Source organism: Podarcis erhardii (assembly GCF_964252035.2).
Source record: "Podarcis erhardii genome assembly, chromosome: 8".
In the NCBI taxonomy this organism is placed as follows: Eukaryota; Metazoa; Chordata; class Lepidosauria; order Squamata; family Lacertidae; genus Podarcis; species Podarcis erhardii.
The window spans coordinates 20,343,980-20,479,308 of NC_138499.1; the positions used below are offsets into that span (position 1 = coordinate 20,343,980).

General features: G+C 42.7%; 4 protein-coding genes across 6 annotated transcripts in view; 1 reads left to right on the top strand and 3 right to left on the bottom strand.

Moving 5' to 3' along the window:
* Window positions 1–3,556: 3,556 nt before the first annotated feature.
* Window positions 3,557–20,545, bottom strand: EBAG9 (estrogen receptor binding site associated antigen 9). Of its 2 annotated transcripts, XM_081874802.1 has the most exons (7): window positions 20,288–20,540; window positions 11,921–12,018; window positions 9,735–9,813; window positions 9,451–9,609; window positions 8,339–8,446; window positions 6,463–6,554; window positions 3,557–4,062 (listed from the first exon to the last, which is right to left on the bottom strand). In XM_081874802.1, the coding sequence occupies exons 2-7, from the start codon at window positions 12,001–12,003 to the stop codon at window positions 3,942–3,944; spliced, it is 642 nt and encodes a 213-aa protein (XP_081730928.1). In that variant the 5' UTR covers window positions 12,004–12,018; window positions 20,288–20,540; the 3' UTR covers window positions 3,557–3,941. The 2 variants fall into 2 exon arrangements, with proteins under 2 accessions (XP_081730928.1, XP_081730927.1); XM_081874801.1 differs by lacking the exon at window positions 11,921–12,018 and having other exon boundaries at window positions 20,288–20,545.
* Window positions 20,546–22,070: 1,525 nt separating this feature from the next.
* On the bottom strand, window positions 22,071–30,644 carry ENY2 (ENY2 transcription and export complex 2 subunit). Of its 2 annotated transcripts, none has more exons than XM_081874892.1 (6): window positions 30,511–30,644; window positions 28,302–28,372; window positions 25,080–25,181; window positions 24,424–24,494; window positions 23,461–23,535; window positions 22,071–22,322 (listed from the first exon to the last, which is right to left on the bottom strand). In XM_081874892.1, the coding sequence occupies exons 3-6, from the start codon at window positions 25,145–25,147 to the stop codon at window positions 22,246–22,248; spliced, it is 291 nt and encodes a 96-aa protein (XP_081731018.1). In that variant the 5' UTR covers window positions 25,148–25,181; window positions 28,302–28,372; window positions 30,511–30,644; the 3' UTR covers window positions 22,071–22,245. The 2 variants fall into 2 exon arrangements, with proteins under 2 accessions (XP_081731018.1, XP_081731019.1); XM_081874893.1 differs by lacking the exon at window positions 30,511–30,644 and adding an exon at window positions 30,250–30,305.
* A 1,152-nt stretch (window positions 30,645–31,796) lies between these two features.
* NUDCD1 (NudC domain containing 1) lies at window positions 31,797–81,819 on the top strand. The gene is made up of 10 exons (XM_081874341.1): window positions 31,797–31,981; window positions 37,425–37,579; window positions 43,307–43,492; window positions 47,182–47,365; window positions 50,475–50,660; window positions 51,419–51,629; window positions 57,479–57,623; window positions 68,592–68,717; window positions 78,747–78,903; window positions 80,903–81,819. The coding sequence occupies exons 1-10, from the start codon at window positions 31,864–31,866 to the stop codon at window positions 81,193–81,195; spliced, it is 1,761 nt and encodes a 586-aa protein (XP_081730467.1). The 5' UTR covers window positions 31,797–31,863; the 3' UTR covers window positions 81,196–81,819.
* Window positions 81,820–129,242: 47,423 nt separating this feature from the next.
* The window catches only part of TRHR (thyrotropin releasing hormone receptor), a 38,664-nt gene continuing 32,577 nt past the window's right edge, over window positions 129,243–135,329 (bottom strand). Inside the window, exons 3-4 of the mRNA XM_081874526.1 lie at window positions 130,870–131,256; window positions 129,243–129,444 (exon numbers count right to left, since the gene is read on the bottom strand). Of these exons, the coding sequence (XP_081730652.1) occupies window positions 129,436–129,444; window positions 130,870–131,256 (396 nt within the window). The 3' untranslated portion in view covers window positions 129,243–129,435. The remainder of the gene's footprint in view (window positions 129,445–130,869; window positions 131,257–135,329) is intronic.

Below are 135,329 nucleotides of genomic sequence, written 5' to 3' on the forward strand. Positions count from 1 at the left end.
CCCTGCTGGTGGTATCAAATGATCAAGATCAATAAGCAGGAGCCAGTCACACTCCCCTTATCCTGCTCTCCATCAAGGCAACAAAGGGCAACTTAGCTCCATGGCCAGGACTGGACCCAGATTGGGATGGATCTAAATCCTTGGGGTGTCCTCCAAGATTGCCTGCAGCTGCCTGACTACAGTCCTTCTCTCAAAAGGGGGTATTTGCAATTGGCCATTAGCTATTGCAATCTAAAGGATCCAGGGATAGTGAGATTTATAGTTCAGCAACATCTGGAGGGCCAGATCCTTCACATCTGGTCAGTGATCAGGGAAAGCAGGTGACACCCAACATCTGGAGGTCCACAGGCTCCACAGCCATAGTTTAGGCACTTGCCAATGTTATTGCTTTTGCTCATCTTGAAGCAAAGCAGCATACAGTGGTACCTTGGGTTACATATGCTTCAGGTTACAGACTCCACTAACCCAGAAATAGTACCTCGGGTTAAGAACCTTGCTTCAGGATGAGAACAGAAATCGTGCTCCGGCAGCACATCAGCAACAGGAGACCCCATTAGCTAAAGTGGTGCTTCAGGTTAAGAACAGTTTCAGGTTAAGAACGGACCTCCGGAACGAATTAAGTACGTAACCAGAGGTATCACTGTACAGTGCAGTTACGGTTCCTATCATGACCAAAGAAGACAAAGACCTTGTTCATTACCACTTACTGCATTCAGCAGCCGCCCTCGTCTTTACCACCTTCAGGTAAATTAGGCCTGGGAAGCTTGTGAGTTGTCTACAAAGATGCAAGGAGTTTCGCAGCTGATCTAAGGGTAGGAAACCGGTTTGTTTTAAACATGGATATGAAGTGGGAAATATAGGATGACCTTTCGCACAAGGGTAAATACACGTATGCACTGAATTGAACTTTCCTGCTGGTGTCATACACTGCCCTTAGTTAAGACTCAGGATACTGAAAATGAGTCCTACTGGAGCAAACGGCATCTGGGGTTCAGGGAAAGGTAATCAGTGAGCATGAGGACCACTTCGCAATCTTAAGTTGCTGTCTGCTCATTTCCCCATCCTTGCCCTGTAACCACCACCCTGGTTCTGGCTAGCCTAATAAAATCCTGCTAAAACCATAGGAGAAATTCCTTGTCCAGTTCTGCTTACAATGACTGTGGCAGAGAGAGCAGGTTTGTGGGGTTCTAGTCACACTGTTGAATTCATTTACTTTATATAGCTGTCCTCATAAGAGGAAGTTTCTGGACAATTCACAAAGGCAAAAGAAAACCCCACCCCACAGTAAAACAATAATATGTATGACTAACTAGGTGGGACTGTGAAAAGGAATAACTATCTCGTTGAGACCAATGCACTGAAGATGTACTTTCTTATTAAAGGACAACGTCTGCCTCTCCACATCTTCCCACAAAAGCCACTTTTATAAAACTTCATTTTTTCTTTTCTAAGAGACTGAGTGGGTCAAGTAAAGAGTGTAGCCAAACAACATTCCCTTAAAGCATGTAAGAAACAAATTCCACTGGTTTTGATTATTTTATATTCAGCAAATATTCATACACATCCTTCATGTACAAAACCCAGAGTTTAATTACCCAAGTAATATAACCACCAGGACAACAAAAAACAATAATCATTATATTGGCCAAGATATTATTCAGGGACCCTAGTCTATAGACTATTTACAACTGAAATCAATTCACTCTTTTGGGAAAATTATGTATTGGGGCTGTAAGATTTAACCTATTTAGTTGGTAGATAACTAAAGATTTGGGAACCAATTTAAATCTGAGGGCAAATTAACTGGGGGATAGACTGATTAAATGCATATTTTTAGGTGTTGCTGTAATAGAAATGAAAAAAAGGATTCTTTCAAAAAAATGCTGTGATCCAAATAAAATTGCTACTAAATCCCATTAATTACTGACAAATGCTTACATATTTCCTGTAATGGGTGACTATCCTCCTGGGAAAGGGAAAGGGAAAGGGAAAGGGAAAGGGAAAAGACCACTGGATGGTTAAGCCCAGTCAAAGGCGACTATGGGGTGTGGCACTCATCTCACTTTAAGGCTGAGTGAGCTGGCGTTTGTCCACAGCTTTCCGGGCCATGTGGCAAGCATGACTAAACTGCTTCTGGCACAACAGAACACCGTGATAGAAGCCAGATCACACAGAAATGCCATTTACTTTCCCACTGCAGCGGTACCTATTTATCTACTTGCACTCGTATGCTTTCAAACTGCTAGTTTGGCAGAAGCTGGGACAGAGCAATGGGAGCTCACCCCGTCATGCAGATTTGAACCACAAACCTTCTGATCAGCAGGCCCAAGAGGCTCAGTGGTTTATGCCACAGCGCCACCCGCATCCCTGCTTATACACTCCAACACATTTGATATGGAAGCCTACCTGAAAAATAGGGCCAGTGATACACATTAAAATCTAACATAGGAATCTTACCTCCATTTATCTACACGACAAAGGTAAAATGTAGGCTGGCCCTCAGCACAAGCACCAATGCCCCTATTTCATAAGTGGCAAGTTAAACATGGAATGATGAGTTCCTAAGCAAGCAACCTGGGAAAACAGGAGTCCATATAAGTTTTTCCAGCTGCCTTCAGCTTTGACAAACAGCCCAAGGATTGGCTCAGCATGCTAAATTAAGCGATACATACTAGAGCAATTCATTCCGGTGCAATCAACTGCCCATTTTTTCCTTAGTGAGGCCAGCTTCAAGTTGATCTGACAACTCAATATTTCCATGTGACACACTCTTCAAAGTTTTGGATGTTTGGCATAGATGCAATGACCCTTCATTACCAGGAAAGGAAAGGCTTCTTTGCATTTGGGCTGGAAGAAACCTGATCACCTTCTCACTATATAGAAGGGTCTGGAAACTTCTGTTTCAGTGTATCTGAAGAAGTGTGCATGCACACGAAAGCTCATACCAAGAACTGACTTAGTTGGTCTTTAAGGTGCTACTGGAAGGAATTTGTTTTGTTTTGACTATGGCAGACCAACACGGCTACCTATCTGTAACATGCATTGGAGTACAGTCCAGCTTTGTAGGTAGAGGAAAAGCCCATCTGCCTGCCGGGACTTACACAATTGCCTCGCCCCTGAGACTTCAGCATATCAAAGGAGTTTTGTGCCCTTAAAACTTGGATTTCAAAGTTCAGAAGCAGCCACTGATATATTAATATGCATAAGCAATGCCTAGATCACCACCCAAGCAGTTCTGGAATTTTTCATGAAAGCAGGCAGACACCTGTTGCCCATGTTTGGGAAGTAGAAGTTGCTATCTCAGCTTAACCTTCTAGCAGGGCTTTTATCTTGGGAGTTTAAAGATGCAAGAAAGCAAACATCACCATAGGTACATCGAACAAAGCAAGATAATAGCAACATCTTCTTTTTTGCCTGAAGTCATGGCTGGCCTTAAGTAAATTATCCTTCTATGTACGACACCGTCAGCTTAATTGGCTTCCCTAAAATTTATAATGAGGCACTTAGTACTGCAATAAAGGCAGGGTTTTGTGAAAACAAGCAGTGAAGCAACACATTCTTTAAAATTATTTAATTACACACCTTTCTCGTAATAAGCATAATAGACAATAGATTGCCATCATTCAATTATTTACACCCTTTTCCCTTTAGCTTCAAAACAGGCATTTGAAGAGTTTATGAAGTAGCAGCTCTTCTCGCAGTGGGAGTGCATGGGGATAGGGCTTCTGCAGGAAACACTGTCCCATCTTGATGGGATTAAATGGGATGATGTTGTCGTTGTTTGAACTGTCCAGTTGCTTTATGGAAGAACCAACCGTCTCTTCCAAGATGGCTTTAAAATAAGTAGTGAGCCGGAGTTCTAAAAATACTGAGATCAATACAAAATGATGAAGCTGAATTCTCTCCCCACTGCTGGCTCCGTGAGACCAAGGCAAATGTTGTTAGGACAGCTTCACACCAATTTTATTTTGTTCTTTCTTCATTAACCGCTGTGCTTCTTTCTCCATTTTCTTCCTTTGTTGCTCAGCTGCCCTTTTTTCCCTTTCTGCTATTTTCTGCTGCCTGCAATTTGACAAAAAAATAGAATTGCATCAATGGATGCAAAAGATGAAAATGACTTTCCATCTAATGGATGCAAATACTTTCCGTATACAGAAGGTGCACAAATACAGTGACACAGAATTAATGGCTGCCTGAGATGGGACCAATAGCAGCCTACCCACGGAATATAATCTACTTTCCAATACAATTTAGAGCTAAGCAGTGGAACATGTTAACCAACATAAGCTTGGTAAAACAGATGTGAACATTGTTTGAAGTAAAATTCACCCCTTCTCGTAGCAGTTGGGTAAGATTTCAGACCATGTATTTTGACTACTGCATGGGAAACCATCCATGGCCTTAACACTAATCCTCAAGAAAGTGAAATATAAGGAACGGTGATTATTCTTTAAGCAAGAATGGGAGAGGCTTGGATGTATACTGAGCCCTCTGGTGGCTAGGGAAGGTATTATTTTAAGGATTCAGTATTTCCAACAATTTAAACTATTCTTTGCCAAGTATAGGGTCGTACCTTGGTTCTCGAACGCCTTGTGACTCGAACGTTTTGGCTCCTGAACACCACAAACCCGGAAGTGTTTTGTGAACTTTTTGGAAGCCAAATGTCTGACGCCTTCTGATTGAGTACAGGAAGCTCCTGCAGCCAATCAGAAGCCATGCCTTGGTTTCTGAATGTTTTTGGAAGTTGAACAGACTTGAGAACCAAGGTACGACTCTGCTTGAGAACCAAGGTACGACTGTATATTATAACAACAACCTTTTCTGCTCATCTTTACAACTATACTTAAACAGAACTCATCAATGCTTTTCTACCAATCAGAATGGGATTTTGAATGAAGCACTGTCCAGTACGCTTCAACATTTTTTATCAGCGACTTAGATGAAGTGGAATCCTTAGCAAACACTGCAGATCCCGCCTTTCTTCCATCATGAAAGAAAGATGGTGTACATGTGGCTCCAATCCAGGCACAGCTTCTTGTGCCTTCAAACCACGCTATTTGGGTTCTTGTGCTGACTAAGTATGCAATAGGAAGGTATGGAGAAGCTGTCATTCATAAACTCTTAGCTGAGTTGGAACCTGAATATGGCCTTTTCTCCACTTTTTATTGATAAATAGTATTTTTTAAAAGTAAGTAAGCAAATAAAAGGGACTCCATTCAATATATTTCCACTGGTGTAATGAGACTTCTCCTCCTCCATGTGCACACCCCAAAATCTTCTCTAGAACGGCCCTCAAACATCTGGGGATGGGTGGGCGGAGTGAAGAGGAAGCCCCGCTGCATGCATGGAAGTCCATCATGCCAGCAGACCTGAAGCACTGGATATGGTCCATAATTTTTATCCTGATTTTAAACCAAATCTGCAAAAGTGGATTGCAGAAGAAAATAGAACCAAACAAAAAAAATGTTCAAATTAAGAGCAGAAAACAGCCTTAAACAGAAGCAATCAAATGCCTGGGTGAATAGAAAATTCTTGGCCTGGTGATTAAAGCTCTGGATATGTGACAAGTGAGCAGCACTGGGAACAGCATTCCAATATTAAATTCACGAAAGTGTTGGGGCTTTTCAAATTGCAATGATTTTACTGTTATGAATCTTCACAGTAATTGTATTGCCTCTTTATACTTGGGGTTTCTGTTTACAGTGGTACTTCTAGTTACGCACAATTCGTTCCGGAGGTTCATTCTTAACCTGAACTGTTCTTAACTAGAGGCATGCTTTCACTAATGGGGCCTCTTGCTGCTGATGCGCTGCTGGCACACGATTTCCGTTCTCATTTTCGGGCAAAGTTCTCAACTTGAGGCAACTTTTCCAGGTTAGCGGAGTTTGTAACCTGAGTTGTTGGTAACTCAAGGTACTGCTGCATTTTTTAATTCTCTTATATGAATGCTGTGCTCAGTACAGTGAAGAGCTTAGGTGACCTTAAACTTGCACACTCCCCACTCCCTCTGGTGAGCTACATTCATTTTCTACTCACCACAAGCCAATTTCAAACCCTGGTTTATGAAGCTTGTTGGTTTCTATGCCACAATTAAAATAAAACTACAGTTGAGGATTCATGTGTAATGAAACACCCGCTTGAACATGCTTCTGTTCAAAAACAAGCAACGGGTTGCATCCAGTGTTCTGTGCTAATCAGTCCACTGACGCAATTGTTGCATGCACTGAAATTCACTGTGCCAGCGAAAATGGCCCAATAGCGTCTAATAGCTCGTGACTGTATCAGAAAAGGGAAAGGAATCGGGGAGGAGCATACAAGCTGAAGGGTTCATTCATATAACAATGAACTACAGCTTAGTGTTACATGCAAACACGATTAAAAGTGCATGCTCCCTGAATCAATGCCTGCTAGTTAACAGCAAATATTTACAGTACAGCCAATTATAAGATTGTGCGAATTTACCTAAGAACCTCTTCTGCTTGCCAGGAGGCATCTTCTTCTTCTTCCCAAGCATTTCTGTTTTCCTGCCATGTCTCCAAGTCTCCCAGTTCTGGCTGGAAAAGGACAAGAATTCAACACACATCTATAGAGAGAGAGACTCAATCTGCTAAATCTCAGAAAACTATTATTCCACATTTGGGCTGTGTCATCCTATTTACAGTGGTACCTCTGGTTATGTACTTAATTCGTTCCGGAGGTCCGTTCTTAACTTGAAACTGTTCTTAACCTGAAGCACCACTTTAGCTAATGGGGCCTCCCGCTGCTGCTGCTGCGCCGCCGGAGCACGATTTCTGTTCTCATCCTGAAGCAAAGTTCTTAACCTGAAGCACTATTTCTGGGTTAGCAGAGTCTGTAACCTGAAGTGTATGTAACCTGAGGTACCACTGTATAGGAATGGAATCCTAGTTAGGCAACTGCAACTCTCCCACTCTCCACAGTACTTAATGAAGACAGTCATGTGTTGAATGAACTTCCAAAAACACAGAAGCATTTTCTGCTTTCTAGTGCTGGCCAAGACATTATTAATTCCTTATCTGTGCATACACCACTCTTCCATATTCCTGCCATACTAGATTGTAACATTCCCTTTGGGAACATCTGTCTAAAACTCCTGAAGTTTTTACTAGCAGACAAAGCAAACTATCACAGATGTCTCTGTCACGTCCTAGTTTTTATACACATGAAATCCTAAATTTATGTTAACGAAAGGTATGATATATAGGATTGGATCCAGAAAAGTTCCCAAGAAAGGGGGTTAGCACAAGGTGAGTTTTCTAGCTCCTCCTTCCTCAGCATCTTCCAAGGATTAGGGGAACCCTGCTGAATGGGGTGGGCTGCAGAACAGGGGGAAAAGGGGGAAAGGAAGAACTGCAGGAAGTCTTCAGAGAAGGTGCTTCCACCTGATTTTCCACAGTCCCCCTTTCACCCTCAGCTCCCCTGCTGAGCACAACACACCCTATTCAGCAGAGTTCCCTTGACACCCATGGGAGCCTTTTGGCAGGCTTGGGGGGTTGACAACCACTTCCTTTTATGGGCAATTGTCTAATGCATCGCATCCATTTCATGGGGGGTAGTGGAGAACCACCACATTTATCGATAGAGGGAACAAATGGATGCACTGGTTTAGTTCTTAATTTTGACAGATATACTTGTTGCATGTAAGGTCAGGCATGTCCAAAGTCCGTTTCAGGGGTCTAATCCAGACCGCCAGTCGGTTTAATCCAGCCCCTGTGGCAGTTTATTCCCTGAGGTAAAATCCAATAAAATGCTCAACAACTTCAAAGTTCAACACCTTTGGTTGGCCCTCACGCATGTTCACTTCATCAAATCTGGCCCTCTTTGAAAAAAGTTTTGATACCCCTGTAATAGAGGTTAAGGGGGAAGTGAATGAATTAAATCAATCCTACAGTTTGAAAGCTTGGGGAGCAGACTGGATCAACCAAAACTGTAGCGAGGCTAACATGCCACGGAGAACAAGAAGTAGGAAAGAAAGTGTACTGAGCCATGCCTGAAGCTACTCTACCACAAGCCACCAAAATAGCAGGTCAATGCTTGGAAGGGCGAGGCTTTGGCAGTTCAACCATTTTTATTTTGCAATTTAGCATGTCTTTTGTATTATGGGAGGTAGGAGTACAGGTAGGAGTGATATAATCAACAAGTTTCAAGATACACTCTTTAAAATGAAGTGCTGCCTTTGGAGATTTGGCATTGGAAAGTACCCTTAAGAGACATTCCAACAATACAACCTGCCTCTGAAAAAGCAAAAATAGTTACACATTCTTCTGAGAGAAAACATTATCTAAACACAGAAAGTGATCAGTACAGAGGAGATACTTACAGACTGATGAATAAAAGGAGTGTCTTGTGTAGCTGCTAATCTACTAGAAAATCCTGCACTGACATCCTGGTTCCCAAAACTTAAGGGTTCGCGTTTTTTAACAATAATCTGTAATATAACATTGGAGAGGAAAGAGAAAACATATCATAAATACCTTCATTATTAACAGAATGAATTGCAAGATTTTCAGCTCATTAACCTACTGTGGCCACAATGAATCATGCCTCATGACAATATGATATCTGACTACTTGACAATAAGGTACAGACTCACACCTGCACAACTGTGAATTGGAAGGAAACTCGCACACACGGGCATTCCCATACTTCCCAAACAATGAACCACTCTGCATGACCTTTAGACTTATGCTGCTCACTCTCCCTCCCAACCTCTTGCAGCCAAATGATCAGAAGCAGCGGCATCCAGTTTTAAAATACGGTTTCCCGTTATGTCCAAACTTTGGTAACGCTGCTTTACTTAAGCTCTAGTCAGCGAGAATTTAGCCAGGATTAAACCATGGTCTCAGATTTCAGTGTGTTTCCACTAACCAAAGTTAAACAAACTGGTGTTTCCCATGTTTGGGCAAAAACAGAGCCCTATGGCCTGTTTAAAAACTGAAAAGGTGCTTATGATTTCCTCTTTTTGCATACCCAGGAGGAGAAAAGGGACAAAACCAAAGCTTATGAAGGCTGGTACACTTCTGAACTGAGTCAACGCTGCTCTGGAAAGCTTAATTGCACCAACTCCCTTGGTATCATACTGTTGCCAGTAAACATACAAGCCAGTCACCTGATTACAAATGAAGTTCTAAGCTACAGAAAAGAGTAAGCTTCCTCTGAAGTCTCCAAAATTTGATACAAGCAGCAATAATGTAACTATCCATGCTGCTGTACTTGTAGCAACCCAGACTAGCCAGTTAAGAGATCAAGAGTAACACCTTTAATTTTGCATGTTATCCCTCTGCCACATACAACCATGTTGTTGCATTACAATACTAAAATGCCCCAGACCAGCTGATTCACACAAAGAAATTTCCTCTGCACCAAATACTAATAGGGACTACTTTATAAGATGTTACATAACGTTTGGTGTCACGCGTGCTTGAAACCTACTTTCTGTGTTTTCCTTATTGTTGGCGTCATGTCCTTAAAATAGTCAGGCTCCATTTCTTCCAAACCATTTTGCTGATTGGCCACATCGCCATTGCCACCTTCAATCTTCACGCTTGTAGGTGCATCTTCATCCCACGAAGTCCAGTCTTCTACTTCTGACTAAAGATGAAAACAGTGAGACTTCAGCTTTCTATTTGCAGCTTGACACTCATAAAAAACAATCTATATTTGACTGAGCCACTTGGAATTACTATTGTTCAATCACTGACATTAAAAGGTATTACCTGCTTTGGAACCAACGAGTAATCCACAGTAGTTGGTAGAGTTATTTGATCTCCACTAAGTTTTCGCCCTCTTCCAGTCCTGAAAAAGAAAGGCAAGGATCTTCTTAGTTCTGAAAACACGAACACTAAAAGCTATTAGTAAGGCTAAATATGTTAAAGAAAATTATTGAACGTAGCTAAGTGAAAATGTAGTGGATTGAAAAGGTTAGTAACTTTTGTGTGAACAAGCAAAGATTAATATCTGCTTTTGAAGACGTGCTGGTCTATATCTTTATCTTAATTTAGACCTCCCACTACTATCCTAGTTACTATAGATGTCTCTCAGCTGATGCAAGTAATTTCCTTCATAAGAATCAACATACCTGACTACTTCTTACCAAGGTACAGACTCCTGCTTGCACATCTGTGATTTGGAAGGGAACACATACACAGTGTGATGACATCTAGATAGTATGGACTACAATTCTCTTTGACTCCAACCATTGCACATGCTGGCTGGGGCTGATGGAGTTAGTGTCCGTACCATTAGGAGAGCATCTTATTGCCTCCCCCTGCTTTACAATATATAAAAAGAAGAGGTCACTTTCTTTTCTGATTGCTCTTCCTCCTGTGGAATCTGGCCATTAAAATCCTTGTGTTGGAACATTAACTGAAGTAGTAGCCTGTATAGTTTCTCTGTACCAAAACACAGGCACTGAAGTGTGTAAAGAACTTTGAACTTTGAAGAGAGAACTGTGCCTGGAAGACACAGCTTTCAGTCTTTAGTTCGATAAAGTCTTGCTAAATTTCTTGAATTATGCAGCCCAAATGGATGGAACAGTGTTTAACATTATTTATTGTATGTATGCTTCTCACTATTTATATTGGGGTGGAGGTGGTGAGTGAGTATAAACCCAGAGAGAATAATAAGGGAAGTTTGCCGGGAATGGGATCTATGCTGTAACTACCAAAATCTTCACAGGGACTGTACTTTTGTTTTCTAATTTTTAAGTAAAGTTTTAATATTTTCAAGGTTCAATCTTGAACCAAATTAAAGTTCATAGAACCACTACTGAATGAACACTACAGAAGCAACAAGCATACTTCTACATTAAAAAAAAAAGGAGTAGAGGGGTAGCTTAGTCGGTAGCATGAGACTCCTAATCTCAGCGCCATGGGTTCAAACTCCACTTTGGGTGAAAGATTCCTGAATTCCGGAAAGGTGGACTAGATGATCCTTGTGGTCCCTTCCAATGCTATGATTCTATCTGCATGCCTCAATTTGTCCATGGGTTTTTTTTGGCTGGGGGGGGGGCAGGGTTGAGTAACAGATAAAGATTAATTGGCACCTTAGACCAGTGTAATTACTGCTGCAAAGACTTTCTGAAATTGTTTCTATTTGATGTTTATTTACAGTATTATCTAGCTATGTTTATTCATCAAGAGGAAAAATATTGAGTATGCAGATAACAAACAAACAAATATTGAGGACAGAAAATCCAGTCACATGAATACAAGATCTAGTTTGCTCTGGTAAGACCCACTCCTGAAAAGTATTGTGACACCTACTGCTCCCTGGAACTGCTTGACTTTGTCCCTAACAAAGAATGAAAGACTTTTTACCCTTCTCTCTGTACTCAGGATTTTATCTACTTAATTAATTCCTCCAAAGGAGCCTAGGGCAGTAATGCAGATATGTCAGCTAATTAAAATGACCTCATCATGCATTCAAAGGTGTAGATTCTGGCCCACAAACACTAATGCCACAATAAGTGGCTTAAGGTGTCCCAGCAGTCTCTGTTGCTTTTGCAGTATAGCACTTCCTTTTTCCAAAGAAATGTTTACATTGTTAGCTTCTATGTTGCTAAAAGTGTGGTTTCAAACCAGAAAAAAAATTGTTCAACATTTCCAGGTACTCCAGAAGTTCCAGAAAAAGTTATATAGATGACATGAAAAAGAAGAGGTGAAAGTAGGTGCTTTAAAACAACTGTCATGGCTATTTCTTAGCAGTCCAAATAAGGAATAAAATGATATATATATATATTTTACAACTCTTTTAGGTACAACTCATTTAAACGTGTAACCATGCAAATTAAGGTAGAGCTTTACACAGCCTGAAATTAAATAAGAAAACAAAGTTCTTCACAAATGAAGAGGGGAAAAACCTTACAATTAAACCAAAATCACATGCAAGAGAAGCTATTTACCTGCATATTAAGCGCTTAAAAAAAGACAGTACTGCTGCCAGGCATGTACAAATTTTAAAAAGACGGAACTGTGTAATGGCCATGGTGAAAGTCTTCACCTGCAAAAGAATTAATACAATTATGCTGACATGTATTACACAACTTTTTACTACCTTATGGATGCAGGAACAAAGCCAGCACATTCCCATTCGCTAAACCACTCTTTGGCTGTAACATCCAAACTAGGCCTAACCAGCCCTTCTATGTTTATGCTCACTGAATTCATGAGTTTACATATTTTTTTCAGACCACCTTCAAGTCTTGCTTTTTTACCAAGGAAAGCAGATATTAAGAAGCCAAACTATAAGCAGCCTCTTGAATTTATCAGGTCCAGGGGAGAGGCGGGTTGTCTAAACTGCCTTTGCACTTCACTCCCTAAGCCCCACAAAGATAATTTGGAATCAGACACTTAAATAGTCCAAATAAAAATGGAAAAACTATAATTCAAGTTTGTGGTTCTCTTCTTTATCAAGTTCCACAAATGGTTTCCAGTAACTGCAGCATCAGGGCATTCAACTTACTATTAATTTTTAAAATCACAAAAAATTACTAGCCTGCCTGCCCATACAAACCTATGTTACTAACTTCTGACACATTAACAGCCTGAAGTGAACAAAAGAACCACCTCTCTGCCTCAACCAAATATTCCCTGCATGGAAGCAATTCTTACTTGCCATAGTTTATCAACTGAGTGACTATTCAAGTGAGTTTCTACTGCACTTCAACAGGGCTTCACAAGAAGCTAATCTGAATTTTTTAAAAGAAGTTTATACTAATTAATGAAAAGTCAATCACACACTCTGTTTTTCACTTGATTTCATTAATGCAATGAATAGTATTTTGGATCTTTTTATGTCTCATTCACAGACAGACTTAAACTGGAAAATACAAATATGAACTTTCTCCTGTACTCCCACTCTGTAAACATACAGCCCATAATGCTTACCATTCTGGCAGAGTTTATTACAGTTCAGAACAGTCAGTGTTACCATGAAGTCAGTTAACCCTACATTTTCTCATGATATGCAACACTAAGCCTGCAATCCTGTACATATTCACCTGTGAATAACCATCAAGGAATTCTTTCAGACAGAGAAAAATAATTCTCAGACAATAACTATCACCATTTCAGCTTCAACAGTGCAATTTTGTGAAATAATTGAGAGTCCTACAACTCAAAATCTATTCTATTATACAGAAACTACTTTATAGTTCTCCCAGGAGCTTTACAGCATATTTGGAATTTTGTTATCTAACAAGGTCTTGTCTGTATGTCACAATGCCTAAGATTTTTTATTCTTACAAACTGTATATAGGAATTGCATTTTATGACCACAAATAACTTTATTAAGACAGCATGAGGTTGAAGCATATCCTCATATCCCATAATATATCATAAGTGTACTGTAAATGGCAAGAAGAATAGAAGAGTAAATAACATGATGGAAGGCAATAGTGGCAGGCGGGCAATCCTGTCCTGTTACTTCATTTAGGAGGGAAAGGTGCTTCATCATTCAAAAAAAGGGGGGGGGGGGGCGGGAAGCTCTTAATGCTCAGCAGCAACTGATACTCCAGTGGCTTATCTACCTGTGGAAACTTCTGGAATTGGCACAGCAACGAAGTTTCTGAAGACATTTCAAAATATTTAAGTGTACTGTGAGATTGCCAACATTTCTTCCCCTTGGATGGTCAACCCTCTTTTTTCAGCCAAGTGTATAAAGCTGAATTCACACAAGTTAAATAGTTGTAACTCAACTGTGTGAGGCTTTATAAAGGTCAGTAAGAAAAATGTACAAATAAGCTAACTATGCACATATCAGGTGTATCAGGACAAATAACCCCTCCAAAAAGATATATGTAGATTCGAAGATCTAGGTTCTCCTGGACTGGAGTTAATGTATAAAATGAACAGAAACCAATCAATGTTAAAAGCATTATTTCATTCACTTCAACTAAGTATGCTTGTATTATTATATTTACTTCAACTAAGCATGCCTAGGTTTGCAGGCCAAGATGGAGGAGTAATTTTCCATGAGAAAGAAAAAAAGTTTATCTTCACACTCCTTCCCAATTTGACACCAACTCGGAACCGAGGTGGGGGGATATAACCCTATAGTAACACAGTTACCTCAATAAGCAAAGGGTTCACATACACCTAAGAGGATGGAAACAGAAGTGGTAAGTTAGGTGATCTGTATTTTCTCAGGGATAAATTCTGTATCTATTAGTAACTGATGTTGAAGCAATACCCTGAAAATCACAAGGATTCAAATGCATTCTGCAAAGTTAACAAGCATGCAACTGTTAAATGCCATGAAAATAATCTCTCTCAACCAACAGCTCCAACCAGTTACAGCAACCAGATAAGAGTGGCATTATAAAATAAGAACATAAATTTAGAACAATCAGACACTCATGATGCTCCTCCCCCCTAGCCGCCCGCCAACGTACACTGCAATGAACTAGTAAATAATAGTACTAACTTAAGTTCTGGAGCTAGCATTTCTCAGAGTATGTAAAAAAGGGCTGAAAATACAGTATCTGTCTCTGAAAATGTCCTTCTACCTTCTTCCACAACTTAAAGACCCTCCACTGCAAGGAGGTAGTCCTACCATGTACCTTAAGCATATCTCAGATTCAGTGAGCCCCTGTCATTGAATCGTAGCTCCCAAGAGAACATCTGGCTGCTACCCAGAAGGTTAATGGTTTGAGCTCACCCAGAGACAGCTGTGGGCAGGACTCCTGCATTGCAGGGGGTTGAATTGTAAGTTGAGTCTGTTCCAGCTTACAATTCTATGATTTTATGTCCACCAGTCTCATTTCTTCATCTTCTTCTTCATCATCATCTTCTACCTTCTTAGTCTACTTTCCTGGATTGTTCTGAAGTGTAAATGGCCCATAACTCTCTGCACGAGTCCTCACAAGCCATACCTCAGGCATATAAGAAAAGTTCATCTTGGTTGCCAAAGCAACACACAGTTAGTGAATTCTCTCCAGCCTACTCACTTTTCTCCCTTCAGTTAAAACTGGTCTTTTGGCCTATAGTGTTTGCCATCCTTTTGGACTTCCCTTTGTCATCTCAGAAGCCATGGGTAATCCAATACAACCTCTTTTAACTTTGTCTGATGTAGGTTGTTTAGAGAGCTAGACTATATGGTGGCCACGTTTGTTGATGACACCAAATTAAATGGGATGATGAAATGAAAAGGGATAATAAAGAGTTCCAAATAAAGAGTTGAATGGGTACTAAAAGAGAAAATGGTGTTTAGTTAAGCAGGAAGTGATGCACACTGGGGAAGAAAATCCTAGTTTCATATATACAATGACGGGGCCTGATCTAGTGGCTACTACTCTGGCAAGCAATCTTGAAGTCATGTTGAATAGCTCAATGCAAACATCAATCCTGCATTATGAAAATGGCAAAATCCATGCTGGAAATGAACAGGAAAAGTATTAAAATAAAAAGACCAATACTATAATGGCCTTATACAAATCTATGATCAAACTTCATATGGAATACTGTGCACAGTTCCAGTCACTGCATCTTGCTGAGGTGGAAAAGAAAGAGAAAGACAACCAAAATTAGCAGGGGCCTGAAGCTAATCCTCTAACAAGTGAAGGATGCAATGGTTGGAGCTTTTTCATTTAGAGAAAAGGTAAATAAAGGAAGGATATGATAAGAGGTTTGCAAGTTATGCCATTGTCCCAGTAAACAGATAATGGTAAAGGTAAAGGGACCCCTGACCATTAGGTCCAGTCATGACCAACTCTGGGGTTGCGGCGCTCATCTCGCTTTACTGGCCGAGGGAGCCGGTGTACAGCTTCCGGGTCATGTGGCCAGCATGACTAAGCCGCTTCTGGCGAACCAGAGCAGTGCACGGAAACACCGTTTACCTTCCCGCTGGAGCGGTACCTATTTATCTACTTGCACTTTGACGTGCTTTTGAACTGCTAGCTTGGCAGGAGCAGGGACCGAGCAATGGGAGCTCACCCCGTTGCGGGGATTCGAACAGCCGACCTTCTGATCGGCAAGTCCTAGGCTCTGTGGTTTAAACCACAGCGCCACCCGCATAGGAGACCCTCAAATTATAGGCATTGCCCCTACTTTCTGCCTGTCCTTGTTATCTGGTTTACCCCATTTAGCTATACAGGTACAGGAATTCTTCTTTAGCACTATAGTACTTAATTTGTTCAGAGCAAGGGACAGCCCTTGTCAATTAAGAGAAAATATGGTTCATAACCCCTCATTTTCATAAGGGAGTAAAGGTAAAAGACCCCTGGATGGCTAAGTCCAGTCGAAATTGACTGTGGGGTACTGTACGTGGACAACTGTATTATCCCCATTAGCCACTCTTCCAGATAGCTTGGAAATTCATCTAAGGGCCAAAAGGTGTTTTGCTTTTTCAAAGTGACAAAATATATAGATTGAATATAGCAAACCCTTATTTTTTTCAATACAAGTAGTAATCATGACTACATACTATAACGTATACTAGGTATATGAACATCTCTTGTGGATTTTCGTGGGTGCAAAAAAACCCCCCAAATTGTCACAAATGTCAACTCGTACTGCTCAAAAAATGGCTATTCCTCAAACAGCAATTCCCACCCATGTCCAGCATTCTTAATGTGTCACAACCAGAGTGAGTCAAATGTATAAAGTAGAAGCTTTGCCTTTTACAGTGGTGCCCCGCAAGACGAATGCCTCGCTAAACGAAAAACCCGCAAGACGAAAGGGTTTTCCGATTTTTAGCGGCTTCGCAAGACGAATTTCCCTATGGGCTTGCTTCGCAAGACGAAAGCCCATAGGGAAATCTCCGGGGACAGCGGGGAAGCGCAGCGCGCCTTCTCCTCTGTTCCTGGACCTGTCCTGAAGGCTTGCGGTGGGAGGTCCGGGAACAGAGGAGAAGGCGCGCAGCGCTTCTCCTCTGTTCCCGGGGCTTGCGGTGGGAGGAGGGTTTTTCCTCCGCACCGCCAACATTCAGAACAGCATTCTGAATGTTGGCGGTGGGGAGGAAAGCCCTCCTCCCACCGCAAGCCTTCAGGACAGGTCCGGGAACAGAGGGGAAGGCGGCAGCGCTTCTCCTCTGTTCCCGGACCTGTCTTGAAGACTTGCGGTTGGAGGAAGGTTTTCCTCCCCACCGCCAACATTCAGAAGGCTGTTCTGAAGGCTGGCAGTGGGAAGAAAAGCCCTTCTCCCCCGCCAGCCTTCAGAAGAGTTCCCCGCAGAAGAGTTCTCCAAGCTGCGGATAGCAGCCTGCTGCCCCTATCCGCAGCTTGGAGAGCCCTGTGGGGAAGTCCTGCAGGGCTCCCCAAGCTGCGAATGTCTGCCCCGCGCGAGGGGCGCTCTGAAGCAGAGCGCCCCTCGTGCGGGGCAGCAGCCTGCTATCCGCAGCTTGGAGAGCCCTGCGGGGAAGTCCTGCAGGGCTCCCCAAGCTGCGAATGTCTGCCCCGCGCGAGGGGCGCTCTGCTTCAGAGCGCCCCTCGCGCCGGGCAGCAGGCTGCTATCCGCAGCCTAGGCAGCCCTGCAGGAACTCTTCTGAAGGCTGGCAGTGGGAGAAGGGCTTTTCTTCCCACCGCCAGCCTTCAGAAGGCTGTTCTGAAGGCTGGCGGTGGGGAGAAAAGTCCTTCTCCCCCCGCCAGCCCTCAGAAGAGGTCCGGGGACAGACTGTCCCCGGACCTGGTCTGAAGGCGGTCTCCCTAGGAACGCATTAATTGATTTTCAATGCATTCCTATGGGAAACCGTGCTTCGCAAGACGAAAAACTCGCAAGAAGAAAAAACTTGCGGAACGAATTAATTTCGTCTTGCGAGGCACCACTGTAAATGTTAACGGTGTAACGTTCAAGTTGTTCAATTTAAATGGAATCTAAAATATATGAGCCTGTATTTAAAACAAAAAATCTGGTAGCCACAATTACCAAGACTCATGAGTAATAGCCAGTTTCTCTTCCAACCAACATCAAATTCCATTGAGCTCACTGGGACTTGCTTCCCAGTAAACATGCACATGTTTGGGTTGCAAATATTTCTAGAAACAAAGAGTTAAGACTTGCAACAAAGTAACTGTAATGCTTATCCTAAAATTTTAACTGCCGATATGACATGCCCATGACTTTAGTGTCAATCTCATAACTCAAACTTATTTAGAATAGAACAATAAACTATACAGCTTGAGGTGCTATTATGAATCAAATCTAGGGAAACAGGTATGCAGTAAAGACATCTGGACAGTTGAACATGGAGTTTTTCTCCTCAAATACTAGGTCAATACAACAGTTTACAGTGAGTGACCCCTTCCTTGACCAGCTTAAGCATGCTGGACTTGTCTGAAGTTTCATCCAGTATAACATGCATTAAATACAGCCAAGGAGCTTTTCTTTGCATCTCACATGATCAAGGTCATTTCTCCCTATCTCTAGATATAGTTCTCATAATTTGTGATAACAGAAGTAAGTTCAGTATTTCTTTGAAGAAAAAGGCAATCTCACAAGTGATGCATGTAGATAGGAACAGTAAAAGTTCAAAAGAACAAGAGGAACTATAACTTTTATCTAGTGATGTACGTCCCCTAATGCTTGAAGTTTTATTTAGCTGCACATGTCAGAGGGCACCCCAAACTTTTTTTAAAAGGTGGGCTTTGGTTCCAAGTGGGAAGCACTGTTTTATAAAGAACTACAGTGCTACCTCAGGTTAATAACTTAATTCGTTCTGAAGGTTCGTTCTTAACCTGAAACTGTTCTTAACCTGAGATACCACTTTAGCTAATGCGGCCTCCCACTGCTGCCGTGCGATTTCTGTTCTCATCCTGAAGCATCTGTAACCCAAGGTACCACTGTACAACTATCACTAGTATTTATAGTACCTAGTTTAGAGCAGCTTCCAACTTTTACTCAACTCATTCCCACAAAAGGAAAACCAAGCTTATCAATTGAGCTTCGAAACGAGGTTATGGCCTTTGACTCAACTACAGATGCTAATTACAGTAACTAACCGGTGCCAGGATGTTTACCATAAACACCGCTAGATTGCTGCAACCGTGTTTTCCACACGTTTACACTTTACTGCCATTATCCCTGCCTGTATTCCTTCCAGTTTCATTTCCCCACTGACCTCAGGAACTAACATATTGAATGTGTCTTGAATCTATCAAGAGGCTTTTAACCCAAGGTTGGATGGACATGTGTCGGGGATTCTTCAGTCACGATTCCTGCATGGCTTTGCCTAAATTTAAACCCCACTGGCCTACTACCCTTAGCATCGCAAGACTGTCATGAGAGTGCTTGGACTAAAATTGTCAACCAAAAGCATTACTTTTCTGGTTCATCACCACAACAGTTACTAACACTGGGCTTCAGCGAAGCAAATAATTTAATTAGACAGCGCCTGTATGATATCGAGCGAGAGAATAATTTGGCCACAATAAGGACATATTGTCCATGGTATGATTATTTTCCACCTAGTCATCTTGACACTTTGGCACCCTATCTGCAAAATTTAACAATTCCAAAGTACAGACGTGCTTTCACTTTTGCAGGATTGAATATACTGCCTTCGGCTGGACTTCAGGGTCAATTTCAAAAAATTCCACCAGAAAAACAGTTATGTCCATGTGGAGATGGCAGTATTGCATCAGTTACTCATGTGCTTCTGGCTTGCACTCCTTATAAAGATTTTATTATTGTCCATGCCGAGTCACTCAGTCACTGCTACTCTGTCCTTCCTTTAAGCACATCGAGATGATCAGGTGACAGAAAAACTGCAAGGTTTTTAGTGGGGGCAATTAGAATAAGATCTATTATTTGATTATTGATGTAAACCCCCAAAATGCATTTTCTATAGCTAAGTTTCTACCTCTGTCTTCAGTACATTTTATTTTATTGCTATGGCTAGTAGCTGATGCAAATAAAGATTATTCTTTTCCGCCTCTCTCTTCCCCTCATAAAGCAAAAAGCACATGCCCGAATAAAACTCCCTTTTTTTGCAAAAGGGGTGCCGCAGAACACCTCCCGCTGGCTTTCCGCAACAAGGCTGCGACTCTTACATTACAAGGTGAGAAGGGGGAAAGAACACCTTTTGGGGCTTCCCTGGTTAGCTGAGCTCGGCAGAGGGGAAGCGGGTGTCTGGCAAGTTGGAACTCCTCGCTCCGGCGGAAGAGCCGCCACTGGGAAGCGGGGGGAGAACCGCGGCTGGCCAACCAGCGGCCGCCCCATCAGGGCCGGCAGGCGGGCCGAGGGAGGGACGGGGCCCGCCTGCTTCCTCTCCGAGCCGGGGAAGCAGCTGCCCAGCTCACCCCCCGGGACGAGGCGCCTCCCCGGCGCCCGCTCACCTTGTCCAGCGCCAAGCGGGAGAAGAGGCGACACGACGGCGGCGGCGCGAGCCGAGGGGGAGCCGCTTCCCTCGGCGCCCGCCGGCTCCCTTCATTCAAGGGCGGACGCGGCCTCCCGCTCAGACGTGGCCGTTGCCGCCGCTGCTGATGCTGCTGCTGCCGCCGCCGCTGCTGCCATCGCTTGCTTCCCTCCTAGGCCGCGGCCGCCAGCCCGGCCTTGCTGTTACCTGGGAGACCCGCTCGCGAGCTCGGACCCGCCTCTTCCGGCCGCGCCCCGCCGCTCTCGGCCAACCAGGCGCAGGATAGGGGGGGGGGAGGAAGACAGGAAGCGGAAAAGGCGTTTTGCGCAAGCGCCTCAGTGTGTGCTTGTCTCCGCCTTCCGAGGCGTCATCTCGCGCTTTGGCCCGAGGAAGGCGCGCGGGGGGGGGGAGGAGAGATGGGCGGGGCTTTAAAATGAGAGGCATGCAGAGCCAAAAGAAAATTAACTGTCAGGCTGACAGAAAAATGTTTATTTGTAATTCCCTTCAGAATTTTAAAAACATGGGGGGGGGACTCGGATGGCTTTAAAACTGACACAAATTATTACTTATATACACGTAGGCATTCGTTTGGGACGTGGCACGTTATTCTTTTATGATGTATTCTGTGTTCTCATTTTGTATTTTGTTGTTGCAAACCGCTCTGTGATCTTGAAATGAAGGGCTGTACACAAACTTAAATAATTAATAATAATAATAAACAAGAAGTGAGAAGTTACATGTCATTTAAATGTTATCCCAGCCATGTGGGTACCAGCAACTGCTGTTGCAAATGGCCCATTCTGGTGCTGTTTGAAATCCATGTATAGAAAAATAGTTTTGGCCGCTCCTGCCAGGAAATACATCATAGAATTGGAAGGGACCACGATGATCCTCTAGTCCAAACCCCTTCCTCTTGTGTAATAAGGCTGTATCCAATACTAATCCTCCTCAGAGTAAACCCACTGAGATTAATGAACACGATTTAGAGCCATTGATTTTAATGGGTAAAGCTTAGTTGGATACATCCCATAGTCTGCAATGTTACATACCAACCTAAAGCATATTTGCTCAGCATTAATTCCACTGAATTAAATAGGAGTTTCTAGATAACATAAGATTGCAATTAAAAAATGCCATTGGATAAAATGGATTAGGATTTCAAGGTTCTCGATCGTTGGGGGGGGGGGGGGGAAGATGCACATTTTTTCTCCTTAGCCTGTGCCATCAGGACCTTAAAATAACATCAGAGGAAGATTTGATTTCTGAGATTAGTTTCAAATCTCACGGTCTTACAGGCAGGCATACTACCTTATTTTGTTGTCAAAATTGCCTTAAAGATCTAGCTTCCATTGCCATGACCTCATATCCCTCCCAAATCTTAACTGCTTCTTTTAAAAACAGCATCTCTTTCAACTCAGCATCACAATTACGGTAAGTACTATAGGCAGTGTTTAGCTATAGTATAGCTGTAGGCTAGGGCACCAAAATATATTGATGTTCCCAGGTTGGGAAAGGGTAGGCTAAGATAATACCCATCTACCCAAAATCCTACCCATCACTGCTCTGCCCCATCCTGTATCATATGGGCATCCTTCTTTTTCTCTGCTGTTAACCAAATACTTTATCTAGCATGTGTTCTGTTATCATTTCTACTACTGCAATTTTAAGAGACATGATGAAAAAGATGTCAATCATGTTAAGCGACACAATAACCTTTTAATGGCAAGAAATGGCATCTCTTTCCAACATACACCCACAAGCAGTTCATTTTATTTTTTATTAAAATAGCAAGAATTAAGAAGTCAATGTAGCAAAGTACGCTTCCAGTAACTAAACATTAAAAAAAAGGTGAACTTTCAACCCTAAAGCATGGAAAAACGTCTTCCAGTTTCTGGCAAGATTCACGTCATACAACACGGTAAGACTCAATGGAAGAAATCAAAGGCTGGCGTGTTGAGCGAGGAATGTTCTTATTCTTTGTAGAAGCTCTTTCTTTACACTGTCGGGTACCAAGGCTGGAAAGTAAAAATAGGCAGCAAGAGATGAGAGTGGGGAAAAGATGTGAGAAATCAAGCTGTAGCTACATTACATGTGACAACAGGAGCTTACAAGTGCTGCAGTGCAAACACCATTTTTATAGAATACATACAAAGTGAAGAGCCCAATTTTATATCCCTTGAGATTCATCCTGTTTAGCCCAGATTAATAACAAACCCCATGAAATCAGAACTTTGGCTCTACAAAGCTCAACAGCCATGTATAGTTCCGGTCTACTGGGAAGTTGGTATCTCTGGGTTTGTCTGAGTAGTTGAGCATCTGGCAGGTCGCAATCTATAGCCCATGGGCTGTCTTTGGATTGATGGATCATATGAACTTTTGCACAGTGGCACGTTTGTGTCATTCTCTTCTAAGAGAAATCCCCCAGCCTTAGTCTTTATGGGTTTGTAAAAAAAAATGCCAGGCAGTCAGGCTAGGCTGAATTAAACTTTGATGTTACCTGAAATTATTGTATCTGTTTTTGTGTTATAACTCAATTCTATGTACTTTAATTATTGCCAGTGGTTTAATTTGCTGTGATCCACAATGAACTCTGCTTGGACAAAACAGAAGAGGCCCTTCCAATCACTGAGAACTAATTAGGATCCAAGCCATTAATACGCATCAGGAAATACTGAACTAGCTGAATGCATTTTCTGATAATATTGAGGGTGCATGTCCCGTTGTTACATGAGACTAGTTGCCTGTGGCTAGAGCTGTGCTGGTGCCAGTGTTTCACTCAGTACAATTCTTTCTTTCTTTCCTAATTGCCTATGGTGATCACATTAAACACATTCAATTCATCTCTTCACAATTAAGTAAATGAGCACTGTAAATGAGCACCATTAGGTACATGCCTCAAGATGACAGAGAATCTTGTTTACAGTAAACCAATTGCGGCATTCTCCTAGATCAAGGATGGAGAAGGTGCATCTCTCCAGGTGTTGTTGCACTCTGACTCCCATCAGGACCAGCCAATATGGCCAAAGATTAGGAATGATGGAAGTTGAGGTCCAGATTCACTTTCCTTGTCCTAGATGCAGCAGTACATAAATCTCAGCCAGATAAACATCAGTGTTCTTTGCGTATGTGTCAAAGCAATGTTACTTCTCTTACCTCTGCCTTTGGGAGTAATTTCTGCCACCAAATCGTCAACCGTGACATGCTCTAGGCCTTTGTCTTTGATGACATCTAAGCAAGGTTACACACAATACTTCAAATTAGAAAATGATACTAGCCAAGATGAAAAAACTCAACACATGTATTAGGGTTCATTCCAAAGTGCATTTACACATTTAACTTTAAGTGATCAGATGTGTCATGTCTGCATTGGACCTATACAGAAATAGGAAGGAAAAATATACTCAAACTAGTGACCATATAAAAGTAGGAACCTTAGTCAACCTAATTCTGAAATCATTATCAGATTTAGCTTGTTAGAAGCATAGCCTGGGTATAAATATAATAAACAGAAAAAGTAAACTTTTTTTTAATAGAATTTTTAAGCAGCTGATGATTATGCGCTATAAGGTGGAATAAATCTTCTGGGAAATGGACATTTTGGTTCTAGAAGGAACTGGGTCTAAAATGCAGTGCTTAAAACTGCTAGAATGGAGATGGAAAGAAACAGTCAGGTGGTGTTTTTTTAAAAAAAATCTATCAGTATTTAAAATGCAGATATATAGGCACTCGGGACGCGGGTGGCGCTGTGGGTAAAAGCCTCAGTGCCTAGGGCTTGCCGATCGAAAGGTCTGCGGTTCGAATCCCCGCGGCGGGGTGCGCTCCCGCTGCTCGGTGCCAGCGCCTGCCAACCTAGCAGTTCGAAAGCACCCCCGGGTGCAAGTAGATAAATAGGGACCGCTTACCAGCGGGAAGGTAAACGGCGTTCCGTGTGCTGTGCTGGCTTGCCAGATGCAGCTTTGTCACGCTAGCCACGTGACCCGGAAGTGTCTCCGGACAGCGCTGGCCCTCGGCCTCTTGAGTGAGATGGGCGCACAACCCCAGAGTCTGTCAAGACTGGCCCGTACGGGCAGGGGTACCTTTACCTTTTTAGGCACTCACTTCCATATGCTTAATTACCTTTGCAGTGTGCCTTCAGCTGGTCCTTCCAACCACATTCGATTAATTTGGCTCTCAGTAACTCTTTAAGGCTGTAAAACAACATGTCGTTAGAGGACAGTAAAGTAAACCGCATTATCGAGCCCCAAATATAAACTACCACACATAAGAGAGATTAGCACAAACAAATGCTTGGAATGTGGAATCTGCACTGGCCAAACCTAATCCAAGGGTGACACAGCTGTAACCCTCCAGATGTTGTTAGATTGCAGCCATGCTAGCTGGGGCAGAGGGGTCCAACAACCTGAATTAGAAAGCTAACATGGACCCAATAAGCAAAATCCCAAACCAGCTATATTTGTAGGTTTTTTTACTCCAAGTGATTAAGGGCAGCATGCATGGTCCCTGCCACCCACCAATTTTATTGTCTCTACAATCACACTTAGTTAGGCTGAGTGATACCAACTGGCTACAGGTTCTCCTCTCCATCTGTGAGAACAGGATGCTGGACTAGATGGGCCACTGGCCTGATCCAGAAGGACTCTTCGTATATTAACACACCTTTTCCCCCAGTAACGAACACAGAAGTCTCCAATCCTAACCATGTGGGGTTAAGACTGCAGCCATAGTGATGCAATATATTCCTACATGTGGAACAAGAAACAAAGCCCACCTACCGTTCTCGTTCTCCTGTTTCGATTAGCTTTTGGTTTATGCTTGCTCTCATTTGGGCATCTTTATTCATTTTTTGGGGAGTCTATCTGTGAACAACCGATCTACTAAAAAAAAAAAAAAAATGCAGAGATGAAGCTTACTGAGACACAACATCTACCACCCATCTAAACTGGGTGTACACAAAAAAGGTGAATATAGCCCATGAGTGGCTGCTTGCCAGAGACTTGGTAAGAAGAAGAAGAAGAAGAAGAAGAGTTTGGATTTGATATCCTGCCTTTCACTCCCTTTAAGGAGTCTCAAAGCAGCTAACATTCTCCTTTCCCTTCTTCCCCCACAACAAACACTCTGTGAGGTGAGTGGGGCTGTGAGACTTCAGAGAAGTGTGACTGGCCCAAGGTCACCGAGCAGCTGCATGCGGAGGAGCGGAGACGCGAACCCGGTTCCCCAGATTACGAGACTACCGCTCTTAACCACTACACCACACTGGTAACAGGAAAGTCTCAGAAGCTGACAAGGCATGGTTGGATGGGCAGGGTTTGATCAGGGGGGAATTGCAAAGTACACAGACCTGTTCTGAGATTTTCCAATGTTTTGTTAGTTGGTTCTGTTTTTATAGTCGGATACTACATAAATCCATTCTTTGCATCTGACACAAGGACCTCAGTGGCAAGACAACAACTTCCGTTGTTGATTCAAGAGCCAAGTACAATGATTTTCTTAGACCAGAACAGTGAGATCATACACAAGTGCAATGTTTTATTAATAGTTTTTTACGAATTCCAAACCACTCCCAATAAATGTGGCTCTTTGTTCCCAACATTTTGACCTGATGCCAATCCTAGGCACATTTACTGGAATGAAGTCCTATTAAATTCAATGCAATTAATCCCAAGTAAGTGTATACAGCCGCCTTTGCCAGCCTGTGCCCTCCAAATGTTCTGGAATACAACTCCTATCATCCTTGGCCAGCACTAATGGGAGATGTAGTCCAAAACAACTTAGTTCAGTGCACTGCAGCATTAAAAAGGACCAGGGAGGAGTAAAACAGCTTAAAGCTCCTCTCTGGAACCACGTACATTTTTGTGGGCTCCGTAAGTCATAGTTTGGCTTAGCATATTGTGAAAATGAGCTCATTGTTTTATTTATTATGATAGTCAATTTTTTTCTGGCAAAACTAAACATGGATTTCCCCCCCCCCCTTCAGTTAGGAACAGCTGGGGACAGGGAAAATGAGTGTGGGCTTTTGGCAGGGGGTGTATCTTCCTGTCTGTGCCATCCCCCCACTCAGTTAAAATCAACCCTAAAGCAACCATTAGCGGCTAAGGCCCCAAAAAGAGTCAATATGGAGGCCAAATGGCCGAAATATTGGGAAATAATAGAAAAAGATGGAGATAATTGGAGGTTGCAGAGTATGGAGAAAATAAAAGATAAAGTGCGAGATTGGCTACATTATGCTCAGATTAAAGAAGTTTTTAAGTTGGATAAAAAGATAGGATTCCAGGTGGAAAAATCAAAGTTAGAAACAGAACTGTTAGAACCCAGCTCCAAGATACTTTCAAGAATGTATAACTTGCTGCTAAAATGGAATACACAGGATGAAACGGTTAAAACAGCTATGATAAAATGGGCACAGGACATAGGGCACAACATCATGTTTGCTGACTGGGAAAAGTTATGGACTACAGGTCTGAGATTTACCGCATGTAATGCCTTGAAGGAAAATATTATGAAAATGATATACAGGTGGTACATGACCCCAGTTAAACTTGCCAAGATATACCATTTGTCTGATAATAAATGTTGGAAATGTAAAGAAAATGAAGGAACATTCTTTCACCTCTGGTGGACCTGCCCTAAGGTGAAGGCCTTCTGGGAAATGATATATAATGAGCTGAAAAAGGTATTTAAGTATACCTTCCCTAAGAAACCAGAGGCCTTCCTTTTGGGCATTGTTGATCAGAGTGTGCAAAAGAAGGACCGAACCTTTTTTATGTATGCCACAACAGCAGCAAGGATACTCATCGCTAAAAGCTGGAAAACTCAAGATCTGCCCACATTGGAAGAATGGCAGATGCAACTGATAGACTATATGGAATTGGCAGAGATGACTGGCAGAATCCGAGACCTGGGAGAAGAATTGGTGGAGGAGGATTGGAAGAAATTTAAGGACTATTTACAAAAATACTGTAAACTGTATGAATGTTAAGAAAGATGTAAGATCTGCAATAAGATGGTTCCAACAAATTAGTAACAAACAATATAAATTTAAATGTGACTGAAAGAAAAGACAAATTTTGGATGAACAATATGCTAGAATTAGGTGTTTTTTTAAAAAAAAGAGTGATTTAAATTCTAAGATTTGAGATTCAATATTGGATAATTACATGATATAAACTGAACTAAGTGAATAATTTGCTAGAAAAATCTATGTGTTTAGAAAGCAGGAACAAGAGATGTGAGGAAGTCCAAAGATGTGAATGAAACGTGGTTAATGAGAAAGATCATGTTGTTATGTATGTTGATTTTTGTTTTATAAAATTAATAAATATTATTTTTAAAAAAAATAAAGCAACCATTAGCCCCAAAGAGGAAGGTACACTACAGGAAACAGTCTTGTTTCTTCTTTGAGACCACTAACAGCTGGGGGCAATTTAAATTCAGGAAATACTGTAAAAGGGAAAGGGTTAAGACTCCCCCCTCCAACATCAATCCAAATTTCTTCCTCCCACCCTCCAATATTTGTTCTTAATAAAAAAAAATCATTTTAGAATCCCAATAATGGATACCCCACATGTTTTGATTGATCTGCAGCTTTGGGTAAGCAGATATCAGATGCACCAGCACTGGGCTGAAAGTGTTGATTGATGAAAGTCTCTCGCTGTCTTGATGTAGGAATGGTGCATCTCAAGTTAGATAAAGAGATTCTCCTCCCCTCATGCAGGCTACTGCCTGTGCTCCATTGGACCCTTGATCTACACTGACTGTTACTGGTCCTTCAGTATTTCAGTTAGGGATTTGTCCCAGCCCTGCTCCGAGATGCTGGGAACTTAACCTGGGACATTCTACATATAAAGCAAAAGCACCGTCTATGAGCTATGACTCTTCACTTCATACACAAAGGGGTATATAAAAGTAAATGTAAATTGTGAGGGGAAAAGTAAAAGACAGGAGCCAAAAAGTGCACGTTTGGAAATTTTGATCTAGAGAAATGACGAGAAACTTACGTTTTAAGAAAGGAACACACACTATGCTGTTCCGAAACGGATTTCAATCACCACAGATTTCAGCGCTCCCTCTGCAAGGAAGATACAATTGATAGTTTTAACACTGATCAGAAATAATGAAGCAGAGTCATTATGATAAGTCAAATTTAAAAGGAAAAAACAACAACAAAGCATTTGTCCTTCAAAACCAGGCATGGGAAAACTTGGCCTTCTAGTTGTTTTGGGACTACAACTCCCATCATCCCTAGCTAACAGGACCAGTGGTCAGGGGTAATGGGAATTGTAGTCCCAAAACATCTGGAGGGCCGAGTTTGCCTATACCTGTTTAAAACTGTAATGCTTTTAATGCAGTTGATGGTCACTATTTGTAGTCACCAATGATGTCTTTCCACCCCAGTCTTTCTGCATTTGCAGAGAACATAGGAAGGCATATGGGCAGAGCTCAGCAAAAAGCAGAAAACAGAAGCTGGAAGCAGCAACGGGAGGTCTGTTCTTAACCTGAAACTGTTCTTAACCTGAAGCACCACTTTAGCTAATGGGGCCTCCAGCTGCTGCTGCACTGCCAGAGCATGATTTCTGTTCTCATCCTGAAGCAAAGTTCTTAACCTGAAGCACTATTTCTGGGTTAGCGGAGTCTGTAATCTGAAGCGTATGTAACCTGAAGTGTATGTAACCCAAGGTACCACTGTAAAGCACTTGGTGGACAATCCCACTCTGCACCACAGAGGATCAGAAAGATCCCTATTTGAAGCCCTGTACAACTGCTGCCAATAAATCATACTGAAAACCAAGCTGGTCAATTGGCTTATCGCACGGCAGCAAAACCAGAAGCGCATACACTGGTGTACCAATCAGGAGTTATGTGTTCTCAGAGTGGGGGGAACTCCGGCGTGCACACGCCACAGTCACGTTTAACGTGAGAACGCACCCTGAATCACCATCTCATTTTAAATGCGTCTACCTCTCCTTTAAATCAGAACCAGTGAAGGCGGTGAAGGTCCTGTGTGAGTGCCTGGAGGCGGTTGGAGGTTGGATGGCGGCTAACAGATTGAGGTTGAATCCTGACAAGACAGAAGTACTGTTTTTGGGGGACAGGAGGCGGGCAGGTGTGGAGGATTCCCTGGTCCTGAATGGGGTAACTGTGCCCCTGAAGGACCAGGTGCGCAGCCTGGGAGTCATTTTGGACTCACAGCTGTCCATGGAGGCGCAGATTAACTCTGTGTCCAGGGCAGCTGTCTACCAACTCCACCTGGTACGCAGGCTGAGACCCTACCTGCCCGCGGACTGTCTCGCCAGAGTGGTGCATGCTCTAGTTATCTCACGCTTGGACTACTGCAATGCGCTCTACGTGGGGCTACCTTTGAAGGTGACCCGGAAACTGCAATTAATCCAGAATGCGGCAGCTAGACTGGTGACTGGGAGTGGCCGCCGGGACCACATAACACCGGTTCTGAGAGATCTGCATTGGCTCCCAGTACGTTTCCGAGCACAATTCAAAGTGTTGGTGCTGACCTTTAAAGCCCTAAACGGCCTCGGTCCTGTATACCTGAAGGAGCGTCTCCACCCCCATCGTTCAGCCCGGACACTGAGATCCAGCGCCGAGGGCCTTCTGGCGGTTCCCTCATTGCGAGAAGTGAGGCTACAGGGAACCAGACAGAGGGCCTTCTCGGTAGTGGCGCCCGCCCTGTGGAACGCCCTCCCATCAGATGTCAAAGAGATAAAGAATTACCTGACGTTCAGAAGACATCTTAAGGCAGCCCTGTTCAGGGATGTTTTTAATATGTAATGCTGTATTGTTTTTAATACTGATTGGGAGCCGCCCAGAGTGGCTGGGGAAACTCAGCCAGATGGGCGGGGTATAAATAATAAATTATTATTATTATTATTATATTATCACGTTTCTAGTTGCCTGGCCAGCAAATTTCCCAAACACGCAGATGCGACCTACTGAAGTCAGGCGAATTTACAGCCACCCCGATTTTACACTGGGGGGACTTGGATCTGAAAGAAAGAGCCTTTCTCGACCCCCGTATCTGGAAATGGGGAGGGGGGGGAGAGAGAAAGAGAGAGTAGTCAATTCCAAGTGGGGAGATCGGGAAAAGGGAGAAGGAGGGAGAGGAAAGGGAGCCATTCTTCAGTCTAAGCGACCAAGACGCCGCCTCCTCCGCTATCACCCCCCACACCCCCTGCCGCCGACAAGTCGGATTACCTGCCCCGGAGGAGACCCGATCCCTTCCCGTCCGGCTCCCGAGACCAAGCCTTAACAGAAATCTCAACGCCCTGCCTAATCTTTCCCGCCGCAGGGATGCATGGGAAATGTAGTCTTTGGTTGCGAACTCTGCGAGCCCTGGTTAGGCAAAAGAACTACAACTCCCAGAAGGCCCTCCAGCCGCTCGCCCGCTTTGCTAGAGCCCCCCCCGTCTCGAGATGAAACTATGTCTCCCACAATCCCTTTCGGCAGCTTCGACTCGGGCAACCCGTAGGAGGGTGTTTTTTCCACGCAGACTTGCGCGGGTTCAATTCAGAGTGGGGCAGGCATTGAAAGCAGGCGGAGGAGGAAGGCTGGTTTTCGTGGGGTCTAGGTTGCGAAACTTCACCCGGGAGTTTAGCTGTCACTCAATTCAGTAGGAGGTAATGGATTTGCTCCCATCGAGTGTGCAGCTTTCCTTAGATGCAAATCTTTGCATCTATATATATATATATATATATTTGCTTATATATATATAAATTTAATTTGAAAAACCATATATATATATATATATATATATATATATATATATATGGAAAAACCATATATATAATTTGAAAAACCATATATATATATATATATATATATATATATATATATATGGTTTTTCAAATTAAATTTTTACAGAGATATATCGCACATAAATAATAAAAAACACGATTCCAAGGAATCTCTTGAACTTCCATCCTCCCCTTTGTGGGTCCTATTATTAATCCTTTCCTCCCGCATCTTTTGTGATAATCCAAAACCTTTACCTCTTTTCCGTTATGTCCAGAATTCAACCTTCAACTACACGTGATAATTCCGATCCTACTAACGATTTTAACTGTTTACAATGGTCTAAGATAAGTTATAAATTTCCCCCATTCCTTCTTAAAATATTGGTCTTCCTGATTTCTGACTCTTAAATCTTTGCTGAATTCACTCCCAGGCAATTATGCCTAGCTAAAGCTAAACAGGGTTAATTAATACGTAAGAAAAGCACGCAAGTGTGTTTAGCAGACTTAATGGGCACCTCATCAACTCTTGTCACTAGAAAGCAAAAAAAACAACACACCAAAAACCCTTTGAAAGTGCAGTTTACTTCTGAGCAAGGTCCACAAGATTAGATTGCAAGACGTGCTTTCCCCCCGGCAATCATAGAGTTGGGCACCCGAGGGTCATCCAGTCCAGCCTGGAGCCTAGAGGGCCTCCTGAACTACATCTCCCGGCGTGCCTCAGTACCCAGGATCCTTTGCGGCCGCGAGAGGCGCTTCGTCGGCCGATCGCGACGCCTCGCCGTTTCAACAACAACTTTATTGGTTCCCGGGCGGCATGGAGGCGGCGGCGAATTGCTCCCTTCGCGTCAAGCGGCTGCTCTTAGACCCCAAGTTCGAGGGATACAAGTTGTCGCTGGAGCCGCTGGCCTGTTACCAAGTGGGCCTGGACTCGCGTGAGTGCCGTGGGGGAGAAAGCCGTGTGGGGCCTGGACGCCTCAGTGCTCCCTGTCACCACGCGGGGGGGGGCGGGGGGGGCGGGGGGAGGAAGGAAAATGAACCCCCTTTCGAAACTATAGCAGTGTTTATTGGGGATGATTTGTTACTTTTTATTATCTTTACTATACCTGTAAGACAGGCGGGCTAAAAAGTACTGGAAGTTTTCTCTTTTTAAAAAAGCTATGGGGGTTCCTGCATTGCAGTAGGGTGGGCTAGATGAAGCTCATGGCCCCTTCACTACAATTTTATGAGACTGTGATATCAGATCCTCCAAGTGTCCCTGATTTAGAGAAGCCATCCCGGTTTCTGATTTGATCCCAGAATGTCCCACTTTTCATTAGGATGTCCCTATTTTCATTGGAGAAATGTTGGAGGGTATGGAGTTATCCAACCCCCGAGCCATCTGAAGGCAATCCTGTATAGGGAAGTTTTTAAAATATTATATGTTGGAAGCATATTTTTTTGACGGTACTAAATTTTTATTCTGCGCCCCTGCAAGCAGCATGACATTCTGTGGAGGTAGTGAGCTGCTGTTTGCAATTCTGTTAAATATTTACCCTAGACCTTCCAAGTGCCCCTATTTTCCAGGGATGTCCCTGATTTAGATTTGATTAATCTAAATCACCCGGTTTCTGATTTGATCCCAGAATGTTCCACTTTTCCTTTAGGTTTCCTTATTTTCATCGAAGAAATGTTGGAGGGTATGGAGTTATCTGACTCCTGAGCCGTCTGAAGGCAATCTTGTATAGGGAAGTTTTTTAAAACAAACAAAAAAAAGAAGTTTAATGTTTAATTATGTGTTTTTATGTGTGTTGGAAGCTGCCAGAGTGGCTTGGCCAACCCAGTCAGATGTGTGGAGTGTAAATAGTAAAATTATCATTATGAAATGGAACGCCCCTATTTTCCATTGGAGAAATGTTGGAAGGTATGTGATATTGTTTCCAAGCACAATTCAAAGTGCTGGTATTGACCTTTAAAGCCCTAAACGGCCTCGGCCCAGTATACCTGAAGGAGCGTCTCCACCCCCATCGTTCTGCCCGGACGCTGAGGTCCAGCGCCGAGGGCCTCCTGGCGGTTCCCTCATTACGAGAAGCAAAGCTACAGGGAACCAGGCAGAGGGCCTTCTCGGTAGTGGCGCCTGTCCTGTGGAACGCCCTCCCATCAGATGTCAAAACGATAAATAACTACCTGACATTCAGAAGACATCTTAAGGCAGCCCTGTTCAGGGAAGTTTTTAATCTGTGATATTTTAGTGTATTTTTGGTTTCTATGGAAGCCACCCAGAGTGGCTGGGGAAACCCAGCCAGATGGGCGGGGTACAAATAATAAATTATTATTATTATTATTATTATTATTATTTAAACTCTTGACGATTAAGAGGTAATGTTACAAACCCTTCCTCTGGCAGGCCTGGAGCCTAAAACGTCTTGCATGTGAGTGGGGTTTGTGGGGATTCATTATTATAATTATCACTGTAGTTTAATAGCTGAAGGTGGCTGGCAAATCCATATATATATCAGTTAGGTCGGCATCCGTCTGTCTCAGGAGACTGGTGGTGTGTGCCCGTGGGGATGAAGTTAAAAACTGTTGAGTGACTGGCAAATCCAAATATTTATTTATTGAATTTGTATGCCACCCTTCTTCCGAAGCTCACAGGGAAGCTTACAGAATAAAAATGCAAACATGCATAACATAAAAGCAAACAAAACAATACCTGCCCCCCCCCACAGTTTAAAGGCCATTTTTGTTGTTGTTTAGTTGTTTAGTCATGTCTGACTCTTCGTGACCCCATAGACCAGAGCACGCCAGGCACTCCTGTCTTCCACTGCCTCCCAAGGTTTCGTCAAATTCATGTTGGTAGTTTCGAGAACATTGGCCAACCATCTCGTCCTCTGTCATCCCCTTCTCCTTGTGCCCTCAATCTTTCCCAACATCAGGTTCTTTTTCAGGAATTCTTCTCTTCTCATGAGGTGGCCAAAGTATTGGAGCCTCAGCTTCAAGATCTGTGCTTGCAGTGAGCACTCAGGGCTGGTTTCCTTCAGAATGGATAGGTTTGATCTTCTGGTAGTCCATGGGACTCTCAAGGGTCTCTTCCAGCACCATAATTCAAAAGCATCAATTCTTCGGCGATCAGCCTTCTTATGGTTCAGCTCTTACTTCCATACATCACTACTGGGAAAAGCATAGCTTTAGTTTGTTCAATTAGCCAAAGGCCACACTACAGTGGTACCTCAGGTTACATATGCTTCGCGTTACAGACTCCACTTACCCAGAAATAGTGCTTCAGGATGAGAACAGAAATTGTGCTCCAGCGGTGTGGCAGCAGCAGCAGCAGCAGCAGGAGGCCCCATTAGCTAAAGTGGTGCTTCAGGTTAAGAACAGTTTCACGTTAAGAACAGACCTCCGGAACGAATTAAGTATATAACCCAAGGTACCACTGTATTGAAATACTGCAATTTCTGTGTCTAGCACTAATCTTTATATCAGAATATTGATGTAGAAAACTGAAACCATTAATAATTCCAAAATAGTCATCTAAACTAAAGCAGCATCAGAAATAAACTGGTGTGGTGGGGTTTGGTGGATGATAAGGGGGTGTTTATGAAAATCTTTTAACAAGGTATGTTTTTGCCATCCGTCTGGGACATTGGTGACGGGGCATGCCTGACATGTCTCACTGGATTTTACAGGGCGATTGCTGCTAGAAAAACTTCCTAAGAGGCTCAAAAGATGGGAGGATCTTTATTATAGGGCCAGAAAGGGCCTTTAAGATTAATGGGTGTTGGTGTCAGTTGATGTCTTCAACATTTTCATATACAGGCCTTGCTTTTAACCTCACCATGCAACACTTTAAAAAAAACTTTAAAAAAACCTGATCCTGCACATGTTTACTCAAAAGCTAGTCCCACCGTGCTTTGTTGTTGTTTAGTCGCTTAGTTGGTCTTATTTCCTAACTAAGTCTGCTTACTATTTGCATCCTTAGGCTGCAGTTTTGTTTGCTGACTTATATGAGAGTAAATCTGATTGAGCTCAATTCTTCTGAGAAAACATGTTTAGGATTGCACTGTAAGTTATTTAAAATATAAGGAATTTTTTAAAGTTGAAAAGCTCCCAAGTGGGTTCATGGTTTCTCTCTCCAAAGGAAATCATGGACACTAAGTGCTAAGCCAAGAACAGGACTTCATTACAGCTCATGGTTTGTTTGGCAAGACACAAACCATGAGTCTGAGTTAGGACGTAACACAAGGAAAACCACGACTTTGCTGCTCCTCTGCTATTAAGTGGCCACAATTTTCTTCCTATGCACCAGCACACAGTGAATGTTCATCTTTAAACCATAGTTAGCTTTAACTGTTCTTTAAAGCAGGGGTTCCTAAAGTAATTCATGAACCATCAATGGTCCATGAGTTTCATCTAGATGGTCCACGGTAGCAACTCTGCAGAGCAGCATAGCTATGTGTGTGTGAAGAACAGTGGGTGCAGAGGCTGCTCCATCCTTCTTAGAACACAGCAGTCTACCCAGAAGGTGAGCAAGAGGGGCTTGAAGTGATGGGGAGAGGAGGATCTGCCTTTTTCCGAAGAATAAACCCACAGCTGGCAGCAAGACGATGGAAGGTCTCCAGTGCGGAAAAGAGTCTGACAAGCCACTTGAAAGGAGTGGAGAGTTGATACATATTTTGCATCTGGCTCAGCACATTATGATTGCTAAACAACAAAAAGAAAAAATATTTTAATTGGTCTATCAAGTACCTAATTTTCAAGTGGTTGTGGGGAGAAGAGTAAAGGTTGGGAACCACTGGTTTAAAATGTGTTTGTAAGCTGTGGCAGGTTTGATCCACAGGATGGCAGTACAATGCAGAGAGTTGCCTTGGCTATCATTTCTAAAGCTTTCTGCTTAAAGATGGTGGTGAGAGAAGTTTTATATATTGAGAGAGAATGTTTATATATATTGGTATCTTGGTGCACAATGAAAAGCCCAGAGGCTATAGAAGACCACCCAGGTTCTTACACCTGTTACTGGCAGGTCACCTGATTGATGCTTTCTAAGGAGAGGAGTTGTGGCAGTTTATAGATTGTAGATGTAGCCCAAAGCTTGCCCTGTTCAGGAGACAGAGAATGGTATGAAACTATTTACACACCAGGGCCAGGGCAGTGACTCAATGGCAGATGAGGAATATGAAGTAGAGCAGTCACTGCCTTAGTCCCATAAACCTAGTGACCTTTATGGGCTCATTGTTGAATCTGACTTGAAGAGGAAGCTTGGGGTAACCAGAATAACTGAGTCTGCTATACTTGGGTAGAGGAAATATGCTCCAACAGAGCTGTGTGTATGGGTGGTGTAGAATTACTTTTTTAAACATAGTATCTTCTCTCTCTAACTTACTTTCTTCTTCAGTGTTAAGTGTATGAACCTTGGATTTGTGTGCTTTCCCACATGCAGCTTCAAGGAAGATGCTGGAAGCATCTGCTTCTTTTTTTCAACTCATGGTTTGTTTTGTGCAGTCAAGGAACTGCATTTAGTAAACTGTAGTTTATTAAAATAAGTCAGAATCATTAACCAAAATTTAAGTTGGCTCGTTTCAAAAATCATAGGTAACAATAACCACACTTTGTCTAGTGTTGGCAACAACCTGTGGTAAGTTGGAAGCTGAAACAAAGGCTTCCCCTCTCCTTGTGCCCATGCTGGAGGACATCGGCCCTTTGGCTTGTGAAGGTAACACAATGCCATGATTTAGCATTCCTGAAAAGATGGCCATTCCGTTACTGCCTGATGGTGATGATCACACAATACCGTATGCAATTTTCTTGTATTTCAGCTAGCAGTTCACCAAAAGTTATGTATAAATTGGGTATTGGGAAACAGGACCTGACAGCCTAGAACATTAGCAGTGGAAGTTTCACTGTTCCTGTTTGTGTGTGTGTGTTTGTCCATAATGATTGCAAACCTCATGAAAATATTATGCGAAATGACATGGTCATAGCACTTTGAAGGTCTGCCAGGCTTGATTATGGCTTTGTTGCCACTTTCTCTCTACGTTTTTGGGACACCAAACAAATGTGAAGCTTTGATGACAATAGGGGAAAGAACCTAAACCGTTTTACAAAGTTGTCTCTTGCATATGTACAACTTAAGCTAGAGGCAGCAGGTGGCACTCTGGGGTTGTTGTTGTTTTATCAGATCTGCTTCACCGTATTTGATGATGATGATGATGATATAGTTTGAATAAAACATCTAAATTCAGTACGTCAGAGACTTAAAGGACAATTCTATTTTTCAATGAAGTTACCATTTTGAATTATAGGTCCCAAAGAATTATTATCTATTAAATGTAACTTGAGATTTTTGTTTTTAATGGATGCAGGATCTTACATTTTCTGGGTTTGTGTTTTGTTTTTCAGCTGTAGCAGAAGTAAAACTTCGGGATGATCAGTATACCCTGGATCACATGCGTGCCTTTGGCATGTACAATTATCTACACCTGGATCCCTGGTACCAAGATAATGTTTATTATGTTGATCAACTTGGAAGAGTCATGAATTTAAGCATTACTCTGGTAAGGATGCCATGAAAAAAGAAATAAAAAGTTGAGTCAATCGCCTCAAACTGAAGTCCATTGATTTCACTGGTTCTTCTTTGAGTATGACTTAGTCAGATGCCACCAAGTAAATACAGTGGTACCTCGGGTTAAGTACTTGATTCGTTCCGGAGGTCCGTTCTTAACCTGAAACTGTTCTTAACCTGAAGCACCACTTTAGCTAATGGGGCCTCCTGCTTCCGCCGCACTGCCGGAGCACGATTTCAGTTCTCATCCTGAAGCAAAGTTCTTAACCTGAAGCACTATTTCTGGGTTAGCGGAGTCTGTAACCTGAAGCGTATGTAACCCGAGGTACCACTGTACTAGTATTCATAATATAAACATACTTTTTAACATATTTCTTTCAGTAACTTATGATGCTTGAATATCATTAAACATCTTTGTGTTTATGATTTGTAATTAAAAGAAATCAGACACTATAGAATTGATTTTTTAAAAAAAATGCACTTTTGACTTTAAATATGGGCATTTCTCAATTCCATTAATTGTGTGATCCAATAAAGATTACACATTCTCCAATAATGTTGCTATTTCACTATTCATTGCTATTAATTAAGCTACCCAACACATTTGCACGATATTAACTGCACTGTATTTCACCTTAGGTAGTCAAGAATTGCACTCACAGGGTTATGCACAGTTTAATTATGTCTATTCAGTTAGTTGCACAGAGCAATACTTTGCACATTTCTTTTTTCAAATTTGAAGTTAGAACTGAAGCTGCAGGCTTACTAATTGCTTAAATGGGGTCGTGTGACAATCTTGCCATATCTAATGTCTGTTCAAACAGTCCCGGAAGGCAGATGTACGACATGTGCTTCCATCTAATCATCACTCTGTGCTTAGGTTTCTGCATACTGAAATGATTTTGCTTCTAGAAGCTTTATTTGTGATCCCTTCCAGAGAGCCGGCGCACACACTTATTTGTGAAATATCCTGATTCTTCTCAAAGGCAGTGATTCAGATAAGAGAATGCTTTGGGTTTTACAAAGAAAGGCAAGCCTCTGTAGCTATCCCTGGCCAAGCTTGGAAGGCAGTTGTCTGGAACGGAGAACACCTTCGCAGAAAGTGCTGCCATTGTTTATAAAGATCTGAGTACAACGTACTATTAGGAAAGAGGCAAGATTGCTGGGCAGACATGGTGGATGGGAACTGAGAAACTAAGGAGGCATGGCCAAAAACAGAATACGTAGTAGGGTGATATGAGCAGGAAGGATGGATGGGGGAGGCAGAGGTTAGTGGAAAGTGGTGCGGAACAGCAAGGAAACTCAAGCAACTGGTTTGGGGTAATGCAATTGACAGAAAATGGGCAAATAAAGGTATTCTGTAGGACAATGGGACAATGGGGAAGCAAGGTTAAAGAGGCAGTGGAGTGAAGGTTGCTGAACTTCCTGCTTGAGTGAACCAGTCAGCAGAATATTTGACTACAGTCTGTTGAATAATATTGCAATACAGTGGTACCTCGGGTTAAGTACTTAATTCGTTCCAGAGGTCCATTCTTAACCTGAAACTGTTCTTAACCTGAAGCTCCGCTTTAGCTAATGGGGCCTCCTGCTGCCACTGTGCCGCCGCTGCACACTTTCTGTACTCATCCTGAAGCAAAGTTCTTCACCCAAGGTAATATTTCTGGGTTAGCGGAGTCTGTAACCCGAAGCATATGTAACCCGAGGTACCACTGTAGTACTGTATAACTTTCAAAATAGTGTGGTTAAGAAGTAAGACAAAGATGGAAATAATTGTTTCCACCCTTAAGGATTGTGAGAGATGGATAATGTGCTTCTGTGACTTGTTTGCTGAGAAATGTGCCCCTGCCTCAATAAATAATTGAGGAAACAAACATGTCGCACTTCTTACTCAGAATTTGTTATAGAAATGTACAGAGAAGTATAAAACACGATGTTTCTCTGAACCTTTTGGAAGTATTTTTTTTTAATAAAAAAAAATGATTGCCGTAAAAACAGTTTTCACACACACACACACACACACACACACACACACACCTTTCTCCACTCTGAAAGCAAAGTTACTTCTTTTCCTTTCCTTCCAAACAATTATGCTGGTCGTGATGGGATGAGCTTTCCCTTCCTCATTTCTGCCATATCCTTAGAAATTGCAGCTCTGGGTGAGGTGCTGCCCCAGAGTTATCTGCAAACTGTTTCCAGCAAGCAGGTCATGGTGTCATTCTGTGTGGGTATGTGCCAGAAACACTGTGCTCATACTAAATGCTAACTGTTGAAGAGCTGTTACCTTGGAGACCATGATGTTGAAAGACTTTTTTGGTCCCTGAAAAATGGAAGCTGACTTCAAGAGGGAACTTGATATTTAGGCAAGAGTGTAGGTTGTCTGGGAACAAATCATCTTAGTCCCATCTGTAACGGAGAGGGCATCTGAAGCATCTCGTTTTATCATTCATGTCCAAGAACATTAGGAGCAAAGCCTATGCAGCCTATTCTTCCAGTCCATTTCCAAGTGCAATACAAGGTGCTAGTTATTACCTAAATGCCTTGGGACCAAAGTACTTGAACAGCTGGTCTCTCTTAGGTGCATCTGCCTATCCTTTAAGATCCACAGTTGTGCTTCTCTCGTGTGTGCCATTTCCTTCTAAGGCAAGTGGTAGCATGCAAGAAAGCTTTCGCTGGTTGCTCCAATACGTGGAAATCCCTGCCTCACAGGGTTACATTAGTTTACCCATCATTTTGTGTTGTACTGGCAATTCAAAACATTCCTTTTTGAATGCAAGCCTTCGATTCCATTGTGCTTATAATTTGTTGAGTCTTGAGTGCTGTTCTGTATATTCCTTGGGTTTCTGCAGTTTTTTGTTTGATTTGCTCCATGCTTGCATTACTGTTCCAAGCCACTTTGAGCAATCCCTTTGTGTATGGGAAAGCAGGGTATGTTTTTTTAAAGTAAGAATAACTCACAAAATTGAATACACACACACTGCATTTTGCTTTGGTAAGAACCTAAGAGCCCTACTGGATTGAACCAAGATCCATCCAGTCTAGCATTCAATTTCTTGCTGTGGTCAGCCAAATACTTCTGGGAAGCAGAGCATGAAGGTAACAACCCTTTTCCTCTTGATGGCTAAAACAGAACTGAAAATGCATATATTGATATTTTTACCATGTTGAGACAACAATTTTTAACACTCAGTTTATAGCAAAGCCTGTTTGCTCAAAACTGCATAAAAACACCCGTTTATATCTTAGTCTAAACTATGTATCTGAAGAGTGTGCTAGAATTGTTTTGACTTTCTTTGTATACTCTTTAAATGTTGCCTTAGTGCAAACACAATTATCATCTTTTTCTTTATACGTATGCATTTTTTTTAACGACTAAGGAACAAGAGATCCACTCAAACAGTAGCAGTTGAGAGATGAGTAGCCTTGCTTTCCTGGCTTCCAAACATTGCAGATGCTTCTGGTAACTAAGAGGGGCAAGACAGCAGGCAGGTTGGAAGGTGCAGTGGCACCACATTGGATTGACTCTGCCACTGCACCCACACCGCACTGCATCCCCACTGCTTTGCCTCTCTCCCTCTTGGTTACTGGCAGCACTGTCCTTTGCACTGGGAAGCTACACAAGTACTGCCACACCCACACTGTGCTAACCCACACTGCATTCAAAGATAAGTAGTGTTGCTAACTGTAACAAAATAGTCAACCTTCCAGTGAAAATGTTTTCTCTAAGCATGCCATCTTCAGATTCATCTTGTTTTAAGATATTTATAAACTGACTCTCATTTTAACAGTAAAAGCATTACAAGGTTTTGCTTACAAGGCTTGCAAAAAGAAAAAGTAGAAGATAATATCAAACTCTTCCATAACTCCCTAAACTGAATAGATAAGCGTCGCATGTTATTCAACGTATTTGTAGCTTTCAAGCTGGCATGCCCTCTTCCCTCTGCCAAAAGATAAACATTGTGCACAGGACAAGCAGTTGCATTCAGAATGTGGTTCAGTGGTAAGAGTGCATGCAAATTCAATCCACAGCATCTCTATTTAGGGTTGGTTGGGACAGATCCCTGCCTGAAACCCTGGAGAACTGCCAATCAGTGCAGCCAATCCTGAGCGAGATGGAGCAGTGGTATAACCTTTGTTCCCAAAGGAATTGCCCCATAGTCAGTAATTTGCAAGCTGGCTTTGTTCCATGGGCTGCCAGTTGCCAACCTGCTTCTAATCTAGGGAAGCTGAAGCCTTTTCACGATTTATCAGATAACTGCAGTCTGGATCTTTTACATTCTTTTCTTCATGTTTTTAATAAGTGTATAATTTATGTAACTTGTTAAGTCATGAAAATAGTGATTCATAATAGCAGGGATGATTTAATAGCACTAGTAAATTAATAAAATTCTGTGTAATGGCAATTAGTAAGCAACTCTCAGTTTCCACGGCAAAGATATATATATGATGAATGTATCTTATTAGAATAAAAAGGCAATTGTACCAACCAAGCTATATCCCATATATATTTTTCCGGCCATTGCAAAATTGTTGGAAATTGTGAAATTAGTATTACATGGCAATACTAATGCATGCAATTGCAAGTAAGTTACTTATCTCTAGAACTGTTGCTTCTATCATAACCTTTATGTAATCCAACAAAATCTTCTTTGGGACCAGAAGAATATTATACCTGTCGATATTTGAATATCATTTAACACCCCCTTCCAGAAAGGTCATACATGTGTGTTCCATGAGAAAATATGCATGGAATATGCCTTGTGTTACCTTTCCAACACTTGTCTGTCGTATTTGGATATATCTATCTCTTTAAACCTACACAGAGTCAAATAACACTGAAACTTTTTTTACGTGATTAACTGGATCTTCAAAATTATTCTTGTCATGTACCAGCTGTATGTTTTTCTTAATATTCGCTCTCCTGGTATGAATTTCTCTAGGGCTCAGTTCATATGTCATCCTTCTAATAAGGGGATGGTGGCAGTTTGTTATCCTGAGATTGAGGAGATTTCACCCCTCCCATACCCAAGAATCTCCTGATGATCTCCTGATGGTCTCTGCTGACTCTCCAGAGAGGAGGAGGCGTGTTCTGCTATCTACTTATTCTGCCCAGCACCACATCTGTGTGTGTGTGAGAGTCAGTCAGTCAGTGTATCGGAGAGAGAGAGTGCTAGAGATCGTGTTTAGAGATAAGGTTGCTGCTAAGAGCAGCTGCAGGCACTCAAAGTAGCATTGATTTATGCTCAGAATATTTAGCTCTGTATATAGTTTTGTATTATAGCTGTAGCTATAGAATAAAAGGAAGATACTCTACAGAGCTGCTCTCCGAGTGGTTTATACTCTGCAAGACTCTGCAAAACGCTGCTGCGCAACGGCTGTATTATTGTGCAAGTGAATCCGGTGCTCTCAGCTCTAAGCTGTGAGTCCACAGCACGGTGACCTGTTCCTGTGAGAAAGGTGGTCGCTGGCAGTGCTACCCAGCTCGCCTAGCCCAGTCGGGGCTGTAGTGCATGAGTCCAGTTGGTACACTGGCTCAAGGGCGATGCTAACAGAGATAAGAATGAGGTGGCTCTTCCCTTTGTATTCCAAACTATTTGCTGATAAAATATGTGAACTTGCATTCATGTTAGGCCAAAAGCAAACATTTGCCATCAACATTTGATCATCAAGGTTTGATTGTTGTTAGTCTAATTTCAACTCTGTTCTTGTTTCCTACTTACAGGACACTGCCTTAAAAAAGCCCAGAGAAGTATTCAGGCTTCCTGCAGACTTGATAGCTTGTGATAATCGCCTTTGTGCATCTGTACACTTCACATCTTCCACCTGGGTTACGCTTTCAGATGGAACAGGAAGGCTGTATCTGATTCGAACAGGAAAACGTGGCGATGGCTCATGTGAAAAGTGGGAAGTAAGTATTGTAAAGCCTAGCTTTTCTATTTCCAGATGGTTGAATGTGCTTAAGCAAAGCTAGAAGTTACTGCCTCCTGCTCTTCCTGTGTAAACCAGCTCTTTCCCCTCTTATTGCATCTTGAAGGTCTTCAGGTCTCCAGAACCTTAACTTGGATCATTCTTCATTTGTGCAAGAACACTTGCCAGTCAGGGTTATACGGTATTCAAGCCGTGCTACCTTACTTAACATGTACAAGAGCAGTCTAGGAAACTGCCAGCTGGAGAGGAGAATGTATGGCAGAGAAGGTGAATTTTGACTGTAGAACAGGGAATAGCGGAAGAGACACTGAGTAAGTACAGTGGTACCTCTGGTTGCGAACGCCTCTGGTTGCGCATGCTATGGGTTATGAGCGAGCTCCGATAACCCGGAAGTAGCCACTCCCGGTTGCAAACTTTGCCCCGGGATGTGAGTAGAAATCGCATGTCAGAGGCACGCACGCAATGAGAGGCACACTTTCGCTAATAGCGCCTCATATTACGAGCAGTTTCCAGTTACGAACGGACCCCCGGAACAGATTCAGTTCGTAACCAGAGGTACCACTGTATGAGAGAGTGAGAAACGTCTTGCAGGATTAGTTGCAAAGTTCAGTATTCGGTTTTAAATAGTTGCCACACAGAGATCTCTGTGAAGCTTACAAGCAGGCATGAAGGCAGCAGGTACCCATTGTGGTGCCATCCTAGTTTCTGATACTTGGGTATACTGCCTCCAAATGTGGTGGTGTCATTTGGACAGGCATCTAATGGAAAGTACATTAAAAAAAAAAAGTTTTATTCTATGCCTCAGAGAAAAGTGAATCCCCTTGATCTTGTACTGAGCTTCACTAAAGTTCAGAAAGCAGTGAGATGTAGGCAAGCAGGGACAAAACCTTTTCTCTCAGCATGTCCTAAGCTTGGAAGCACAGGGGAGGGTGGGGCTCACCTCTACAGTCTTGCTGGACTTTGTAAGCACTTCAGATACCTCTAGTTGGAGGTGTCATGCTATAATCAGGACCCCGTAGGATAGATGGCCAGCACACCTTTTGACTGGCTACCAAAGTCAGCCAAATTTTCTTCACCCTTGCATTTTGTTGCCATGCTGTATGTGCAGCCTGGGGTCTAACTTCACATCTGGATAGCACATCCAGAAAACAGTCAAAGTTACTCAGATGAATCTCTCCTGCTGATAGTTCTTAAGTGAATTTGAAAACAGATGTAGAAATGCCAAGTGCTGAAGCTATGGTCTTCTTAATGTCTGAAGCTGCTTCATCCCAAGTCGTTTGTTTACTGTGATTACCTGTTTAAGACCTTTCTATGCCCTGCAGCCTGAGCTTATGGGGACTCGGCTAGGCGCTGCCTATCACATACTAGTCCTATGTTGTACTCTATGGCTTCTCCCATTACATTCAGTGTTACCAAGTCAAGGTAATTATAGTAAAAGTACATTTGAAGTGAAGTCAGGCGAATATAAGCACATTAAGTGAAAAGGCGTATGAGAAGTATGCATCTTTCTAAAGTGTCTCATGGGGACGTTGCTGCCTTCGAAGTGTGCCTTTCATAGTCGCTCTGTGATTTTGTTGATACTTGAAATGTGAAATTTGATTTTGTTTGCGAGTCATAGATCTGCAACCATAATTCATCAGGAGAATTAAGTATTAATATAAACCGTGGAAGAAATTTTTGGATTCCATATTAACATTAATAGCATTTAGATGGGCACTAATCCTAGCTTTATACCATAAGTGGTTTCATTGAGCATTGAAGAATCCACTTTGCTTGCTTTATTTCCAAGCATCCTTAATTCACTATCTGAATTGTTTTTGAGAGAGAATAATGCAGCATAGAGATTGTTTCTCCCCATTGCTTCCTGTTGAAAGACACAGTAGCAGCAGAACATGTCATCTGTGTCCTGCTTTGAGGGTTCAAAGCACTTTGTCTATGTTGGTTCATTAACAACAGCACTACTGTAGACAAGTCATTATTGTACCTGTTTTGAAAATGGAGGGGTTGAAATGTAAATTAAATGGTGATGTACATAAACTCACCTACTTACACAAACGTATTGGAAACGTATCTTACTGAGCAGGTGAAATGCTCCAAAAGAATACCCAGCACTAAAGCTACCCAGTCATCAGTAATCTGATAACACAAAGAGCCCATAGTGACCCACCTGGTCATAAAAAGCAGCAACTTCCAACTGGCTTCTCCATCTGGGCAAGTGGTATTTCAGACATGGACTGAGCCTCTTTCAGATAATCCATCCCCATTTCCCTTCACTTCACCCAACTCTGACAGCAGCTGGTTACCAATAATAAAACGTTATGCAAATTAATTTCAGAATCATGTATGGGGTAACTCCAGTAGGCAGGGATTGTATGACTTTTGCCTTGTTCATTAAAAAAAAAAGAAAACAATTCCTGGTTCTAAGATAATAGCACAGCTATGGTATGATATCTGTACATCCTATAAAAGGTATGTGACACAAAAGCTTATATTCAGACTTTCCAAGGTCTGAAATCTCTTTCAGTGCACAGGATATCTAAGTTTTTAATGCTGCTTATCATTGGGGACTGTTTAAAGAGAAAGCTGATGGAAGGAGACTTGCTTGTAATGGTTTTTCAACTTAACGGCATATATTTTCACTGTAAGGCCTTACTTATCTAGATGTACTTAATGTTGTGGGGGAAAGCTTGCTAGTTTGCAAACCAAGCTCATGCTGATTTTCCAGATGAAAGAGTAATAATTGTTTCCTGTGAACAGTTGTGTAAAAAAGCAAAGTTGTCCTAAGCAAGTGCATATCCAAATTTTCAAGCATTAGTGTAACTTGAATTTTATTTCTGTGTCAGTTTACAACAAAGGCCATACAATAAAACTTTGGGGTTAATGCAAAATCTAGAGTAGGAAAATACAGATACTGAAACCTAGGTAACAATGGTTGCAAATACTTATTTATTGATTAAAACATTTATATGAGAAGTCAGCAACTTCCTTCTTCCCTCTGCTTGCTCCCTGATGCTCAAAATCTGCTCAGTGAATACACTGGTGCTTACTGGTAACAAAGCATGATTGCAGTCAATTTTTCTACCCATTTTTTTAAATACTTTTGACTAAAGTTGATGACAACTCAAAACCCTTATTCAAAACCCATTTCCTTCTAATTACGGGGCTTAAAATGCAGAGTCATTATCAAGTCAGTTTCTTGGGACTGTACATTGCCCACACATTTATTAGACAGTGGAAATTATCTAGTTTCCAGGGGTGGTGGGAATGTCAGATTCGTAGGCACCAGAAACAAATTATTTATATGCATGAAACAAATAAAAATGGGAAGAAAAATCTATGCTTGAAATGAAAATGATGCTATGCTTTCAGCGAATTTTTAAACCTCTCAAGTAATAACACTCCCAGTACCAATAAAGCTGGATGGATGTCTTGGAAAATTGAGTGTTGTGTGTACCTTATCAGCATTTTCCAAAAGGTAATAACTCTTGTGGAACCAGGTACTAGAGCAGAGATGCCACCAAAACCCAACATTCCTGTGTCATCTTCTCCCCCACCCCACTCTGCACTGTATTTTTGTCTCATCCTTGAGTTATCTGTTTGATCTGAAACATGCATTGTGCATTCAGAAGGCATGACACAGTAGCATTCACAAAGTCCGTCTCTTCTCAGATACTATTCAATGAAGAATTCGGGAGTCCCTTTGTTATAGTCCACAGCATCTCCTTTCTGCAGTCTGATGCTCATTCAGTGGGCGTACTACTCCTTCGCGTAGAAAAAGATGAATTGGATGTACAAGGCAGTGGCTTCCATGTTTCCTTGGAATGGGTCACAATTACAAAAACAACCAAGGAGAGTAAGTATTTTACTTGCCGTTGCTTTCTTTGTGTCTGAAAAAGAGACTCGTACTCCTTATATGTTTAGGAAATTGCCATTCCAATGGCTCGGGTAGCTGGAAATAAGTTTGTCATCTTTTTGATAGTTGTGTGAAGGATCTGAATCTGAAGTCATTTGGGGGACTGTTGGATCCCTGAGAGTCAAAACAGTCACTGAGGAAGGCAACAAGCATGTTGTAAATCAAATTTAAATCAGTGGGGCTGACTTCTAAGTCAATGGGTGTCTTGGAAATGTGGCTGCTGTGTGCCCCTTGTTAGTGTACACGTGGAACTGGAACCAGACATTAAGGACAGATGCAAGCAGCACATTTGCAACTTCTCCTTTCTCCCTTGAAATCATTATGAGATACTAATTGCAACTCAGTTGTCAGAGCACTGATCCTTCCGTAGTCCAAACAACAGCATCTGTGCATAAGAGCTGGTGTCAGCAGGCTGCAGAGGGGGAACCCACATTTTGCACAGAAGATAAACAAGTCTTTAAAAGGGAAAGCACTTTTATTTATTTTTAAGGTATTTTCAGACCACCTTTTAGGGCCAAATGCTCACCTTCTAACATGCAGTGGGAGGGGACCCCCAAAACAGCCCAGTGAGGACCGAGCCTTCTTAGAAGGCATTGAATGCAAGTTTACTGGAGCAAACGTTAATGGAATAGAGGAGTTATGGAAGGGGAAGGAATGGCGTGGAGCATCCTGAAGAGGAGAACTCCGCATGGCATTTTGTAATACCAAATCTGTGATTTGATATTGTCACAGGACAATAGTTGCCATTTCACTTAGTTAGCTGTCTCCTGCAGGACTTGGGATAGTTGCAGCATGATGATGTTTTACCAATACAGTGGTACCTCGGGTTACATACGCTTCAGGTTACAGACTCCGCTAACCCAAAAATGATATCTCGGGTTAAGAACTTTGCTTCAGGATAAGAACAGAAATCGTGTTGCGGCGGTGCGGCAGCAGCAGGAGGCCCCATTAGCTAAAGTGGTGCTTCAGGTTAAGAACAGTTTCAGGTTAAGAACGGACCTCCAGAACAATTTAAGTATGTAACCAGAGGTCCCACTGTACTATTGTTCCCACCACCAAAATACTGTGTACCCTGCCTCTCTGTTAAGTATTCTGGAGATGGCTAACAACATACGTTAAAAAAAAAATCCAATGCCCACAGTAAAACCATTGTGATACTGCTCTTTCCTGCTGGTACTCTTCCTTCAAAAGTATTTTTCACTGCAGTGCCACTCTATCATATAGACAAACGACTCCTGTGCATCCCATATGAAGGCTAAACAGTAAGAAGATCAAGGCAGTATTAAGTTCTCATTCCCCTCCCCAGCTGATCAGTACAGAAATACTCAGTGCCCTCAGGCAACAGTCATGGCTGGCTGGAACAGAAACTCCATGTTTCCTCGGAGCCATCTTTTAGAATAGCTTACCTGCTGGTGCAAAGAACCTTGCGGTAAATATTAATATGGCCTTTATTTGTATTCTTCTTGTAGCAGTTATTGGTATCTAATTTTATACATTTCCTGAGATCTTTCCAACACAGTACTGGTGGTTACTTTTAAAAGAGGGGGGGGCTGGGTTTTAATTACAAACCACAAAAGAGCAAATCTAGGAAAGAAAAGGCTAACGAAATAGCTAGAAGACCAATAGAGAATTGCCTCTTTTAGAGCAGCAAAATGAATTCGTATCGTTATCAGCCTGGATATTTATTATGTAGCTGCTTCAGGTTGCTGAAAAGTGCTGTATTTATTTAAGTGTATGTATTTAAGGAGAAAACAATTCTTAGAATAATACTGTATCAGGGTTTTCACTGTTTTCTGAAATATGCTTATTTTTCAGGTAAGCCTCTGTGTGGGGCTACCCAGTTTTGCAAGCTATGTCTGGCATAAATGGAAACACCTAGATGGGTGGGGTGGGTTTGCATACCTGCAGCCAGAATCCAAGGAAAGCCCAATGCACACTGGCATTTTTGTGCAACAACAGAGGAGTGAGATGCTAGTTATTAGAGGGGACATCTTATGAACAAAACAGGCTACTAAATTAGGTTAAGAGAAAGCGGAAATGGGCTCATTCTAGGGACCTATTCTTCTGTAAGGCTATACAGAGGGGCAAATTCTTAACAACTAGCAAAGCTATCTATTTGCAATTAAAAAAAATATTAGCAAGCGTGCCTCAGAGGATGTGGGAAGTGGGTAGAAGAGGCTTAGGACATACTTCCATATAGGTTTTAGTCAGAATATGACTGGAGGAAACTTGGCATATGGAAACAAAGAAATGGTCTCATCAAACTCTCCAAATTAGCTACAGATTTAATTGTCTTTGGAGAGAGGGAGGTAATGAGAACAGAGCCAAGTGTACCCAGGAAGCTTAAAAGCAGCATGAATCCTCCAGGAATGGGGTCAGAAATGGTTTCTGGAGACCATTTGCCTAGAAATAGTCTTCATTACAGTCCCGTAGGTGAGAGTCAACAGTACAGTGGTACCTCAGGTTAAATATGCTTCAGGTTACATACTCCACTAGCCCAGAAATAGTACCTCAGGTTAAGAACTTTGCTTCAGGATGAGAACAGAAATCATGCTCCGGCGGTGCAGTGGCAGCAGGAGGCCTCATTAGCTAAAGTGGTGCTTCAGGTTAAGAACAGTTTCAAGTTAAGAATGGACCTCCGGAACGAATTAAGTACTTAACTCAAGGTACCACTGTACTATGCTAGAAGGCTTGTCGAAGAGCATAAACCTTGGAGATGTTTGTGTTTGTTTGACTTCTTTCTCGCACTGTTACCCCATGACGCTGCAATCAGATAGAATTGACTTTTTTCAAGTAGTGCTTTGGGGATTACCTTGCAGTCTGTCATGCCAGGAATATTGAAAGCCTGCTAGATTGAAAAGCCTGCAGTCACCTATCTCAGTGTTTCTGCATTGACTTTTTGTATGTTCGAGGTCTTCCAACTAAGGAACGTGTTGATTTCTGTTAAAGTCAACCAGCCAGTGTGGTGGACTTTTGTCCTTTAAAAACTGGGATGAGCAGGGTTGGGTGGTGTCAGCAAATTCAAAGGAATTGTTTCTCTTTTGATCAGGTGATCATGGGTATGAAATCTCCAAGCGTCGAGTTCTTCAAGGAAAGTCAGTTCCGCATTATGCAGCTATAGAGCCAAGTGGCGATGGCCTAATGGTTATTTCGTACAAGCCCTATGCTCTCACACAGAATGGTGAGGATAAGCACGACAAAAGTGAAAAGGAGAAAGCAGAGGAAAACAAAAAAGGTAACCTTGCATTCCTGACAATAGGTTAGACATCTAGCTCATTTATTATTGCTTTATAATTTTCTATCTCACCTTTCAGGGCACGCTAGGGAACAAAGCATGGTCGTGGAGCTTATATTTGTGTTAGAAATGCAGTGCACGTTACATTCAGTGCTGTCTTAAGTCTTAGTAGTATGGTTTTAAAGTTATCTGTGCAGAAACCAACCTGTCAGTTCTCCAAATGATCCAGATGTAGCTTGTTTGTTTGGAAGGGTGAATAGCTTGATGACCATTACCTGAGGATTCAGCAGACTTAACAAGTACATGCCTCCAGACAAAAGCTGATCACCTGCAGGGATTAGGAAAATTATTGCTTCCCCTCTCCACATGCTCAGCATTTCACTTAATTGATTATATGATTCTGTGTTGAAACTACAGGGAGCGCTTGGTATGTTGGATAGATTACAGAGGGTAATCTTAGTGTGATGTCTCTGTTTTATGCAAGGGGTCTCCTCTTAACTTCTGTTTTGTTCTGGCACAGGTTTTCCGTGTTAAGATAGAAAGATTTGCTCAAAAAACTTCAGAAAAAACCAGGGAAGGGGAGAGAGAAAGATCTTTTTCTGAAAATTTCCAGGTTTTTTTCTCACAGGCCTTCACATCTCTACCAGGTCGTAGACTTAACATTCCAGCCACTACACCATCCTGCCTGTCCTACAGGTGTGCTTAGTGTTGCAGTTCACCATCAGTGATCCATTCCTTTTTGTGTTCTTGGTTTGTAGAACCTCTCTACTACTGGCAAGAGACTGAAGATGATTTGACGGTTACTTTTCAGCTACCAGAAGACTTTGCCAAAGAGGACATTCAAGTCCGTTTTTCTCCAGGCCATCTTAGTGTCGCACTGAAAGATCCCCTCAGCCCTGTATTAGAAGGAACGCTTTTTTCATCGATTGATCACGAAAGCTCCACATGGATAATTAAAGAAAATAATAGGTATTTCTTGCAGTACTGAGTAGTCTAGTCTGGTGTCTGTATAGCTGAATGCCTAAGTAGCTCAATAGCCCTGGGCACTAAAGTGTGTAATACTGTGAACCTGAGCTGTCTTATTAGGTGTGCTTCCTTTCCTTGCAGGCTGCTTCCTTTTCTTCACGGAAACAGAAACTGGTCACAGTTAGTCGTACGTAGACATTTTATAAAGAGAGACGATGGAATTTGAACAGAATTTGAACAAGGAGGAAGGGCCTTCCACTATTTCCAGTACATTTGTTGCTCGATAGGAATTGTTGATAAATCATGTCTTCTCTTCAATGAATGCTTGTGATTTAATACTATTACCTTTTGTGCCTCTAAGCAGGCTGCTGCAACAGCAAAGTTAGTGGGTTATATGCAGTTGTTGTTGTTGTTAATTAAATTTGTATACCGCCCTATACCTGCAGGTCCCAAGGTGGATCACAAGATAAAGTCGCAATATAAAAAAAACAAAATATATAATAAAAACAAAAGCAACCCAATAATCCCCCCCCCTCCCTAACACATTTTAAAAGTGCATTGGATGTCAATCAGTAAAAGGCCTGGTTAAAGAGGAACATTTTTGCCTGGTGCCTAAAGGTGTATAATGAAGGCGCTAGGCGAATGTCCCTGGGGAGAGCATTCCACAAACGGGGAGCTACCGCAGAATATTATTATTAATTATGACACTTTAGAGTTCAGTATGTATGTATTCACCATTATAGCAAGATCTATATAGATTTATTTATCTATAGATCTATATAAATCCAGTATGTAGTCTTAAATAAAGGAAGAGAGTAACTCAGCACTGGACGCTAATGTAACTTGTTCAGTCCATTTAATGGGAACAATCATTAAACAAATGTCTTTCATTAGGCCGGTTTCAGTATTGGATTTCTCTGAGGGGGGTTAATTTATTTTAATGAAAGCAACACTATTTTCATACCAGTGAGGAGAACTATAGACTGAAAATTAAAATGCTTTAGCTCACCGCGGCATGGATAATTTAGAGATGTCTACTGTTGCTTCAGATTAAAGTTTTGAAAATCTATCCAGTTTTCCAAGAGATTTTTTGTTGTTGTTTTAACAGCCTTAATCAATCATTTTATTTGTACGCCAAAGTTAAAACTGTGCTCAAGGCCACTTACGACATGTAAATAATTCCGTAACTGCAAACATAACAAAAGTAGTCATAAACAAAACATCAGAAAGTTCAAAACCAAATTGAACCATTTCCACATAGATCGTAAGATCCAAAATAAAGATACATGTTAAACATTCTGATTAGCTATTTGCAGAGAAGGTAAGGAATTCTGTTCAATACAAATGCATATAGCCCTCTAGTCATGCATTTTGTAACCGCATGTGAAGTGAGTGGTGCTTTCTCTTGATCGTTTCGGGATTGAAAAAAGCCTTTTCTAATCATATCATATGTTGATCATGAAAGCGAAAGCTCTTTCCATCTAAATTAACTTGTTCAAAACAATGGGATTATTTCAGTGCTTCTCCTATCCCCATTATCTTTCTTCCAGGGTTTCGGGTTGATTTGGCTTGCTTTTCTTTCCACAAAGCTAATTAAGACATTTGCAAGGATCATTTTTGACAACAAATGTGTTTCAAGTTTTTCCTCTGACTTAAGTGTTTGAAAACAAAGGCGTGGTATGGGCTACATTTGGTACTCTATTTTTAGAAATGGAGATAAGTGCATACTGATCCAATCTTCCAGGTTCCTTTTCTTTTTCCTCCCTTAAAGCTTTTTAAAATACTGCTTTTCCTTATCCCCCTTTGTTTTCTACTCCTACCTTTTAATAGGCAAATATATATATATATATACACACACACAGATATTTCTGTATAGGAGAAGGGGTACTGGAAGGGCCATAGCTTGATTCCATAGAGCACATGTGTTGTATGCCGCAGGTCCCAGATTCAAGCCCATCATAGCTTTGAGAACAGCGCACTTAGCCAGGTGGCCTTGGTTGAACTAGAGATCAAAACGAAGTACATATTTGAAACATATCTGCTTCAGACCATCCTCAGTGACATAATCTTTTGCATGCACTTCGGGAAGCCTCATTTAAAATCTATGGCTGTTTCCAGAGCTTCTTTTGCAGCCAGAACACTCCTCTCCTGAGAAGACCTGTGTAATCCTGGTGTTTTTGGGTGAAGACAACAGCTTTGGTTGTCCATCCAAAATAGGTTGGAGTTCCTGCACCTCTTTTCCTAGGAAGAAAGCACTGACTGTTTCCCAAATAAGCATGGTTGTGACCAGGATGCACACTCCGTTTAGAACTTGGAAGTATTGGAAGGATAAACATGATATTTATCATTGCTGATATTGCAGTAGTTAAGAGTTCTGGCTTGGATGCTAGCATCTGTTCTGCACACAGGACAGAGCTCTCCCTCTGTAGTCTCTGTTGCCCCCCCAAGAATTAATCCCTGAAGACTGGGGAACTGCATGGGATGTGGCGCAACACTTCTTGCTGCACACATAACCTGGCAGAGGAACAGGAGTGATGGTCCCAGCAAAAACCAGACACTTCTGTGCACAGATTTGCCTCCTACTTGCACAACAGCACCTTAGCACTGAAACAACTTTTTGGCGTGATTATTAAATATATATATAATTATAGTGTGGAATATACTATGACACAGTAGACATGCTAATTAGTAGTATTCTCCATTTTCCAACAGCCGCCTAAAGCAGGTAACACACCGTACTCAAATCTTCATTGTCCCCAGTTTGACAATGCCTTCTTTTAAAAATAGAAGATGCATACTACGTAAATGTTACCTTTAGATAGTACACTCTCATGGTAAAGATTGAGAGGACATGAGTTATGAACTTCTGGATACTATAGCAGTGGCTTCCCTGCTGTTCCACGTGGAAGATGGTTTCCATCAAGGTGGGTTTGACACTTGAACCTGTAATAGATCTTAGCACTCAGATCTGCAGATCATCTTAGCACAGGCATAGGCAAACCCGGTCCTCCAGATGTTTTGAGACTACAGTTCCCATCATCCCTGACCACTGGTCTTGTTAGCTAGGGATGATGGGAGTTGTAGTCCCAAAACATCTGGAGGGTCAAGTTTGCCTGTGCCTGTCTTAGCACCTGCAAAGTTACAGGAAAATGAGAAATGCTAACAGCACTTATAGTCATACATCTTAAGACGGAGGACTCATAAAATGTTGCAGTGAAATGATACCACTTCAGCTGTGCATGCGGAGACCACATGTTTGAAAGTTTGCATTAAAATCATGCAAATCATGCAAACAAAGCAAGTTGGGTCATGCATATGTATGAGTGTAAACTTAATTTGCATCATCTTCCCTTCAAAAAAAGAAAAGAGAATGAAGCTGGGTTTGTTCATTTGTACACACAATGTTTGCAGCACAAATTACCTTCTACATTATATATCTACTAATTTAAGAATCTGCCCTTCACCACCTGGTCACTGGATAGATTATAACTTGTCGGAATATGCACATACAATGAGATACAGCGAAAGTGGATGTACTTAAGTGGATGTAATTAAAAACTCAATTAAAAAAATTGACCTTCCAGGTTCAGATTGTAAGCCAGCACATTTTGCCTTCTGACGCAAAGCCGTCCATCTGTGTGGCATTACTTTGCCAGTTCAGTTAAGGGAGTATGTTGTTTGAGGGAGGATATTGAAGAGCACCCTCAGTGGTAGGCCAAATATTAGTGACCTCTGGCCTTACTATGTTAATTGATCAGGGTGTTTTTGTCAGAGAGAGTGTGTGTATTTATCATTTTGATATTTCATATATACAGTGGTACCTCAGGTTACAGACCCTTCAGGTTACAGATGCTTCAGGTTATAGACTCCACTAACCCAGCAATAGTACCTCGGGTTAATAACTTTACCTCAGGATGAGAACAGAAATCGCGCGGCGCAGCAGCAGGAGGCCCCATTAGCTAAAATGGTACCTCAGGTTAAGAACAGTTTCAGGTTAAGAACAGACCTCCAGAACGAATTAAGTTCTTAACCCAAGGTACCACTGTATTTTAAACTGTTGAACTAGCCCAGTTGCATATGCCTGGTGGTCTTCCGAGGAGTGTACACTTCACTTTTCTGTGTCTCAATTAATCTTTATTAATGTTAGCGCTTATGGAAGACTTGGATGTCTGGTGGTATGTACAACTGCATGCTTAAGTAACAGACGTTACACTGCCCTTCAAAACTAATAGCCTTCCGAATATGGCTTCCATTGGTAGCAAATATGTGTTGCTTTATGTTAATAACCAATATATGTTTAGAAACATGCATACAATTGAAATCATAATACAAGAACCTGTTGATATATGTCTGATGCAATAAAATTAAGACACCAACCAAAAAACCAGTAACCCAGCAACAGCAGCCTATACAAGAAAAGCTTTCAGTTATAAGCCAAGGAGAAGAAATGGTTTAGTGACACTAACTTGTTAGGATACCTTGTTCAGAGACATCATCTCTGAATACCAGTTAATGGAGGCAAACAGCAAAGGAAGTCTATTGCTTTGGGGCCTGCTAGAATCACCAGGGTGGCCACTAATGGAAACAAGGCGCCTGATTTGATAGCTTGTCTTCATTTCTCATATTTAGTAATTCGTCTAGAATACAGATACAGCCAATAAGGGACTGGAAAGGGTTTTTAGTGGGGAGGATCTGATGGTGTAAGGAATTCAACTTGGGGGCAGTTTGGCAGCTAACTCCAGCTGAGAGAGGTCAATTTGATTATCTGTTTTCATCTTGTTTTCATAATTGGTTTGGAATTGCTCCGGAATATCTCAGTAATAGTACCAGTCGTGCCACATCTGCGTCTTACCCATTTGATTTTTTCCCCCTTCGGTGAAGCTTTCATTGGATAGTTAATGCAACATTTAGAAGAAGAGTGACCTTTTAATAATGGGTATGGGGAAGGGAGGAATGAGTGGCTAATCTAAATTATGAATTTATAAAGCCAGAGTGGTTTAGTAATTATTAGCTTGTGATTAAGTGCCAAAGTGAAGTATTAATTCTTCAGGACTAAACAAGTTACTTCCCTGAGAGTTCCACAATATGAATTTATCATGTAAGATTTGGAGTACATTTAGAGAGGCAAACTCTCTAAATGGGAGATTTGTTATGTTTATATGGCTCCTCTTCTTTGCCGAATGCAATCTAGAGAATATTTCCTCCCCCATTTTTATAAATTAAAAGGCCGCTTGCTGCATTGAGCCCTGGATTTCAGCAACTTTGGCAAGGTCCAAGGGGCAGCCATATGGAATTCTGACAGAGGATGATATAATATCAAGCTAACTTATATGTACAATTTGGAAACAGATCTACAAGTATTGCCGGAAGTAGGTCAGAATAGAATGGAGAGAACTGCCTTTAACTCTTTCATTATGCGTGGTTCCAAGTGTCAATTTAAAAGCTTTCCTACAATTTTCTAACTAGCTAGTACATGAGCCTCTTGCAGGTTTCCTGTTAAAGTCAAACTGCTTTGGCATCTTGGGGACAAAATCATTTTACTATGGAAGTAATAAAGCCATCGTGCATAAATTCCAAATTCTCCCATGTAAATCAGGAACCTTGTGCAAGTGGTGCAGTGTTGCTCTGCTTTATTTCAGGTGAATCTCCCTTTCACTGCAGCCCACAAAGTTCCCTATCTAGATTTTGATGAAGATTTTGGGGGCATAGGTGGGGGAAGTACATGTGTGTAGGTGGGGAGGGACAGGGAAATATAGTATGAGCTGCCTTTCCACTCCTTCAGTGCTGGATACTACCTGATACTGATAATTTTGTCCCACGCATCAAATTTACTAATATTCATCTCTTTACAGCTTGGAGATTTTCCTGATTAAGAAGGAAGTGGGACCTTCGTGGCCAGAACTGATTGTTGGTGACTCTCGGGGGGAATATGTCATGGATCCAGCCAAGAGTGCCGCAATAGCTGAACGCCTGACGCATCTAACCTCTGATGAAATGGTAAAGTGCTGATCAAAGAGAACTCTTTTGATTCTAAGAGCGAAATCAGTCTTATCAAATTGCAGCAGAATCTTTAAGTCAATCTCACTGAAGCGAGTCCCGTAAGTCAGTGTAACTTACTACCTAGCACACATGTGGATGGACAACCTTCAGCCCTCTGCTAGTGCCCCTGACCGCTGCTAAATTTCACTAGCTGAAGGCTGAGAGGACTGCAGCTGCAACGGGGATCGGGGGGAGGCACACAGGAAGAGTCACCCCTTTCTGCCTTTTCTCTGCTGTAAAGTCGGGGTCCACAAGGGCCCTGTGGGAGGTTTGGCTTGGGGCATTTCCCCCTTCCTAGCTGGAATCTCTGCCCCTGGTTGCCCAGTGGGACCCTAGACATTCAACACTGACTGACACTCATGGTGGGCGTTTGTTTAGCAGTTGTGTGGTTTGTCCTGAAAGCTCTGAACAACTGTTTGGCAGGTTGGGAGGAATGCTTCTCTCTCTCTCTCTCGGGTCTGTCCTTCAGTCCAGTGGAGAGAGATTGTGTGTGAGAGAGAGAGACAGAGAGAGAAAGTTTGTATGCATGTGTATACGTTCACGAGATGTGGCCCTTGAACACCCATCTACTGTTGACCTTGACGCTTGGAGCAAACCAAGACAAGGTTTTTATGATGAACCGTTAAACTGATAAAAACACCAATGCTACATTGAGTTCCCACTCCTTGGGTGGGTGTCATTGTTGTGCTTCCCACCCCAATCTCCAGTGGCAGATCAACAATGTGGAGTGCTGGTGGGAACACCTGACAGCGTCCATTTGCATAATTATATGTTACGACCAAAGCTGGGGAAGCTTTCAGTTTTCAGCAGCACCAACAGATTTCTTATCGCATCTAGTTCGACCCACAAACGCTTGATAAAGTGGGGCTCACTTCTGCCTGTGTCACAATTGGTGATAGGGTGGTATAGTACAGCAATGGATTCTAAGACGTATTTAACTCTGAGAAGCCTGCACTGATTTCACTGTTGAACGAATCATGTATAGGCAAGTGGTTGGGCTGTGTGGTGGCTGACCATATTATGGCTCAATTGTTACCCTGATGACGGTACTTTCTTCAGTATATTTACTTCCTCAAAAGAAAGAGAGAGAGAGAGAGAGAGAGATGACAACAATAATTTAAAGCATCCATTTCCAAGGCTCTAGGCTCTGCTATCACAGTGATTAGAGTAGCGTCCCAGGGCACCTTTCAAAGGCTAACAAATGCCTTGTGACGCTAAGCTTTTGTGGGCTGAAGCTCTTTTCAACAGCTTCAGAAGATACTGAGATAGCATGCCTTCTGATATTTCACAGCTGATAATAGGGGCATTTTTTGTCCAATATCCTTATTTCCATGCACTACTTGTCTCTTCCACATCCAGGGAGGCACAGGAGGAGTCAGGTACACATAGCTTATCTATGAAACTGAGTCTAGGAAGTACATCAGGAACAGAAATCTGTACATGGTGTTACTTGGACAAAAAAAGCCAACACCCATGTTTTCAAATCTATTCCTTCTTCACCCACAGGCATGCATATAAAGGGTAGGGTTTTTTTTTTTTAAAAAAAATCTTTATTTATTTTGACTGAAAGTTTGATAATGTGCTACAAATTCATAGGAAGTGTTATTTAATATGCTTTTTGTCTGAGATGTATCTTCATATTTGTTATAATGTTTCAACTTAATCTTCTAGGATTCAAAATATTCTTGGAAACAACTGAGATGCTGTAGTACATTATTTGTGCTACAATAATGTGCAAACTTTTGAGCTAGACTTGATTCTTCTTGATAATAGCCAGTGTTTCATGAATGAGCTTTTATGTGGAAGCACCTGCAGTGGGCACACTTACGTTTTTGCTGCATGCTAAAGACTTTTCAGCCAAACCTTTCTAGAGTAGCTGTTGGTCATGCATTTTATTCTATCTTATGAGTCACTGGAAGATTCAAATAATTGTGGGATCTTTTGCCCCAACCCCAAGGCCTACAGGCCTTGGAGTTCTTTAATATGCCAAGATGTCTTTTGTCTCCAGAGACCACTGTACTCATGCTGAGCTTGGGGCTCCTGTTATCACATGATTCCCTCTGTATGGTTATGCCACAGTAACCTAATTGGCAAATAATGCTTATGGCTCTTGTAGTGTAAGGACCCTGCCTATACCCCTATTTCCCCTTGTTTTGATTTGCTACTGGGGTTGTTCCCCCCACCCACCCCAGAACTCCTTGTATTGCCCTTCTGTCCCACTAAGAAGTAGTAGTAGTCGTCGTAGTAGTAGTAGTAATATCCCTCCCATCTGAGTTTCCCCAGTCACTCTGGGTGGCTTACAGCATATATTTAAAATTGTAAAACATCAGACATTAAAAAGTTCCCGATACAGGGCTGCCTTCAGATGTCTTCTAAAAGCAGGCATAGGCAAACTTGACGCTCCAAATGTTTTGGGACTACAACTCCCATTATCCCTAGCTAACAGGTCAAGTGGTCAGGGATTATGGGAGCTGCCTTCAGATTTCTTCTAAAAGTCAGATAGTTGTTTATTTCCTTGACATCAGATGGAAGGGTGTTCCACAGGACGGGCGCCACTACTGAGAAGGCCTTCTGCCTGGTTCCCTGTAACCTCACATCTTGCAGTGAGGGAACTGCCAGAAGGCCCTCAGTGCTGGACCTCGGTGTCTGGTCTGAATGATGAGAGTGGAGACGCTCCTTCACGTATACTGAGGCAACACTTTTGAGCAGGCATAGGCAAACTTGGCCCTCCAGATGTTTTGGGACTACAACTCCCATCATCCCTAGCTAACAGGGCCAGTGGTCAGGGATGATGGGAATTGTAGTCTCAAAACAACTGGAGGGCCCAGTTTGCCTATGCCTGCTTTTGAGGCAACACTTGCCTGCCTTCCCCTTCTGGGCTGCCTTTTCCTTCTCTGCCTGTTTCTCTCTGCTGCCTTCACTTTCCCTCTGTATCCAATCTCCCTCACCTGCTTGGTTCTGTGTTTCACTGGGCTGCTCCACTTAACCTGTTCTCCAAAATTTCCCTTCTTGGGACCTGCTATTGATGCTCCACTAGCTGCCCTTTGGTCCTCTGGCTGGTTGAATGTTTCTTCCTTCACCACCACAGTGCCTTAACACTTCTGATCTTCCCAGTTCTCCTTCTGGGCAGATCATGGAGCTGATACCATTACAATGCCTCCAGCAGCAGTTTTTATTTTGGCTGTTGTCATTGTATATATATATATATATGATCCTTTTGTACACCGCTTCAAGGTTTTTTGGATGTTAGGCTATCTACAGATATTTTTAATAATAATCTAAAAAAAAGCAAACTGTTGTATCTGCAAAAAAATTCTTGGTAAAGAAGATATATTACCTTTATTATATTTTAAAGAGTGGAAAATTTGCCTAGTTCATTCACAAATCAAATGCATGGCAAGAAACGTACCTCATTAGGTTTCACAAAGCAACTTTTCATACCCGTCAGCAAGGGAATAATTAGACAAGCCACTTTTTTCTTAAAATACTCTTTCGCATAATTGTATCACATTAGTGGCAGGCATTATCATACTGGAGGAATCTGTACAGGCCTTGATTTTGTAACAAACAGACTGATTAAGAATTATGTGTTTAAAACTGGGCCCAGTCAGCTGAAATTAGCCAGCCATTGTCTCCATCACCAATGCCATCCCCACACATACTAACTACCTACCAAGAAGATGGGGTGGGAAGGAGAACTTCACACGGTTGTTTTTGGGCTTTGAAATCGCAGCCGCACCAAAAGAAAAATGAAATGAAGCCGGATGAAACAATAAATTGTATGAGAAAATGTTCTCTTGAGGATGATTTGTACCCTAAAAAATTCTTTGGACTGTTACTGTTTAAATGGCTTACTGGGGAATTTTAAAACTAAAGAACAGCTCCTAATTCTAGAAATATTTCTGTAAATTGCCTGCTGGAACACAATATTAGTAGCAGTAAACACAGCAGGAATTGGTGTGTGTGTGTATGTTTTCAGAACTAAAAGCATACTGTACAGTGGTACCTCAGGTTAAGAACTTAATTCGTTCTGTAGGTCCGTTCTTAACCTGAGGTACCACTTTAGCTAATGGGGCCTCCCGCTGCCGCCACACAATTTCTGTTCTAATCCTGAAGCAAAGTTCTTAACCCGAGGTACTATTTCTGGGTAAGCAGAGTCTGTAACCTGAAGTGTCTGTAACCTGAAGCGTCTGTTACCCAAGGTACCACTGTAATTAAAATTGTTTTGTTTGTGAGAATGGTACAGAACTGCCATCAATTAAATATGTGTTAACTTTTTCACTTAGAAACAAATTAATAGTGAATCATATTTTTAAACGCGGTGCACCATTTATTTCATTTTGTGCTGCACATACTGTACCTGGAGAACAATTAAACAGTTCACAATAATAAGACCATTAAACAGCTAAAATGTGAGATGTCAGATCTATGCTTTTGTTCACTCTCTTAACTTATAATATGCATTTGTTTCAGTATCCCTCCACCCAAAAAACCGCTCCCAAACCCCAAGTCTATATATGCAAGGCTATAATAACTTTGCTGCAATTCTATTCAAGATCTGTTTGTGTTTTAGGAAGTCCCAATAACTTTGTATGACCTACTTAGGACCAAGCATGCTTTGACTTGGATTGCAGGACTCTCTGCACCTGAAGAATCATTTAAAAGTTACCAAGAGAAAATGCAGAGAATATGATGCTGCGCCGCCGCTGTTGAGTAGGTGTCATTGCCTCATTGCGTCAGCCTCTCCTGAAATCTTATAATCAATAGGATTAAATGCTGCTCCCTGTGCTCAAGTCACTCAAATCCCCTTCATTTTCAGTCTTAACCTTCATAATTATTTTCTAAGCACCCCACCTTGCTCTGGATTTTACAGAGTGAACTTTTCTAATCCCAGGTTTTGAGTGTGTACTTTTGTTACGGTGGGAGGCAACATCCTCTCAAGGTTCCATGCATCGTAGTGCGTTATCTCAGGTTTCAGCACAGTGGTGGAACTACGATAAAATTCTGTTTCTTATCTTGGTTATGAAAGAATCTCTCACCCCAGCTCTGAAGAAGCCTGTGATGATTGACATCTACTATGGTGATAATCCTTGAAAGCAAGAATCTTTAAATAGATTGATTAGCCCTGTGGAAAAACAAATGCACCTTTCAGAGTAATTATTCAGACATGGTGCAGGCATAATAAATACTTAACAAGTCATGGTTAGTTTTTAACCTTGTTTACCAACCCTGTTATAGGGACGCGGGTGGCGCTGTGGGTTAAACCACAGAGCCTAGGACTTGCCGATCAGAAGGTTGGCGGTTCGAATCCCTGCAATGGCGTAAGCTCCCATTGCTCGGTCTCTGCTCCTGCCAACCTAGCAGTTTGAAAGCACGTCAAAGTGCAAGTAGATAGATAGGTACCACTCTGGTGGGAAGGTAAATGGTGTTTCCGTGTGCTGCTCTGGTTCGCCAGAAGTGGCTTAGTCATGCTGGTCACATGACCCAGAAGCTGTACGCCGGCGAGATGAGCACCCACTGGTCTTTTCAAAGGCTTTATTATTGGTGCCAAAACATTTACAGTGCAGAACGCCTCAATTCCATGTCTTGCTCAGTCACTAGCAGAATCTGAGAGTGGGCGGTCCTTAAACTTTCCCCAGCAGAGTAGTCTCTTGACCCCCATCTGACGCCTCCCCTCTCTGCGCGAAAACCTACTGTGCAAGGAGGGCTTGGGTAAAGGGGGACCTGTCCCCCCCCCTGCTTTGCTCATGCACGGTGTCTTGGCTCTTCCTTGCATCCTCCGAGCCCTGCATCTTTTCTCCACTAGAGGTGGGGCTTCCCTCCTCTGCTGAGGAAGTGCTGCTTTCCACAATCTTTGGAGGCTCCCTGTAATCCAGCTGCCCTTCCACCTCTCGTCTCTGAGCTGATGGCAGTTCCCTGACAGTACCGCTCCTGTGGGAAGGTAAACGGCTTTTCTGTGCGCTGCTCTGGTTCGCCAGAAGCGGTTTAGTCATGCTGGCAACATTACCCGGAAGCTGTATGCCGGCTCCCTCGGCCAGTAAAGCGAGATGAGCACTGCAACCCCAGAGTCGGCCACGACTGGACCTAATGGTCAGGGGTCCCTTTACCTTTACCTTACCAACGCTATTTAAGATCCCAAGCATACTATGAAGATAAAGTTTAGCTCAGCCTTTGCCAACCTGGCGCCCTCCAGATGTTTGAGATGACAGGGTCATGCCTGCTAGGGTTGATAGGAATTGTCACCCAAAACTTCTGGATAGCAATAGATTGGTAAAAGCTGATTAGCTTGTCAAGCTAAGTCTATTGGAATTTAACCTTTAATCTAGTCGTGCTGCTTTAGTGACAATGGAATCTGCTGCTCTCCTTTTCTGGTTTCTTTTTCTTCTTTTTTTTAAAGAGTGTTTCCCCTAACAAATGAGTCATTTAAATTTCAAAGATTTTAATATTAAAAACATTTCAGAAGTCTCAATGTAAGAACCTCAGATTCATATTTTTTTGCCTTTATAACTACAGTGGTACCTCGGGTTACATATGCTTCAGGTTACATACGCCTCAAGTTACAGACTCCGCTAACCCAGAAATAGTTCTTCAGGTTAAGAACTTTGCTTCAGGATGAGAACAGAAATCGTTCTCCAGCGGCATAGCAGCAGCAGCAGGAGGCCCCATTAGCTAACGTGGTGCTTCAGGTTAAGAACAGTTTCAGGTTAAAAAAAAAAAAAAAGAACAGTTTCAGGTTAAGTACGGACCTCCGGAACGAATTAAGTACTTAACCCGAGGTACCACTGTATCTAGGAAACCGTGGTTGAAATCTGTTACATATCCTTCACATTGTTTCACTTGGGGGGCGGGGGAGAGAAAAACCTAATGTTGGATTCATAATACCTTTGACCAAGGTTTCACTTCTGTGAACCATAAAAATTTAGACATGGAAAATGTTTGGTCTTGTGAATTAAAAGCAATGAATCTAGGGCAAATGGTTTCTGCGCTGCTGAGCATTATTTCTCAGCAGAGGCCCTGCATCCCAGTAGCTAGTCTAGTGTATTAAAATAATAAGGAAAATGGTATAGTGTTGCTTTTCCTAAGCACATCTTCCAAATTCTGTTTAAACTGTCAAACACATCCTGAAAAAAATTCTATTCCACCAGGCTTATGCCTGCAATTAAAAATACATCTTTCCATGATAGTTGATGAACTCTGATTTTATACACACACACACACACACACACACACATACACACACTAAATCGCTTTCATATTTTTAAATGATATATATATAAAATATTCATATATGGATAAAAGTAAATTCTGCTCTCAGCTTTTGATTTGCTCTTTCTAGTCTCAGTCAAGTGTTTATCCCCTTTAAGAGAAATCAATTTTCATTTGGGAGTAACTGAGAATGGTGCAGCAAGCCCTCTTCCAGTAAATGCAAGTTTCCCAGTAAGTCAATATCCTCTTTTATCTCTTTGTATTTCTTTAGAATACTTGTTGTTGCTGTTGTTTAGTCGTTTAGTAGTGTCCGACTCTTCGTGACCCCAAGGACCAGAGCACACCAGGCACTCCGGTCTTCCACTGCCTCCCGCAGTTTGGTCAAACTCATGCTGGTAGCTTCGAGAACACTGTCCAGCCATCTCGTCCTCTGTCGTCCCCTTCTCCTTGTGCCCTCAATCTTTCCCAACATCAGGGTCTTTTCCAGGGAGTCTTCTCTTCTCATGAGGTGGCCGAAGTACTGGAGCCTCAGCTTCACAATCTGTCCTTCCAGTGAGCACTCAGGGCTGATTTCCTTAAGAATGGATAGGTTTGATCTTCTTGCAGCCCATGGGACTCTCAAGAGTCTCCTCCAGCAGCATAATTCAAAAGCATCAATTCTTCGGCGATCAGCCTTCTTTATGGTCCAGCTCTCACTTCCATACATTACTACTGGGAAAACCATGGCTTTATACGGACCTATGTTGGCAAGGTGATGTCTCTGCTTTTTAAGATGCTGTCTAGCTTTGCCATCGCCTTTCTCCCAAGGAGCAGGCGTCTTTTAATTTCATGACTGCTGTCACCATCTGCAGTGATCATGGAGCCCAAGAAAGTAAAATCTCTCACTGCTTCCATTTCTTCCCCTTCTATTTGCCAGGAGGTGATGGGCCCAGTGGCCATGATCTTCGTTTTTTTGATGTTGAGCTTCAGACCGTATTTTGCACTCTCCCCTTTCACCCTCATTAAAAGGTTCCTTAATTCCTCCTCACTTTCTGCCATCAGGGTTGTGTCATCTGCATATCTGAGGTTGTTGATATTTCTTCCGGCGATCTTAATTCCGGCTTAGGATTCATCCAGCCCAGCCTTTCGCATGATGAATTCTGCATATAAGTTAAATAAGCAGGGAGACAATATACAGCCTTGCCGTACTCCTTTCCCAATTTTGAACCAATCAGTTGTTCCATAGCCAGTTCTAACTGAGCTTCTTGTCCCACATAGAGATTTCTCAGGAGACAGATGAGGTGATCAGGCACTCCCATTTCTTTAAGAACTTGCCATAGTTTGCTGTGGTCGACACAGTCAAAGGCTTTTGCATAGTCAATGAAGCAGAAATAGATGTTTTTCTGGAACTCTCTAGCTTTCTCCATAATCCAGTGCATGTTTGCAATTTGGTCTCTGGTTCCTCTGCCCCTTCGAAATCCAGCTTGCACTTCTGGGACTCGGTCCACATACTGCTTAAGCCTGCCTTGTAGAATTTTAAGCATAACCTACATCCTGCTTTATACGCCCAAGAAGCTCTCCAATGCTATTTAGCAAAAAAACAAAATTCAGAAATCAAAATTGCACTCAAATTGAGTGCAGGAACAAAGAATATATGGTGTCCATATGGAACCTGGATAGTTTTCCTTCTGGCATTCCTGTGCTTAAAGATGAAGATTCCTGGCTTGTTTACATGACCCTTGAATATTCAGTCAAGGGTAGCATGGCAACTGGCAAATTGCAAACAACTCCAGGGAACAAATTTTTATTCATCTTGCCTGTTCATGAACAAGCTAAAATGTCGGCTTTTCTTGTTACCCATTTTTGTCAGCTTCCAAAGTGAATGCATTGCTGGAGCATATAAACGCCAACCCAACTTAAAATTCTCAAGCCGGTTTCTTATATTCCTCATTCATTTTACAGTTGATTTGACCTCTGCCTGTGGCAGTATTGCTCATTTACACAATGCAATATTTGTTCCCGGTTCACAAATTGCTTTATCGTCTTACTTGTCCTTGCGTCGGGCCTGTGCGTGTGGTTTTTCCGTTGTACAGATGGTCAGCCCTAGAAGTCGTAGAAGCCTCCCACTCTGAGCTGTTGTGATTTCAAAGATTCACTGGGAGCACTGGATCATTTGTGTTCAGTGCCTCCATAGTGAAAATAGTGTCCTTGAAACTTGTGCTAGAATCATAGAATTGTAGAGTTGGAAGGATCATCTAGTCCAACCCCCTGTAATGTAGGAATATGCAGCTGTCCCTTATGGGGATTGAACCTGCAACCTTTGCATTCTCAGTATCATGCTCTTATTAGAATTCCTGATCTATGATTGCAGTCATGGGATTGTTGTCTTTCACATGACGGTATGTGTTTTGACTCCACAGAGTGGGAAGTGACGGAGACAGGATGTTTGTGCTACTGTGTTCCGTGAAGTGGGACGATTGTCCTTTGTTCTTTTTCTCTTTGCTGTCTGATGCTAGAGAGAGAGGGAGCCATGTTGCAGTGCTCCGTGTGTGTTTATATGTAAATAAAGTAGATTAGCCAATATGCTGAGTTGTTGAGGTCTGTCATGCGCATGCTGCACAAACTCTGCGGATCCCTATGTGTCAGTTGGCATCAGTCGCTGTGAGGTTCGGGCTGAAGAAAGCTTATGAAGCTCCCGAACCATCGACCAGGAGGGAGAGAACATGCCAGTCGGGCTTGTGTCTCTGCCAGGGTCCTACTCGAGTGTAGGCTGAACTCCTGACAGCTCTAACCAACTGAGCTATCCAGGCAGCATAGCTTTTACATTTTCTTGAGCTAAAGGCACATTCAAATATGTACAGCTAGCATGTTATGTGAAGAATTAATTGCTGTCCCAGCTGCGGTCTGAAATGGTACAGCCCAAGGAGGATTGCCATGTTGCATTTGTTCCTTGATATCACTCCTATTCCAAAAGTTCAAGAAGACGTTGTTTGAACTACCTTTGAAATATTTTATACAGTACATATTGTATTGCATTCGTGGGTATTTGCGCTTCAAGACCCCCAAGCCACCCCAGGGGAATTAAGACACAAGGAAACAGAATTTAGGTTAATGTTAATGGGCAAAATTTAGGCTACAACTTTATTGGTTACAGAATGTGAGTGGTATTGGCTTAGGCACTGGCATCAACAGACTACAGTGGTACCTCGGGTTACATACACTTCAGATTACAGACGCTTCAGGTTATAGACTCCGCTAACCCAGAAATAGTACCTTGGGTTAAGATCTTTGCTTCAGGATGAGAACAGAAATCATGCTCCGGCAGCGTGGCAGCAGCAGGAGGCCCCATTAGCTAAAGTGGTGCTTCAGGTTAAGAACAGTTTCAGGTTAAGTACGGACCTCCGGAACGAATTAAGTACTTAACCCTAGGTGCCACTGTATATCTGACACCTGCCCACCTTGCAGGAAGTCTGGAAGGGTAAACCACCGGTAGGGGGAGCCCCGTCGATGCGGATCAAGTCGAGCCCCCCTGGGTTCCTGCTGGGGTCATGGCATGGCCCTAGCTTGTTTGAACTACCTTTGAAATATTTGATACAGTACACATTGTATTGCATTAGTGGCTATTTATCGTATTAGTTTTACTGTGTAGCTATTTTTCCCACTCACCCATTTTTCAGTAGTGTAACCTTTATGTGCCATTGGAATGCCTAAAAATCTAAATAATATTAATTTTTCATTTAGAATCCAGACCCTAACAAAGAGAACCCTCCATGCAATGCCCAGGAGCTGGAAGAATGCGACATTTTCCTTGAAGACAGCACAAGTCTGTGCAGATTTGATGGTAACACCTTCAATGTCACCCATGTGGTAAGCACAAGATAATAATCTTGATAATAAGCATTTCTTAATTACTTGCCTACCAGCAGAGAACTGGATTGCATTGTGGTCTGATATTATTAGTCCTCCACCACCTACCTGCCAGGCCTGGACTCCACTCATCAGGAAAGAGGATCTTCGAACAGGCTCAACACATAGTTTGGTCTGTGTTGTAGAATAACGTAATGTACATGCAAGTTGTGTAAGAGATACTAAAAAGCAGATTGTCCTTGAATATAAAGACACTGCTTGTGGCATTGTCCTCTCTTAGCTGCTATGTTTTGTTCCCTTGTAAAGCATATTGGTAAGTTTCTCCTTATTTCTGTGTACAAGATTTGAAAAACCTACCATTCTGAAAATTTATTTATCTGCATAGTTTATATACCGTACATTCCGTGTAGGTTTATGGGGGCCTGAAAGTGGTTGGTGCTGTTTGTGGCAGGGAGGTGAATGGGAGAGAGAGAGGGAGAGGGAGAGGCAGAGAGGCCAAGCCTTTCATCCCTCTGCAAAGGGGAGAGAAGGGCGAAAAAGCTTATTCCTAGCTTGACTGCTGCACAAGTCGTATTGATGCATCTGGCAGCTTCTCTGCTACAATTGTTTTAACTTTATAATGGGTGCATGTGTGTGATGATGATGATGATGATGATTGGAGGCGAGATGTGCCTGGGAGGGGAGGACTGGAGAGAGCAGGGGGGTCATTTGCAGTGGTTTAGGGTAGGGCAGGCTTCCTCAACCTCGGCCCTCCAGATGTTTTGGGCCTACAACTCCCATGATCCCTAGCTAGCAGGGCCAGTGGTCAGGGATGCTGGAAACCGTAGTCTCAAAACATCTGGAGGGCTGAGGTTGAGGAAGCCTGGGATAGGGGCAGGTAGGGAAGGCCAGGTAAGGGGCATATGGCACAGGCACTTAATGGCTGTGCCATGTGCCAACCCCACCATCTGGGGAATTGTGGTTGTCCTATCACCCAGCCGTGGGGCCTGCAGCTGCTGCTGTTGAATGTCAGGTCAGCTCTGAATAAGATCTCCCTCATCCATGATCCCGATTGTGGATGAGGAGGCTGATCTGGTCTATATTACTGAGACTTGGGTGGGTGAGCAGGGTAAAAAATATATAGAAGAAGTCAAAGCAGCTGTAGAATTGGGGGCTGGCACAACCTGTTTTATCTGTCCCTTTTCACTATAGGCTGCCCCATTCAGCAGGGTCCCCTGATTTGTTGGAGCATTTGAGGCAGCCTAATGGAGATGGATGATAGGGGAATCAGCTTAACCTTCTATCCAACCCTTTATGTTTATTTCATTGGTTGAATTTATGGCACAGGTTTCCGCACTGGACTTCTTAAAACAGCTTTTGCATCAAGTCTTTGTAGGAAGCATTCAGAATGGCTATTAGCTGATCTTCGAGTTTTAGCAGTGATTTAGCATTTGAAGTCGCCGATTATGAGATCCCATTTCCAGAAGCTAGATATATAAATCTGTTTTTAAATATATATATGTATATATCATGTATCAGTGCTTCTGTTGTCACTTCAAACACTAACTTAAGGAGAGACAAAGTCATATTTTTGATCTCATTGGCAAACTTACTATCTCCTACATCATGCCAGGATATGGCATATGCCCCCCCCCCCCGCTTCCTCCAAGATTGAAAATTCTCAGAGCTAGTAAGGCAATTCTTTATTTTTATGGGCTGTTACTTTTCTGGGATTTGCTACTTTATGCCTTGGCCAGTGGAGCCATGCATCTTCCCTTTATTAGTATTATTTATCTGCCTACCGCCAGTCTCAAGATATGAGCTCAACCAGTCAAGTTATCTGTCTTTCATTCACTTTAGCTGCTCTTAAAGAGGATTTTCTTTTCCTTCTCTTTCTTGACTCCTTTTGTCCAGGGAAAGTAGTGCACCTTTACACCCCAGTACTTTAGAGATGTACCGCTTTCAGGAAATTAATCAGTCTTTTGTGCACTATTAGGTTCAAAGTTTTCTAAATAAAGTAGATTTGATAAATAAAGTAGATTCGATGTTCACAGTTCTTTATATAATAGTCCATTGTAATATCGTTCTTCTAATTTTGATTTTTCAGTGCACTTTCTCTCCTCCTTTATTAAATAGTTGCGTGTGAAGATAACAGCTCATCTTGTTTGCATCTAAGCCAAAAGGTTGCTGCCATTCATTATTTAAAAAACAAAAAAACTCGTAGAAATCACTTCACTGTGACAGCAAAAGAGGAGTGCTAGCATAGATAACAAGCAGTGAATACATGTTCATGAGAAAGGCAAACTCCCCTTTATGCAGTTGTATCAAATAATTACCAGTTGGCAACCAAGGAAGACAGTTCAACGCAAATGGTTTTGTACTAAATGCCTGTTTGTCACATTTGCTCCTTTCGAGCAGGATGCATACAGTTGGTTACTACTGAAACTAGATAGGCAAGACACTGGTATGTAATTATGCCATTTGCTGTGGGGAGAGTGGGAACAAAACTGCTAGCACATTTGCAAAGCTAAGCAGGGTCTGGTATGGTTTCAAAATGCACATTTTTCTTCCAGAAATAATCCCTAGAAATAAAAAAAGCATGCACAACAGCGTTAGCCTGAACAATTTCCATTCTTCAAGCTGATCTATCTTCCACCCAAAGACATGGCAGAACTTAAACTTCTTTCACTAGTAGGGGATGATAAATGCATATGAGAAATAAGCACAATGTTTGTCTTGCTAGATCAGACCAGAGATGATTTAATCCAGCACTCTGCTGGCCAGCCAGACACTGATGAGCAACAGACAATGAATATAACTTCCTGTTTGTCTGTATCATCTAGTAACTGGAAGTAATGCTCTGCTAAATCATGCTGCTTCTTTTTGTAGTCATTGTGGCCAATAGGTGCTAGAAATGTGCTTCTTGAATTTTTCTAGCCCTTGTATGTTTTTGTGTCGTCGTTTCCCCCCACCCCCAAAGCTCAACCCCACAACATGGTTCTTTTACTTGTTCTTGCTTCTATGATGGGGGTGGTGTGCTTTTTTTCTTTCAATTTCATTTGCTTTTGTTTCTGTGTGTCCATTTGCCACTTGGAGGGCGTATATAGTATTTGGAACAACATCCCCATAGAGATTGGTTGTCTGAGATCAGGTGCCACTCAGCTCCTTTTGCCTCCCTCTATAGAGCAGGCATATTCAACAGGTAGATCATGATCTACTGGTAGATCACTGGACATCTGCGGTAGATCACTGGTAGATCATTGGCTCCCCCCAAAGAAGCTGAACAATTGTGGCTCCCCTAAAAAAAGCTCAACATTTTACTTCCTCCCTGAAAAACTCAACAACTTTGACCCGACCCCCAAAATGGGCCTTCCTCCTTCCTAAAAAAAAACCTCAAAAACTTTGACCTCAACCCCCAAAAAGGGAGTAGATCACTGCCAGTTTTTAACTCTGCGAGTAGATTGCAGTCTCTTGGGAGTTGGTCACCACTGCTCTAGAGCATTGCTTTAAAATAAGCTTTCACATATTGCAACTTGCCAGTCATCTATGGAAGCCCAGGAAAGGTTCAATTAGTCACCCTGTGTCTGCTGTCTGCCTGGGCCTGCAAAACCAAGGGCATTCTCAAGCACCTGAGAAGCCAAACCAAGCAGCTGATAGCTCATCAATCACAAACTGCCAGAAGCTTGACAATGCAGCTTCTCTTGGTGGGCTTCGTTTCAAAGTTCCTCTGTACCATCTCCCTGCCTCACTTGCGTGTTTTTGTTTTGTTTTTCCATTTTAAGCATCAGCAGCCAGGTCTTGTTGCGGGCCCCAGCTCTCCATTGCAGTCGCCCCTTGCCTCAATTTTTCTAGGTGTCCACGCAGCTCATTCTGCCCGATAAAAGTTGACCTTTGGAAGCAGCAATACAAATAGACAACTTTAGCAGATAGACGTGCTGCATGAAGATTTGCCACCCCAAGGCTTATCCAAGCTCGAATCGTCTGCATTAGCTGCCCATGCTTTGAATGCTGCTTGAATCCAAGAACAGCCCTGAATGTCGGGCATTATGCATAGTTGCACAGAGGCAGCCACTGCTCAAAGCAGTCTGCATTTTACTTTGAAATTAACTGCTCTCGAGAGTATCAGTGAATTTGGAAACTTCTGATGTGATTCAGACAGGGATTCTTGGTGCAGGGTTCCTGCATAGACAGAAAAGTGCAGTTAGCTGTTGCCAGCTACTATTGATGTTAATTAACAATTAAATGTATTCTTTCTATATAAAAACAGAGATGCACATTATTTTTGCCTCTAAAATATAGGCGTGGCTGAATCCAATCAACATGCTAGATAGCATTATCTTGTTTGGGTGTGTTTAATCTTTGCATGCAAGGTAATGTAACCAGTGTTTTTTTGAGGCACAGGACTACTGTAATGTGAATTCATCTTGTCTGGCCAAAAAAAAATCCACAACCGATACATCTCTTTTGTCAGAGATGAAGGGAAATAGCTGCCATTAGTGTCTCTTTATGTTCTTTTCTGCTTCTCCTAGTAATCAATGGGTTGGTATCGACTGCTTCTATTTTCTTTTTGTGCCTCAAAAATAATTGCCATCTTGCAAACTGTAATTATTTTTTTGCAGACTAGTTTAGAATATCAGTAAGCTTGTCCTCTCTGCCTTGTGGGGCTTTTCTGTATTTTAAAATTACTGGGTAAACTAGGTGCCTTTAGCTAATTTTTGGCTGATAAATTTCAAAGCAAGCAACTCTTCTCTCCTGTCTGTTGATGAGGGAGAGGGATCTCTTTTTCTACTATCCCTTCACGCAGATTCTCTTCCCACTCCACAATATTCTGCAATCTCTTGCCCATTTGGGTCCAAGTTCCTACCTCCATAATGTGCCGTATTTTTTGCTCTATAACACGCACCAGACCATAACACGCACGTAGTTTTTAGAGGAGGAAAACAAGAAAAAAAATATTCTAAACGAAATAGTGGATATATGTTTTTTGTGGTTCATGCTGTGGCCAGAGACATGTGATCTGACAGTGAGTTTGGAGTAGCCCAATGCAAAAATCCTGAGGATCCATGTGGATCCATGCTTTGTAACCACGGAGGGGGGAAGGAAGGGGAACCATAGATCCTCTGCTCACGACTGCAGCAGATCCCCCCCCCCCCCGCCACCCGCAGGCATTCGCTCCATAACACGCACAGACATTTCCCCTTACTTTCTAGGAGGAAAAAAGTGAGTGTTATGGTGCAAAAAATACAGTACATTGAACACATGAACCAAGGCAGTCATTGACTACGCTCAGTAGTATGGTGCTGTTACTTGTGCAAAAATTGGTTGGGCAGTCATGGTTGTGGAGAAGGACCTGGCTTTCAATCTGTTGCACGATAAGGTGAGGAAAGGTGGTCAAGAATGGTGTGTCTTGTAATCCACCAACAACTGGAGGGTCACAGTTGTTCGCTTACAGTACAGAACAAATTTCAGTGTCACAACAACAACAACAACAACAATTTATTTATACCCCGCCCATCCGGTTGGGTTTCCCCAGCCACTCTGGGCAGCTCCCAGCGGAATACTAATAATGATGATGATGATGATGATGATGATAAAGCTATAAAACATCAGACATTAAAAACTTCCCTAAACAGAGCTGCCTTCAGATGTCTTCTAAAAGTCAAATAGTTGTTTATTTCCTTGACACAATGGAAGGGCATTCCACAGGGCGGGCGTCACCACCAAGAAGGCCCGCTGCCTGGTTCCCTGTAATTTCACTTCTCGCAGTGAGGGAACCACCAGAAGGCCTTCGGAGCTGGACCTCAGTGTCCAGGCTCAACAATGGGGGTGGAGATGCTCCTTTAGGTATACTGGGCCGAGGCCCTTTAGGGCTTTAAAGCTCAGCACCAACACTTTGAACTGTGCTTGGAAATGTACTGGGAGCCAATGTAGGTACAGTGGTACCTCAGTTTAAGAACAGCTCTGTTTACAAACTATTTGGTATATGAACTCCACAAAATCAGAAGTAGTGTTCCAGTTTGTGAACTTTACCTCAGTCTACGAACGGAAGCCGAATGGTGGAAGGGCACCGGCGGCGGGAGGCCTCATTAGGGAAAGCATGCCTTGGTTTAAGAATGGACTTCCGGAACAGATTAATTTTGTAAACCGAGGTACCACTGTATTTCATTGTAGATACCCCTCCAAATGTCCAGGTCTCGGAAGTCAACAACTGCAAGATTCTATGGTTGCCTAATTCCTGACAAAAGTTCTTCCATTTTAGAAACAAATGTTGCTAATCTCGTGCAGTTTCCTCTCTTGTTACTCCTTAAGCCTAAAACTGATACTGCAGGGAGTGAGTTGTGTGAAGGGGGCATCACACAGTTACCAGGAGTAGCACCGTGTTGCCTGCCCTGACTTGGACATCCATGTAGACTGCTTGCCAGGAAGAAGCCTTTGCACAAATAGCTGTTCACTCAGACTTCTTCACTGCATGCAGTTGGCGTTAACTTGTGCATGCCCAGACCCTCCCAGTGTCCATTTTGAATGACAAAGAATAATCCTTGGGACCAACCTGCGGCTGCCCGAGAAAGCTAGCCGTTCTCTAACCCTCTTGTGAGCACCAGGGTGAGTGGGTAGGTGCATGTTTCAGAGGCAGCCTCATTATGGAATTTTCTCAAAAGAAGCTTGGCAGGTTGCCTCTGGTTTTATCTTTAAGTAGCAAAAAGCTTTCTGTTCCAGTAGGTGCCGGGGAGAGTAAGTGGAATTGATTTTGGAGGCTCTGTCATGTGCTGCTAGTATGCTGTTTTATGCTTTTCTGATCAGGGGCTTTTCATCTCTCTTTAGATACTGTGTTGGGCTTTTTCTTCTTCTTTTTTTTTGTGAGGTTCCCAGAAGGTTCAGGGAACCATATGGTAGGAAACAAATCTCAAAACAAATTGAATGCATGCACAAGAAACATGTCTATCCTGAAGGCTGTCTAGCAGAGAAGCATCTTTGTGTCCCGCCTCCCATCTATACTGGGTTAATTTAATGTTTATCAGTATGTAGCATATTTTAGCCAACCACCTCTCTGGATTGCACTTCATCACCCCTTCATATGGGCTCCAGTTGGGTAGCTTAAGGTTCTCATGCACGCACAATAGAATCAGGCACAATAGAATCAGGGAAGCCAAATTACAGGGAACCAGGCAGAGAGCCTTCTCGGTAGTGGCACCCGCCCTGTGGAACGCCTTCCCACCAGATGTCAAAGAGAAAAACAAACTACCAGACTTTTAGAAGACATCTGAAGGCAGCCCTGTTTAGGGAAGCTTTTAATTTTTGACAGACTATTGTATTTTAATATTTTGTTGGAAACCACCCAGAGTGGCTGGGAAAACCCAGCCAGATGGGCAGGGTATAAATAAATTATTATTATTATTATTATTATTATTATTATTATTATTATTATTATTACTACTACTACTACTACTACTACTACTAAAGTAATGTATTCATTAGGTTTGCCTTATTTCATTAGGAACTATAATGAACCATGAGAATCCCAGTAAGAGAGACATCTTCTTAATCTTAACTTGTGTGGGGAGTGTGTACATTCAAAGATACTGGGTAGAAGGAGAAAAGGGCGGGGGGAGAGGGAAATAATATTAATAACAGTAATCTGTTTTGAATTAGTCCATGGAGAAGCTTACGTTTCTCTATGGCCTTCCATTCTGGTGTTCCTAATGCAGAGTTGGATTAGAAGTAATGTGGATTCAGGCATTATTTATTCAAGGGAGTCAGCATATGATATTAGAATCTGCCAGCAATGTTATTACTGCGGACAGTGCATGATGTATAGTCAATGGGACTCTCAGAATCATAGTAGAAATACTGATTCCCTGACCTAGAAAATCATTTCTCTGAAAACGTTACCTTTCTCAGTCTCTGCTGTTCATCCGCAGCACGGGGGGTGGGGGGTGGAGTGTCATCCATCGACTGGTGGTGCTGAGATTGGGAATACAAATGTAAACGTGTAAAACGGGCAAGTCCTGATATCAGTGGCGTTACAGTTTTGCCTCTTTGCAACAAATAACAAATAATGTCCAGAGAGCCTGCTTTAGAGGAGAAAACAAATGGGTCATAGTCGCATGGCAGAGATGCTGCCGTGTGCAGAAAGATTTCTGCATGAAACCACGGAATGCTGTTGCCAGCCAGTGCATACATTACTAAGCTGGATCTGACATGGTCTAAGACAGCTTCCTCTGTTCTTAAACTAAGAAGATATTTTAAAAGGGAAAAACAACAACCCTGAAGTAGATACAGAATTTAACAAACTAGCCGAAGAGCAGACGGGTGCTTAAGCCCCCAGTTCTCTGGACTTCAGATGTCGGCTAGCCCTGCCTTTGGTTACAAGTTGCCGTCTTGGCTGAAACAGCCAGATTGTTCTTTTTTTCTGAAAAAACAGCTGCTGGCAATGTAGCCTTTGCATCTAGCGGATCTGCTTCAATCCTTCTCGGCGTGCAAAGCAGAGCGGTTTATTTTCATGCCATTAGACGCCTGAGAAGTAGGTGCTTAAATTGGCTTAAACATTATCTTTACAAAATGGGGCTGTCATGGTCCCAGACCACTCAGAGATCTAGACAGCTGTCCTTGCTGCTTTTAGGCACAGGCTGTCCTCTCTTGGCAGATCAGAGAAACCTTGCTTGTCATGGGGGAATAAATAAGCCCTCCTAACTCCTGGCACCCATTGCAACGTCCTCCTTCCAGAGGTAGCCTTTGCCTTCCTTTGGCTTCTCTCTTCCTCCCTGGCTCCTTCTGAGACTTATAAGCCATCACCCGCCACCCTTGCTTAGCTGCTGCCCATCCTGACTGGTTGCTGGTTGGACTACTTGTGAGCAAGCAGCCATTTCTTCCCCCACATCCTCTTTTGGAAGACGTGGCACTTGTGGGTTGGTGGTTTCGTTTACTGTTATAATTGTAGCTGTTGTTCAATGTATATAGCAAGCCCTGGCAATTCACCAGTGGGTTTTGAGAAAAGTAGGTGTCGCTGGTAGTCTTTCTAAAGGAAGTTTTGAATTTCTGTTTCTTTATTTTTATTTTTGAGTAACAAACACTACATAAATATTACCGTTAGGGGAAAGAACCAGGAAACAGAGGTGCAAGTCAGTGTTTAGATACTTAAACAGTAATGTCTAGCAATAGCCTTAAGTTCTATATTGATACTTGTTTTACTTCCCCGTCCTGAACGTGCCCAATAATTTCATAGTTTAAATGGGTTCAGTCCTGTCTGAAACTTCAGAATTTGAACAAATTTAAAAAGTAAAGATTATATTCAGACTAAAATGATAAATGTATTCAGCTGTGCTGTATGGTTTATTTGTTGCCTATTTATCGTACATATCAGTTCGAAAGCACGTCAAAGTGCAAGTAGATAAATAGGTATCGCTCCGGCGGGAAGGTAAACGGTGTTTCCATGTGCTGCTCTGGTTCGCCAGCAGCAGCTTAGTCATGCTGGCCACATGACCCGGAAGCTGTATGCCGGCTCCCTTGGCCAATAAAGCGAGATGAGCGCCGCAACCCCAGAGTCAGCCACGACTGGACCTAATGGTCAGGGGTCCCTTTACTAAGAGTCCAAGGTAGCATGCATTTTGACCTCATTATGACACAGGGAGCTAGATTATACAGTACTGTGAAATAGCCATTAGCTCATAGTCAACCAGCAAGTTTCATGGCTGAGTGGAGGTCTGAACTTCAGTGTCCCAGCTTCTAAGCCAACATGCCCCCCTGGCTGTTAGGAATAGAATTTAGGGTAATCTTTGAACCATGAGGAAGTGGTTTTGAATGGATCTAATGTTGCACTAAAACATTCCTTGGTGTAAGTAAACCACCATTCATATCTATGTCAGGGCAAGGGGGGAACCAAAAGTGACTATAGCTCTGCTGGTCCTCCACAGTGCATGGATACCTGCTCTATCAATTTTCTTTCACCCCCCTCCCCCAACTGCTGTGAAGCTGCTAATGCTACATATAAGCAAGAAGATAAGCTTTACATTTGTACTAAAAGGATCCCCCCCCCTTTTTTTTTGTCTGCAGGTGAATCTTGGAAGCAACCAGTACCTCTTCTCAACGGTGGTGGATCCCAAGGAAATGCCATGCTTCTGCTTACGCCATGATGTCGATGCTCTTCTCTGGCAGCCGCGCCCAGATCAGCAGGACAAATGGGAGCACATTTCAACCTTCAATGCCTTAGGTATGGGAGGAAGGCTTTTTGAAAGAGCATTTCTCTTCCTTATAAAGCTGTGGTCCATAACTCTTCCAACACTTCCATGCAGTATCTCTGATCCCATCCATAACAGAGCTCTCTGTCTTTCAAAACTCAGTTGATAAATCGCAGAATCTTGCAAAGCAGCTAAACGCTAAGCTGACTTCCGTAATGACTTAAAAGGGAATAAGCAACCAACTGACAATGGGGGAAAAAATCAGTATAATCTTAATTACTGCCTCCTCATCATAACAAACTAATTGAGAATGGAGATCTCTAAAATCTTAATTACTATCTCATCAGCAAGCCAAGTTTCTTCAGAATTAAATAGAAATTAGTTTTATGGATGAAGGGTTCTGCAGTGCCATCTGGAGAACACAAATAGAATCTATGTCCACAAATAAAAAACATATTTCAGGGTTGTGTGCAGTTAAGTTGTAGGTAGACCCAATGGGTCTAAGTTAGTCATGGCCATTAATTTCTGTGGGCCTGCTCTCAGGAGAACTTAGTTCGAGACAACTCCCAGAACAAATTTGAGGATCAATTCCAAGTTAATTGCTCCAGAGTGGGGGGAAATCCATAAAAAAATTCCAGGCATTCACTAACTTGAGTGGATTTCACTGAGCACACTACTGGCAAAAGGAGTGCTGTAGTATTGCCCATCTTATACCCTTTGGAAGATTTCAATTCAGGATTGTGTTGATGTAAAAAATACAACAACACTTTAGGGTTTGGGGTTTTTTAGCTGGCAGTCCCATGTTTTTATTCTTCAGCGTGGAAAATAACAGGGAATTCTAAAGCATTTTGGCTTTAACCATCCCATAATTTTTTAATGAATAACACTTTGTGGTGAATTTCCACATCTTTGGGCCACTTCATATACTGAATTTTTCAAAGACCGGTATATTTCCCATTTCTACACATATGACTGACTGTATTTAAAAGTGCTCCTTCTGTTCCAAAAGAGGTTGGCTATAACTTTGGGATTTGTTTGCGTTGCGTTGAACAGCAATGTGCTGTGTTATACCACAGTCTGTGGGAAGGATTCACCTTAGGAGTCCCTTGCTCAGAGACAGGGACATATTCTCATCCCCCCGTTGCCCCCCAGATTGGCTGAGGCAGGGTCAAAAGAACCCTCAGATCAGCTCATGGGGAGAAGGGGAGGCTAGTTCCATCTGGCAAGCTAAAACATTTATCCAGGCAGAGCATTTATAATGGAGCAAGACTGAATTCCACCCTGTGTTTTGAAAGTTTCAGCTATGGCGTTTAGTATAGAGGTTGGGTGGTCCCAAAACAAGTCCAGGCCTGTCTCACACACTCCACTGTCTCTCAAGGCAGATGGATGTCAACAGTAGCAGCAGCAGCACAAGCTCCCATCAGCCCTAACTGGCATGCCCAATGGTCAGGGATGATGGGAGTCAGCCCTCCCATATCAGGAAAACACATTTGCCCCAGCTGCAATTCTGAACAGTTTCAAAGGAGCCACACCCAAATGGAGGGCAATCCAGTAGTCTATTCCTGAGGATACAGGGCATAGAAGAAGCTTGCATCCGAAAGAAATACTTGCCAATATATATTTTTGCATCTTCTTTCTTTAAAAGAAAAGAAAACTCTGTGGTTGACCTCTATTTGAGACCTCTATTTGAGAGAGGCATATCTACAATACATTGTATTGTAGCATATCTACAATACATTGGTACCTAGGGTTAAGTACTTAATTCATTCCGGAGGTCCGTTCTTTACCTGAAACTGTTCTTAACCCGAAGCACCACTTTAGCTAATGGGGCCTCCTGCTGCCGCCGTGCCGCCAGAGCATGATTTCTGTTCTCATCCTGAAGCAAAGTTCTTAACCCGAGGTACTATTTCTGGGTTAGCGGAGTCTGTAACCTGAAGCGTATGTAATCTGGAGCGGATGTAACCTGAAGTGTATGTAACCCAAGGTACCACTGTAGCCCTATCTTCTTTTTATTGTCTGTGTGTGCTTCAGGTTATGTGCAAGCATCAAAGCAAGACAAGAAGTTTATGGCGTGTGCCCCAAATCACTCCTATTCTGCCCTTTGCGAGTGCCTGCGACGCGTGTTCATCTATCGGCAACCGACTCCTCTGTCTACTGTTCTCTACAACAGGAAGGAAGGGAGACAAGTGGGGCAAGTTGCAAAGCAGTTGGTAGCGACTCTTGAAACCCATGACCCCGTTTTGGGGTTCCAGGCAACAAACGAGAGATTGTTCGTTCTGACGACGAAAGTGCTCTTCATAATAAAAGTGAACACTGAGAACTAATGACCAAACGTATTGCATTATCGTTGCATTCAAAATTGGCTCAAATAGTGACTGCATAAAAAAAAATTATTAGGAAAGTACAGAGGTATGCTGTAAGTTCAAAAGCAACATTTATCGCACCATGACCAAAATGTATCTTCGCATTTGCCTTGTATTTAATAGAGAGAAGTTTTCGGCTTTATTTTTTAATAAACAGTTCATTATTTGTGCAAGGTTGCAGTTCTGTTAAGGAAGTGCAAGGAATTTGTTTGTTTTTCTCTTTCCAGCAGGTGCTTCCATGAAATGGTTAATTTGCTGCTTTTCCAAATAGTTTCCAGTCACATATTTTTTAATAATAGCTGGTTGAAAGTACATTGTTCATTTTTCTTCATTTTTTTTTTTATTACAGCAATGTCTTATCTGGCATGCTAAATCAAATCACTCCATATATATGTGTGTGGAAATCTACCAAAATAATTAAAATGTAATTTGCAGCCTTAGTTAAAAAGGCGGGGTTATTTGTTTTCATTTTTGTTTTGTTTGCTTTTTCATCTCTATAAATGTCTCCATGCTTAGCAGTTTGCATTGGCTCATCGGATAAATGATAGTTAGCACAAACATCTTACTTTCCTCTGCTATTTTTTTTTTTAATTGACTCTGAAACTTCTCATTATGTGTAAACGTTGATTGTGTTTGGGTTCCAGATGAAAATCTTCAACCTTTTTAGAAATAAAGTGGGTTTTTAAAGAGCAAGCAAGCAAGCAAGCAAGCAAGCAAATAAATAAATAAATAAATAAATAAATAAATAAATAATACTGATGTTCTTGTCTTCTTTCCCCCGACGTTGAGGTAGGAGCTCTGATTTGAGGGAGAATAACTAGGGGTTTGAGGGCACTCAGTTCTACAGCTGCTATTGCTGTCTGAAGGTAAGAGATAATGAATCTAAACAATGCCATAGGTAAGCCTCTTATGAGAAGAGGAGGTTCAGCACTGTTGCAGAAACAGGAAGGTAGCTGCTCTGCAACTGTTCAAAGGCACACGTAAAATCCACTTCAGTATGATCATGATGCGAGTGAGATCTTTGAAAAATTAAACCAGTTTGTGGACATGATGCAAGCAAGATGCACTCACCTGTTTTTCCTTTCGTCAGCCAGCCCTGCTGCAAAGCTAAATTTTACTGTTGGAGAAAAAGCTCCTTTATAAAATAACAATTCATTAGTTATATAATAATTCACATTTATTTATATGCTTCATAAAATTTATCGTTTGATGCTTAAAAAAACACCCGCCCACCCTCAAAGCTGTTTACAAAAAGTTAAAACAATATGATCAAGAAGAATTTGCAATACTTTAAAACAAACAAAAAGTTAAATACTAAAACATTAAAATTCATGTCAGCATTTATGAAGCTAAGAATTGTGGGAAGCTCGTTTTCTCTGTCTCTTGTGGCAGAGTAAAAAAACAAAACAAAACTCCGTACTCATTTTTTCACATAGTCTTCATTATAGCAAACAAAAAAAAGGCAAGCATGGAAAATGTAGCTTAACTTCCAAAAGTTACCAACGGAGCAAATCTAACCATAAAAAAGTTTTATTTCCCTCTTAATGATGCTTCTGTACACTTTTTGGAAATAGAATAGTACTTGCAATGAATCAAAGTTTTGCAGCGCACATCTAAATCTCGTTCGACCCAAGCAGACAAAGATTGATCTCGACATCTCGTAAAGCAAAGATAGAGAAGTATCCTAATTCCAAATACGGTTGGATCTCCCATTTCATACACTGTGTTCCACAGCAGGAGGGAAGAAATGGAATGAGCCACTTCTGTTCCCACTTCTGTTCCCACGTATCTGAAGAAGTGTGCATGCACACGAAAGCTCATACCAAGAACTGACTTAGTTGGTCTTTAAGGTGCTACTGGAAGGAATTTGTTTTGTTTTGACTATGGCAGACCAACACGGCTACCTATCTGTAACCTAAATACAGTGTTATCCATTAATTGACTCCTAAAGCAGGATGGCACAAAGGTTTCAATCTGAGTGTGTTACATGTGCTGTAATGCAATTTTTGGAATAAAAGGCCTATCCTTGAGTTGTTGTTGTTGTTAAATTGAATTCAAGAAGGACACTTCAAGAAGGACACTGACAAACTGGAACGTGTCCAGAGGAGGGCAACCAAAATGGTCAAAGGCCTGGAAACGATGCCTTATGAGGAACGGCTAAGGGAGCTGGGCATGTTTAGCCTAGAGAAGAGGAGGTTAAGGGGTGATATGATAGCCATGTTCAAATATATAAAAGGATGTCACATAAAGGAGGGAGAAAGGTTGTTTTCTGCTGCTCCAGACAAGCGGACATGGAGCAATAGATCCAAACTACAAGAAAGAAGATTCCACCTAAGCATTAGGAAGAACTTCCTGAAAGTAAGAGCTGTTCGACAGTGGAATTTGCTGCCAAGGAGTGTGGTGGAGTCTCCTTCTTTGGAGGTCTTTAAGCAGAGGCTTGACAACCATATGTCAGGAGTGCTCTGATGGTGTTTCCTGCTTGGCAGGGGGTTGGACTCGATGGCCCTTGTGGTCTCTTCCAAATCTATGATTCTATGAATTAATTTTTGTGCTGCCCTTCATTTGAAGATCACAGGGCAGTTTACAGCATAAAAACACAAAAATACATGACATAATAACAAATTAACCAATACCGACCAAGGTTTGTTGCTCCAAGCCACATGACCAACTACTGCTAGCCAAAAGCAAAAGCTTCCAAACGTCTCCTCCCGGCCACGTGGGAGGAAATGGGCGAAGATGGGAAGCATACAAATCCAAGATTGGCGGCGGTGGTGTCTTCCTGGTTTAGCGTGATTTGTGAACATCACCACTGTGAGGAACAACCTCATGGAAATCAGACTTCTATATCCACCTTGTCCTGTCAAATGATAAGGAGAATAGCTCTACGGTTCAGATACAGGTGTGCGGCAAACTTGTTTTCTGCGTGCATCGGATGCCATAGCAGAAAAGGCAACAAGGCAGCATCTGAAGAAGGAAAGGGTGCCAGTTTTTAGTTGTTTTTTTTAAAAAAGAAAAAACCATAACAACTTAGTTCAAGGAGCAGGTTTGGTTAGGCTGGTGACTGGGACCAGCTTAGTATGGGTAGCACAACATCTACAATTTTGCTTAAATGGATTGTGCCTGATTTACAAGCAAAATATCACAGTCAAAACCTCACAACCCAGAACGACCCACATTTCTCTCCAGAGGCGTTTTGGCTAGCTGAACACCTCCAGGAACTTAGGGGAACTTCGCATGGTACATACTCCATTTGGCAATTTCAGCATTGAGTGTGACTGGGGCACTGGAGGTTAATATGGACATATCAAACTTCCAGATCCCCAGTGCCAACTGTACATATTTTAACTTTGTGAAGTAATGTGTTTGTTCTTTTTTAAAACTTCAAATAAATTGTATTACGGCAGAGCCGTATGAATTGTCGATGTCATTAAAACTTCCTTTCCAGAGACTGCCGCTGACTAGGAGCAATAGCTCAAAACGCGTAGGACATTTTAATTTACAAGGAAATAATTTACAGCAGCAGCAGCTGCTTTGTACAGAGATGGAAAAAACGCAATCCATTTCCTGCCACTGTGAAATTTGGTTAGCTACGATGCATCGAATGAATATCCATTCAAGCCGTAGCTTCTTCCTGCCAAAGAGAGTTTCTGAAAGTTACTGGGAAAGTTCAAGAGACATCTCTTGGTAAAGTTTTTCTGGAAATAGCATCTGGCAAGAAAGATGCTACAGAATGGGCTGGGCACCTGTGACCCTCCAGATCACTTACAGTGAAGGCTGAGCCATTAGGATGAATAAAGCACTGTCCCAGCAACCTCAATCTGCCCCCAGCCAACCCTCACTTGCCTGCCTTCTACTGTTGGTCTCCTTACCGTCTACCCTACCAGTCCTCATGGGCACAAGCTCTGGAGGGTTAGGAGAACCCCAAAAACATCACCAGAGAGGAGGGGAGATTGTTCCAGCAGGCAGGCAGAAAGGATCGCACTGGCAGAGAACAATCATATTGCTGCACCATTGAATTCCCCCCACGCAGCGAAGGTTCATGCTTAACATTGGGGGAGCAAAAGGGCGTCATCCAATTGAGGAGTGATTTGAGAGAAAGAGAGTATTAAGAATTGGTGTCTTGAGTTTGCCAGTGTGGTATAGTGGTTAAGAGCGGTAGTCTCGTAATCTGGTGAACCAGGTTCGATTCCCTTCTCCTCCACATGCAGCTGCTGGGGGACCTTGGGCCAGTCACACTTCTTTGAAATCTCTCAGCCTCACCTCACAGAGTGTTTGTTGTGGGGGAGGAAGGGAAAGGAGATTGTTAGCTGCTTTGAGACTCCTTAGGGTAGTGATAAAGTGGGATATCAAATCCAAACTACTCCTACTACTCCTATTCTTCTTCTTCTTCTTCTTCTTCTTCTTCTTCTTCTTCTTCTTCTTCTTCTTCTTCTTCTTCTCTTCTTTATTCCCTATTGTGTTATTTTTGGATGGTAACCATACCCACAGATCCACAGAAAACCATGGTCAAGGAAGTCTACTCATAGCCTTCCTTTGCTGGATGCCACCCTTAGATTGTAATGCTGTGGGGAAGGAACGGCTTGTTTTTATTGATTGCTGTGTGCACAACTCTGAGAGTCTTTGGGGAGGGAAAACATTTCAAATAAATATACTAAATGGAATCCCCATGGAATCATGCATGCTGGCGACTTCTGGAGTTATGTTTTGTAACACTTTCAGGAAGTCACGGTTTGGGGACAGGGCCTAGGAATATTGTCAAAAGCTATTTCCGTTGCAGCATTTATATGCATTCTGGCCATAGCTGGACTCAGCCCAATATTTATGAACTGTCCACCAAGACACCCTCCCTGTTTGTTTTCTACAAATTTTTTACCCTGAAGTTGGCTGGGCTATTATTCATTGTGAAAGGTGTCACACTGAGTTTTTTTCAAAGTCTGCTCATTTAACTTTGCTGATGGCAAGACACAGACTTCCTGCTCAAAAACCAAATGCTACGCTACACGATCTCAGAGTCTGCATTTCTTTTTTTCCCCTGCAGCACATTAAATGAATGGATAGTGGGACTCAGAAGATCAGCCACTTTGGCTAACCCCTCTTTCTACCTGTACACAACCAGATTTCAATAAGCAATTAGGCTTAATAATAGAGCAGGAATGGGGAATCTGTGAGCCTGCAGATGCTGCTGGACTACAGCTCCCATTACCCCTGACTGTTGGTCATGCTAGCTGGGGCTGATGGGACTTTGAATGCAATAATATCAGAGTATAATAACAGGTTCCCCATCTCTGCAGTAAAGGAATATATGCCTGCAAATTTTTCATTCTCCTTCCTTTTATCAGTCTTGTTTCAGACAGTCATTGTACTTCTGACAGCCTATATTCTAATAGTGGGTGGGTGTCTAATAAACCCCTATTTAAAAAAAAATAAAACAAAACAAATCACAGACAGAAGCAGTGGCCTGGAATGAGCTGCCTTGGAATGAGCCATAAGGAACTGTGAGGAGTAGGGAATAGCACAGACACCACGGAGGCCTTTGACTATTAGAAAATAAGATTCACTCTAGGCAAAATATCTGTGTAATTCACAAATTATTAAGTCCCTGCCATTCTGCCTACCTCCTGTTGGCAAAAGGCAACAGAGAACATGGTTTAAAAAGAAAGGAGGGAGGGAATTGCCTTAGCTGCTGCTGGCTAGAAGATGCAGCAATTGTTACTGGGGATAATTAGGAATGAAGTAATCAAGTTTCCCCATTAAGCCATCTTACTTAATTCCCCTTTTTAATAAATGTTTAATTTAGATTGTAAGCCTGCAGGTATGGACACCTGTCTTGTACAATCTCCACAGGCTACAGAGAACTAATAATCATTTTGGCAGGCAGGTTTTCTTCTGAGAGAGCAGAGCCCACACGCATAACCACTCAGACTGATTTGTGGTAAAGGCTGTCTTCTCGTTGGTGGTGGCAGCTGGTGCCCATTGGGGATCGCTAGAGCAGAAGGCATGGAGACCCAGAGTAAGTGGAACCAGAGACAAGGACAGGCACTGCCCCATTTTGCCCTAAGGGACCGGCCTCCACCACTTATTTAGCAAGATGACAATACAGTTCTCCAGGACGTGATTGCTCACCTTGGAATATTTTAATCATGCCTCTGGTTTAGTGAGAACATCGGGGGGGGGGCGTGACCCACCAGGAACTCTTCCCCATTGGCACAGAGGCCAATTCTCCATATACTGTATGTTTCTCCTTGAAAATTGCCTGGGCTAGGCATGTGGACGGTTGTTAAGAAAACAGCAGAGGTAGAATACAGGTACATTTCTAGACCAGCTTCCTGTTTCCCACAGTGGTCAACTATAGACCTGCAGGAAGCCCCCATGCAGGAAGCCGGCCGGGACCATATAGCACTGGTCCTAAAGGATCTACACTGGCTCCCAGTCAATTTCCAAGCACAATTCAATGGCCTTGTCCCTGAAGGAGCGTCTCCACCTCCATTGTCCAACTCGGACAATGAGGCCCAGCTCCGAGGCTCTTCTGGCAGTTCCCTCACTGCGAGATGTGAAGCTACAGAGAACCAGGCAGAGGGCCTTTTGGTAGTGGTGCCTGCCCTGTGGAACATCCTCCCATCAGATGCTAAACAGGCAGCCCTGTTCAGGGAAGTTTTTAATGGTTGATGTTTTATTGTGTTTTCAATATTTTGTTGGGAGCCACCTAGAGTGGCTCGGGCAACCCAGTCAAGTGGGAATCATCATCAACAACAACATCATCAAGCACAATTCTCTCCCATTGCTGTTGTAGCATACAGAAGGACTCAGGTTCAACCCTTGGCATGTCCAGGAAGGACTGAAAATTTCCCTGTCCGAAACCCTAGAGAGATGCTGAGCTAGATGAGCCCGTGTTCTGACTTGGTATAAGCCAACTTTCTGTGTTCCACTGTAACTGCTGTTCAAAGACCTGCTGTCTCTGATCTTGGAAGGAGTATATGGTAGCCACTGTGGCTTGCAGCCATTGACAGCTGTCTCCAACTTTTAATCCCTTTTTAATGTCATCTGAACTGGTGACCATCACAACTCCTCCCAGCTCTTCCTTTCCCCCCGTCCTGAAGCTTCCAGCATTCAGCTTCATTGGACGGCCCCGAGGTTCTTGCATTATTAAAGGTAAAGGGACCCCTGACCATTAGGTCCAGTCGTGGCCGACTCTGGGGTTGCGGTGCTCATCTCGCTTTATTGGTCGAGGGAGTCGGCGTACAGCTTCCGGGTCATGTGGCCAGCATGACTAAGCCACTTCTGGCAAACCAGAGCAGCACACAGAAACACCGTTTACCTTCCTGCCAGAGTGGTACCTATTTATCTACTTGCACTTTGACGTGCTTTCAAACTGCTAGGTTGGCAGGAGCAGGGACCGAGCACCGGGGGCTCACCCCGTCATGGGGATTCGAACCGCTGACCTTCTGATCAGCAAGTCCTAGGCTCTGTGGTTTAACCCACAACGCCACCCACGTCCCGTCTTGCATTATTAGAAGGGGTCAAAAACCTTACGTTCTTCACCTTATGCAAAATTTTATGTACCTTCCAACACCCATGCCCCGCCTCACCTCTTTTCTAAACTCAACAGCCCCAGATGAGCCATAGATCAAGCCCAGACCAAAACTCTGATCCTGGATATTTATTTATTGCATTTATCTCCCTGTTCTGGGCAGCACCCCTGAGATTATGCGTTGCAGCAATCCTGTTGTGCCCCCAAGGGACTCTGCCTTCCAGTGTTTAATATTAAGAGCAGGTGTGCTGCGTTATGTACTGCTAACTGAGCCTGGAAATGAAGTTTGCATTGGCAGAGGCTTAAGGACTCCCTAGACTGGCATTAATCTCCATTATAGTGTCACTCTTGTTTAATGCTAAGACAAGTTGATTGAGGATGAGTGACTGCAAAGCACATTGTTGTGAAATAGCAGCATCCAGCTCTGGCTCTCTTGATAGCCTCCCAATAGAATACAAACAAACAATGACCAGAAATTGCCGGGTAAAGATTTTGCAGTGAGGCACAATACATTCGGATGTATAATGGACTAGTTTTAAAAGAGGTTTTTATAACAGCAAAGGCTGCAGGAATCTCAGTGCCTCTGATTTGTAAAGAGTTCTGCTGCAATCCTAACTTACCTGGGAGTAAGTTCCTGGTGGATTCAATAGGACTTATTTCTGAGTAGGCATGGTGAGGCATGTCAGTGTTAGGGTTGTCACTGGAAGATAAATAGCAATAGTAGGAATTTGAAACTAGCTGAAATAAAAAGATTTTCCCTAGGAGAAAAATCATTAATTCATAACTGATGTTGAGAAGTTGTTGCATATATTTTAAGAGTACAGTTGTACCTTGGTTTTCAAACAGCTTAGTTTATGAACAACTCAGAACGCGAACATCGCAAACCCAGAAGTAGGTGTTCCAGTTTGCGAACTTTGCCTCAGAAGTCTGGCATGGCTTCTGTGGCTTCTGATTGGCTGCAGAATGCTACTTCAGCCAATCAGAAGCCGCTCCTTGGTATCCGAACATTTCGGAAGTCGAACGGACATCCGGAATGCATTATGTTTGAAAACCAAGGTACGGCTGTATGAAGAAAAGCTTTGATTTTACTTCTAACATTACAAGCTTGAAAGTCCATTCCACTGGTTTTCTTTTCTTCAGACTCCCCCTTCTTATGTGTTTCCATGATTTGGGATGGGGGTGAGGCTTGTACTGATTTCTGGGTCTGGGTGTGGGTGTGGTTTGTGTAGATGGGACATGCCTCAAGAAGTGTTTTTCAGCTTCTGAAATTGCCATGAGGTTTTTCTTGGTTTATACAAATTGCAGGAAGTCCTGGAGGATATATATTATCTAAGTCTTTTCAATCTGGGTTTGGGGACTGGACCTGCCTTTGTTGCCCAGACTGATGATCTGTATTAAGAGCAGGACAGCGAAGATGCAACTCTGTTTCTCCTTGTTATAAATATATTATCAGGATCAGGACTCCCTGATCCTGAATGGGGTATCTGTGCCCCTGAAGGACCAGGTGCGCAGCCTGGGAGTCATTTTGGACTCACAGCTGTCCATGGAAGCACAGGTTAATTCTGTGTCCAGGGCAGCTGTTTACCAGCTCCATCTGGTATGCAGGCTGAGACCCTACCTGCCTGCAGACTGTCTCACCAGAGTGGTGCATGCTCTAGCTATCTCCCGCTTGGATTACTGCAATGCGCTCTATGTGGGGCTACCTTTGAAGGAGACTCAGAAACTGTAATTAATCCAGAATGTGGCAGGTAGACTGGTGACTGGAAGTGGCAGCCGAGACCATATAACACCGGTCCTGAAAGATCTTCATTGGCTCCCAGTACGTTTCCGAGCACAATTCAAAGTGTTGGTGCTGACTTTTAAACCCCTAAATGGCCTCGGTCCTATATACCTGAAGGAGCATCTCCACCCGTATTTTTCAGCCCGGACACTGAGATCCAGTACCGAGGGCCTTCTGGCGGTTCCCTCACTGTGAAAAGTGAGGTTACAGGGAACCAGGGAGAGGGCCTTCTCATTAGTGGTGCCTGCCCTGTGGAACGCCCTCCCAGCAGATGTCTAGGCAATAAGCAACTATTTTACTTTTAAAAGACAACTGAAGGCTGCCCTGTTTAGAGAAGTTTTTAATGTTTGATGCTGTATTGTTTTTAATATTCGGTTGGAAGCCGCCCAGAAGGGCTGGGGAAACCCAGCCAGATGGGAGGGGTTTAAATAAAAATTATTATTATTATTATTATTATTATTATTATTATTATTATTATTAATACCTTGCCTTTTCCCCTGACAGGCACTCAAGGTGACTTAAAGATAAAAATAAGTACATCTAAAAACAATCTTTTTTAAAAAGCCAATTGAATTAAAACAAAATAAATATATATTATTGGCATCCATCTGTCTCGAGAGAAAATGGAGTACTCCTCCAGGGATGAAGTCAAACCACTGCATTAGCAGCACCGAAGTGCAAGCCTGGCAGTATGTAGGGAGGTCCTGGGCTGCCCAGATGACAAGACCCCTCTCTTGGCCTCAGTGTGACCCAGTGGAAAGCAGAGCACCAGCTTGACGGCAGGAGTTGCTGGAAGGAAGCATACAAGGTGCCATCCAACCGTTTTAGGGACTACACTCTGGATTTGTGCAGGGTTTACTCCTTCGCCTTGTCTTCTCCTGAAGCTATCTCACAATGCATTGGAGGTTTAGAATCAGAGTTTTCCTTCTCCTAGATGAGCTACCTTTCCAGATTGACGAGCCCCACCTGCCCCTCACTTCCCTCTTCAGCACAACCAGAAACCACCTTCTTGACCTTGTCAGCATCGCCCTTGAGCCAGTGTACCAACTGGACTCATGCACTACAGCCCCGACTGGGCTAGGCGAGCTGGGTAGCACTGCCAGAGACCTCCTTTCTCACAGGAACAGGTCACAGTGCTGTGGACTCACAGCTTGGAGCTGAGAGCACCGGATTCACTGTCTCAATAATACAGTCGTTGCGCAGCAGCGTTTTGCAGAGTCTTGCAGAGTATAAACCACTCGGAGAGCAGCTCTGTAAAGTATCCTCCTTTTATTCTATAACTACAGCTATAATACAAAACTATACACAGAGCTAAATATTCTGAGCATAAATCAATGCTATATTCTGAGTGCCTGCAGCTGCTCTTAGCAGCAATCTTATCTATAAACACAATCTCTTGCACTCTCTCTCCGACACAATGACTGGCTCTCTCTCTCACACAGAGACTCACTCACTTGACTAATTAAGTAGAGAGCAGTACATTGCTCCTCCTCTCTGTAGAGTCAGCAGAGACCTCAGGAGATTCTCAGGAGATTCTTGGGTATGGGAGGGGTGAAATCTCCTCATCCTCCCCCATTTCATCCGACCATTCAAGAATCTTTAACATAACTGCAATTTGCACACACACTCCAAAAGTTGTTCTCTGCTTACAACCTTGGTAACATATTTGCAGGTATCTTTCTCCCCCTTATCTAAGACACTTTATCATATCATTAAACAGTTACTACAACCTCTCTGTGTCTATTAGGAAAGAGTTAAAACATAAACCTCAACCTGTAGTTTACACAAAATACACATTGTGAATACACAAATGAATAAGCAGCTTCTGGAAAAATCTTCACACACATGTCTTTCTTTCAGATACAAATTAACATTTCTAATTAGGCAGACTTGAACAAACCATTTTCAGAACTCAAATACACGCTTTCCTTCTAATATCAGGTAAGGAAATAAATGCAGCGTTTTGTGCTACTACTCTCAGCACACTTCATGTCCGGTTTAAAAACCCCACCAGAGTTGCATGTGACCGCAGCCTTTGCAAACTCTTCAGAAAACCTTTTCGGTGGTACACCCTTGGTTGTTCTCTCGGATCTGCGCAAAACTCTTTGATCTACTTGTTCTGGTGCTTCCTCCTCTTCGGGAGAATGGGGAGCTAAAGTATATGAAGCTGCTAAGTCTGAATCAGCGTCAGACTCACCTGAGGCTTTTGGGCTCTGATAATCTGTGCCATCATCTGGAACTACATTGGCATCAGGATTATCAATCACATCAGAACTTGCCTCCCTCTTAACTTTCTTTGCCCCTTTTGCACCATCATCACAAATGGGATGGCACTGAAAAACGCCAACTCTGTCCCATTGTGGATTGTCGTCAATGCTCCTGGTCAGCCTTATGGTTTTCGTGTCTGTGATCAGGACACGATAAGACCCTTTCTCATATCCTAGGAAAACACCATGTTCTCCACGCTTGCTCAGTTTGTCACCCTGCGAGGTGTGCACCCAAACCTCCGAACCAAAAATTTTAAAGTGCTTCACACATGGCTTCCTTCCGTGAAGCATCTCATATGGGGTGCAATTTACTGCGGACTGGTACCTCCTGTTATACACGTAACAGAAAAACGAAAGAGCTTCGGCCCAAAAAGGATTGGGCAGCCCTGAATCATGTAACAGTGTTCTGATTCCTTGCTGCAGGGTCTGGCTCATTCTCTCACATAAACCATTCTGCCAGGGCGATCTGGGCGTGGCGGTCCTATGCTCAATGCCCTGTTCAGAAAGAAAAGCCTCAAACTCTTCTGAACAAAACTCTCTACCCCTGTCAGTGAAAAAACAATGTACATTCTCATTATGTACATTCCTGAGCCATTTACAAAACTGACGAAACTTAGTAAAGGCTTCAGACTTTTTCTGCAGCATATAGACCCATGCATATTTAGAATAGGAGTCTATCAAAACCATGAAAAACCTTGAATTGCCTCTAGAGAGCGCTAGAGGCCCCACTAAGTCTGCATGAATGACTTCGTATGGTTTCTTTGCCTCTCTCCCAGACTCTGTACCTTTGGGAGCTTGCCTTGCCTTACTCTCAGCACAAGAAACACATTTCATGTGGTAGGGACATTCTTTCATCTTCATACCCTGAACCATATCAGGCATTTTTGCCACAGCCTGGAAATTCAAATGACCATAAACACGGTGGTAATAATGAATACATTGGTCATGCATCTTCTCATTCTTATCAACAGACAAATTGCAACACTTTTTCTCAGTTGCTTCTGCAGTACCTGTACCTGAAACAAAAGGCAATTGATACAGACCATTTACACATTTTGCATATAGAATGAGCTTGCCATCTCGATGAATTTCACAGCGAGATTTAGCAAACACCACCTTAAAACCTTGATGATCAAGCTGGGAAACACTCAACAAATTGTCCTGAATATCAGGCGCATACAGGACATTCTTAATAGTTGCATTCAGGCTCTTTAAGAACACAGTTCCCTTAGCCTCACTCGTGAGAACTGTCCCATCTGCTTGATGAATTTCTTTCTCTTGCTTCTCAAGCTGAACAAAGAGATTCTTATCTTTGGCTACATGGTTGGAACAGCCAGAGTCGATCACGAAGAAACTCCACCCACGTTGATTGGAACAGCGAGAGATCAAGGCCTTTGAAGTAGCAGGTGCTTGGGGATTACGTCCTCCTCCCCCTCTGCCTCTGAAGTTTCCCTTCTTCTTTGAAGATTTCTTGCAGCACTGGAAACTCAAATGGCCTTGTGCTCCACACGAAAAGCACCGCTTCAACTTTAGTGCTTTAACAGCAGCAGTTTCACTTTCACCTTCCCCTGCTGAAAACTCAGGCACATTTTCAAGCACATTTTTAGCAGCACAGTCCCGGCTTTCTTTAACAGCCTGTCTGCGATCCCATTCATTCAAGAGCACGCTAGACACATAATCTTCTGTTAGCCGGTCAGAAGGCATTGTAGAAATCTGGGCAGCTACTCCATCATAAGACTCATCTAGGCTATTTATCATCAGCATTGCAAACACAGCCTCTGAAATAGCCAGGTCTTGCTGAACAAGGTCCTGTCTGAGACACTTTAACTGAGATAGATGGCTAGGCAAATCACCACCTTTCTGCAACTGTAACCTGCACAGCTTCTTGAAGAAAATCACACTGGAACCAGCATTTTGTCTCAGATGCATATCTCTCAACTTATGCCAAACAGCTTGTGCAGTCTCTTGACCCTCTAAGTTCACCAGCTAGTGGTCTGAAACACTCAAAACAATTGTCCCTCGGGCTTTCATATCTGCAGCATGCCACTCAGCCCAATCATCATCATCCTTATCTGGAGGGTCATCTTCTATCGTGTGAAATAGCTTTTCCCTCTGTAAAAGCGCTTTCATCTTAACTTGCCAAACTGCATAGTTTTCAGGCGTGAGGAGAGGAAAGGACAGAGCAATCTGGCCAGAATGTGCACAGGCCATGTCTGCTATTACTTAGAGCAAGACACTTCCCTCGTGCAAACACAGATAAAGCCTTGGACTTCTTCAGCCACTCTCTCTCCCACTCAGAGCGCAATTAACAGGCAAACAGGGATGCTATCTTCTTTCTTTGGCAGTCAGCAACATACCTCAAGCAGCAGCAACAGCAACAGCGGCAGCTTGAACACTCTGCTCCAACACAGCTCTGCTTCTAGGCACCACAAATCAGTCCAGCATGCAGCCTCCGTTCCGCAGTCCAACAATCAGCAACAGAAACCTCTGGCGACTGGGACGACTGGGATGACTGGAACAACGACTGGTCAGACGACTGGGACAACGACTGGGCCCATAACCGATGTCAGCATCGCCCTTGAGCCAGTGTACCAACTGGACTCATGCACTACAGCCCCGACTGGGCTAGGCGAGCTGGGTAGCACTGCCAGAGACCTCCTTTCTCACAGGAACAGGTCACAGTGCTGTGGACTCACAGCTTGGAGCTGAGAGCACCGGATTCACTGTCTCAATAATACAGTCGTTGCGCAGCAGCGTTTTGCAGAGTCTTGCAGAGTATAAACCACTCGGAGAGCAGCTCTGTAAAGTATCCTCCTTTTATTCTATAACTACAGCTATAATACAAAACTATACACAGAGCTAAATATTCTGAGCATAAATCAATGCTATATTCTGAGTGCCTGCAGCTGCTCTTAGCAGCAATCTTATCTATAAACACAATCTCTTGCACTCTCTCTCCGACACACTGACTGACTCTCTCTCTCACACAGAGACTCACTCACTTGACTAATTAAGTAGAGAGCAGTACATTGCTCCTCCTCTCTGTAGAGTCAGCAGAGACCTCAGGAGATTCTCAGGAGATTCTTGGGTATGGGAGGGGTGAAATCTCCTCACCTTTGGGCCCACTTTTGGTCTCATCCACTCAATCTGCCCAAACCTGTACCACCAAACTCCCAGAGTTTCTTTTGTAAGGATTAATTGCCTTGATCTAAATGATCTTAAAGTTAAAGACATCTGAAGGCAACCCTGTTTAGGGAAGTTTTTAATATTTAATGCTGTATTGTTTTTAACACTCGATTGGGAGCCACCCAGAGTGGCTGGGGAAACTCAGCCAGATGGGCAGGGTATAAATAATAAATTGTTGTTGTTGTTGTTGTTAACAGGAATTTCTCTCCATTTCATGCAATGGCATTGTTTCTTCTGGTAACTGATGTGCACTATTTTAATTCATGTTGTGTTAATTTACCAGATTATTCTGTTTTCTCTGTGTTAGGTTGAGCTTGCAAACCCAGATAGTGAAATATAAAATAAAGTGTTACTGGTTGCAGGACTTTTGAGAAATGTCCATAACAAGACATTGAATTAAAGCTAGCAAGTGTACGTTTGTCTTGGGAGCAAGAAAACCATGAGGTCCCTACCAGTGAAAGGAGGATGGTGAGTGAGGAACATGCTACTGAAGAGTGGAGATGGTTGGAATATGCTAGTCATAAATTGCTCTCATGGTCTTTTGCCTCAGGCTACCTGTTGGGGCAAGATGGGATGACATAAAAGAAAAGCCACATTTGTTGTCCAGCACAGAAACCAAAGAGAGAAACTCCCAGCTGTAAGCCTGAGGGAAACTCTGAAGGCAAACATTCAAAAGGGTCCACATTGCATTAGACAGGAGCGCCCTGTTGTAGCTTATTTCTGTATTTTGATAATCTCTTCTTTCCCTTTCGGCAATAACCATTCTCTACAATCTCTCCCTTCTCCAATGAATTAAATTTCTATTTATTAACGGCAGTGGGTTTTGTGAAAACCGATCCCCTTGATGCTTTGTGCTTTATTTATTCATATATTTGGGTTTTAGCTCTTTGACTGCATCACTTTCAAACTGAGTGGGTAAGAATGAGGGAAGACACCAGATCTACCCACCCTGGAAGAATGGCAGATGAAGATGACAGACTACATGGGACTGGCAGAGATGACTGGCAGAGTCCGAAACCAGGAGGAAAAGACAGTGGAAGAAGATTGGAAGAAATTTAAGGACTATTTAAGTAAACATTATAAAATTAATGAAAGCTAGAATTGATATGAGTTTCAAAATTTAGTGGTTTTCAGGGGCATTGATTAAGGAAAAAGAAATAGAATTACTAAAAACTATGGAAAATAAGGGAATGGATTTGCTGATTAGATAAATGGAATTAGAATACAGAAGGGGGAGGTGCGAGGAAGTCGAGGAAATTAGGCTCAAGAAAATGAGATTTGAAATTATACATGTTTTGAGTATTGTGTTTGTGTATGTTTCTATTGTTGTCTGTGTTTATATGTTTTAATTGGAAACTTTAATAAATATCATTTTTTAAAAAAAGAGTGGGTAAGAATGAGGGAGCCCAGACAAACGTGTTGTTTTCTTCCAGCTCAATAGGGTCCATTTTATTTATTTATTTATTTTTGCTTTTCTTTATATCCTGCCTAAATCATGAGGAGAATTCTATACGCTTCATTTTCTCAAAGCAAACACAGTACAGGCTAGAGGCTAGAGAAAACTTCACAATCAAAAGTTAAAAGGGTATTTTATTCTGCAAAGAGCAGGCAGCAGAGGAAATAGTAGTAGCCCTTAAAAGAAGGTTCTCTCTCTCTCTCTCTCTCTCTCTCTCTCTGTGTGTGTGTGTGTGTGTGCGCGGGCACACGCGCGCATTCTCACATACATACATCCTGATGCAACATATGGAATCCTTAACCAGCAAAGCTGAACTTTTGCAGTATGAAGAGTTGTGTGCACAGGCATCCTCCCACACAATGGACCATATTAACTTTAAATAATGAGACATGACAAATTGTATTTTGGGTCAAATCAGACCACAACTTTATTGTGTAAGAGGTTTGGCATAGGCATTGATTTGAAACACTCCCTCCAGTCTGCCTGCTGCAAGTACTTTATTTGGGGTCAGTCGAAAGAGAGGGAATTCTTGATGAACATCAAAGAGTAGCTCCTCCTCTGGATTGTACCTGGGCGTCCAGACAGAATCATCTCCCCTGGATCCCTTTAATAGGCTACCCCATTTTTCGGAGGGGCAGACAGAGGCTACAACCTCCCCTCTGTCCAAGACTACGTCTACCCAATGCCTAAACTAAGATATGAGGATGGTGAAAGCCACGTGGCAGGAGCCAATTTGCCGAACGTGTGTGTGTGTGTGTGTAAATGTGTCTTTCTCTCTGTGTGTTTATTTATATGTATATATATCTGTAGTATCTTGGCATAGCTCAGGACTATCATTAAAATTTCACAAATAAAGCACATGTATGAACTACTGTGGCACTGCTTTCCCATTCTGTCAGTTGCAAGAGCACTGTCAGGCTACAGGGAATTTGATCCCTCCACCGGTGGCAGCAAATAAGCAGAAAAACAAAAAGAGTTCTTACCAATTAATTTATTCAGTATTCACAGAGAGAGATGAAGGAATGCAGTCTCTATTAAATAATGGCATTGCTCCAAGTAAACTCCAACCCCTTCTGTCTCTCCTATTCTATGCCATCAGCTGATCTGAGCTTTCTGCCTCTGAACTTTCTGTTCTCCTACTCTTTTACTGTATTTTTGGTTTTTATGGAAGCCGCCCAGAGTGGCTGGGGAGGCCCAGCCAGATGGGCGGGGTATAAATAATAAATTATTATTATTATTATTAATGGCCATCTGGTCCTGAGAGCGGGGGGGGGGGGGGGGGAGGTCAGGAATGCTCTCCAAAGACACTGAGTCTGCCAGCTGTCTCTTCCCTGGTGTTTCTTCTTCCTGCTGTTCCTCTCCCAATATTTTCCAGCTATTCCCCTCTGCAGCCTCTGAACTATGCCCTTCTGCAAACCACTGTTCTAAATCTATACTGTCCTCTTGTTCTCAGGAAGGTTCAGGAGGAGGGGGGCAGCCCACACCATTACTCCTCAGTCCAGCCTGTGACACAAACACAGAGAGAGGGGGGAGGGCTATTATGTGGCACAAAGCTGAAGCTGGAGAAGGGTTAGGATGAGAGCAGCATTACTATCTAGACTCCACATGAAATGTGCACCATGCTGTAGCCAAGATTGCAGCATCAGTTCCAACCATATTGCTGAGCATTTTCTGACTGAAAAGCTCAAATGAGCATCACACTTGCTACGGTATTATCTTTGCTATCAGAAATGAACTGAAAGGACAACCAGCTGCTCTAGTTAATGGTCTCTCAAAGAAGTAACATTAGCTGCTGGTTGGACAGGCTATCTGAAAGCTCGCTCCTTGCCACCCATTAAGACCCAGGCTTCCCTGTATTTATCAGTAAGTGTGAATGAACAATCTCTGTGTTGACAGAAGCCTAGGCAACACACAAACTCTAGGATGATTTTGGCTGGCCTCTCAGTGACAGCAGCAATTGCCATTCTTGGTATGAATGGGGAAAGGAGAGGCACAGCAAAGCATGAAAAACGAAGAAAGAAGGGAATTGCAGGTGTAGGAAAACAATTTGCTGAATTTGTGCTGTTGTTTCAAAAGCCAATGTGCACTTTTCAGACTATGCTCTTCTTTAGGGCAATGTTAAGAACAACAGAAATTGGCCATTAAACCTCCAACAAAATCCCAAGGATATATAATTAGCACACATTCATTCTCACCCTCTATTCTATTAAAATTCTAGAAGCATTTGAAAATGGACCGTTTTTGATTACCACAACATTTTGGTCTCTGCTGGTGACTTTAGACAGGTTGCTCCACCAGGAAAATATTTAGATATAAGTTATAGGAGATTCAGTTACATGCTGTACTGGGCACACTCTATGTTCAGGCCTTTGAGTGCAGTTGCCAGTTAGAAGATACTATCAGAGGGCCAGATACAGGACAAGGAGCAGAAAAAAGGGCAGCCTAATTTTGGGCAGGGGTGATAGGCTAGCTAATGCGGTGGACACAGGCAGCAAGGAAAGGAACCAGGAGCCAAATTTGACAATGGTGGTGGATATTTGGGGTTGCAGAACAGCTCCATCAAGGACACATGCAGTTCACATATGCATTGGGAGAAAAGGGAAAAGGAACTGGGGTTTTTAATGCAATACGTTTAGGTGCCCTATAAATGCAATAGCCGCATTTAATTGATAATTCTATTCTGTGAGCCCAGACCATTACGCTTTCAACAGACCTGCAAAGTTAAGACCTGTCAATTTGTTCTCTGACCTGCTTACTCATGTAATGTTTATGGAAGAGGAAGAAAACTAATAGGCTGCCTAATGCTCCAAATGAAATTTCAATCAGTGGCTGCATACTGTACCAGAATGTGCTTTCCAGATGCTTACAGCATCCAGCCTCTCTCCAAGGTGCTGAAAACCCCAATGTCTGCTGTTTTCAGCAGCAAGGAAGAGAGCTTTCAGGCATGCTCTGCAATACCAATGGCCTCAGTGGGACTTAGGAAGGCTCCAGTTCAATTCATTAACTAGCTACAGCCTTTTCCTCCCTGCCCCTTTCTATCTACTCTCTTTGCTTTGTGAAAAGGAAAGTTGGGTCAAGGTGCAACTCAAATCCTATGGAAGTCTTCACCCTCTTTGCCATTGCTTCCTTTCCATATCTACTCATGCAAGAAGTCAGTTTCTGTTATGAACTGTTCTTTTTTGGGGCCTTGGGCTTCCAGAGAAGCAGCTGTTTTCCAAAGCATGTCAATATATCCATTGAATATTGCCTACAAACATTATGCATGTGTGAACTACATCCCTCAACTTTCTGCAGAGTCCAAAACACTGACATGATTTAAATGCAGAATCAACATTTTTATTTCATAAAATTTATATACCACTTGGTTGTTAAAAACAATGACAACTCGAAGTGTTTTACAAAAATATATGACAATAAAACCCCAAAAAATTACAGCCCTACTTTAAAACATACAAAAGTTAAAACACTAAAACAGATAAAAATTATCTTCACTTTCTAAGCACCTGGGTAAAGGTAAAGGTAAAGGGACCCCTGACCATTAGGTCCAGTCGTGACTGACTCTGGGGTTGCAGTGCTCATCTCGCTTTATTGGCTGAGGGAGCCAGCGTACAGCTTCCGGGTCACATGACCAGCATGACTAAGCCACTTCTGGTGAACCAGTGCAGCACATGGAAACGCCGTTTACCTTCCCGCCGGAGCGGTACCTATTTATCTACTTGTACTTTGACGTGCTTTCGAACTGCTAGGTTGGCAGGAGCAGGGACCGAGCAACGGGAGCTCACCCCCTTGCGGGGATTCGAACCGCCGACCTTCTGATCAGCAAGTCCTAGGCTCTGTGGTTTAACCTACAGTGCCACCCGCGTCCCTTAAGCACCTGGGTAGACTTAACTAAACAAGAATGTTTTTTTATCTAGTGTCAATATTTAGTCACCTGTAACAGTGAATTAAGAAAACCTCTCCCCAACCCCCCATTGCCTTTTTCATTCCTATTTTAAAAGCTGTGCTAACTATTATGCACCCTCTCAGTATGCAGCTCGCTTCTCCTACTGCCTTTCCCCTGCATGGGCAAGTCTCACTTGGCTGGTTATTGACAATCCTGATGCCATTTGATGTGCTGAGCAAAAGGTACATCTGTTATCTGCTACGTGAACAGCTGTAGAGCTGATAGAAGCTGCCGTGAAGTGTAACCAGGGGTTTTTAAATACAGGGCACAAAACTGCATTCTAGACACAGCGAATCAGATAGGGCAATTGTGCATGAACAGAATCTTAGAATAGTACAGAGTATGAGACAAGGGTCCACACAATCATGTGGATTTTAAATGGGAAGTCATTTTGCCAATAGTTTGATATCCTTTAAAATAAAATAAAAAACACATTAGACCAGGGGGGTTGTGCCAGTGGGCAAACTAGAGAGATTCCAAGCACCAGAAAAAGGGGACAGGGAAAATAACAGCCATTTAGGACCCCATGGAATACTATTGCCTGGTGTCCAGACAATTCATTTATCAATCACAGACTTGACTTCACTCTCACAGGTGGGAGAAGCCAGTCTGGCTCATTTCACAAAAATTGTTTAGAGGTGTATCTACACACTTTTTGCTTCATAGCTTTCTTTCTGGGGGGTTAGAAACTTACATTTTAAGAGAAAAAGAGAAACCCAAGCATATCCCCCTTCCCCACCTGGGGGTGCCAATGAAGGCCTTCACAGGCCCCTCACTGGTGACCCCTACATTAGACTAGTGCTGGGAAGAATTTGTGCAAGCAGTATTGTTCAACTCCAACATGAACATTTTTTTTTTTAATGTGTAATGTAGTTGAGAGGATATTGGGCTTACCTTTTTATCACAAATGAAACAGTTCACTCTCTCCTCTCTCTCATCCACTATCAGTAGTCTTGGATCTGAAAGAGTTAGGTCACAAATAGAAAATGACTTCTACAAGTCTATCTCCTGAGCATTCATACTGGTGTAAAAGCAGATATCTGAGTTCAAGTCCCAGTCTAGATAGATGCCATTTAATTGTTTAGCAACTGAATCTGATAGGGACTTAGTGAGCTCAGACCTATCATCACCTTGATGTACCTCCAAGCCATCACCAATTTCAAATTCTTTGCTTGGAGGTCCCATCTGAAAGGCTACAGTCAGAATTCCTCTCTCCACTAACCCAACCAGTGTACCAATTATGGCATTCAAACTGGAAAATTCCTTTTCCAATGTGTCCCTTCTGGTAAAGATTCCCTCTGCTATTTGTTTTGTTAAGAGACATTGGTTGTGTAGAAGTTCCCATAGTGAGAGAGTTTCAGTCTCTAGTAGACCAAAATTGTTATTATGCATTGTGGAGGTTTCATTATATGGAGGAAGATGAGATTGTCTGGGAGCATATGTATCAGCTCCTAAGAAGTCTGAATCAATCGACCAGTTAGCTAAGCTTTCATTAGAAGAATAGGTAGCAAAAAAATTTACTTGGCATATGGCATCTCCAGACCATTATTTTCCTAGTGATCTCTCCCACAGTCATTGGCTCATGCTAACCTAGCCTGAAAACTGACAAGATCACAGCTTGTGTCAATACCCCCATTCCTCTTCCTAATGAAATATATTAGATGCTGCCATGTCTGAATAGGAGTGAGCTGGTTATCTTTGCTGCTAAATCTTCACCGCTGTCCTTCCACTTGCCTCCCCTTGTAACTCCTTTGAAAGGCTGAATTGTTTCCAATGAAAAGCAACCCCAAGGGAATGATCTGTGAATCCAACTCTGCCTTCCGGCTCAGAGGCCTGGACTGAGGCAGTTTGACTCCAACGTAGTCAGCTACATTCATGCAGTCGACATACAAGGAAGCTTCAGAATATTGATTCTGCAAAGCTCTTGTAGAGGGAATTCACCAGGTGAAATCACTCTTGCTGACAAGAGCGAGCATCGCACCACTTTGTCTCACCCAGATAATTTGTCTCACTGACACTGAAATGTGGCCTTCGTTCTGCATGGAATAGTTATGTAATTTCCTAAAAAAGGAAACAGGGAGAAGAAATTGCTGACTTACACTTATTACATATTATTATTATTATTATTATTATTATTATTATTATTATTATTTATTCTTTGCTACCTTATATACTACCTTTTCTTCCCAGGAGCTTGTGGTGGACTACAGGGTTCTCCTCCTCCTTGTTTAATTCCCACAACAACTTTGTGTGATGATTAAGCTAAGTGGCAGGGACTGGCCCAAGGCCACCCAGTGAGCTTTGTGGCTGAGTGGGGATTTGAAACCCAATCTCCCAGCTGCTAGTCGAATGCTAACCACTATACCCCACTTGTGCCCAGAAAAAAGTTGTTGGTATTCACCATGAAGTTGTTACAGTGAGTGCCACACTTTTAACCTTTTTTCTTCTAGAAAAAAGGTGCCAGTACTCTGTACCCTTGAGTAAAGGTAGAAGGTAAAGGGACCCCTGACCATTAGGTCCAGTCGTGACTGACTCTGGGGTTGCGGTGCTCATCTCGCTTTATTGGCCAAGGGAGCCAGCGTACAGCTTCCGGGTCATGGGGCCAGCATGACTAAGCCGCTTCTGGCGAACCAGAGCAGCACACGGAAACGCTGTTTACCTTCCCGCCGGAGTGGTACCTATTTATCTACTTGCACTTTGACGTGCTTTCGAACTGCTAGGTTGGCAGGAGCAGGGACCGAGCAATGGGAGCTCACCCTGTCGCACGGATTTGAACCGTCGACCTTCTGATCGGCAAGTCCTAGGCTCTGTGGTTTAACCCACAGCGCCACTCGTGTCCCGTACCCTTGAGTACCCCCAGAAAAAAATTAACCACTTGCTGGGGATAGTGGAGAGCTGTCGTCCAACAACATCTGGAGGGCCACAGGTGACCCACTTCTGCTATAAGAGGAGGGCATTCCACAGACAAGGGACTATCACAGAGAAGACTCTTTCTACACTTGCTCCTTACAGACAGGCTCTATGTACAGGAGCAAATAGCAGCTTTATGGGAGAGGCAAATTCCAAGCCAGAACATGGCACAGAGGGAAAGGGAGAACTGGTTCAGATCCAGACTGTGCTTGTTTTTGGTTCAGAAACTGCATCCCCATTGCCGAGCATGCTGGAACCAATACTTCTGCCAAATAGTGTGTCTGCTAGCCCTGAGGTCATATTAAAGCTATTTCAATTATGCTTGATTAGTGATGGGTCTCCAGATTTCGGAGCTCTGGCTCTCCCATAAAGCAAATTCTGTTTTGGAATTAAATGTATGCATAAGATTTAGTTAGGTCGTGCTTGCAGTCAGTCTTTGGCCAAAGTAAAGGATTTATACAAATTTTCAGGTCCTTCCCCATTGCACAGAGGGGTTAGCTTACTTACACAATCTCCTTCTTCATCCTGAAGCTTTGCAAACAGGAGAAATGTAAACAACTCTTTCCTCTCCCTGAGCAGCCGAGTTATTAAATCTGAAGCCTTTGGCTGCTTGAAATCACACCTCCTCCCACCCCCCCACCCCCCGCGTTTCTTACAGCTTTTGTTACCACGGTCAAGCATGAAAGTACACTGGGCAATTTTTCAGAATTTCTCCTGCCCACAGAGCTGTTTGCCAAAAACACAGTCACCCGAGAATAGGTCTGTGAAACTGCAGACTGCATTTTTGCTACAGCTTTAGTGGACAATCCTATGTGAAGACCCAGCGGGATGAGCTGTTTAGGATGCAATGGATCTCTGGCTCACCTGGCTGATTGCAGGCACAGCAAGGCTCAGTCAGTGTTTAGCCACCAACCCTGGCTCAGCCAAAGATTTGCCAGTGTAACTTGGCCATCCTTGTTCTGCCAGCTGAGCTGAAGCTGGCTGAATTAAGGCCACTGTACATGCTCCAAAATGGGGCATGATATGGGCCAGACCAGAGACGGGGGATTTAGGTTGGATCCTGTTAGCTATTTTTCTGAGTTGAGTCATGCAGAGGGATACAATGGTTTCACCCTCAAAGCCCTAGTGATGAAGTAAACTCTACATACAAGACTCTTTACTTGCAGGGTGGCAACTATTACAAGCAGTGTTATTTATGCATAGCAAGTCCAATACAATGTGTTTCTCTCCCTTGAGCCCAAGAGAGGGTCTTCTTGCTTCTGAAACTCCTTTGAAGCAGTCCATAAATTATAGCTTTGTCTGTCCTCACCAACTCCTCCCCTCTGTTTTCCCTCTGCCAGGCTTAGGCAGAGCACCCCCCCCCCCCCATTGAACAAGGTTTGGATCTGGTGTAACTTTACTCCGGCTTAACTTACACAGGTGTGCTTTATGCTAGCTTCTTGTGCACAGAACTGCCCCCTCAGTCTATGCACATTCCATTTCTGTGTATCAAGGGACCTTGCCATTATTGCTTGCAAACAAATCTTAGTTAGTCAATGAATGTGCACATGAGAAAGAGCTGACAACACCAGGTCCAATCTCTGGGTAGGTGTTCCAAATGTGTGTTTTCTCATTCACACATTGCTGTTTTGAGTGCACATCTTAGATCTGTGTGACGTTCAAGTCAGTCCGAATAGCCTCTTTCTATAGTGGAGTCACTTCTCAATTCTAGTCTTCTTTTTCTTCTTCCAGTTCTGCTACCTTTCATGCTGTTTGTACAGTCGTACTTTGGTTGTCGAATGAAATCCGTTCTGGAAGTTCGTTCAACTTCCGAAAACATTCGACAACCAAGGTGCAGCTTTCAATTGGCTGCAGGAGCTACCTGCACTCAAGCGGAAGTCACAGAAGCCGCAGAAGCCACGTTGGACGTTTGGCTTCCAAAGAATGTTCGTAAACCAGAACACTCACTTCCAGGTTTACAGCGTTCGGGAGCCAAAACGTTTGACTCACAAGGCGTTCGGGATCCAGGGTACGACTGTATTATCCCAGATGTCTAAACCTGAGACTCTTTTATTCAGAGCCTTCATTTACTCAACCTACTTCTTCACTGATCCACAATCAATCTTTCTTCAATCTGCCTCCATCCTTTATCAAGGTAACAATGCTGGGTTCTTTAACGTTTTGGAAGAAAAGCAAAATCTTAGCATCTCTGAATCAAAGGCTTCTGTCACTCACTAAATTTCTGAATAGGACTAAGCAACTAACTTGCAGGGCTCTTGTGGCCCAAAACACAATAAACAAATCAATTGTTTCCATGTCTCCAAGGCAGCAGCAACACTCTTTATTTTTAAGAAAAGGAAAATCAGACATCACAAAAGTGTGTCAAGTAGTTACTTCTGTCTCTGTGGAGCATCTGCTTCTAGATGATGAAAAACTAGGTTTTACAAACCTTTTCATTAGTTCTGTGTCAAAACAAGTAGGGCTGCCATATGTCTGGATTTTCCTGGACATTACCGGGATTTCAAAGGCGGAAATGGATCTTAGGCAAGTCAATTGAAAAATCATGGGGTTTTGGAGTTTTTGTAAGAAAAAGCTCAACAACTTTTGGGATGTCCTGGTTTTTACTTATTGCAATATGGCAACCCTAAAACAAAGGAAGAAGGCATGTTTTATTTTTGCAGACTTTTTGAATGTATTGTTTGCTGGAGTTTCTTTTCAATTTTTTGTAAGAATGCAAGTAACAAAAATGAACAGTAAAGGTAAAAGGAAAAAAGAAACAGCATGTCAGTTCATAATACCATGAAGAAGATTAGGCATATTTAATCAAAGCCAAGAGTAAAAAAAAAGGAGTAAAGGAAGAAGAAAATAAAAATTAGAAGAAGGGGTTTGGAAGGAAGGCAGAGGGAAGAAGATGGAGAAGACTGACTGGCTAGGATCACACAGTTGAGATTCAATTTTAGGTAACCAAAACATGGCTCTGAAGCAGCAGTAGGTTGGGGAAACAGCTACCACAACCAAGTACAAAAATGTGCATAAGTGTGAAATATTTTTTCTGCACCCATCTTTCAACCTATACCTTCTTCCGGTGACTTTAGTGTCAGAAATTGAACTTTGCAAAATATCTGAACTTCACAGAGATTTGTCACAGCACTGCTTTTCAATATTGTCTATGACCTCGGGCCTAGATTGATTCCCCCCCCTGCGTATTTTACTTACACTGTATTATTGACTATTCGACCTCATATACAACAACAAGAAAAAAGTACTTAGCTGGATAATATATATTGTACCATCCAAGAAGCCTTGTTTACTAAATTAATTTCTGCTTTCTCTTCCATCCTATGCATGTTTACTTATTCACGGCACGTTCCTTGCAAATCAGGGATCATATAGGGCAAATGATGATGTCACCGCACCTCGTAATCAATTTGAGCAGTTTCATTGATTTCAGGTGCTCCTTTCAAAGGAAACAAACTTAAAAGGGTGTATAAAATTTATCTGTGCAGTCCATATTGTTCATTGCTGCTAATCTAATCTAGCAATTCTGAACCTTGGGGATGATTGCTTGTTTCCTTGTTGCCTTTGGCAATTACTAGACATTCTTACTAATGGTTCTGTTGTAAGAGGACAATCCAAAAAGATGGCGGGAGGGAGAAGTGAAGGCAGAGAAATTGCTCAATCCAAAACCCTCCTGGGCTCAGCTTAGTAGAATGGAAGGTGTGATTCATAGTTCTTTTTTCACTCTGTCTTGACTTTTTATATTTCCGCAAGCTTTTCTTTCAGAAGCTTTTTGCTCTCATTGATCTCAGTGGGACAGAAGATATGTATGCTGTCCGGCATATTCCACCCCCCACAGTATTCTGGGGGCAGGTCAGGGAACAGATAGATTTTAAATCCAGTGGGTGGTGCTGTGGTCTAAACCACAGAGCCTAGGGCTTGCCGATCAGAAGGTCGGCGGTTCGAATCCCCGTGACGGGGTGAGCTCCCATTGCTTGGTTCCAGCTCCTGCCCACCTAAAAGGAGCAAAAGGTAGCATTTGATCACAGCCTCCTTTTTTCCTTTCTTTTTAAAGAAAGCAACCCACTGAGTGACTGGAATCTGAATGCATTGATAGATAGGAGATAGACATTTATTTCAATCTATTTTACTTGTTAACAGTATTTATATGCCATCCAGTGATTGAGTCCTCTAAGTGGTTTAGCAGTTAAAATAGAACATGATAAAGCAGAGAATAAAATCAGTATTTAAAAAATAAATAAATCTCTGTGCATATTCTGCTTCATTGAGGTGTTTCCCCCCCCCCTCAAGACACTTAATTTTTTGCTTAAGAATACAGGAAGCTGCCTTAGACTGATTCAGATCATTGGTCCACCTAGCTCAGTATTGTCTACACTGGCCGGCAGTGGCTGTCCAGGGTTTCATACCTGGTGATGCTGGGGATTGAACCTGCGCCCTTCTGCATGCAAGGCAGATGCTCTACCACTGAGCTACAGCTCTCCCCTGTAGGTGGGTGGACTATATTTGTTGAATGCATGAATATACACATGCTCCACACAGAGAGACAATTAACATGTCGGGGATAAGGCAAAGCCAAACCTTTCCCCTTAATTTGCTTTTGTTTTTTTCTCTGCTTATTTTTGTGGGCAAGGAGGTGAATATGCAGTCCCTTGCTTATCGGCAATCTGAAGTAAGACTGCCAGGAAAAGCTCTACAGTGCGATTAGGGTGGCCGTATAAGTTGGGCAGCCCACAGTCTCCAGGTGAAAGGGAAGGGGGCTTTCACTGCTACATGTTCAGTGCACACGGCATATTTTTTTTATTAAAAAAACAACAACAACACCATGCACAGAGAAATAAATTAACCGGAATGAATACAGCACACAATTTACTATGTCAGAAAGAAAGAAAGAAAGAAAGAAAGAAAGAAAGAAAGAAAGAAAGAAATGTTAAAATCACACCAGCTACTGGCGTTCAAAGAGCAGATGGAATTGTGGGAGTGTTGAATCCAACCAGTGGTGGCTGCTGCCCATTAGGACTGGTGGTGCAGAAGGCAGGGAGGTCCGTAGTAGGTGGAGCTACAGCCAATGACAGGTAGAGCCAGAACCAATGAGAAGTGAAGCCTGCTAACTCCAGTGCAGCTGCCATCTTCATCTTCTGCAGCATTCCAGTGGCTCTAGTGTTTGTTTGTTTGTTTGTTTGTTTGTTTGTTTGTTTGTTTGTTTGTTTAGCAGTGGTTGCCTTTTGCACTTGTCAGGCAAGCACAGCAACAACTCACAAGTATGCATGTCTCTCTGTGTGCATGCATGCCCACAAACAAACACACTGTAAGTACAGAGAGACAGCGAATGGAACTTGGCAAATGCTGTCAGAGAGAAATCATTCTGAAGATTTTATTACGACACGGTGATAATGCCCATCAGATCCGAACAATGTGAGGCCAATTAATTGAGCCAATTAGCTGATACTTGACAAGTGCACTGCAGGGGGGAAATGCCCCCTTGTGTGCATTTAATGATCCAACCTGCTTTTGTCATCCCCCCCCCAAATCCTTCCGTTACTCCACAATGTATTACAATACAAGCAGGTGCACCTGATCTATGGGATTTGTTTTTAATCTTGCCTGGCTCAAGCAGATGGGCTCTCAGTGGAACACAGCGAGCGTTTAAGAGACATCCCTCGCTTCTCTCCAACTTTGATTAATTTAAAAGGTTAAACTTCAGTGTCAGCAAAACATTTCCTTCCACCCCTCTCTCTGAAGCTTTGGTCCTTCTGGGGCTCTTTCGTTTTGCATCCTTATTTCCTTGACAAGAGCCTCCAAACCTCTCTAGCGCTTGAATGTTTTGTAAATTAGGGCCCGAGTAGCTCATGATTCATGGGAAAGAGAGAAAGAAAAAGCCCAGATTCAATTCTAATTATTATGCCCAACATGAAAGTGTGCTCAGCATCAAGCAATCAGACCGTTGGCCATATTGATTAGCTGCTGAAGGGCCCCTCCGCATTGACTACTCATCCATGGAGGCATGAAGAGTTTCAGTTTTAATGAAAATACAGTTTTTCCCTGTAAGTAAGGAGGACACAATTTTTAATTTGTGGGCAGTTTGGTCCAGGGAAGTGGTTCGCCTAAGGTGAGGAAAAGATGAGCATCCATTGCTGTTGCATGAAACATGCCATTTTGTTCAGCTGTTGAGTAAAATTAACAATCCTAGGTACATATCAGGCAAGGGATGAGGAATCAGTTGCCTTCTGATGCTGCTGAACTACAAGACCCACCATCCCTGACTATTGGCCATGTTGGCTGGGGCTGATGGGTGTTGTAGTCCAACAACACCTGGAGGGCCACAGGTCCCTCAGCCCTGAATTATGGCACACTCATGACACAAACGGTGGTGCTCATCTTTTGATTGGGTGGGTAGGACTTGCCCTTATTCATATGGTGTTGAATGAGCATTCTATGTATTTTGTATTGCTCGTTGTGAATTTTACTGGACTTAAATTGCTTTCATTTGTTGTTGTTTATCTTGCTAAAGCACTCGGGGCCTTTTTCTTTGTTATAAAGTGACTGACAAATGTGATAAGTTAATACTAATAGAATTTGCAACATTCAGAAGTCATTGGGGTGGATGTGCATTTGCCTTCATCACTGTTGTCACTATTCCCAGCTGCTTTCCATCCTCATGAGGCTTCCTACACAGGTAACTCCTCATTTACACGGGGGTTGCGTTCCGAGGCACAAAACAGGTCAACAGGATGCACATAAACCCAGCCCGTTCTGCCCTAAAAACAGCCCATGCGTCAGTGGTCATGAGCATGCTGTTCCTGCACAAATGGGGAGTTGCTTGTAGTTTATTTATTTATGGGGTTTGTGTGCCACCCCATAACACAAAGGTCCTCTGGGCAGCTTACAATAGATATGCAAAAACAAAACAAAAACCCAGCAGCAAAACCATTAAAACTACCAAGGTTACAGACTGCTCATCGAGAGATGCATCTATCCCTGCTGTTTATTCCTGCAACAATTCCCCCTGCATAACATTTAAACCGGTCCTCCTTGGTTAGCCAAGCAAAGACTTTTGCTCGATCTCCAAGACAAAGATTTGCAGCATATATATATTATGAGGATGGTGAGAGTCATAGATTAGGTTCTCACAGTCCCCAGCTACTGGCACAGTGAATGATTCATGCACCATTTTCTCTTCTTATTATCATCCTTGTTATCAAAATTAGGTTTTGAATCCCTTTAGTCATTCTTCCAAAGAGACAGTCTTCAGTGCACCTCAGTGACAATATCAATCTTTTACAAATCAATTAAATGCATGTCTTTGCTCTTCCGCCCCTCCTGCATGCCAGCTGAGCTGGCAAGATGGGAAGGCTGCCTTTATGCACCTATAGATTTTTTGTTGCTTAAGCGTTTTGCCGATATTGGTTACTTAAGCTTCAGAAGGTTACGTTTTGGCTGCCAGTCTCTCAGCATTGCCATTTCGAACCCTACTTGCTGAAATGAATAGTCACATTATGTTCTCCACCCTGGATTCTAGATATGCCAACTAGGTGTTCAAGCACATGAATTCACTTTCAAAAAGAGCAAATGTGGTTGGCGTATACGGATTAGGGTGGCTCCAGTTTGTCGGTATTTTGTGGGAGGGATTGAAACGCACCCACCAGGAAAGTGGATTAAAGTGCTCTGCCACATTAGTACAACAAATCCACTTAAAGAGGGAGTGGGGGGTAACCTGACCTTTTGCGGTTAGAAAAGTGATGAGGAAATGTGTTGAAAAGTGTGGAATCAACAAATGGTGAATGGGAAGGTGGATAAGCACCTTGAAAACAAACTAGGATGAGCACAGGTTGCCTGGAATGCAGGAACAAATCAGAAGGAAGGCTCAGTAAAGACCAGGTACAATCTAATCTCTGTGTAAACTCTGTGCAAGCAGTTCAGGGTGAATGCATGGATTACAGCCCAAGGATCTCTCTGGTTTGTTTGTTTTCAAATAGGTTTCTAGTCCATATGGTTGTGAAAATAAATTTGACGTAATGGGAGGCGGTGAAATCATGTTGCAAGGAGAGGTTACAGGAATGGGAAGATGTTGATACTCAGCAAAACACTTCCAGTTCTTCCTATGACTAGCAGGTATGGAAAAGGTGCTATTTTGTACAGTGCCTATTAGCCTGATTAGTGAACCAGAAGGCCTGTAATTCAGATATTGTCTCTACAGTGAGCTTAAGAGCAGTCTGGGGCATATAGCAGAGACTGAACTGCTAAAAGGGAATGTAACAAAAATAGGAAGTTTGATGATATTGCAGGGGAAATAGGTAACGTAAAAGGTAAAGGACCCCTGGATGGTTAAGTCCAGTCAAAGGCAACTATGGGGTTGTGGCGCTCATCTCACTTTCAGGCCAAGATAGCAGGTGTTTGTCCACAGTTTTCCAGGTCATGCGGCCAGCATGACTAAACCACTTCTGGCACAATGGAACACTATAACGGAAGCCAGAGTGCATGGAAACCATGTTTACCTTCCCGCCACAGCTGTATCTATTTACCTACTTGTACGGACGTGCTTTCAAACTGCTAGGTTGGCAGAAGCCGGGACAGAGCAACAGGAGCTCACCCCAACGTGCGGATTCGAACTGCCGACCTTCTGATCGGTGAGCCCAAGAGTGGTTTAGACCACAGTGCCAACTGCATCCCAGCCAGCAGGGAAAATAAAAGATTGCAGACACATCATATACAAGAGAGAGGAGAGTAGGATCCATCATCCCACCTATCTGCTTTATGGTGAAGGTGTCATGCATGTTTACCAATTTCCACAGGGAGATGTTCCTTCCAGGATTCGGGTGGTGGTTGTCCATGTGTCTACAACCTTTCTAAGAATATAATTCTGCTCTCCTTCACAACACAATGATCAGAACAGCTAACAATGTCGATATATAATTTATCAGCCATGGACGTTAGAGTTATCTTCTGCTGGGATTAATGACCCCATTCACATACCCTGGAGCTGTTGTTATCTAAGATCTCATCAAGTTCCCATAGATGCAGCTAATAACATTTTTATTAGGCTTCGTGCACTTATTTTGAGCTAGAAATCATTGCTCCAGGCACAGATATGCAGAATATCTTCAGAGATGATGTCAAGATGCATGGATGTGTATTGGGGTGTTCTCTTTTAAGTGTCTTAATTATTTTTCCAAATGTTATATTCAGTTTTTTAAATAGAAACTTATACTCCACCCAGTGAAATCAGAGTGGCTTACAGAACACAGCCTCGTCATCAGCATATAAAAAATGATCAGGTTTCAAACATATCATAAAACCTAACCCTAAAGGGAGCAATATTAAAAAAACAAGCAAAGAAACACTAGGAGAAACTAACTATCCAAACTGTTATTTGTGCAGTGTGCTGAGTGTTAAAGACACCATCATCCATGCAATATCAGGACTACTCAAATTATTCCTAGGGACAAAGTGTCACAAACTGATGAATTCCAATGGTTGTTGTGAATGTGTGTGTGTGCACTTTATTTATAACCTGCCCATAGCCCTCCAGGACCTTTAAGCCGTTTAGAAAATATGTAATACAAATTATGTTATTTGTTTACAAATAGCAATAAAATCACAATATGGATGTAAGTTGTCATATAACTGATCTCTCTATCCCTTTATAAATAATAGCTTCTCTATCACATGCTAGAAATAGCCTCTGAAGTGGTTCACAATAAAAACCAAAAGAAAATACATATGGACCCCAGATTAAATCACGACATAGGACCCACAAATCCTAAGCCTTTTAAGGTCTCCTTCAGAACTTGCCTGGTAGGCTTTTAAAGGATGACAGTTCCACAGAAGTTGTTGCATCACAGAGAAATCCCTGCTTCTTGAAGGCTGTGGCTTGAATGAGGCTGTGGCTTGAATGAGGCTGTGGCTTGAAGATCTATTGTTTTAAGGAATCCAAACATTTTTATATTAGGGTAAATATAAGCTCAGACCTCTTTACACACTGAAGTTCACATGGTAGACTGAGGGAACAATAAACTTAACTTCTTACTTCCAAGGTGAGGATGAGTGACCTAGCTAAGTGTGGCAGGGCAGCTTACTCTATGGCATTAACCCCTTCATGTATTAATTAGACTTAAGCACTTTGGTTATATGAGTGTCAGGGGCTGGGCAGAGGAGGAGGGGGAGTGCTGGAGATTGCCTCCCCATCCTGACCCTTCCAGGGAAGAGGAAAGGGAAGACTATAAATTTGCAACAGTGATTTGCAGGAGGTCACAGCTCAGAGGCAGGTGAGGGGGAAAGTTGGGAAATAATGGGAGAGGAGGAGCAGACAGAGCTGGAGCAGCAGCTGGCTTACATGTTGTCACTAGAAAGCAATCCAGACCCACCATCTCTTAGGACCCGGCGAGCCTTAAAAGTAGGAGAGCAAAGAGTTCAAAGACAGAGGGCACTTAGCGGCACCTGTAGAGGAGATTATGATGATGACAAATGAGGAAGTGGGAAAGACGGGGGGGTGGAGATTCACTCGGGATAACGCCATTATCCAAGAGGCTTGGTTCTATAGCCTCTCTCTGTAAAGTTTGAAATAAAAAAGGATGGTAAGAAACTTTTCCTTATCTTTATACTTTCCTGGGCAACCAGCCAGGAGCTGCTGACAGCACCCTGGCAATGAGGCAGGCTATCCTACACAGCCACCATTGATTTAAGGTAGCCCCAGATCCTATATCCTTTTCAGAAACCTGCCATGAAAAACCCACTTTCCACAGGTTATCAGCTTTAGCCGCAGTTTCAGAGAACAACCTCAAACTTTTAAGTTCTTTTGAACTGGAAATAATGGATGACAACTGACTTTCAGGAATGACAGCTTGTTAACAGTTTCAGAGCAGCAAGGAGCCAACCAATAAACTCATGTGGATTTTTCCTCCAACACTAGCTGTCAGTCTCTCGATCTTCATTTGAAGACACTTTAGGCAAAGCACAGCATGAATGATGACCTATTTTGTCCTTTAAAAATATGCAGCGTAACTAAATGACCTTGCTTTCATCTTCATTATATCCATTGCTTTCAGCATCATATTGGCCACATTAAGCCAGATCTAATGATATGATAGAATTGTATTTATTGCCAGCATCAGAAACAGACTGCCAGCTGAGAAGTTATAAGCCTGAAAATGATCTCAGCTGGGAGGCAACTGCATCTCTTTGAGATGGAAAGATGTCAGATTTGTCTGGAATATGTTCTGCATTTCCTGAGTACTTGAATGTCACTACCACAGGCTTTTGGTAGACATTGACTTAATGAAGGCAATTTGTTGCCTTTAAAATATTAGGATGATTCTTCTTGGCCTGTCTAGTCATGGAGCAGATCATAGGAACATAAGAACCTGCCTTATTTGAACTTTCAAATAACCTTCTCAAGGATCAGCAAACTTTTTCAGCAGAGGGCCGGTCCACTGTCTCTTAGACCTTGTGGGGGGCTGGACTATATTTTGGAAAAAATATGAATGAATTCCTTTGCCCCACAAATAACCCAGAGATGCATTTTAAATAAAAGGACACATTCTACTCATGTAAAAACACGCTGGTTCCCAGACCGTGGGTGGGCCGGATTTAGAAGGTGATTGGGCCGGATCCGGCCCCTGGGCCTTAGTTTGCCTGCCCATGCTTCAGATCATGCCAACCAGGATAACTTGGAGCAAAACAGCAGCCTGTGGGCTTGGCCTTTATTGAATACTGTCACGACAGGACTCCCACCCGCAACAAGATGAAGCAAAATGAAAGCCCCGAACAAAAGAAGACCCCCAACTTTAATTAGTTACTAACCCCCCAAACTACACCCCTAAGACTACATCACAACTACATCACAAAAAGGAGGGGTTGAGGGAGGAGTTGTGGTGGTAACCTGAGTGTCCTGTCACCTGGCTGGTTCCTCCTTTTCCCCTCCCCATGAGTATTTTCCAGGTGACAAAGGGGAGCTTGCAGTTTCCTGTCCCCAGAGGAAAGAGCTGATCTTGTCCTTTGTTCCAGTCATGCTGAATCCACTCCCATAAGCAAGTTCTTTGTGATCTTGATGGTCTTCTGTCTAGGACCATCAGGGTTGGCATAGCAACTGGGCAGGGCTCCTATGTATGTGCTTGTATGCTCAATGGATTATGGCTGCCCTGTATCAAACCTTCCCCATTTTGTAGTCCTTCCTTGGGGGGGGGGGTTCCTGCGACACCTGAAAAAAACATCTGCAGAAGCTGTGTTTAATTTATGCTCTGATATATTTTTCCAGGGTAGATGTGATCTTTCCCAATTAGCCTTCTTGCAACTGTAGTGGCATTCAGGAAAGCTAGGCATAAAAGAACCCAAGAGATAAGAACAAAAGACAAACCTGCTGGCTCAGGTCAGTGGACCACCTAGTCCAACATCCTGTTGTTACAGAGGTCAATGTGGCGTTTGCCCTCCTATGTGTGTGACATCATACTGGGTTCGTAAGGAAAGGGTTAACTAATTGTAAAATGACGAACCAATGGGAACCCAGGGGGCAGAGTTAATTGTGTATAAGGTTTAAGCACAGAGAGAATTTGTTAAGAGGAGTTAGAATGGTTGAGAAGACAGTCTGGAGTTAGAAGAGAGAGAGAGGATAAGTCTGTGGATTGGGCTAGTCTGGTGTGAGAGAGGGAGAGAATTTGTTAAGAGGAGTCAGTCAAACACTTGAGATAATCAGTCAGAAGGTATTAGGAAGGTAGAGGCCGGTAAAGAAACAAAAGTTAAGATACTGACAGGAGTATTATCTGAGAAACCATAAACTTGTTAATGTTTGTAAAATAAACTTGTTTTTTTGGTTCACTTTTAACAACTGACTGGACTCAGTGTTTTACCAGAGAGTAACTGGTTGGTGGCAGTGGGGAAGCAAGCACAGTGGTGGCACAGGGATCAACAGACCATTAAACGTCTGGGGACAAGATGCTTTTGGGGAGCCTTGAAGCTGGACATGAGTTCAACAGAATTCTGCTCAGCAACTGATACTCAGAGGCATGATGCAACCAACAGAACAACTATGAAGACATGGAACAAACTGGCAATATTGGGCCTACACCATGTATCTTGCAAATTGAGGGTGTTTCCCAACTCCATTCATAAGCATAGCATAGCTCTGTGCGTGGAGGATGGGATTTCACAGAATCATAGAATCGTAGAGTTGGAAGGGATTTTGAGTGCCATCTAGTCTGCCCCCTGCAATGTAGGAATCTCAACTAAAGCATCCACGACACATGGCCATCCCAATGGAGGCAAAGGAGTGGGGGTGGGGAGACTTCCTGGATGCCAAGATCCAAGTTTGGGGCAAGTGCTCTTTGATGAGAGAACCACAGCAGAGATTTAAAACCACAAAATAGGCAGAAAAGTAAAGCCTGGAAACATTTATTTCATTAAAATGTATATACCACCACCTGTGGATCTTAGGGCATTCCACAACATAAAAACACAAGAACACAAAGCTTACCGATTTTCATCAGAGAAATGTTGGAGGGTATGGAGTTATGTGACCCCTGAGCCAAGGAGATTGGTAACTATACTACCTTTAGAAGACACCTGTATAGGGAAGTTTTTTAATGTTTAAAGTTTTGTTATGTTTTTATATGCTGGAAGCTGCCCAGAGTGGCTGGGGCAATTATTATTATTATTATTATTATTATTATTATTATTATTATTATTATTATTAGCACCCCTATTTTCATGAGAGAATTCTTGCAGGGTATGTTCTCTGTAGATAATTATGTCTGAAATTTACGGTGCAATCCTATGCGTGCTTCTTCTGCAACATTGTGCTCTATGGGAATGACTCATAGTAAGCGTGAAGGAAAAGGTAGTTCATGATGTGCTAGCATACTAATAATGAAGAGGTGTATACACATGTAGTTGAAGTTATTCTCTAGGCATTTAGATCAATGCTTGTAAAGGTAATCTTTACAGTTGCTTGCCTCTCATTACAACCGACAAGCAGCACTGCTTATTCAAACAAAGAGTAATAGATTTTTGACACACTGGGAATGATTTCTCAGGAGGCTAAGTACTTTCTGTTCTGCCCCAAAGAAGTGCAATTATTCAGGTTCATGATTAGACTGATCAGCCAAACCTTTCATCTCCTTTCAGCAATTTATCAATGCATTCTTCATCTTACCGTTGCGTTTCTGCAGATACCTTCTGCAGGTATATGTCTGTGTAGGAAAATACATTTAACACAAGGTGGATATTAATAACCTCACATTTTTTAATCTGGGGGTTGTGCACGTCCACAAGGTAATAATGTTATTAGTTAGTGTGGTTTGGGCACCTCTCCTGCATTCATGTGTAAGCTGACACGCCCAGAACCTCAATAAAATTCACAGCTCTGCAATAATCTGCAGGAAATAAACGAGTTTGTTTTTTCATGTCTTTTGACCATTTTTCTTGACCTAATTCCTGGCAGGAGATATTGCTCAGCCAAGACAAGCTGACAAAAGGAATGGATAACTCAACTTATCATTTGCAATTCCAGCTTATTACATCGCTGCAAAATTTATCACAGGAATGCAATCAAAACTCAAATAAAGCAAATGTAGTGGGGAAATATGAAACAGACGTGAGATTCAGAAGCAGGAACTTAAACCTGCTATCAGGCCTGTGGAACAACGGTAGTTTTCTTGACCTGACCCTTGGCACTGTCTCATGTCACTGTCCCTTCTCAGACACCCTCCTCTTTACTGGGACACCCAGAGTACCCAGAGTGTCTCTCAGTTGATAGCAGACTCTTCATACATACATATCACGTCCCATCCTGCATCTAGGCAAGCAATAGGCATTTAGAGTTCAATGACACATTCAAGGCAGGCAAAAACACTCAAGGATGGGGTGAGGCAGAGCTGGTGAGATATACCAGGAGGTTTCCTCGTTTCGTTATATTGCTATTTTTGCTCCTTTCCTGTGAGAGATTCCTCCTGGCCAGTTGTAATACCCCGCAAAATATGTCAATGAACGATAGATGATTAGCTGGCCTCTCTTGAAAGCGATGCTATCATTATTACTACTTTAAGTCAAAAATAATTGGTACTGAAAACGGCAAAGATTTAAAATGCTCTACAGTTTTAAAATGATTGAAGTACGAATTAAAATTCAATATTAGGCTCCTGTAGAAACATTCCAGTGCTGCCAAATTGAATTAATGGTTGTTCATCTCCTGTGATTTGTGTGAAGACAGTAGCACAGACTCTGGTATCTAAGTTTGTATTAGCATATCAGCCTATATTTTAAACAACGAGCACAATTCAAAGTGTTGGTGCTGACTTTTAAACCCCTAAACGGCCTTGGTCCAGTATACCTGAAGGAGTGTCTCCACCCCCATCATTCTACCCGGACACTGAGGTCCAGCGCCGAGGGCCTTCTGGTGGTTCCCTCACTGTGAGAAGCCAAGTTACAGGGAACCAAGTTACAGAGGGCCTTCTCAGTAGTGGCACCCACTCTGTGGAACGCCCTCCCACCAGATGTCAAAGAGAACAACTACTACCAGACTTTTAGAAGACATCTGAAGGCAGACCTGTTTAGGGAAGCTTTTAATGTTTGATGGAATACTCTATTTTAATATTTTGTTGGAAGCTGCCCAGAGTGGCTGGGGAAGCCCAGCCAGATGGGCGGGGTATAAATAATATATTATTATTATTATTATTATTATTATTATTATTATTATTATTAGCCATCATAGTTGTGACAGCATAAACTATTAGTATACTAGTTGAAAGGAGATCCTTATTTCCCTCACAGATTCCAGAGTTTTTTGGGGAAAGAGATTGATCGCTAAATGTCTCTGAGAACTGTAGCTCTGTGAGGGAAAATATGGGTCCCCTGGCAGCTCTTCGCACAAACTACAGTTCCCAGGATTTGCGGGGAGAAGCATGACTGTTTAAAGTGGTATTATACTGCTTTCAATATATAGTGCAGTTGTAGCTTTAATACAAGTAAATGCTGGATTTAATTGATTCAGGAATTTACCCATTATATAAATGTCTCATGCATCAGTCATTGCTTTTATCCACATAATACAATCCAAGATCATTAAAAAACAGGGGGATGGATGACTCCCAAAGACTCTTGCTTGAAACAAATAGCACCTCAAAGCAGATAATGCTGACAGGAAAATAGGACATTATTCTCACATTAAAATTAATTGTTTTTAATGCAAATTTGTGCCCTTGAAGGCTAAAGCTTTCAGTTAAGTTTATTATGAAACATCTGTGCCCATGAGGCCCATTAATAATTTGGAATAATTATTTAGAATAATAATTTAGAAACTGGAGTATGAGAGGCATTGACGTTTTGAAGAATTGCTAAAAAAAACAGGAACAGAATTCACAAGGAACATTTTATTGGGCAAAGACGGCTGAATGGCAGCATCAAAACACAGAAATTCTTCTTCAAGCATCTTCTCTTGATGCTATTGAGATATCACAGCCTTTATCATTATCTCTGGAAAATGCCACCTGTTTGCAAATAAAAATGATTTATTTATTTTTTTAACATGGCCGAGTCTTTATTATCAAACACATGGGGAGTAAGTGACCAGCAAGATGATAGTTTGCCTTCATATAGCCAGAGTGGTGCAGTGCTTAAAGTACTGGCTGGGACCTGAGAGACCAGGATTCAAATCCCCGCTCTGTCATGAAACTTACTGGGAGACTTTTTGGCCAGTCGGTTACCGCCTCTCAGCCTAACCTACCTCACAGACTTGTTGGGGAGAACCATGTTACACCACCTTGAATTCCTGAGCAGAATGGTGAGCATAAATGTATTAACAAATAATTTATTTTAAAAAAACCAATAATAAAATACAGCCAGATATCAGCGTTATAGGCATCTAAGATCCACCAGAAAGCAAGGAGATCATTATAGGAGACTGAGTGCAATCTATGAGGCACTTTCATGCAAGCATCTTCTCCTCCTTACAATGGAAATTGTAAAATGTAAATGTAACATTTAACATTTAAAATGTAACATTTAAATGTAAAAGTAGATTACATTTAAAATATAAAAAGTAGATAACTAAACATTATCATGATTCCCCTCCCTCTCCACAGTTTCCTCAGCAACCCAATAAGGATTAATGTCTTTATAATGTTCATTCGTGTTTCCACACATAATTTTCCTAAGCTGTTCCATCAGGCTTGTGTGCAAGCATCCATCCATGTGGGAAAAAATTACCAAGCCTGTGGACCAGGGATGGGGAAACTCAGGTCTTCTCTTTCAGGCTTCTTTATCCAACCCTCAAGACCATAGGTAGGCAAACTAAGGCCCAGGGGCCGGATCCGGCCCAATCGTCTTCTAATTCCGGCTCACGGATGGTCCAGGAATCAGTGTGTTTGTACCTGAATAGAATGTGTCCTTTTATTTAAAATGCATCTCTGGGTTATTTGTGGGGCATAGGAATTTATTCATTTTTTTCCTTCAAAATATAGTCTGGCCCACCACAAGGTCTGAGGGACAGTGGACCAGCCCCCTGCTGAAAAAGTTTGGTGACCCCTGCTCAAGACCTTCTTCAAGCTATGGGCTCCTTCCTAGACCACCCCAGACTTCTCCGTAAGCCATCTGTAGCGCTTTGACCAGGATTCAGTATGTTCTTCAGCTGTGTTGATGCCTGGGGAAAATGTGCATCACTAGGATTGTGTGTAAATCTCTGACTTTTGTGCAGCTGGAAGGTAGCCTACTCTACAAAGAGCATAAGAACATAGGAAGAACCAGGTGGATCCATAGCTTTCAACGTTTCCCTTTTTTTAAGGGAAATTTCATTATTCCGAATAGGATTCCTAACAAGAGAAGGGAAAAGTTGACAGCTATGGTTGGATCAGGCCAGTGGCCCATCTAGTCCAGCATCCTGTTCTCACAGTGGCCAACCAGATGCCTGTGGGAAGCCTACAAGCAGGATTCAGGCAAAGGAATACTCTTCCCTCCTTCGGTTTCCAGCAACTGGTAATCAGAAGCATCGCTGCCTCTGACTGATGGGAAGGATTCCTGCCTGAAACCTTGGAGACCCACTGCCTATCTGTGTTGATAATGCTGATGCAGAGGGGCCAATGGGCTGACTCATTATAAGGCAGCAATAATAATAATAATAATAATAATAATAATAATAATAATTTATTATTTATACCCCGCCCATCTGGCTGGGCTTCCCCAGCCACTCTGGGCGGCTTCCAAAAAAATATTAAAATACTATAATACATCAAACATTAAAAGCTTCCCTAAACAGGGCTGCCTTCAGATATCTTCTAAAAGTCTGGTAGTTGTTGTTCTCTTTGACATCTGGTGGGAGGGCGTTCTACAGGGCGGGTGCCACTACCGAGAAGGCCCTCTGCCTGGTTTCCTGTAACTTGGCTTCTCGCAGTGAGGGAACCGCCAGAAGGCCCGCAGCACTGGACCTCAGTGTCCGGGCAGAACGATGGGGGTGGAGACGCTCCTTCATATAAGTATGTGCAGAAAGATAGCATTAAAGAACTGTGTGAATAAGGGCTGGAACATGTTGTATCGTGCCCCTCTGAGACATACTGCATGTGTGGAGAAACTTTGTAGCCTGGAGTGGGGCAGATCTTTATCTCTCTCCAGCTGCCTACTTCCATCACTGGGCTCCATTGAAAACAACTTCTCTGTGCGAACCAGGAAGTGACCTCTCTAGACAACAGAATGACTTCTTATTTTCTTATCTCTGCGGCCACAATATCCTAGGTGATGTGGACGCCATTAGGCAGTTGAACATGCATGCATACTCCATCCATTTCCCTTCCACCCAACCCACTCTGCACAGCCCCAGGTGCTGGCAACCCACGCTATGCCACTGACCACTGCTATTTCAGTAGCTGTTTCAATGCAGACTGTTTCCTGCTTTTGGAGCAATTGGGAGCTCAGTGATAAGCTCCTGATTGTTCCTTTATAGCCACATTGGAACCTGCCCCATACGTGACATCAAATATGACATTGGGTGTGGGGCAGGTGGATTTGGATTGTGAGAAATGCCTCCTGGGCCAAACAGGGATCACTGCTGGGTAAATTTGGCCCTTGGCCCTACTGTCTAACTTTGCCTTGGTTCTCATCACAGTTCTCACAGTTTTCATTCTGGAGCTAAAGTGGCAGAGAGAGCTAGAGAGAGATTTATTTGATTGCTTCTTAATTAGAGCCATGACAAAGCTTCTTGTCACAAAGAATAAAATCCTGGCATCCATCAAAGAACATTCTGCGTGTGTTTTCTCACTGGAGAAAGAATGTCGATAACAGCCTGTTTCTTGTTCAGGATGCACTGAAGGAATTTAGGATTGCATTTCTTCACCCAACCAGCTGTGCTATGCACCATGTGCAGTAACAGTGTGAGATATTGACAAATAGAGGCAGGATACTGCATTACAGTCCTTTCACTTTAATTTCCCCTCCTTGTTAACAGTCAGTTTCTATCCTGTTAATGATCAGCTAAGAGATCTATAGCAGTGGTGGCAAGCATTCATAATGTGTACATGGTTTTTCACAATTCACCAGTTTGCATACATTCACCTTTCTAGCTCTCTCGCACTCATTGCATTTCTTTTGCCCATCTGTGATGTAACCATGTGCCCACATCAAACTGATTGTGTAGCGCTATGCTGTCATTCCGCTACATGATTACATATGGATGATCCAGAAAGAGCACTCTCTTGCAGTTTCTTTCAATTTGTTTGTTTACTGTGAATGACTTCATCATGTGGCTAAGTCAGATGTTGTGGTGTGACATCATCCTTTCATAATGTGATTCCTAACTGGCTAGAATTATCAGTGAGACTGATCCTGGAACTCTCCCTCCGTTAATTGATATGTTTGCTATGAGTGCCATCACCATGTAACCCTATTAGCTTGGCTATATAATATGACATAATCCTTTCATTATATGGATTCCTAATTGACTAGAATCACACATGTGACTGATTTGGAAACTAATTCTCTCCCCCCCCCCTTCTAGGATTGTTTGCTATCAGTGATAGGATCGTGTAGCACATCAGACAGGCTATGTTGAATTGTGGCATCTCTCTCTGTCAGTATGTGACTGCCATCTGGGGAAAAATAGCGATTAATGGGTTCGGAAATGGAGAAAATATTCTCAACATTAAAATGGTCCCCCTTCCCCAGAGAACAAGATAATCTTCTGTGTGGTATAGCTATGTAGTCAGTAGGGGCCTGTGCAGTGGTTGTTCTCCTGGAATCCAAACATGTTTTTAGTTTTTTACCTGGATATAAGCACCATTGAAATCAATGGGATTTCCTTCTGAATACAATATGCCTAGCAATGCACTGTGAATGTCCATTTCTAGAGTATCCCAAAAGTTAAATGGCAATATAATTATAGATCACTGATAGTAGGGAAATAAGAAGGCATTGATTCCTTTTCCAGTGCACATTTGTCTCATGTAGTGCTGTTTCTGTTCCAACATAGTTCAGCTTCCAACAAAAAAACCCCTACAATATTCATCTTGCTGTCCACTATGGCAGAGTTTTTCATAATTATCTGTGATATTGATTACTTTGTTATTACATTATTCCACAATGTTCATTCCAATGCAAAAGCCGTTCATTTAAGGGCAAAGCAAACTTAATGCAAATAGGTGGGGGGACCCATCAAAGTTTGCAGATAATATTCACTGGATTGATTTCCATTTGAGACATGAGATGAATAAGCAAACGTCAATGATTTCCGATTCCATTTACGTTTCCATCGCAATTCTCTGACATCCCTAATTGACAGTGATAAAGTACTCCAGCCACCAGCAGAATCGTTCAAGAATTTGGCTGTCTTTTTTATATCACTGATCAGAGAAACACCGGGTGGTTTTCCACATCAGAAAGTTTATTTAAATTTTTGTATTCATGGAGCCATGAAAAGTAAATTGGCATCATGCAGCTCCCATTACTGAGCATACTGACAACAGGTATCACCATGCTGTTCTTTCTTAAATTGATTTCACCCTCTCTAGCTCAAAGGTAACCAAGGAAGTGCCCTCTGGATTCTGTTGGACTACAATATCCCATCAGCCTCAGCCAGCATGGCCAATGGTCACAGATGATTGGAGTTGTATTCCAGCAACATCTGGTGGTCACTATGTTGGCTACCCTGGTCTAGATCAATAAGTACAAAGTCACCACTCAAAAGTACTTTCCTCAAAATTAGGTCTCATAACAGTAACTAGTTTCATAACAGTAACTAGTTTCTAGGAGGATGATTCCTCCTAGAAACAATACAATATACAATATTATAAATAAAAAGCGGGCAGTAAAATGCACTTCTTCAGACCTTACAAAATTCTGTACACACTAAAACACATAATTCCAGCAACAGAAACACAAATACAAGAATAAAAATATTTAGTTCAAGCTCAGAGATGTTTTCCAACAGACACTTTCACAATGCTTGAACTATGAAAATGAGGTTCATGAATTTGAAATGCATGTTATATTTAATCACATCAGGTTTTGGGAAAATTCAAAGGGCAATATATTCTTCTGTACTTCGGAATGAGCTTTGCACACCTAGCGATAAATCATGATATTATGGTAATGCTTCATATGCAAAGTTGTCTGCAGTTTTGCATACCTAATTAATTCTGTTTCCACTTATATGCAAGCCACATTCAAACAAAAATGTTCACCATGTAATATTTATATGGCAAAGTCACCGCATAGAAAATATGATTCAAGTTTTCAAAACAATGCACTATATGGATGTATGCATCTATTTCTGGTAACGACTTATATATCCTGGTTTCCAGACATAGGTTCTCAAAATGGCAAGCTTGCTGAACCTTGCAGGCCCCTTGCGAAGCACTGAACTATATACCACTTTGAAAGAGGCTTAGCAAGACCTGGCATTCACGAGAAGCCCCTTTCAAAGTGCTGCCTTGCAAGAGGCTTCTCAAGCAGGTCTTGTGGAACACTTTGCAAAGCACTCTGCAAAGACCTATGGGGGGGATCACAAGCGATTGTGAGGTGTGTGGACCCACCCACCTGTTAAACTTGGTCCATGACCTGTGGATGATTCCAGACCCAGTTCTCCACATTTGCTTGAGAAAGATTTAGGATCGTCAGTTCTCTTTGGAACATTTCATGTGAGTGATTTTTGATGACTGAGAATGGGTTGGCATTCTGCTCTCAGGCTCATTTGAGTCCCACTTCGCACAATTATTTCTTGACGTAACACACACAGTTAACAGCACACATAAGTATTTGTGCTAATGTGCTTGTAGCTAGCTAATTTTGGCTGAGTTGAGAGGAAGTCAAGAGTGGCTTCCGCCATTTAATTTTCATTTTAAAAGCTGCTCAAGGGCCTGTAGCCTGAGAAAACATCTCAGAGCCTTTTGTTGGAAAAGTGCCTTTCTCGTCTCAGTATTGTCTATTTCACTGGAACCCAAATTATATTCTATGTCACAAAGGGCCCGGAGTACAATGTTATAATATTAAAAATAATAATCTGAATAATGCTACTTTGAGGCTGTGCAAACTGGTCTCTGATTCAAGTTCACACTTTGATTCTCGTTCTCTCAATTTCTCCACTATCAGTTGCTTCCCCCCTTTTTAAGAGCATGTGACAAAGAGAGAATGAGACTGTGGGGGCAGGGGATTCTGCCTGTAATTTTATGGCAAAATCCATCTGCTAAAAATGGCTAACTGCTATCACAGCAAACCCTCCCACCAAACATTGGTGAACTAGCTGCATGCTATGGAATATTCACAAATATCCAAAATTATTAAGGTGAAGGATAATTTACAAAACATTGACTGACCATGGTGACAAATACTGTTGAGCAGTGCGGAAAGAGACAAGGCCTGTTTTTCAGGGACCAAATAGGGGTCAGACTGTAGCTCAGGGGTAGAGAACATGCTTTGCATGCAAAGGGGCCCAGGTTCAATCCTTCGCTTCACCAGATAGGACTAGAACAGACCCATGTCTGAAACCCTAGCTGTCAGTCAGTGTAGACAATACTGAGCTAGGTGAAGCAATGGTCTGAACTAGTGAAAAATTGTGGTACCAGAATGATGGAATGTTAAGAGCTTGCTGGATCAGACCAATAGCCAACCTAGTTCAGCATCCTTCTCTCATTGTGGCCACCAACATGGATGGCTTTAAAAGAGGATTAAACAAATCCATGTAGGATAAGGCTATGTGTTCTGCCTCCATGGTCAGAAGCAGTATGTTTCTCAATGCCAATTGCTGGAAACAACACAAGGGCACAGTGCTGTCGCACTCAGTTCCTGCTTCCAGGCTTCCCACAGGCATCCAGTTGGAGGAGGAGGAGTTTGGATTTGATATCCCGCTTTATCACTACCCCAAGGAGTCTCAAAGCGGCTAACAATCTCCTTTCCCTTCCTCCCCCATAACAAACACTCTGTGAGGTGAGTGGGGCTGAGAGACTTCAGAGAAGTGTGACTAGTCCAAGGTCACCCAGCAGCTGCATGTGGAGGAGCGGGGAATCGAACCCGGATCACCAGATTACGAGTCCACTGCTCTGAACCACTACACCACACTGTGAGAACAGGATGCTGAAGAGCCCTTGGCCCAATCCGGCAGGCTTTTCTTGTGTTAGATGACCTCTAGTGCAACTTCCAATGATATGATTCTCCCTGGTGGTGGGACTGGGGCTGGGGCAGAGTAGGCTGCATGCTGACAATGATCGTGGGTGAGTCAGATAGTTCAGCAGGGAAGAAAGAGAGGAGTTAGGATGCTGCAGAAATAAGACCAAGAGAAAAGAGTGTTGAGTGGATCTATCCTAGTACTTGGACAAGGGAATAGTCCCTTGTCCCTATATGCAGAGAAGCTACGGGAGAATGGAATCACGAACAGAATGCCAAGATGACAAGGAGGCCCCAGAAGAATGGGAGCTGAATTTCACGGAGCGAATTCTTGAATTGGGTTAGTGTGAGAATGCTAAGAGAGTAACAGGTCCCTTAACCCTCTTCATAGAGGAAGCATACATATATATACAGTTGTACCTTGGAAGTCAAACGGAATCAGTTCTGGAAGTCTGTTTGAATTCCAAAATGTTCAGAAACCAAAGTGCAGCTTCCAGTTGGCTGCAGGAAGCTCCTGCACCCAATCGGAAGCCACAGAAGCCCCGTCGGATGTTCAGCTTCCAAAAATATTTCAAAAACCGGAACACTCACTTCTGGGTTTTGATCATTTGAAGGATGATTTGTTCGGGAGCCAAGGCATTTGAGATCCAGGGTACAACTGAATATAACATTGCTCAGTAAATTTAATTTTACTGTTTGCTATGGAATGAAAAACTATTCCCCTCACTTTGCACTCAAGATCCCTCTGTAATTACAATTTAATCATTTTAAACTACAGTTGCATATGAGGCAAGCAACAGTAGCAGTCGGCCAGACTGGTATATTAAAACCCAAGAGAGCACTGCTGCTATGTACATTTTAAATCTGGAAAAGAAGATACTGCTACAGTGTAAATGTTTGCTTCTCTGTCAAGCACATTCCTTTCCTCTGGTTCCACAGAGCTGTTTGCCCCGAGTTACTTACCCTGAAGGAACATCCATATTATCTCCCAAGTGTGTTGATGTGTAGGCTTATCTATATGGAGCCTGTGTGGAGCTGGCTCCATACCCATAATGCACAGCTTCCTTCCACCAGCAGGAAACACATCTGTGGGGAAAAGGGGGCAGAAAACTGCTGTGCCTAGGGAGCCATCGTGGGGGATAGAGGGTGGGCAGCTGCATCAGGAAGAGGAACAAATGCCATTTTTGGTATTGTATCTCTGGGAGGGGAATGGGGGTATCCTAACAACTCTCAGCACCTGGGAGTTCTAGTCCAAAAACACGTCGGCATGCAAGTTTGGGGAGTCCTCCCCTGGATAATTAATTGGGCAGCTTTCGCTTCTTAGCACATGGTTTAGAAAGGAATGTGTAACCATGCACACACTTCTGCCATTTGCCTCTTAGTTTCCATACAGCAAGCATAGTTTAATGAAACGAAGCAGCTTCCCTGTGGTGTGAACAGGGTCAGCATTTGTAATATCAAGCTCAGTCACATCAAATATAACTAGAAAACAACCAGACTGGTTCAGAACTGGGTGGCTCTGCAAGATCAAATAAAGTAAGAGAGACAGAGCAGATGCAGGCTCCAACGTCACAGCACCTGAAAGGAGAAATTGAAATAATGAGTCACCTGAAATGTCAGAGGTGTGTGCAGCAAGGAGGGGAAACAAGTCATGCAAATGTGACCCATCGTGTCCTACCTCTTGACAGACCAACTTTCATAGTTTGTTTTTTTAAAAGGAGAAGAATAAAATACACAGGAATGCTGAATTGATGCATGAAGTAGCTCTTTCTGTTGCCACTTGACAACCAGGCTTTTGTAATTGCTCTGGAGTGGATTAACACAGACCATTACAGTGGTACCTCGGGTTACATACGCTTCAGGTTACATACGCTTCAGGTTACAGACTCCACTAACCCAGAAATAGTGCTTCAGGTTAAGAACTTTGCTTCAGGGTGAGAACAGAAATCGTGCTCCGGCAGCATGGCAGCAGCAGGAGGCCCCATTAGCTAAAGTGGTGCTTCAGGTTAAGAACAGTTTCAGGTTAAGTACGGACCTCTGGAACGAATTAAGTACTTAAGCCGAGGAGGTACCACTGTACTTCAAAACACTCCAATGAAATAATAAACGATGAGTGGGATCCAGAGAGCATTTTGCACAAGCAGAAGTCACTTTGTCCACACAGACTGTGGTCTCCGATTTGCGCCTATTGACTTCCTGAGGTCGCTGAATGTAAGAGCAAGTCATGCTGCCAAAGGTCTATCTAGTCCACCACCCTAATTTCCTTCAATGCCCAACCCAATGCCTAAGAAACACCCACAAGCAGCACTGGAAGGTGACATCCTTCTCTGTCGTTCCCCAGTGAATGGTATCCAGAGACCCGCAGCCTCTGATCCTGGAGGTGGCAGGTAGCCACCAAGTCATCCATAGCCTTATTCTCCATGCTTTATCTAATTTCCTTTGAAAGCCAATTTGTTGATACAAAGTCCAGCCAGCATCTGGACAGAAAACTGCTCTGAGCTCCATCAAGAAGAAATGTGAGTTACAAAGGTGATCTGTGGATCAAAATGTTGTTAAATATGTTAGGAGCCCCCTGGATAGCTCAGTTGGTTAGAGCATGGTGCTGATAATGCCAAGGTTGCAGGTTTGATTCTTTTATGGGACAACTGTATATTCCTGCATTGCAGGGGGTTGGACTAGGGTCCCTTCCAACTCTACAATTCTATTATTCTATGGGTATTGGGTTAAGCAGGGATGGGGAATCTATGGCCATGCAATTGTTGTTGGATTCCAATGCCCTTTGGCCCCTGCCAGCATAAACAATGGATATGGGGTAATGGGAGTTGTAGTCCAATAATACTTGGAGGGCCACACTATCCCCATCCCTTTATTAAAGACACAGTAGCCCTGGATTTTGGCTTCTAGTCATCAATTCTACCTCTGTCAAAAAACCTTCCACAGTTACACCTTTTTCATGGACCTTAAGATGAAGGACACATTTAAAGCTTTGTAGTGCTTCTTTACCTCAGAAGACACACAGGTATCATCGAAAGACACTTTGGTGGATGACAGATAAGCATCTGTGACGGTGATGTCTTCTAGCTCAGTGTGGAAATGGTCTGTCTCCTTGATGACGCTGTAGTTTAGGGCCATGCTGTAGTTGTTGGGCTTCTCCGACTGCTTCTGCTGGCATTTGCAGAGTTTCTTGAAGGCTGCTCTGAATTTTTGGGACATGAGGTTGTAAATCACAGGGTTGATAGCACTGTTTAGGTAAATGCAGATCCTGCAGAACAGCAGGAACCAATTTTCTTGGAAAGGGCGAGACAGGAATGAGTTGATAACCACCAGGGTCCTGTAGGGCATCCACAAAAATGCAAAGAGGATTACAACCACAGCCAGCATCTTGGTAACCTATGGGGAACAGGAAACAATACCATGTGAGCAACAGAGAGGGAGGGGAAAGTAGGGAAGGTAACACAGCAAACAGTTCAGGGTTTATTTCAGCCTTCCACAACTCCCAGCAGCTCCAGCTCAGTGGCGTAGCTAGCCGCTCTTGTGCCTGGTGCAAGGGGGTGCGCTGCAGCCGGGGGCGGGTTGATCCACACATGGGGGCGCAGCGAGCCTCTCTGATGTTTGGAGCCTCTCCACTGCCTCCCCCTCAGCTGTAGGGCGGCTGAGGGAGAGGCAGTAGGCAGACACAATTCTCATGCTGCTCTTTCAGGGAGTGCAGAACCTGCAGGCATCTAAGCCACCACATCACTCCTAAAAAGTTTCATGAGTCCATTGTCTTTTATTTAAAAAAACAACTCATCTTGTCACACACACCCTCTCAGTGATGACACCCAGGGTGGACCACACCCCCCGCATCCCCTTCCTCCACCACTGCTCCAGCTGCCATAGTTGTGTCGGGGTTGACGTTAACAATATTGTAAAATCTTAGAATCTTAATATTCTATGTAGAGTCCAGTCCAACCCCCTGCAAAGCAAGATTTTTTTGCCCAACGTAGGGCTTGAACCCTTGACCCTGAGTCTCATGCTCTACCAACTGAACTCTCCCTTAGATGAAGAAAGCAAGCTGGAGAATGTGAACACCAGATTGGGAAAGGGTAATCTGGTGGAATGCATATTACTACCAGAGACTGTCGCCTGGGCGAGATTTCTTCTATGCTGGTTAAACATCTGCCTTACATCAGATAAAGAGCATCTCCTCAGCGAAGTTTTGTTAGACCCCTTTCTTTCCCCAGGGCTACAACAGTTTAACAAGAAGGTACAGCAACTTGGGTTGTCAGTGGAACTTTTGCGATCAATGTCCCTACCATCTGCCAAGGCTATAATAAAAACTAGATTGTGGGATATTGAGTGCCAGGAATTAACAGTAGCAGCAGAGAAAACATGTTCGAACCACAATTACCTTGAATTTCTGCTTAACCCTCAAGAAAGAAGGGAATTTTCGCTGGCCAGGTTTAATTCAAATCCATCAAACCTCCTTTGGGGAAGCTTCACAGGCAGGGTGGAAGGAGAAAGAACTTGCCCATGTGAAGACCACCTGGTGGAAACCCTTACACATATGGTTCTTAATTGTAAACTATTTGCTGATCTCCATCAACTCTGCATCCCCAAATGGAAACCAGAGTTGGAGGTCATACATTTTCTATTACTGGGGAATGTTCAGGAGCTCACCAAGTTAGTTGCTAAATATCTCTATTTGGTTTTTTGTCGTCAAAATACACTGCAGACGTCTGATCTCCCTGGAGACCTAGAGATGCGACGATAGACTGCTCTGCCTCCTTTCTTTTAGCAAATGTTTGTGCCACTGGGGAAGTGGTAATTCTGTACTGATTTGTTTTGGATGTTTGGTTGTTTGCATGCGATGCCAGTAAAAGGTTTGATGATGATATTACTACCAGGGTGGCAGCATGAGAACAGGCCTTTTCTGTGGTGGCTCCTTCTTTGTGGAATTCTCTCTCCAAGGAGGATCGCCTGACACCATCATTATATATCTTTAGGCACCAGGCAAAATCTTTCCTCTATAACCAGGCGTTTGGCCTTTAACCACCTGTGGCATTTTAGAAGTGGGAGGAGTGTTTATAATGTAGTTTCCTCCCACTTGGTTTTAATTGTATCTATGTGAGGTGTTTGGGGTTGGTTGGTTGGTTGGTTGTAAGTTGCTGTGGACACCCTTGGGCAAGATAAAGAGACTAACAAATTTAATAAATAATAATAATGACAATAATAGCAGGCTTTGATTGCTGAATTAAATTTCCCCTATCCCTCCACATGTTTGTGGAGCTCTGAATGAGTTCCAATACTTCGGCAAACCTCTAAAATTAATATCCATCTCTATAACATGCCATCAAATTCTGAAAAAATAAAATGCAAAGTGTTCTGCTGCTTCTGAACAATCATAATTGTTTTCTTATCATTGAAACCAAGCCCCAACTCTCTCATTAATGTGCTGCAGTGACTCAGTCCTTCAAAGAAAGGTCAATGGATAACTTGCTACACGATACTTTTCCCCATGCTAGAAGCTTTTTGTCTGAGACTTCAGGGGTTACGCGATACTAACCAATCATAAGCAATTTAAGCATCTCAGTTATTTCAGCACAACCTCTGCCCAAGAATTGTCCAGAGAATAAGAGAAATTATTTTAATCTGATGCAGTTACAAGCTCGAACTCGGCGTTCTCCCACTGCACTAAATTAAGAGTGCTCCATTTTATCAGGAGCGAAGAGCCAGCCATTAATGTAATAGTGAATGGGATTGTGGGACAGAACTATTACAGAAATGGGGCAGGGTGGCAGAGAGAGAGAAAAGAACTGAACGCAGAACAAAGTATTATCTATTGAGGTCAGGCTGAAGGCCTTCTCCCCCCAAGCACTTACTGTAGAGGAAGCCAACAGAAGTTAATGATGATGCCTTAAAGCTAATGGTTCGAGAAGTGCAATTTTCTATCGATTCCCAAAGGGGATACATTTTTGAAAGGCGCTGAAGTCAGGTACTTTACAACGTGAGCTGAGGATCTCAGAGTCTAAGGCTGGTAAGCTACTGTGGACTGCATGCTGCAGCTTCTGTATTAGGGGGTATGGACATTATTTTCACTAATATATGCATTTTTATGTACAGTTGAATAACAACAACAACAACAACAACAACAACAACAACAATTAATTAATAATTTATGCCCCGCCCAAACATTAAAAACTTCTCTAAACAGAGCTGCCTTCAGATGTCTTCTGAAACTCAGATCGTTGTTTATTTCCTTGACATCTGATGAGAGGGCATTCCACAGGGCAGGCACCACTACCGAGAAGGCCCTCTGCCTGGTTCCCTGCAACTTCACTTCTCACAGGGAGGGAACCGCCAGAAGTCTCTCGGAGCTGGACCTCAGTGTCCAGGCTGAACAATGGGGGTGGAGACGCTCCTTCAGGTATACTGGGCCGATGCCGTTTAGGGCTTTAAAGGTCAGCACCAGCACTTTGAATTGTGCTCGGAAACGTACTGGGAGTTTACCCCAGTATATGAATTTTGTACACATTTATTTGTCTGGAGAAATGGAATGCGAAAATTCAGAGAACTGCAAACTTTGCTTATTCATTTATTTCACATAATATATATATCACTTGATTGTGTTTTTTTTTTTAAAAAAAATCAAAAGTTACAACACTAAAACAGTTTAAAATCACCTCAGCTTTCTGAGCATCTGGTAGGCTTGTCTAAACAGGGATGCTTTTAGCAGGCACCAGAAAGAATACTGTGAAGGCACCTCCGTGATCTCAAAAGGCAGCGAGTTACAAAGTTCTTATAGACTCGGGAACGGATATTATGTGGCCCCTGTAGTTGTGCCAATTCTGCAGATCTAAACAGTCAAGTGGGCGCACGTGCTTTTTTTCTGGTGGTACTCAACGGTACACAGTACCGTAACCTTCCCCTCCCCCCAAAAAAATCTTGCAATAAGGTAAATGGAGGATGGGGAGAGCAAACAAGCAACCATGTTTAAGAGGGGAGTTGTTGTAGGAATGATCACTGGGTTGTGGAGCACACTCCTGCCCACGGGCAGCCTCAGCTGTCTGCATGCGTGACCTTGGGGTGCGGAACACACTCCCCCTCACAGATAAGGCCACAGCTGTCTGAACATCTTGCCCTCTGTCTAACCTTTTGCAGTCTCAATAGTCTGCCGTGTCCTGTCTGTGACCTTTGTCTCTGAGACCTTTGTCTCCTTCGTCATACATTGTGCAAGGGGAAAAAATGGCGCTGTGGAAACAGGTGCCAAAATAACTTTGTACCACCCCACGATCTCAGGACTGGAATATGGTCACAGCCCAAAATGTACCTGCCTTGGTTTGCATACTGTGTCAATAAAAGGAGCCTCTGCAGACCTAGCTGGCAGCTTGCTTGTGCACAGCTCACCCGCATTATCAACTCCTGCCTCATGTCCTCCACTTCAGGAGGCTGAGACAGTGGCGAGGAAAACAACGCCCTTGTTT

Excerpts from the sequence above, each read along its gene's own strand:
- NUDCD1 (XM_081874341.1), top strand. The coding sequence starts at position 31,864 with ATGGAGGCGGCGGCGAATTGCTCCCTTCGCGTCAAGCGGCTGCTCTTA. Across the intron at positions 50,661-51,418 it reads AGCAGAGGAAAACAAAAAAG|AACCTCTCTACTACTGGCAA; the intron begins GTAACCTTGCAT and ends CTTGGTTTGTAG. Across the intron at positions 78,904-80,902 it reads TTCAACCTTCAATGCCTTAG|GTTATGTGCAAGCATCAAAG; the intron begins GTATGGGAGGAA and ends TGTGTGCTTCAG.
- EBAG9 (XM_081874801.1), bottom strand. The coding sequence starts at position 20,382 with ATGAAGGGAGCCGGCGGGCGCCGAGGGAAGCGGCTCCCCCTCGGCTCG. Across the intron at positions 9,610-9,734 it reads ACTCGTTGGTTCCAAAGCAG|TCAGAAGTAGAAGACTGGAC; the intron begins GTAATACCTTTT and ends TTTCATCTTTAG. Across the intron at positions 4,063-6,462 it reads CAAGCAGAAGAGGTTCTTAG|GCAGCAGAAAATAGCAGAAA; the intron begins GTAAATTCGCAC and ends GTCAAATTGCAG.
- ENY2 (XM_081874892.1), bottom strand. The coding sequence starts at position 25,147 with ATGAATAAAGATGCCCAAATGAGAGCAAGCATAAACCAAAAGCTAATC. Across the intron at positions 23,536-24,423 it reads GCTGAAGGCACACTGCAAAG|ATGTCATCAAAGACAAAGGC; the intron begins GTAATTAAGCAT and ends AACCTTGCTTAG. Across the intron at positions 22,323-23,460 it reads AATTACTCCCAAAGGCAGAG|CCTTGGTACCCGACAGTGTA; the intron begins GTAAGAGAAGTA and ends TTTACTTTCCAG.